The sequence below is a fragment of the Lucilia sericata genome, unplaced genomic scaffold (genome assembly GCF_015586225.1).
Source record: "Lucilia sericata isolate MDLA Ls3-8-SP2 unplaced genomic scaffold, ASM1558622v1 Contig000274F_arrow, whole genome shotgun sequence".
Classification (NCBI taxonomy): Eukaryota; Metazoa; Arthropoda; class Insecta; order Diptera; family Calliphoridae; genus Lucilia; species Lucilia sericata.
This window is the reverse complement of record NW_023994299.1, coordinates 19,872-138,860: the sequence shown is the minus strand read 5'-3', so window position 1 is coordinate 138,860 and position 118,989 is coordinate 19,872. Positions and strand designations below refer to the sequence as shown.

Sequence of the window (118,989 nt, the reverse complement as noted above, 5' to 3'; positions counted from 1 at the left end):
TTCGAGAAGCAAAAACAAAACTTCCGGATGGGATAGCATCTGTTGATTCGAAAACAGCAACTAGATCTAATCGGTACACCGAAATTCAAATCCATCAAATAAGTCTATGACTCATATTCAATGGTATCACTTGTATCACTTTTCAATCATCACCTTTCAACCAAGCAACATCAGACACATTCTCATAGTCACTCCTGTGCGGGTTAACTGTTGTCTCGGACAACTTTATAGATTTTACCGTGTATCAATCATTCTTCCCGCTAGTTAGTGTTTAAACCACAGCCACCACGTGCACCCCGAAGGAACCTCTTCGACAATAGGTCAAATTTGACTCCACAGTTTATAGCCCCGGCAGTCAAGAAGTATTAGTAAGACTGCTATTCCCCCGGATTGCAATAACACTAAGATGGGGAAGATCATCAAGGAACAATATACAACTTTATTTTGAAGCCATTAGATAGGACTTTCAGATGACTTAACAAATATTAAAGTTCGAGACTTTATAATAATATGTCGCGTTATTATAAAGTCTCGGATATGGTGTAAATGTAACGTTTTCCAATCTTTCCAATAATCGGATGAATTTCTTTAACAAGGTTTTTTAGATATTTTTAAATGATTATAATTATAATTATAACTTTATATCTAGTCGAACAATTTTTATGATTTTTTCTCCATATAATAACTACATGATCTACAAATAAATCGGGGATATACTTTTTGAAATACATATTAAAAATATAAATTTTATAATCAAATTCCTTAAATATTCAGAAATCATTTTACGACTTGAAATAATATTGGCAATAAAATGGTATAGATAAAAGCACATAATTGGTAATTGCTACCATTATAGGGTGCACTTTTGAAATTCACTCAAAGTTGCAAAATTATTTTAGGAATTATGTTAACGCTTATCGGATTATAAACAAATACATTTTTAGTAGATGTCTCAAAAAAATCCACTTTTTTAAATTTTTTAACATCTAATGTGGCACACGTATTTCAAACATTTATTAAATTGGTATTTAAAATTGGTATTTAAAATTTTATTTCAACTATTGTCTGTTTGAAAATACTACTGTAATAAAGTCTTAAATTGTACATTTAACATAAATTCCTTTCTAAATTAACACAACCTAATAATAAAAAAAATCCCCCTTAAAAAAGTACCACGATTTATGAAAATGTTGTGAATAATATGCAAATTTTTTGTTTTTAATCGATATAACGGAAATTATAAATTTGTTTAATAATTAAAATAGTAAAAAATTAAATTTAAAAAAAAAGTCCAGCTGTGATTTTTTTTATGACTAGATATGATTAATCTTTTAGATATGTAATTAATTAGGGTTAGAGAAAGTGTTAAGATTCGAAATGCATTTTTCAAAATTACAATCGGATATTTTTTTAATGTTTTGCTTGAAAAATTTTTATGACATACAACGTTACTTACACCGATAGTGAAGTGGAGAAATATATTCAAATTACAATTTGGAAAATGTTTATTTTCGAATCGAATTATTTTTATATTCAATTTTTACAATTGTTCGAATAATCTTCTAATCTCAATAGAAACATCTATAAAACGCCATTCTGCAAAATTATAATTTCAAATTAATTTTTAAAATATTACAAAAACTATAAAACAATTGCATTTCTGACATATTTATGATGAATGCATTTAATTATTATACTAATGTTATAGATAGATTAAAGATATAAATATAGCAAACACAAGCAGCTTAAGTATGTATTTATAATAAGGACGTGTTTCGAATAACAAAACGTGTTAAAAAAACACAAAAAGAAAACAAATTTAAAACAATTTATAAATAACTTAATACTTTTAAGAATAAGTTAAAAGATTGATCATCATTGTTTGATATCTGATTCTTTAACTAGAATATAAAATGTGGAACGAATTTCTTGGTAGTGAAATTTAAGATCATCTATTCCAGAAATTTTAACACATTTTACTTGAAATAGTTAATTTGAAATAAGGGCAATTGAAATTTCAATTATTGTGATTATTTTTCGATACAAATGTTGTGCTAAACACGCCCTCATTAAACTTATTTTGTAAGGAGAGTTGTTGTCTTTTGAAAAAGGTGTGTTTAGCTGTGTTTTATAAACATTTTCAAGAGACATGTCATGCATTTAAATTAATTTTTTATTGTTTTATTTTGATACATTTTTCGTTTTGTGCAAAGTTTATTCAACTTTTAATATATGTAGGAATTTGTTTGTTTTATTTACAAAAATAATATAAAAACTAGACCAAGTTTTTAAGGTCATGGTGCTTAAGCAGATGCACTATTCTATGAAAGACTTTTAAATTATAAGCACAATTGAAAAATATTAGTTGTATTTGTTGTTTTTCTTAGAAAACAATTAGAACTTCGCTCCGGGTTAACCCGTGTCATACTCAGCGGGAGCTGTACTAATGTAAAGAAATTTTCTTGTAAGATGATTTGCAAAATCAGGGGATTACTCCGTATTTCTTTGGGCCATAAAATCTATAAAATTCGCAAATTCGAACTTAATATCAAACATTTTTAAAAGCCATTAAAACCTGTTCTTCGTCTGAAAATTTGCAGTCTTTGTCCACTGGATGACAATGCAATATGTATGCACTTAAATTAAATGCAATATGTATTAGCAATTAAGTTCGAAAATTCGAAGTAATATTCGAAAAATTTTTAAGATGTTAAAATTATCTCAAAATCTTGGGTGGCGATCATTAAAAATAAAATTTTAGTTTTTTTCGAGACCAATTTCTTCATTTTTCAATTCAGAACTAATGTTCAACAAAAATTCGTTCGCCCTTATTCTGAATTTCTATTTGAATCGAATTCTTTCGCTAGTAATAAGCTTGACACAAATTTTAAATAATACCTTATTGAGAACAAACACTAATAACTTAAAGTAAATAAGATGAAATGAAACTTACCTCTCTCCCATAAAAATGCTTATGAACAATGAAATTCTGTAATAAAAAAATACAAAAATAAGTATTAATATTTCAAAAATATTATAATATAATTTTTTAATTCTTTAAGAACAAATAAGCATATTAAAAAAGATGGATTAAAGTAACAAATTGTTTACTTACTTTTTTCGATTATAATAATGCAAATATGTATTGTGTAATTATGTTTACAAAAAAAATGTATATAAAAAATAACCAGACTCTCGAAAAAATATGTATGATGAATATTATTAAAAAAAGTAAATAATTAACACAAAGCACTTTTATGTACTAGGGATTTTAAAGTCCATTTCCCAAACTTCTGGTACCGTAGTTAAAAAAACATTATTATAAAATAATGATATAATACGACAAACCAAATGAGAGACATCACTTAGTTGAGGCATAGGATTTTCATTTAAAATGCCTATAGATTGAACAATTAAAGGCTTAACATCGATGAATTTCTTATTAGCCAATAGCATTGATAATTCTCGCATAGAAGAGGAATGATCCTCGCTGGGTACAACTCTATCACCGTTATGGCTGGAAGTATAAGTAAAATTAAAATTTATAAAATAAATACTATATGATTTGCATTAAAAGACATTTACCTTTTATAGGGGAACAAAGAAAGTATCACAATGGCTAGACAACGTGTAAGAACTTTACGTCTATATTAAAATGTAAAATCATTGTATTTATAATCGTTTGTATAAAAATGTTATAATATACTTACTTATTAGTCACCACATCCTTTTTAAAACCTATAGCTCCTAATATACCATCACCCCAACTTTCAGCTTGTGTTGATATTATTTGTAGGTGTCGAGCCAACATTATTAACGGTTTTCTAGCATTATGAGGTTCTTGTAAGATAATTCTACAGCCCCATGATATCATAGCACCCCAAACTACGGCCAAAACTGGTTCACTAGAAGGTTCAGTCTTTAAACTTTCCACCAATTGACTAAGATCTTGTAGGAATGTTATTCGATCGCCAACTGTTGGCATTTTTTCCATTTTATATAGAATGAAAACATGTAAAGTAAACATGGAAGAATTTCTCATTATGGGCATTAGTTCCAGTTTCTCCAAGGACATTTGCAATAACTGCAACAGATTTACCCAAGAGGGTGTATGCCAATCTAAACTCTCCTGCGAAGAACGAAAATAGAAAGCTATGCTTGTTTCCAGCAAAGTATAAGTGCCGCCTATAAAAGCTTTCATGTGACCAATGGCACTTAAAATACTACACATTAATATATTGCCAGGTTTAGCATTTAACTCCTGCCATTTTACCATACATTCAATGTGTAAACTAAAATAATAGTTCAAAATAGTTTATATATGTATATAAATATTTCTTGCTAGAACTCACTTTGATGTTTCTTCACTTTGTGTTTGCATGGGTAATATAATTTCCAGCATTACATTTAAGGCCTCGCGTCTTTGCTCCTCATGGGATTTGGTAGCAGCCAGCGCATACAAAGACTGATCTAATGTATTTAATAATTCCTCAAAAGCATTTTTGAATACCCGATATCCTTCTTTAGTAGCCAAGAGTTTGGGATTTTTAGTAGCGCAAGCCCTTTGCAAACGTATCATAGATCTTGTATACAAAATGCGTTTGGCCGTAGCATTAGATATATTTTTAGTTTGATCACCACGTTCTGGCATCATAGCACAAGCCAAACGTATTAAACTATATCATAAATTAAATTAATTTCTTGATAATAAACAAAGTTGGTAATACTTACTCTAAAACTGCTCTATCGACATAATTGGTTTCAGTTGGTATCTTAAGTATAATTGCAGGTTCCACTGTGGTCACAAACCATTTCAATAGGTTCTCCAATTCTGTATATTCCACCATATACCAAGGATAATTAATAGCATCTTCGAGTATTTTACTTGTATTCACTTGTATGTGTATATTGGGTTCAAAGGCAATTTTAATGAAAATTGTAAATAAACGAGAGACTACTGTTGTACGTTGTTGTATGGATATTGTAGGCAGTGTTTCGGAAAACCATTCATTCCAATTAATGCGTATAAAAATGTGTCCCAACATGGCATGGGATTCAGGAATGAACTAGAAGAATATTTTAAAAATAACTGCTTTAACCAAATTCTTATTTATATAAATATAATATTCTATAATATACATATATGTATATTTTTTATTGAGCACAATAAGAGATTGGCAATTTTGGCTGAAAATTAAATGTTAAAAATAATGTAGCAGTACATATAGATCATCTTACCTTTTGTAAACTGTCGTATAACATATCGATATATTCCACTTGGGGTTTAAATAGTTCCCAAGGCAATTCAGCAATACCCTCATGTATGGGTCCATAGACAAAATACTCTATATTGGGAACTGTAAAATGATGTATGTACCAACTAAAGGTATGGGCCAGAATTTTATGGGAAACTGAAAAAATGTATATATATAATTAATAGACATGATTAAGAACTAGTAAACAAAATACATACTGGGTAAATTTTCCAAAATAAATATTAAAGTTCTAATGAAATTTTTAATAATTATTCTACTAGACCCAGCATGTTGTTCACTCCAAGGATATAACATTTTGCCTTCAACACTATTAAACAGCTGACGTATCCAATTGGCCGAAGATTGTTGTATAGTTTGTTCGGTATAAGTAATAAGCCAAGGTGAATACATTTCAATTATGGAACCAAATACTAAATCACAAACTAAAATTATAAGTTGTAGATGAAATTTTAAAAAAGTATTTTTAATGACATCTACAAAAATACTTACTTTGATCGGCCAACAATTCTTGATAGGTACAAATGGCGGTCACTAACAGACAGTGACCAAAGCAAGAAAACCACATAGCCAAAGGTTTGCAATAGTCTTTGTGTTTAGGATATAAACCATGTAGACCATGACTTAAACGCTCTTTTTGAAAGTGACGAGCAAATAACATGACAGTATCTGTAGAGGCTTTTAGATTAAAAAGATTTTGTCTTCTAGCGAAATCCATTGAAATTTCTTCTAATTTCTCTTGGCTGGTTTTCAAATTGATTTGTTCACAATTGAATTTAATGAGCAATGCATTAAGTAGATCTAATAGTACTATCGGCATTAGTTTCTGATCCGATATACGATCAAGAACCATTTGCATAACTTCACCATAATGTTCGGGGAAATCATAATCGAATATATGAACCAAATGACGACGAAATTGATCTTGCAAAAGAGACGAAGAGGGCTGAGACCAAGACTCTAGACCTTGCAAAACCAATTGTAATAGATTATTTATATCGAATAATTTGGGATGATAGGATTCCAGCCATAAAATTAAATCAAACTGTGAAATACGAAATTATTTAAATTATATAAAAAAGGTAATAAATAAAAAATACATACCTTGGAAAATAAAACAAATAGAATATTGGTAGCACAGAGCTTCAAATGGGAATCGATAAGATATTTATACATTTTTAGGAAATGTGGAGGACGCGTTTGACTGGGCACAAATACACCAGACAGTGGTTTAATCAAATTCGGTCTTTTTAAAGCCAACTCTAATATTTTTAAACCTTCACTTTCTTGGTTTTGTTGTATAAACACCTAAAGATTTGTAATATTTATAGCAATTTATAGACTTTTATTAGTTAGATATTTCTAAACTTACCCCCAAATCATTCAACAATTCTGTGTAAAATTTGTTCGTAGCATTAAATTTCATTGTTATATCCGACATATTTTCAATGACATGATAGAAATACTCTATGCCTGTATTCGACTTTAATTGATTCATAACATCATTTGGATCATTATTAGTTTTAATCAATAACAAACGTACAATTTGACCAATTTGTCCTACACATTTGGCAAATTCTTCTACATTTTCATTTAACATTTCATCAACGATTTTGTCATGTCGTTCTCTATATGTGGAGATTTTCTCCTGTACTTGTTCATCTTTACGTATCATTTCTAAAGTTGTTATTATTCTAGCTGGATTGGAACACTGACGATTGAACAGTAGGGAGTTGCAACTTTTTATTTTAATTTCTTCATAAGGCACCATTTTATATAGATGTATAATATTGTCCATATAGTTACGATTAATAGCGTTCAGCTCAGATGTTTTAAAGTGAAATTTACTGTAAGTATAAGTTTGGAAATTCAGATTGCAATAGAAAATAAAAAAAAACTTAATTTTCCAAAAAAAATCAAATTGACGGAAATACGAACATATGTATAATGGGAAAATGTTTAATGCTATTCAAATATCTTAAGCGGTTTCATACAAAAGTAGATTTTGTTATCGGGCCTGTTGTGTTCCTTTTATCAGCGTCTCTGGTGGGTATCGAACCCACTACCTTCGGTCTCACAGACTAGAACACTAATCTACTGGAAGGACACCGATCCGATCTTTCCTATAAAATCCGAATTTTCATAAGAAAATGCAATTCATTTTTTTCAAAATATTGGTCTTTTCACTTAAAATTTGATTTTCTATTTGGAACGCATGGAAGTTATCTGTTTATAATTTTATCCTGATCCCAAGATTTGTAATCGATTTATACGTAAAAAAGTGGTATTCGGAATTTCAATTTGATAACTTTCTAAAAGATTTTGTTACGGCAATGAATGTCGGTTTTGGCAGAAGGATATAATGATAAGGTAAAACTTCTGGCTGGTGAATCCAGGGTGATTATTATCAATTCAAGAGCGATGTTCATGTACCTGCGAGTTGTGAGAAACTACAGCGCCTGTTCTCCTAGTTGGTGCATCGATTAATAGAATCTATCAGGTCCTATGCTCGTTGTAGGAACGATGGGTAATTATATAATGTATGCCGATTATTGCTTCACACAATATGGTATTTTTCGACATTCAACATTAAAGAATAAAAGAATCTCTACTTACGTTGCTGTACCGGTTAAAACTCTTAGCTTTTCTTTCAATTCCTTCAGGGAATGTTGGGTTATTTCCTGTTGCACAAACAAACTAGGCTTAACATATTGTGGAGGCGGTAAACGAGAATCGTAAGAACTTAAATGTGACTTAATACGTTGTATAGGAGTAACTTTTGCTTTTGGTTGCAAAGGAGAACGCACATTTGTATTGGATTTTAAACGATAACATTTGCGAGCCCATTGATCGGATTGATGGCGTTGTTCTTTGCGTATGGAGGGTAGATACAAGAACTCTGTCCAGTGATTCTAAAAAAAACAAACATGTCTTAGGTGTCAATATGCTAATATGTTTTATCGAAACTTACTGTATTGCCATTAAGAATTTCCTTAAGTTTTTCATTATTATATTGTGGTGGATAATTAGTTTGTTCTTTAGACATTTTATTCATGCCGGTATCTTCTAGCCATAAGGCATATGTTTTCATTATTCTAGAATAAAAAACGTTAAGATTATATACTATTTACATTAAAAACGAATTTAACTAAAAAAACATACTTAGCACAATTTCTATGACAATAACTGAGACCATCATCCTGAGCATGCTTTTTAGCTTCATTTTCATACAGAACTTCAGCTGCCTTAAGTTGTGTTTTAATTTTTTTCATTACTGTTACATTAAAATCATAGAATTTGTCTGAAACACCAAATACTTGTTGGAAACTGTGTTCATCATAGTGTAAAGGTATACGCGATAAATACAATTCGAAAAACTTTTGATTGATTATGGGAAAGAGAGCATGATTTATATCCATATTCGCTATTAGATTAGCATATTTGTAAATTACCAACATTTGTGCTGGGTATATTGGTTTTTTCGCTAAATTTAAAGTTTTCTAAAAATATTGTCATTTTTTAATGATCAAAACTATTTTTATTTCATAAAAAATACCTTTAGAACAGCATCCACATTTGGTTTTGTGCCCGCCGCATTTAGTTGTCGTAATAATTCCGTCCATATATAAGAATCTTGTGTCTTGTATTCAATTTCCAGCAAAACCAAGGCCAACCAAGGATGGTAGGGGGATATAGCAGGCACCTTTGATTGATTACCGCCAAAGAAACCTTTAAGTGTAGACATTTTATTGACGCCCTTCCAATCGGTGCAATCTCTATAGTAGTTATGGAAAAATTCTATACATTGCATATGAGCATCGGAAAATTGATAGGCAACTCTAAGGATTTTATCCAACAGATAGACAACATAAGTATTTTGCCAATTGGGCAAAGCTGTTAGGCAATGTAGCCAAATGTTGATAAGATTTAAAGGTGATGAAAGGCCATAACTGAAAGTAAAAGAAAGAATGTATTACAAACTTTAAAATTGCTCTTTTTCAAAAGAAATGAGTTAATAACTTACTCAGTATACGATGTAATTTGATGATGTATCATATTATCCAATAGCTCTAAAACTGGTCCAATTGTATTGGGATAAACCATATCTTTAGCCATTTTTAAGTAGGTTTTATCAGCGTTTAATAAAGTGTTTAAGATAGCATGGAAACTAAAAATGAAAAATAAATAGACACAAGCTATAACTCTTACAAATAAAACTCGGCTTACCCCTCAGAATTCCCCAAGGTTTCTGGTGTTTCTAAGAATAGAGGCACAATCAGCTCTAAACATCTGATAACCGCAGCATGTCTATGGTCACTTAACAAACGTTGCATTAATTCAAAACCCTTCTGACATATCAAAGGTATCGAATGACCATGTGATGACACTAATATTGCAACATACAAAGCTAAAGGTCGGTTTTCAGTAACTCCCTGATATATCAAGTCTATACGTTCCAATTCTGAAACAAACATTAGAGCTTCTGCGGGATTACGTAAAGTAAGCTTAACCTGTTCAACACTTTGATCCATTATATGTAAACGTAATATGGACACAATACTCCAACACCAAGTACAAAATTGTTCCTTTGTTGATTGACTAAAATCTATAAGACTTGAAACCTGACGCACACTTTCCGAAATACCCGATAGTCCCAAGACCTCAGGAGCGTGTTTGGTCAAAGCTTCAGAGATGAGACAGGCCATGCGCACGTGTATGTTGTGTGGTAAAAACAAACGACCATCACAATCAAATGACCAATTTAAATGACTTATAATAAGGCGTGCCAACATATTCTGTGAAGTTCTAAAATCAAAATGCAACAGCCAAGTGGAGAGTATTTCAAAACTATCCATATTGGGTTTCCAATTTTCGAGTGGTAGCGATTTGAATAAATATTTAACATTTTCACACTCATCAAAGCGTGTCTTTAATTGAGTCAACAAACAGGACATTAAATCTTCATAAGCTAAAGTTAAATTGACCAACATATCTCGGGCAGTCTTGTAGCATATATCACGGGTATCATTATTAATGAAACCAATCTAAAGTAAGAAAAGTAATGTATTAATAGTGTTACAAAATATGTGGGCTTTAATACTTACATTGAATATATGTAAACATATAGTTTTAATTAAATCCCAATCTTTATTTTTATCTCTATCGTTGGCCATTTCAAAGAAAGCTTGAAGTAGATAATACAAATCCTCGTCAGATGAGTCAGCATTGGCTATATTAAATTTAGCCCAAAAATCGGAGGCATTTAAAAGATCCATGTAGTCTGAAATGTTTTTTTAAAGAAATAAACATTATTGAGCGCTTCCATCAATTTTCTTTTTAGAGAAAATATTCAATAAATTTCCTTTTAATAGAAAAATATCTTTTTTTTGAACAAAATAGAAAGAGTATTTCTTACCTTCTTCTGGTATTGTTAGATTTGTTGGAAATCCCACATTTAAATAATAAAATATTTGCCAAATTGTATCCGCATCCATAGATGAAAAGGGCAAAGAGGAGAAATACTGCCAAGTGGCCAAGTTGCGCGTACGATAAATATAGCTGCAAGCTTTCAAAAGCAAACTATTGTTTTCCAAAGCAATACGTTCACTAACTATCAAATCTTTTGATATATTATTTTGCCTACAAAAATCACAATCTCTAAAATGAAATTTTTTTTAAGAAAATTCAATAACATACCGAAACAGTTCATGATAATCGGAAACATATTGTAGAGAATGTCTCATTAAGCGACCTAAACGTTTAGCTAACTGTTTGTAACGTTCATTGTTATAGGTCAACATGCCTTCACCAAAAAGTGTCAATAGTTGGGAAAAGAAGGCCAACACTTGTAGCATTTTTTCAGCAGTAATAAAATCAGTTTCCACAATATAATCATCTAGGAATTTTTCTATAGTTAAAGCAGATCTGTAAAATAATCAGAATTTACAATAAACTTTTTTAAAACATTTGAAAATATAAAGTTAAAATCACCTAAATAATTCCTCAAAAGGAACTTGATTAAGTAATGCAATTAAATCACTTTCTTTTAAACCCACGCAGTCACCGGCAGGTGTATGACTATCCTCCCCATCTGAATCCACCAAAATCCAACGTTCCTCCGTTACCGGATCCGTTATTTCCTTTTGAGACTTTTTTAAAATTATTTCAAATTTTGAAACATTTTTATCGCTCGCAAACTGTACTTACTTGTGTAAACTGTTTCAAATATTCATTACGTTTCTTTATGGGCATTAATAGCACCTGTAACACGGACATACAATGATTTATTTCTGGTGAATTTAATTGCAGTGGTAGTTCATTGGTATGTTTGCCTGAGTTAATAGGTATTTGTTGATTACAGGGAATTTGTATAAATTCACTGGCCCAAGCACCCACACCACTGGGACAACGTAAGATGTTGAATAATAAAAACCAATGATCTTCTTTGGTGGCCAAACGTAAATGTAATGATATTAGTTTTTTAAACCAGCATTTCAAATCTTTAGCGAAATCCTGAAATATTTTAGTTAGTAGGTTTTTTCCAATTGGAATGACTCCAATTATTTTTAATCAAATACCTTATTGGGTGATAATTTTCTTGCGAAATGGAAGAGTATACTTAATGCTCTGCGTATTTGTGCAATAATTGCCAATAGATTACTATCTAGTTGGGTTTGTAATTTAAGAGGTTCTTCAAAATCTTTTAAAGGGCAATAGATTAATTCATCTATCATTTGATCGATCTTAAAATATAAATAAAATTGTTTAAATCAAAGAATAAAACTTTTGGCCTTTTTAATCAACAGTAAACATATTAAAGCTTACCTTAATTTTAATGATTTTTGTTGTTATTAAGTTACTGGTATAGGTATTTGATATAATATCAAATAAAACAGTTAAAGCAGAAGTGGCAGCTTCCAAATTTTTACCATCAACTTGTATAATACTTTTGTTTAAGGAAAATATAAAAGTAACTAAATTCAACGATCTCATTTAGTAAATAACTACAACTTACTTGTATGTAACAGACTCCTTAACCTCTATTTTATCACCACATTTTTCTGAAAATGTCTTAGTAATGGGTACCTCCACCCATATATGCTCTTGTGCAGCACCGGCTTCTTTGCGAAATTTCTTGACATCATGTAAATTCATTGTTATTTTACTTTGCATGTGATAGTACTCCTGCAGAGCTGCATGCAAGGGCTCATTTTCATAGGTCTCCAATAGGGAATTCATAAGAAATTCCATTTCGAATTGTTGCGCTACGGTGAGGTCAGGACAATAATAATATTGATAAAGTTGCTCCTGTGTAAGGGGCTGAAGTTTTGAGGCCGATAAACGAAAAGCAGAAGTACGTAATTTGGTTGGACTGTAGACAACCGGGGCCGGGTCAGTTTCATCATATTGAAATCGTTGAATTTGAGGATATTGGACCAACGTGGGAGAACTTAAAGTTGATGTTGCTGGTCTATCTACCAAGCAAGGTGGGGCTGTGGGTGTGGTAACTTCTTGTTGAGCTTGTTCATTAGTCTCTTTTGTTTCCTTATCACCCGGTGCAGATTCGTCATCTTTATAGCCGGAGGCTATAAAACATTCTTGAGTCACTATATTATCTCTAGTGGCCGACGTCGATGCCACCAAATCATTTATATTATCTATACTAGAGTTTGTTGGCTTTGTGACCTCACTGCAAGCATCTGCAGAAGTAGTTGGTATTTCTTTGTTAACGTCGCAATTTCCTGTTTCATTATCAGAGTCTTCTTCAATATTCACATTAGACACAGTTGTTTTAATTTTAGATTTTTTAGATTTCTGTAAGTAAAATTTATATAAAATATAGATATATTTTTTAAATTTTCCGGTTAAAATAATTTTATAGGTGGACCTTACATTCTTTTTCGGTTTCTCCAAAGTCGCCATATTGTTGATTTAAATTTTTTTTGCTGTTCTTTTTTTTTTTTACTTAAATTACTCAAATATACGTATGTACGTGCAAATAAAGTTTTATTTTTATTTTCTTTAGTCGTTTGTATATCTACATTATGAAATTTATATTTTTTATGTGCAAAAATCCCCGTCTTTTGTTTTATTTGCAAAATAATAACAAAAAATAACAAAAAACTCCAGATTTGCACAAAAGAAACGAACAGCAGCTGATTGACAGAGTTGTCGGGGTTTGTTTCTCAACATTCCTAAACTGAACGGCAGAAGTAGTTAAAAATATACAGTGATTTGTTTGTATTTAACTAAAAAAACTACACAAATATTTCTTTTCGAAGTATTACAGTCAAACTTTATCAATATGTATATTATATCTTCAGGTAAATATTTGAAATTTGTAAAAAATTAAAGATAATTGAGAAGAGTAGAATTTAAAAAAAAAACGCCACAAGTGACAACACTCTAGACTAATTGAAACTGAATATAACTATCTGGTAACTTTAGACCATTTTAACAGCTGTTCTGCGTTTCTTTTTTTTTGATAAACAAATTTTTTTCAACATTCCCAATCTTATAAACAAATATATCAAAAAATATTTAATAAATCATCATGAAAATATTTAATTTATATATCTTTGATAAATTAGGCACATTGATGTACTATGCTGAATGGAATCGTACCAAAAAGTCAGGTTTAACCCAAGAGGAGGTAGGTGTTATTATGTTTACCACCAATTAAATTTTGTTTCAACATTTGTTATATTAAAGGAAGCTAAACTTACCTATGGTATGCTGTCATCTATTAAATCGTTTGTAAGCAAAATTTCACCTCATGATCCCCGGGAAGGTTTTTTGTTTTATAAAACCAACAAATATGCTTTACATTATTTGGAGACGCCTTCAGGTTTAAAGTAAGAGTTACTTATCCATTTTATAAATCCAACAGTTAATATGTTTTGAAAATTTGTATTACAGATTTGTTTTGAATACCGATGTTAATGCTGTAAATGTTAAGGAACTATTGCAACAAATTTACAGTAAAATATGGGTGGAATATGTAGTTAGAGATCCATTGTGGAATCCTGGTACACCAGTAACATCAGAACTATTTCAAACAAAATTAGATGAGTTGATAAGGCAATCACCTATATTTGGCATAAGAAATATATAAAATTAAATAAATTTCTTCATTTAAATTGTGTTTTTTTTTTTTTTACCAAACGGACTCATACAGAGTTTTTGTCAATTCTGGCAAGTTCGTCCAAAAAATGTTAAGACATTGAAGGTAATATACATATGTCTTTCATTAGTGCAAATCAATTTGCATGTTATTTAAATTTATGCCTTTTAATTCTGCTTTAAAGTATTTCTGTACTTACATTTCCTTTCTGGCACAATAAGATTCCGTAAAATTGTTAAAGTTTTTTTGTCTGAAAATCTCCATCACTGGGCATAAAAACAAAGAAAACTACATATCTAAAAAGATTTTTTATAATTGCAAAAAATCTTTAACGCCCTTTATTTATCAAACTAAATAATTTCCCACCATATCTTTTATTTATTTCTGTTTACCTTTACAAAAAAGTGTTGGTAAACGTAAAAAACGTATAAATCCTTCAACTTGTTCAGTACCACTACATATTATAAACATAAACCAACACTAGCTTAACTGTTCAATTTGACATTTCATTTAGTTTTAGCGACAGTTTTCCTATATCGGTTGTGGTAATTTAGTGTGATAGAATATAAATAAATTATTAATAATATAAGTGTTGTTGTGTTAATATTATTGCAAAAAATCATTAAGTAAATGTTGTATTCTATACAAAAGATAAAAGTTTGTTTGAAAATCTATGTTAAAGTATTAAAAATATACATTGAAAATTGGCAATAAAAAAACAACTGTTGCCGCCATATTAGTGCTCCACTAAATTTGTTTTTGTTTTGTGTTGTTAGTTGAGAGCAAAATGCATAAAAAAACCAAGTGTGTTTGTGTGTGTTTATTTTTAATAAAATAAGAAATCGTTGTGTTCGACAGATTTAATTGAAATTTCAAATACATAAATCGAGAAATAATGAAAAAATACATACATAAGAATGGAGTGGAATGGAATATCTTTCAGTTTACATAAAAGGTAAGTTTAATAAAACCTATTTTACACTAAAAATTATATTTTGATACATTTGTCATTAATATGTAATATAAATAATTCTATTGGTTTTTACGAATTTTTATAAACTAAAAAGTTTTGACTAAACTCATTAAAAAATGCACAATTAATAAAAAATCGATTACAAATTCTAAGTAAATTTGAGCTTAGGAAATGAATCCAATTTCATGCACACAAAATATATTATTAAATTTGGTTTCTTTTCATAGTTTACCCAAATTCGAATAATTATGAGAGACACTGTATGTATGTATGTATGTATATTAATGTTAAATTAATGCATTGATCATTTAATTTTAATGCAAATTTCAAAAATGTTTCATGTTAATGAAAATTAATGCATAAAATTAAAAAATATTTAATGTTACTGCAAAGTAATGCATTAAATGGAACTAATTAAATTATTTTTAATTTAATGTTAATGCAAAATTAACGCAAATCGGCCAGGTCTGATATTTACATATATTTCCCCCAAGACTTTACCTACATATCTATGAGGATCGGTCCTAGAGTTTTATACTACTATATTTATTATTTTACTTTTGTTGAGGAGTTTTACTTTATCCACCATATAGTTTAGATCTTTCCCCGACCTACTACTATTTGTTTTGATCCAATTAGATTGCTCTGCTGGAATAAGTTTTACGTTGGTTGGTTTGATTAGTTCCGAGTCTAAAGTTGAAGGTCCACACTACGCGTTTTCACGACAAAGCATTGCGACCACCATCTTAAAATATATCAGTTGTTTTGGCGCGTATGATATATGTATGTATATCATACGATAGTCAAAGATTTTAAGTGTTCTAAACATTTTCCGCATTTTAATAAATTTTATTAATAATGCTTTATTTTAAAAAATCACTCTCTAAAATTCTGTAGAGTTCGATCTCTAATAGCCTCAAAGTTCTAAAAATGGCTCAAAATCACTCAAGATCTCGTAAATCTTTCAAATCCTACCTTAAAATAAATTAATTAATATTAACTTTCGCATTTATGAATTGGAAAGAAAAAATTATGGCCGAGCTTTTAGGAATCTTATGATCATAACTTACAACATCAATTCACTTACTTCAATTTAGTCTTTACTGCATCCAATAATAACAATTTCTTCGTTATCTTATTGTAATAGGACTTTATTTTCTCTTTAAGTAAGATATTTTTAAAGTTATACTTATATTGTACTCTGTACTTTTGTATATAATTTAAAAAAAAATACATATTATAAAAATATATTTGTATATTTAATGGGTATTCTTAATAATTGTACAGATCACGTTTACAGTGATTAACAAAGATAAAGTAACATTTTGACGCAATTCTTTATAGGTTATAAAACATATTTAAATATTTCTTGTGTGCGTTATATGTATAGTATAATAATCTGTGAATACCCTTATTATTTGTGTTTATTTTTTCATTTGTCTTTTACTTCACATTTATATAGAATTCTTAAAAAAACGAAATACACTAGATTATACTTGTATTATGATCACAGTGTCTTTATCGTCACTCTCTTAAAAACTAATATGAAATTTTAAATAATTTATTGTGTTTTTCTATTTTGTGCTTATAAAACTTATGTACTAATGACACGTAATTGATGACATATCAGCATGTAACGACTTTTAAGCATTTGTCGGAAGATGTGTCAACTTAAACTAAGACAATATCAAAATTGTTTCTTTTTTTCAATAAATAAATCTATATTAGGCAAAATAATAATTAAACAGCTAAAACCCAGGAAAATTTTAATTAGTTCCACAACTCCTTCTAAAACGCACTTAAAGAACTGGTTCATTCTTTAAAAGGATTTTGAAACTAATGATTTAATTGACAATTGTTTGAAATCTTTACTCTCGAAACTAGTTCCACATAAAAGTTGGGGAACACTTTTTTGGTATCAGTTATAAAAGTAGTTAATTTTTCAGAAATTTTGTTTTGAAATTTTTAAAATTTGGACCAACTTTGAGAACCAGTTGGTGAATTATTATCATTTACTAGTTCAGTTGATAAATCAAGTTTATTTAATTTTTTATATTGATTTTTTTATAATCAATTTTAAAAGGAGTTGTTTCTGAAATATCATGTTTCAATTGAAATATATAGTCTAGATCTAACGTATATAGCACTAGTACCAAAATATAAACTAATAAAAAACTATTTATAAGTATTTTATTACTTCAATAGAATGGGTTCCAAAATTGCTTTTCAAGAATCTGAAATATTCGTTTTAAAATTAGTTTATTTAGAGCTAATTCTAAAATTGTTCCTGGGAATATGTTTAGTTTTCTTAACAAATAAACTAAAAAAAAATATATTCGTATTAAGTAAATCTGCTTAAGTCACTATTATTTTAAAAGTATTTCTTTTTCTATTCAAAAGAGATTCATTTAGAAAAAAATATTTCTGTGGTTAATTATTATATGGTGTTTTTGTTATTGCTGTTATTAATCATACACTTTCCTTTTCTGTAATTTGACGATATGACCCAGTGACATCGTTTGTTGTCAACGTATTATCTGAGGATGAGGATGGCGTTGAAAATATATTTTGTATTTTTGGCATTTCTATTTCGGAATTACAATTTACATTTGTTACAGTTGTATTATTAGTTGTATTTGCTGTTGTTGCAATTGGATAGGCAGTTGTTGCAGTCACATGTGTGGGTGATGATGGTGAAGATTTTGTAGCGTTAAAGGTTTTGGTGAACACAACATTCATGGGATTTTTCTCTTTGTCATTTGTGCCAGCACCAATTATAATATTGGTTTCATTTTGAGCCTCAAAAGCATGATTAATTTTGGCACCATTGCCACTACCACCACCATTGGTGCTTATGTTACCATTTGAGCCAACAGCAATCGTTTCGATCTCCTTGACATAGTAGGGTTTTTCACCCGTAAAACGTTGGTTAAATTTAAACACAAGTGGATGCAGTAATTTCGCATCGTAACAGTCCTTAGGGTCTTGTGTCAAATAACTACCTATGATACCAATAAGTACTGTCAGCGCTGTTCCTATGAGACTGTAATACATATAGCTAATGGAGTACATATACTGCAATGGTGTGCTGTGTGTGAGGTAAAAGAAAATAAAAATAGTAACAAAATCAGCATCAGTATAAAATAAGGAAACAAGAACATGAGTAATAAAAGGCAATTTATTAGAATCAACAATGTCAAATGTATGTGTACGTTGGTTGGTAGCCAAACAGATAGACAGACATACTGACAGACACAAACGCAATACTATTAGAGTGATTTTATTACCGTTCTTCAACAGCTGCTGTTGTTGATCCTGCTTCTAAACCAGCCGTATTATTTGTAGCCCACAATGACATCAACGTATCATTTAACTTGGTGTAATTGGTATTCATGCCACTGTATCCACCAATACCATTGCTATTGGCTGTATGTTGCATTAACCACGACGATGAAGTGGGTAAAAATGAGAATTCTTCTTCGCCTGGTTTATGTATTGATTGGGAAAACGTGAAATTCGAGCATCCCTAGAAATATAGAATAAATAAAATACATAACATTAAAATTGCTAGTTCCTGTTTAATAAATTTATTTAGTATTTGAATTAAGATGATGGAATTGACTAGTAACTTCAATAAGTACTAGCTGAGAAAAATTTCTCTCTATCCTTTAGGTTTGATTTCTTATTGACAAACATTTACATAATGCAGTTAGTAGTTATTCAACAATTTAACCACTCATCATAATTCCCCTATAAATACTTATCATTTAACTTATTTCATACATACCTCTGTGGATGTTGGTAGAAATTGATTACTTGCACTATTATCAACGGTAGCGGAGCCGGTAACAATCCATAATACAATGGCACATGCGGAAATCATACCAGCGGAAGTACCCTTTAAATTGACGGATATTATTTTAAAAATGAAAAAAAAAGCAAACACAAATATTTTCACTTGTTTAGCAACAATCAATCAACACGTTAATATAACTCAAAAATCTCACCTTCCAATTTGCAATTGGCACAAGCATAGCCAAAATAAAACAACCCAACAATGGACCGGATGTTGCTGAGAATGCCATCATTGATGATTCAATTACACCCGAAAAGAAACCAACACAAAATGCCACCCCCATTATAATGATGCCACATATTACAGTAACCGTTTTAATAACATTCAATTGTTGTTTATCGGGTAAATTCTTAAATTTAGGCAACAATGTCAAAAAGTCTTCAGATATTACGGTGGCCAAAGAATTTAAATTAGAGACCATCATACTAAGTGAAGAATAGTAAATTGATTAGAAATTCATTTCCTACTATTGTGTATTTATACTTACCATAAAGCGCCATTGAATAAGGTGGCCATGAAAATTCCCAAAAAGCCGGGTATTATTGCTAATTGATCCTCAACATAGAAGGGTAAAATTTCATCAGCCTTTTGAATATAGCCCTCTTTTAGGGGATCACAGTCGGCATAGGAAGAGTATATAACCAAACCGGTTATCCAGGATAGTGAGAAAAATACAAAGATAATTGGTATGTTGGACATCATGGCACTGGAAAAAATATAAAAAAAATGTTATTGGGACTATATCGTTGGTTTCGATCTTGTGTAGGGATATATCAGACGTGTAGAGATCTTCAATAAATTTTGGTTAATTTTATAATTAGTGGAATAAGAAATTTACTAAAATGCACTCTTATTCAAATGTTTATTGACCCGCAAAAGGGACCCTAATTTATAAAAGTTAGAGTCCTATATTCCGATATACCGAATCTTAAACCTATAATGTAGTTTTTAATTACCACGTCCAATATTTCCGGGAAAATTCGCAGAATGATTTGTATATATACAACAGGCATGGGGGGTAATGATTACACAAAGTAATTCATTACATGGTCAATTACAATTACTTGTAATGTGTAATTGAGCAATAACCAATTACAATTACTTGTAATAGTAATGGAAATTTTTCCAATTACAATTACTTGTGATGTGTAATTGACCAATAACCAATTACAATTACTTGTAATTGTAGTTGAAGTTTTGCCAATTACAATTACTTGTAATTGTAATTTTCCAATTAAAATAACTTGTAATTGTAATTAAGGTATTACTAATTACATGTAATTATAAGGAACAAAATTCACAATTACAAGTAATTGTAATTGGCAAAACTTCAATTACCATTACAAGTAATTATAATTGTCAAAACTTCAATTACAATTACAAATAATTGTAATTGGCAAAATTTCAATTACAATTAAAAGTAATTGTAATTAGTAAAGCTTCAATTACAATTACTTCAAATGTAATTTTAATTGAAAATGTAGTCATTACCCCCCAAGCCTGATATACAAAACGTATTCGTGTGGGATATTATTCCGATATCATTATTTGATATATAATGAGTTATTAAGTGACTTCGGAAGTGGACTGTATATAGAAAATATGACTAATTATGGGCCGATCCGCAAAAAATTTTGCTCAATTATTTGTGTATGTACACAATATATTCGTTCTGATATTGTAATTTGTTAATAATTTATTTTCCGAAAGTTTAACTGACTTTCAGAAGTGGACCTAATATGGATGGGTTCAATTATGAACCCATCGAAATTTTAGTTGGATATATAATTTTATTCTGGAGGAAGTAATTAACAATAAATCCATATTCCGGGAGTATGTAAATTTGTATCTGTCTCCGCTATCTACATATAAGGACTCGGAATATATACTTTATAGGGTTGGAAAAGTATATTGTAGTAATTATTAACGGAATGACAAACTTATATACATATGTATACTTATATACATATGTATATATGCATAAAAACTCATTATTAAATTTCTCAAATGAAATCTAAGTGATATTTAAAAAAATTGCATTCAGTGATCGAAACCGAAATTGATCCTAACACTCTTTCAATGATTATTACTACAGGTGATTAAAGGCCATTAAGAAATAGTGGTGTTATGGTGTATTCCTTTAAGTTTTATCTAATAAAATCTTTAATGATATCGATATGTATCTAGACCCTTAATAACTCTACTTACTCCATATGACAACTATGACCTATTACCTATCCCGTACTTCCAAACGTATATACGAATATATAACTGTACCAAACTATAGTAATAGTTATTTTAACTTACCGTTTAACTTCCTTTAATGATTTCAAACTAACATAACGTTGCATAAAGTTCTGTTGACATCCAAATTGTGATAACGATACGAACAATTGACCCAACCATGCAGAAGTTGTATCGACTCTTACCGTCATGTCACCGGTAAAATTAAAGAAACTCAAACGTCCTGTAAAAAATCAATAGAAAAGACAAACATTATTAATAAATACTAATATTTTATAAATCCTTGTAAGTTTTTCATATATTAATTCAAAGAATAAAAGTTATATAACAAGAAAAAATAATAAAAAAAAACAACAATAAAATAATAAGCAGAAAAAAATAAATCATAAACCGGAAGAATATAATAATCTTGGGTAACAATGTAACGGATGTAACCCATATTTAAAAAATGAAAACTCAGACACATAAAGTAAAATATTAAAAATGATGTTCTTGTTATACTACAGCTCTTCAAACAAATATATGTTAAGTAACAACACTCGTTAAAATGTCCATATTTATTTATGTCAGAGAAGGGAGTAAAAGTTTTCTTGAAAAAGTAGCAAATATACTATAAAATTATGATTAAGCCGCCAATCTACATGGAATGTATAATATATTTGAATGAATTGGGTTTTCATAACTCATACATACTTTGTGTTTGCCCTCGAACGAGAACGATGGTTCTCGTAGGTATCACCGAAAAGTGAGATTCGCTCTAAGTTCTGGTGATCTTATGAAGGGGACAATACATTCAAATAAAGCCTTTGTACTTCCCAGCAGTTCGAAAAAGAGTCAATGCATACGAAAAAGACAGTAATTTCCACTAATAGTTAACCACCTGGATGATCGTAATTCGTATGTTTTGGGTCATTCGTCACGAATGTACCCTTTGTAATCGAGAATGAAGACAGTCGTCACTCTAGTGTCCTCTTTGTAAGCGGGAGCGGAGACAGTCGTCTCTTTACACATTATTGTCCCATAGTATTCTAGAGAGTAGACACTTGAAATTTTTAGATTTTAGTTCCATTCATATCGTATGTTTTTGGTCTTTCGTCACAAATGAACTCTTTGTAAACGAAAATGAAGACAGTCGTCACTTTAGTGTCCCCTTTGTAAGCGAGAGCGGAGGCAATCGTCTCTTTACTGTATCTTTGTAGGGTGTAGAGTGACGATTGACTTCCTTGTAGGGCAAGCCCATGTTAAAATGGTTGGTCACCTGGGTAGTCAGGTGGCTAGGGGCCACCACAAGTGCTAGGTTAAGTGGTCAGTTCGGGACTGTCCCGTCGAACTGCTGGGTTAGTAGAGCCCTTAATGTAAACCATTCAGTACCTTTTTTGTACTTTTTCCATAATTGTACCAATTTGTTCATCTCTGTTTTAGTACTACCCAACAAATGACTGACCAAAGACAGAACAAAGAAGAAAACAAAACAATATTTCAAAATTATTTCATATCCATGACACTTGCTATTTTTGTGGTTGCAACTTGGATGATGATTGTTGTTTTATTTTTGCTTTTTGAATATGTCCGTATATATTGTTATTTATTTACATATATTTTTTCTTTATTATTTGATTGTTGTTGCTCTTATAACCACAAATATTCACACAAATGATGTTTAAATCATTGGCTGGCGGTTATTTGTAGAGGTATTCTTCTTTTTTTCTCCATTTAATTCAAATAAACAACCTTAAAAATTTTCATCTAATGATGTGAACACACACATTTAAACAAATACATACAATATGAATGTAGGTATTAGGAACACATCCATACATGTACATATATTTTTATACGTTTCTTATTTATTTTGGGTCTATTATTCTGTTTGCCTCATTCATTTGTCTAAGGGCGTTTAGGACATGTTAAAAAAAATTATTTTTTAACAAATATATATTTTTTTTTTAGATTAAGGGTCCTTTTTTCAAGTTTGTTATAAGCGGTTTTGAATACACATTTACTAGGAAACAGGGAGATGGAAAATGTTTTGTTAAATTTGAGCTTTTCATTTGAATCATTATAAATTTCCTAGACAAGGGATCAATGTATTTGGTAACAGTTAAATAGTCAAATTAGGACAAAAATATGACTTCTTAATAACACAATTTAAGTTTCTTTGTTTTAGAAATATATGGTTTGTTAAAAGAACAAAAAATATACATACATTTACTTTTATGGTATTATTTAGTTTTAGGGTCACCTAGCAAATTAGTGCGAATTTACTTTTCTTTTAAATTTTATTTTTTGATTTTTAAACAATCTACATAAATTTTCTACAACATGTCTAAAACTGAGATTAATATCACTCACTGGAATACTATTGCACTGTAATTGAATTGAAGCTTTATCAATTACAAATACTTGTAATCGCAGTTTTTCCGATTACAATTACTTGTAATTGTAATTGAAGTTTTACCAATTACATTTACTTGTAATTGTAATTGAAAAATTTGCAATTACTTGTAATTGTAAATTTTTACCCTCATAATTACATGTAATATGTAATTAGTAATACCTAAATTACCATTGCAAGTAATTGTTGTTAACATATTACAAGTAATTGTATGTAATTACAAAACTTCAATTACTCTTACAAATAATTGTAATTGGTTTTTGTTCAATTACACATTGCAAGTAATTGTAATTGAACATGTAATGAATTACTACCTCATAATTACATGTAATATGTAATTAGTAATACCTAAATTACAATTGCAAGTAATTGTTGTTAACACATTACAAGTAATTGTATGTAATTACAAAACTTCAATTACTCTTACAAATAATTGTAATTGGTTTTTGTTCAATTACACATTGCAAGTAATTGTAATTGAACATGTAATGAATTATTTTGTGTAACCATTTCCCCCCAAGCCAGTACAATATGAATGAATGTACTTTGACTCTAATCGAAAGCAATTATTTCCTTCAATCTTGAACTACCTGACCGCGAAATATTGAAAAATAAAAAATGTACGACAAGACAGTGCGCCGACGAATGCCTTATATGACCTACTAGTATTCGTGTGGTCTAGCCACCAAATTTAACATGCCAAAAGCTCCACCTTTGACACTAAATTCCTCAATCGTAGCTCTTAGTCACCTCTCTAATGTGGCACCTGTTGTTTTGGCAATAGCACTTAGTGACATATTGTACTAAGACAACAGCGGAACTGTCACGTAAAAGGTGTTGTAACGATTTATCTTCATGTTTTCTTCATAACAGTTACGTAAGTAGCCCTTATATCTGATATGTTTCCAATCAGTGTGTCTTATAGGCCGCTTCACATGATCACACTTTACGTACGTAAAGTTTAATGAAAATGTAAAATGAAATTCCATATGATTTATATTTTTTGTGTTTACACGATTGCTATAAAACATTAACAAAACTAGATGGAAACAGATGTTTCACTTTTTTGTATGTGTTTACATAAAAATACATCCCTGATCTAATGCGATTTGCTTGTTTTTTGAATCATTTCAAGAAATGAAGAGAGCCATACGACTGTCAAATATTCCATACGTATATTCTCTTAATGTGTGATGGTTTCATTACATATTGCGTTTAGACAATGCCATACAAAATTTTGACAAATCATATTACTTGTGTGCTCGTGTGAAGGGGGCTTATAAGAATCCACAATATTTTATGTGCCAAGAGAGTAAAGATCGTTTTCCGTGGACTACATGAGTTCCGATTTTTCTGTCGTCCACTCGTTGATTGTATTCGATACCACATCCAGGTGAGAGTGAATCCTTTTGCAAAACACATTTACCCAAGAACGACCCACATTCGTTTTCCTTGTCCTTGAGCCCAAAACAATTCGACAAAATCGTTATGTTAAGATACTGATTGAATTCTATAGCTAATACATTTCGTCCTTATTAGGTTTGAGATTGGAGCCTTAAGAAAGGCAATACTTTATACGAGATGTTAATAATCTATGCCTCGAGGCATCATGCTATCTGATGAAGACCATGCTCATCGTAGAAAACAGTTTTTAAACTGCCAGTACCCTGCTGTTCGACAAAGAGTCAATGCATCCGAAAAAGACAGTGATTGCCACTAACGTCTAACCACCTGGTTGGCTCCAATTCGTCTTTCGTCACGGATGAACTCTTTGTAATCGAGGGTGAAGATAATCGTCACTTTAGTGTCTCCTTTGTAAACGAGAGAGGGGACACTTAAAAAGCACTTGTCTGCCTCTTCGTAACCTATGGGGTGACGATTGACTACCTCGTAGGACAAGCACATGTTAAAATAGTTAGTCACCTGGACAGTTGGTGGCTAGGTGTGGTAGGTTAAATACGGAGTTCGGGACTGTCCGACCGAACTTCTGAATAATACTGTTTGTAGGCCAGTTTAGTATGGTGTCATGGCCACACAAACTGATTGGTCCTAATTTTGGTTATATCCCTAATGTGAATACATATATTTATAACATTACCAACCAACATCCACCATTATTTAACTAAATTACACATTGATGTCGATGCAAGTGCAAATGCATTAAAACAGATGTCATGACGAGCAGACAAATACAAGAGTGATGCTGAGGTTTATGATCCCTTTATACTACATACTTATATAAGAAGATTTTATAGGTTTAAAATTTTCTCTGACCTGTTAAATGAACATATTTATAAGTACACTTTTATATACTACAATCATTTTGACCGACATAATGGTAATAGTAATTTTTCTATGGAATAAGTTGGTATTAAAGTGGAGAGACAAATAATGCTACTTACACTCGCATAATACTTGCCATAAGCCATTTTAAATGCATTTAATGGAATTCATGCTAAAATAAACTTTCTGTTTTAGTGAAATAATTTGGTATTGTAAATATATATACATACACATCTGGATATGAGTAATAATAACTAAAAACAAATTTTAATTTAGACATCCATTCATTCATCATTTGTCCACTAAAATTAGCATGATGTTAAAATGTAAAGGATTTTACATTGATAGATGACAACATGAGAATAATGTGGCCGATTTTTTTTTGAATATTCATAATAATCTTGTACTGAAGTAACGATTTCTAAAGGACATATAAAATTTTTCTTAATCTCCCTAAAGTGAAAAACAAGAGGAATACTGACACAACGGAGATCGTAATGAGATTTAATGTTATCGATTATATTATAGATTATGTCGTTGCCAATTTAGGCAGAGCTGTTGGTCAAAGACTTCATAGTCGGATGAGTGTAAATACTAATCTTGCTGGTCGCATTACTACGAAACTGTAAATACATCCAATACTTGTAAATACATGGAAATAATAGCCAAAAATGTTAAAATCGTATGGAAATGTCAACACATTTTTCATAACTCAATTGTAATAGGGAAATTAAATGAGTATTTATGCGTTCACATGGAAATCATTTACTAACATTAATTATTCCGCTCTATTCTATAAAATAATAACATGTTCTATAAAAACTAAATTTTACCTAAAATAAAGAATTATCTAAGATAACAATATATCTTATGAATGAAAACTGAAGGAATTTAAAACCAAATATTTATTATTTTCAAACAGAATAAAGCAGATACTTCTCACACACACACACACAAACAAAAGTACATATATTTATCTAAGCAAATCATTAGCAACCATGCCCTAGCATAACATAATGGAAACACTTTCCATTCGGTTACTAAATCATTTCGAATTTTTTTATACCCTACACCACTTTAGTGGGGCCCATAGAACAGAACCCCCGAAAAGGGGTTCTGAGCCCGAAAAGGGGTTCTGAGCTCAGAATTATGATAAATATACAGATATATCGATAAAATACGGCACAACTAAGTTTTATAGAAGTCTTGATGACCCTGCCAAATTTCATAAAGATCGGTCCCCATTTGACCCTAGCTCCCATACAAAGTCCCCTTCAGAAAATTACTTGAATGTCCCAAATTAACTTATAAACACAAATATCGCGATGAAATTCAGCACAATAAAATATTATGTAAATATAAATATATTTATATATTATATAAATAAATTTTATCGGGCTTGGTCCATATTTGCCCCTAGCCCCCATATAAAGCCTCTTTCAGAAAATAAGTTTTTCATTCATAAATTGCTTAAATGTATCGGAACAAGGGAATATTGAAGATAAATGCTTTATTATGAAAAATAAATCACATTTAATATTCATAACAGGTGTAGGATATCATATGATCGGCCACGGCCGACTATACTTTCTTACTTGTTTTTATTTAACATTTCTGTTTGTGAGTTAGAATACTTACCATCATTACGATTTATATCGTAAACTCGTTTCACGCCACCACTAAATATGGTACCTTTAATAATAATAGCTATGGAGACAATAATAACTGTGACAGTTTGTATAACATCAGCATTTATGGCTGCCTTAAGACCACCCTAAAATGAGAACATGAACATGATACAAACAAGATTTATTATTGAACATAAAATTTTGTATCTATTTTAAGAAAATGTTAAGTTTGTTAACCAACCACCACACCTACCTTGATTGAGAAAAATACACATATTGTTGTCATACAACAAATGGACGCCCAATACGGTATTCCAATAACTGTAGATAATGCCACACTGGGTGTATAGACGGTGACACCGAGCGAACACATTTGACGTATTATATAAGTGAATGATGCTAAGCAGCGAACCATGCGTGATTTGAATCTGTAAAATAAATGAAAAAAATTTAAAATAAATAAATTTAGAAAATTTCTAAAAAATGTTGTACAAAATCAAACATCGAATTTATGGTTGTCTGATTCATTGTTATATCAAATAGAAAAATATTAGAATAAAAAAACAAGAAAATTGGTCCAAAAGTCAATCAATTTTATTTAAAGAACTAACAGATTGTTAAATTTAAATTTTATTTTGGTCTATAAAAAAGTTAATAACTTGTTTATGTAAATCAATTTAATTTGAATTATATTTAAGAATCATTTCTAAAATTGTGAAAATTATTCGAAAGAGAGTTTGATAGTTAATCCCTTTTATGTCAGCCTCTAAATACAGCTGAGGGTTCCGACTCTGAATCCTCAGATGATGGTAACAAAGCCATTATAGCAAATCCCAAAAAGGATGAAGTAGAGCAAATGATGAAAGGGGTTAGTGATAGCATAGCTAAACTACCTATTACTAAGAAAAGCCTTTCTGGAGCACAGAGGAGGAAGTTGAAAAATACGCTTCAGGAAATCATAGTTAGTCAATCACACTACACTCCAAAGGAAAAATTGGATTCTCTGAAGCAAAGAGGATCAGGTCTCCCGAGGAGTTGACAACTATCTGCCCTGTCAGCCTTTAAATATAGATGAGGGTTCCGACTCTGAATCCTCAGATGATGGTAACAACACCATTATAGCAAGTCCCAAAAAGTCCCATAGCTAAACTAACTCAACTGCCGATTACTATGAAAAGGCTTTCTGGAGTACAGAGGAGGAAGCTGAAAAATACGCTTCTGGAAATCATAGTTAGTCAATCCCACTACACTCCAAAGGAAAAATCAGGTCTCCCGAGGAGATAACAACTGAGAATAAACCTAAGAATATAAAGCCAAGCCATACCTCACTCAAAGGATTCAGATTCCTGCGAGTAAGGATGACAACGCCAACGCAGATATTCGAAGACGAACACGTCTGCGATATCATCCTCGAAGATAAGGGTATATCAAACCGAAAGACGAGGGAGGAGAAGCTAGACGGTGGAAAAGTTAAAGAGCCGCCATCTTACACTAAAGTTGCCAGAAGAAGACACCGCGACGATCTTTGCTATGCAGAGTACGATGTCGGTAATCCGATAGGCAAAATTCCAATATACCAGCAGAGTAAGGTAGAAGATTTGGCCAACAATAAGATAGTGGACCAAGCAATCGCTTCAAAGGGCAAAGAACCAATAGAAAACGTGAACTGCTAGTTCAGCATGAGCATGATGTTGATGAGATTCGGATCTTATCAATGTGTTAGCACCCTGAGGAACTTGGTGGAAAGTATTCTTTCCTTCCTGGAACTTTTCAAAGAAGAGCGAGGTTCTACTTCTACTTAATACGGTACCCAATGTATCATTAGCCTGGTAATTGGTAACGTTGAGGACTCAAATCCTAAAAGCGAGGAGGAAATCATTCAAAAGACTGCTATTTCTAGGCCTGATAAAGACACCGTGTGCATCAAAACAAACACTGCATCAAAAGCCACTTCAGGCTACCGGAGGAGTCAAATCCAAAGAGAGAGGAGGTGATCACGAATTCGCTGGAAGACGGTTTAATGGATGACCATGGTTGAAGTTATCCAAATAAACCTCCATCAGAGTGAGACATCTACTAAGGCTCTGATGGCTAAAATAAACATAGGTAAGATAGCTTTAATCCAGGAACATTGGACGATTCGCAACATGGTTTCTGGATTAAATCTCCTAAATTTCCAACTTTTCAATGCTTCTTTCTATGGAGTATGTTTGTTGGTAAAGACAAAGTGCTTATATAGAGATCAGTTATGGTATTATCGTCCGATGTTCAGAACTTCATTCTTCTGGATGTAATTCCTAAAAATTTTACCATCAAGGATACTGGACATTAAAGACATTTTCTTATGGTGTTCTTATATGGGGGGTATGGTCATTTATGACCGATTCTATAGTATTTTGTAAAGAGATATTTTAATGTATAAAAAGAAACTACCATTATACCGTTTAGTTTCTTTAATTTTTTTTTAATTTACCAAATGATTTTAGTTAGTATTACATAATAATACTTTGAATTGAATTTATCAATTAATTTAAATTGCTTAAAAACTTAGATAAAAAACTTTATGCAAAAATATGTTTTAAACTAAACTTAAGAAATTACTTATTTTTTTATACAAGTATACAGGGCAACATATATTTTACCCTTAAAGCATATTTAAGATTATTAAAACTTTATCTCTCTAACAGATAAGAGAGTAAGTATTTCAAATTTCTTAAAATTTTTTTCTTCTGACAAAGTTTGGTAGATATTCCATTTAATGGGGAGAGTAGTAAAAAAACAGTATATACTAAAGTTTTCATTCTTTATTCAACAAACTTGTTTATATTTGTAAACAAATTAACAAATATATTTTTTGCGACAATTCTATTTTTTTTTATTTGTCATAAAACATACAATGTTATGAAAACGCAAAGATTTTGAGAAAAATAAAAATTGTAAAGAAATAGTGATCGACCTCTAATCACTAGTTTAGCTTTGATCTTTTATAAACTAAGTACTTTATTTAATTTAAATCTATAGTTAAAGATTTTTGCTAAATTTACTACTTTAATGCAATTTCATTTTACGAGTGTGTAAATCCCTCTTTGGTTTCACCCAAGAGAGAACTTTTTCTAAAGGGCTGTCTTCACCGATTGTTATATTTCTACTTGTATTTTATTTGGTAAATACTTCAACCTTCTAGTCACATAGTAATGTCATAAAACTGTTGTGGAAAATCTCCGCAAGTCTTATTCAACGAAAATGTTTATAAAGAAAACTACGAAAGTAAAACAAAAGGTTAAGACCGACTATATAATATACTACACTGTTATTTTTTCATTTCGTAAGTACTCTCTTAGTGGAGCTTTGACAATTTAAAGAGTTGTAATTTCAAATTTGATCTCGATAACAGCATTTTAAAAACATTTGTATAAGTTAATGTGATTTTCAGAAGCTTTAATGTTGGAGTTATGATTAGTGCCGATCGCAATCGAATGTCTAAATATTTTTTAATATAATTTTAATATTTAAGAGATTTTCATTATTTAACGAGAAGGAGTTCTGGAAAATTGTTTTTCCATTGGAAATTATATCGAAAAATATTGATCTTAATCGACTCAGAAAATTCTTAGCCGATTGTAAGGATTGATATTACTAAGCGTTACAAACATCAGCACTAAACATATTATACCTTCTCTTTTTTAATATGTATTGTAGGGTATTAAAACTTTTTTTCTTTTACATACGTTATGTCTCATAAACTTAAACCAGTGTTGTATTTTATTGTCAACTTTTCCCTACAAAATATTTTGTTGCTCTTCATTTGTATGTGTATTTGTAATAGTTAAGGTGTATTTTGGTGCTTTTTTTATGTGCTAAAATATTTGTAAGGAATACATGTTTTATACGAAAACATATTCTAAGTAAATCTACAGTAAACCATATTAAAAGTGACAAAAACACAAAAAGCAAACACTAAGTTGTAGTTCCAGCGATCCCGTAATCAAGTCTGATGAAGTAACTTACAGAATTACATTTACATGATCATTTTCACAAGTTTCTACTTAATCCCTTATATACATATATTGTATAGTTCCCTCTCTTACAACTTCCACTGTTAATTTTATATCATCCATATACAACAAACTATTTATGTAGTTACTAAAGTAACAGAAAAAAAAACTTTTTTCTAACTTTTTTTTTATTCTTTGTGTAATTCTTTTGTAACAAATTTAATGTTTTTCAAAGTCTTAGGTCTTCTTCGTATTTTCTTTTCTATTCTAGTCAATTCTATTCATTTCCATTCATTCTATAGTAGTATGTATTCTGTTTCTTAAGCATTCGAAGTCGTAAGTGTGTATAAAAGTATTTGAGTTTGCTTACAATTACAAAGTTGGGACTTTTTGTTATATTCTATCTTTTTGCTATGTATATACCATTATACCATTAATTGCGTAGAGAGTGAATACAAGTCAATAGGAAATTAATAGATTTTGATGTTTGAAGTGATGATGTTTTCCAAATTCCAAAATCAAAGTAGATGGTTAACATGTCTCGAAGTTGTGTAACAATATAAAGCATACAGAAGAGTCTTGAAAATTTATCTTTTTTGAAATACGTCGTACTATGCCCGATCCTACAACAGAGGCTAAGTATGAGGTTAAAGCTATATATACACGGTTGTTAGATCCTACAATCTTGGCAGCAAAATGTGCAGAAAATGTCTAACAATAGTGTCAACTTACAAATTTTGTCTTGCAGCATGCTTTTTCTGACAACGTTGCAAAAGAAAAATTATAAGTTCACACGATTGATAGAAATTTTCTGCACATTTTACTGACAACGTTGTAAGATCTGACAACCGTGTATCATAGCTTTAAGTTCTATTATATTCCGTTCTTCGAAGAATAAGGGAAGCTTTTCAACCTGGTGTTTTCTGAAAGATCGTGATTGGTTTTCTTTTGATCGTGGATTCTGTTATATTCTCCTATACCACTGGACAATTTAAATAATAGATATATATCGCACACCCAGTACAAAAGTGACACAACTCAAAATTTTTTTTTAAGAAAAGGAAACAAATTTTTTACAAATTCTGAAAGATAAAGAAAGACATAACGTTTTTTTCTTGAACAGTTAACAACAACAAAATACACTATTATTTTTGTAGAGTTAAACTAGTATCTTGTGTATAGGTTAAGGCTTAAACTTAGGGCTTAAAGAATATAAAAACGCAAAAATAAAATTTTGAGTTGTGTCACTTTTGTACTAGGTGTGCGATATGTACATCGATTAACAGGATAATCTAGTACTGAATGAATATTTTGATTATACAATAGAAGGTTTAGTTGATACAACTCATGGACGTAATTTGTACCCTCAAATAGGGGAAATATGATCAAATCCTATGGTAGAACGACGATTGTATTTCGGACTTATAGATTACATCATTTGGATTTTGCTTTCAACTGCAGTTATATACTTAGAAAATAGCAGGAAATGACGATACAAGAACGATAATTTTATTCTAATATTTATCTTTTAGGATCGAACCCAAAATTTCCTACTGGTAATTTCTTTTTGAAATAAAAATCATTATCATTTTTCATACATTTGGGAAAAGTATTTGCAAGTATGCTAAAATATGTATGTTTGTACGATTACAAGTAAAAAAAATTTGCTGAAACTTAACGCTCCTCCAGGCTACAGCAAAATTAAATGTGCGAGTGTATAACATACATATACCTCTGCCTGTGTATGTTACTGTTCGTGTATGTAAAACATAACAGTTGTAAAAATTAAGTGCATTACTTCACTTTACTCAAACAAATGTACTTTATCAGATTTACACATACATATATAAGTATACATTAATACCCCGCAGTATTCTTTCAGACAGTATGTATCCAAAATATTTGGTTGTTACAAATTTATAATATTTTGATGCGGATAAAAAATCAATCGTTAATGCAGAAACCATAGGACAACAGTTTGAACTGGCACTCCGAACTGCAGAGTAAATTAAAGTGCAGAGTTGTGCTACTTTATGCTAGAATTCTAAACAAAATGACAAATATGTTATATAACGTTCAGAAATATCGTCAGCTTGATCTGTATTGTAAATCAACAATAATGCTTAATTTCTAAACCATTTTTTTTTTTCATTATCATTCCAAAATGTTGCATATATTGTGATGAAACTAACTAAAATTTTAATTTCACATACCTGATATTTAGACATAAAAACATATAAAATTACTTACACACTCATTACAGTGTTTATAGATTAGATTTTATTTTCGCAAGAATTTTCTCTATGTATGACCTAAGGGATAAATTGTAAACGTACACATACACACACTTGAGTATGCATAACATCTTCAATAAGCAAAAACAAAATATCTGTAAATATGATTTACAACAATTTTAAATACACTTAAATAAAGTTTCAAACTGTGACAATTACTTTTAAACTTTTACATTATTATTGTTATTCTTATGTGACATTGTATCAATCATTTGCCAAACATTTTGTAACAAAAAATTGCAACCATGACAAACTGTTAAACGAGTAGAAAACATTTATTAATTTATTGTTAATTAAAATGGCTACATTTCTTATGTTATGTACGCATTTTTATGTTCCCAGAAACATGTAAACTTCATAGTTGTACACACTAACAAATAAACGCTTATAGCATGTAGTCTGCAATTTGCTAGTATGCATGGTATATGCAATTATCTCTTATATCTTCAATTCAAGTGGAAAAATATTATCCTTCAGTGGCATCAGTGACGTTGTTAAATTATTATCGTTGCAGTTGCATTTTGTTTCTTTTCTGTTACGGATATCCATGTAAAATTACTTGTCATTTCGTTGTTACTTTGGCAGGGAGGGTATCATAGCAACTCATACATATTATTAAATTTTTATTGTTACACTTAAAGAATGCAAACGTAATTGACTGTGTTAGTTTGAATGGAGTTGCAAAGGCAACGTAATTATCCAAACTTTTTTCAAGACACTGCCAATAGATATTAGAAGAGTTCATACTAAGAGACATTCTAGGATAAACATAACATTGTACGCATAGAGGAAAAATTGACATTGAGTTGCGAAATATTATTGAAAAAGACAATGAATCTGAATTTAAATCGAACATAAATTGTACTCAACTAGAACTGAACTAAGAATAAGTTCTTAAAACTGAGCTAAGCTGAAATAGAACTGCACAAGAAATGAACTAGAACCGCTAAAACTGAACTAAACTAGAACCGAATCTAAACTGTAACTGAAATTAAAAATGTTTCAAGGTTTTCCATTAAATATTGAATATAATACCAATCATTAAAATTGATCTGTAATAAACCAAACAAAATATTCTTTAAGTGTACATAATAGTTATAAACGAGCAATTTTAACATCTCTCAGCCATACTTGTTTTTCATTTTTTTTTTCGCTTTTTGTCGTATTGGACATCCTGAAAGGTTTCGTAGTATTTCCATAAATTTACAACATCCTCTTTTGGTCAATACTACTTACATACATAGCACAACAAATGCATCACAATATACATAAGTTCATATATATACATATATGTACATACATACAAATATATGTATAAGAAAGACCAAAAACAGAAAAAAATAATAAAAAAAATGTATTTTTGTATCATTAATGTTGTTAAATATTGAAAATGCGTTGAAGTATTTTACTTTCATGCATAAACTCAACTGTATAAAAGTGTGTGTGTGTGTGTGTACAGTATTTAATTTGTGACAGTTCAACCGTTTATTAGTGATGACAGTTAACTGAAATTATATTATTTTTGTTTTTAAACCCTTTTAATTTTACTTCGTATGTTGTGTTTAAAGGAAAACAATTTTTTAAGAAGTTAAAGTGTTGAAAATATTTTCTGTTAAAATATTTGGTTTTAAATATTAAATTATTTATGCATTTTTCATGAAACATTATGTTTAATTTGATTTAAAAAACGCATTTTAAGTGTAACGTATTTGAACGCATGAGTGATTTCCATATAATGCGCAAATTAAATATAAATCATACGTTCCGTGTACTACTGAAGTATTAAGAAATTGTTATTAATTAATGTATTAGCACTTGAAATAGATTTTTTTTGCTGTGCCTAGTAATTTAATTTCTCTCGAAAATTTATTGTTTTAAAACAAATCGATGTTTTAAAAAACCTTTAATATAAGCCTTTAGTATAACATTAAATACTAGAATACTGATTAAAATAAAAGAACCAGAACTGAACGAAACTGATTAACCTGAGAAACTGAACTGAATTAGAACTTGAACTGATAGCTGAATAAAAACTGAACTAGAACTGAACTAAACGAACTAGAAACTAGAATGAACTAGAACTGAACTAGAACTGAACTAGAACTGAACTAGAAACTGAACTAGAACTGAACTAGAACTGAACTAGAACTGAACTAGAACTGAACTAGAACTGAACTAGAACTGAACTAGAACTGAACTAGAACTGAACTAGAACTGAACTAGAACTGAACTAGAACTGAACTAGAACTGAACTAGAACTGAACTAGAACTGAACTAGAACTGAACTAGAACTGAACTAGAACTGAAACTAGAACTGAACTAGAACTGAACTAGAACTGAACTAGAACTGAACTAGAACTGAACTAGAACTGAACTAGAACTGAACTAGAACTGAACTAGAACTGAACTAGAACTGAACTAGAACTGAACTAGAACTGAACTAGAACTGAACTAGAACTGAACTAGAACTGAACTAGAACTGAACTAGAACTGAACTAGAACTGAACTAGAACTGAACTAGAACTGAACTAGAACTTGAACTGAACTAGAAACTGAACTAGAACTGAACTAGAACTGAACTAGAACTGAACTAGAACTGAACTAGAACTGAACTAGAACTGAACTAGAACTGAACTAGAACTGAACTAGAACTGAACTAGAACTGAACTAGAACTGAACTAGAACTGAACTAGAACTGAACTAGAACTGAACTAGAACTGAACTAGAACTGAACTAGAACTGAACTAGAACTGAACTAGAACTGAACTAGAACTGAACTAGAACTGAACTAGAACTGAACTGAACTGAACTAGAACTGAACTAGAACTGAACTAGAACTGAACTAGAACTGAACTAGAACTGAACTAGAACTGAACTAGACTGAACTAGAACTGAACTAGAACTGAACTAGAACTGAACTAGAACTGAACTAGAACTGAACTAGAACTGAACTAGAACTGAACTAGAACTGAACTAGAACTGAACTAGAACTGAACTAGAACTGAACTAGAACTGAACTAGAACTGAACTAGAACTGAACTAGAACTGAACTAGAACTGAACTAGAACTAGAACTGAACTAGAACTGAACTAGAACTGAACTAGAACTGAACTAGAACTGAACTAGAACTGAACTAGAACTGAACTAGAACTGAACTAGAACTGAACTAGAACTGAACTAGAACTGAACTAGAACTGAACTAGAACTGAACTAGAACTGAACTAGAACTGAACTAGAACTGAACTAGAACTGAACTAGAACTGAACTAGAACTGAACTAGAACTGAACTAGAACTGAACTAGAACTGAACTAGAACTGAACTAGAACTGAACTAGAACTGAACTAGAACTGAACTAGAACTGAACTAGAACTGAACTAGAACTGAACTAGAACTGAACTAGAACTGAACTAGAACTGAACTAGAACTGAACTAGAACTGTACTAGAACTGAACTAGAACTGAACTAGAACTGAACTAGAACTGAACTAGAACTGAACTAGAACTGAACTAGAACTGAACTAGAACTGAACTAGAACTGAACTAGTACTGAACTTGAAATTAAACCAAAAATATGTAAATAGTATGTATGTTTCAAAATTTATAACAAATTATAACACAATTTTTCTGTGAGTACCAGTCCCGATTGACATCCCTACTTTGCGGTGTGGTATAAGAAAAATAACCTTAATAAACATTTACCAAATTTTTCCGGTCACATCTTTGCCATAATGTTTTTTGTACATTCTGTTTACTCATTTTTTATATTTTTCTTCTGTTTTCCTTTATTTGTGTTTTTGCAATAACTTTGGTTATAAATATGTCACGTCTCAAAGAGCTATGTTTCCCATTTTGTTGCTGCTGTGTTGTTGATTTTCTCATAATGCTCTTTTAAATTCGTAATAAGAAAATTACAAAAACAAACAGAACTATATGAGATGATACAAAAGCAATTCATCAATGAAAGACACAACAAATGAATGCGAGTACATAAACATGTATACAATTACATATTATGTGGTGTATTCTTTACATGTGTAATCTATTTATGTATATACAGATGTATGTGTGTATTCACAACAATAATAAATAACATTTATTATAAAAGTCAGAGTAAAAGTCAAGTACTGGTTTCCGTTTGTAAATGCACTTTGATGTGAATTCGAACAACACACGAGTCTTAAATGTACGTGTCTAGCTTTACATATACAAATTTATGTAACAACAAATCATTACCTGAACATTACCACACACGCAAAATAGAAATATCTTCCAGTAGTTTTACAAGAAGTCAACGTATCCTTTTTGATAATTTTTTTTTCTTAAATGTCTAACTTCTGGATGATTTGGCACTGATGTGTCCTTAGTAATATAAGGAGGATTTTAACTATAACTTCAGTATCTCTAAGTAATATAAAGAGTGGTTTAAAGATTAAACCCATATCGTATAGCGGGGCTTCATGAATGTTTATTATTATCAACATCATCATTATCATTATATATTCATTCTTTCATTTGTCAATTGGAAAAAGTGTGATGATATATTTGTGTCAACGTCATCACAACTTAAATGTGTTGATAGACTTTTCTCTTTCTCTACCTTTTACTACTCTTGTGTGCGTGTTTATTATTTGACAAAAACGTATATATGTTCGTATACACATGTATAAATAGGCAATGATTATGTTTGCCGTACAACACTGTAATGTCATTAACATTTGCAACTCGATAAAAATAGAGTAAACTCATGTAGCAAGCATAATGTTGTTAATACGCAAACATCGTTAACTTTGTTAAGTACTTTTTTTCTCTCTCTCTCTCCCACTTTGTCAACTCTAATGCCACCTCGATTATAAAACAGTGATTTTGAAAACCGTTTATTCTGTTAGCATTTAGTGTAGCGGGTAATAAATGAAACAAATTAGAAAATCTGTTGTGCCTATGTCTATATAAAATGGATTTTAATGAACAATAATGACATTAGCTAAACATAGAGAAATTTGAATTGGCAGGAGGTGGAAGCCTTAATGTGGAGAACATAGAAATTGCATTTATTGTTTATGGCCTACTGATGTTTGAAATGGAAAGTTGTATGTTAAAATCAGGTTTTAGTACTATTAGTAAAATATATATTCTCAGATATGTTCTTTTCTTTTCAACAGAGATGGGAAATTTTAAAAGTTGTCTTTTGGTTTTGTCATTTTGTTTGTAACAGATTGAAACGTGTTTCAAACGTTTCTTGTAAAATTCTTAGACGATCTAGACATGACCTACCGTCTATCAGTCAGTCTATATGTCTGTTCGTCTGGAGCAAAATAACAATTTATATATAAAAGGTAACCACCCTAATACAGATCTAAGATGATATATCCTTATTTAATACAAGTTATGGAGGTATATAAACTTATGAAAATATAACAGATTCAATCCATTTTGTTATTGCTACTGTTTTTTCCTGTGTGTGTCTGCATCTTTATAACTAGGGTCGGCACAAAGAGAACATACTGCACACAAATGGCTTTCGTCCGCTATTGTCTATGGTTGCGGAACGATGTTCTTCTACACGTGTACAATATGTATGTAACATACAATATCCATACATACCAATTTTTACATATTTTACGTGCGTTGATTATCCTGTTGTGGCTGTGGCGTGTGTTTTTCCAGACTTCAAGAATCATGAGTTTTTTTGTTCATCTTCCTGTTGCTGTTGTAGCAAAAACATGCCATAAAATAATGAGAGAACAAACAGCAAAAGTTGATGAACACAAAACTAGTTATGAATGTACGAGTTTGTTCTAACTAGTATTTACTACCTGACAGACTAAAGATTGAAACGACGAAAAAGTAAAAATATGAACTTTCAACATAAAATAACAAATATTGAAGAATGAACAACAGTGTCTTCATGTCCATACATTATTATTGCAAAAAAATTTAAAAATAACAACGCAATATAAAAAAATATGTAAAACATTATTCTTTTGAACATAACTTGCAACATTTCTTAAACAGTGATGATCATAATTTACACGCATCTTAAACATACATAAGTATAAGAGTAAATTAATGTGCGGAGTTGAATTGTTATACATATATGTATTTATTAGGGTGTATTTTTTATAATTTGTTGTGGTAGAAATTTCACTGAACAATGGAATTCTGGAATTCTGCATTAAATTGAAACACCCTACGAATATTTATAAGTACATCCATTATTTCGATGGGAAATATAAACAGTTATATCTATAACAGCAGCGGAAATAATGGCTACAAATAAATGGCGTCATTGCTGATGTTGATGATGACGATAATGACTTGTAATAGTGCGAATACTTAAGCGAGTATATTTTATACTTGAATAAATGTATGTCAGGTGAATAAGTAGTTGGATTAAATAATTTCTGCAAAGAAATTACTTAAATATGTAGCTTTAATTTAAAATAAAATTATTGTCGTTTTATAAAAACACTACTAGCATACGATCTGGATAAAATTTGACATGCACATATCTCAGATGTATTGGAGTTTAAGTTACGAGAATGGAAGCCACAAACGCACCCGAGGTGGTATTATGAGGGCTTCAAGTAGGGCACCTTAGACATCATCGTGTGCCATTTTCGGATTTCAAAGACTTATCTATATATATAAAAGAGTAGCGTTACTGACTGACTGATTCATCATCGCACAGCCTAAACGGCTGAACCTAGAATCATGAAATTTTGACAGTAGATGTGTTTTTGGTTATGTAGATCCACTAAGGAGGGATTTTTGGAAATTTGTACATTTGCGGGTAAAAAGGAAAAAAACGGATAAAACAGGGTTTCTTAATTATCTTACACAATATTAGTGATACAAGAAAAATTTTAAATGCGCCTGTATCTACTCTTAAAATGAACAGATGGGTGTCTGGTATTTTTTTGAAATTCGTACTTTTAAGGGGTAAAAATGTGTAACAAAGGTGATTTTGGTACCATTTTTGGCCCTTTATAACTTTTGAACTAATAAAAATAATAAAATTTTTATAAATATTTTGGATACATCTCCCAAAATTATGAGACACCTGTTTCGTACTTTTTTAAAATTCAGTCCTTTTGGGTGTAAAAGGTAGAAAACTGTATTTATGGTACTTTTTTAGGACATTAAGAATTATTCCTATTAAATTACGGACTAACTCTGTAATATTTATTGTAATAAAGTTTTTGCTATTTCACTGGGGAAAATAAGTACCAAAAAGGGAAAAACGGGTAATTTAATTTTATTCAAACTCATTGAGCCAATTTTTATAAAATTTGAAAAAGTAGTTAGTTTATTTTCTCACACAAAATATGCTGTTGGTATATTATTTTAGAATTGGAGCACTAAGGCCTATATAGGACAAAATTCGAGTAAATTGTTTGGTACTTTTTGAAAGCACTATTTTTCTGGAACAAATGAATGCAGATTTGAATCGTTTTAGTTTTATCTGTGATATATAGATTTAAATACGGAACATTTTGTAAACTTAATTCTCGAATGAGTATATTTCTAAGCGAAAAGGGGAAAAATTGTACTCTTTTTAGTAGTACTTTCCACTTAGGTAAAATTTATTCCACTTTTGGTACTTTTTCATTCTTCAAATGATACTTTTTGTATGTTTTTTAATATGAATTCAAAACACATGATTGAATAAGATTCTTTAAGAGAGAACTTTTTAGTACTTTTTATCTCATACTTTTTTAATTTTCTAGAATATTCAACCTGGACATGGTCTTGACCGAATAATATTCTGTAAGTAGGAACTATTTGGTACTTTTCTATTCTTCAAATGGTACCTTTTAGAGTCTTTATAATGGTTAACCGGAACACACGGTTCTTATTATATGAGAATTTATTGAGAGAGATTTTTGTACTTTTTCGTTTTTCTGATGGTACTTTTTCATATTTTTACGATATTGAAAATAAAATTTAAAATATAGGGACCTTAGTGAATGAGAATCTACTGAAAGGGAAAAATGTTTAATCAATTTTAATTTTCTATAAAAGTAAACAAAATTTTGTATGTATTTAATTTAAGTTAGGGTAGCGAAGCACCCAGGGTATGCTTGTATTATCTAACAGAGCTCGGATAGATCTTGAAAAGCATGCTTATAATATTTATCTATTATAATTTTCGAGTTATCGGCATTATCGGACAACAAAATTGTTCTGTTAGTCTTTGTTAAACCATTCATTGTTCAAAATGTCTGCCTAGTTGTAATTTATTTGAGGTTGTCAAACAGTAAACAAATATTGAATAGAAACCGATATTAACATTTTAATTTGTCAACATATTTTTTTTACAAATTATAAACAATTTAACAGTCATCTCCTAAAGATTTATATACAAAACAAAAACGCCTTTATATTTATAGATAAAGGATAATAGAAAAAACAAACATAGTATTAGAAGAATAATGACTATAATTTCAATTTCCTCAAAATCACAACAAACAATAAACAACAAGGATATTAAAAAAAGAGCATACAGTAAACTCTGCTGCAACGTAACATCAATAATTTTTTTAGCTAATAATTCACAAAACTTTTTATTTCTTTTAAAATAATGCAAAATTAAAAGGGAACATAAACTTTAACATAAATATTATAAACTTGTAGCATTTAATGAGTATCCACTGTACCTAAAACCGTAACAAATATTCCTTCACAATTTAATACAAAAAAATGAAAATAACATGTCAAAATAAATAATGGACAATCAACTAGACAACCGAATAACCAAAAAAATAAAAATAATATAATAACGTTAACTTAGTGGTTATATTTGTAAAAAAAATTGTTCTCTATACTCTTCATATGAGTTGAATTTAAACAGCATGAAGAGATTGTTTATGTGGTGATGTCTGTTAAATATTTAACGGGACAATAGCTGGTGGTTGGGTTGTGTTGTGTTGAACAACATGTAAACGAATCAACATAAATCAAATAAATCATGTTGAGAATTGTCAAAATAATAATATAAACATGCACAATAGGGAAATAACTTTTTTTTTAAAGAATTTTACTTTTACAGTCATTTAATATCTGCTTTTATAATATAAAAAATATTTTTAATTTTATACAACAACTAGTTTTTGAAAAATCCTTTAAATAGAGATTTTTGCAGTTTGATTATTTATCGTCCTTAATTTCAATATATATGTACATATATATGGGCAATATTATGTCAAGTGACCCAACTTAATAAGTCAATTTGGATGAAATTTGCACTAAGGTTAGTACTATTGGATAGTAGGACAGACACAAATTTTCAGCTCTATCGGTCAAGAACTTCCGGACTTATAGGTCAAAGTTTGACGTTTTGTCAAAAAATTGTCCAAAGGAGTTCAGATCGCTATTTCTTCATCGATTTTAAATGATGGGTCACTTGACACGAAATTGCCCATATATAGAATCATATATTGGTTTTATTTTATGTATTTGATGAGAGTGTGTACACATTTTGAACTAAAAACAAGTAAGAAAGTATAGTCGGGCGTGACCGACCATATGATACACTACACCAGTTATGAATATTAAATGTGAATTTTTTTTCATAATAAAGCATTAATCTTCTTTTACCTTGTTCCGATACATTTAAGCCATTTATGGATGAAAAACCAATTTTATGAAAGAGGTTTTATATGGGGGCTAGGGGCAAATATGGACCAAGCCTGATAAAATTTTGTGAATATATTTATATGTACATAAGGTGAAATAATGGACCGATATTAACCATTTTCAATAGGCTTCGTCCTTGGGCCAAAAAAAGAGTGTATGCCAAATTTCATCCAATTATCTTGAAAATTGCGACCTGTACCTTGCGCACAAGGTTTACATGGACAGCCAGCCAGACGGACGGACAGACGGACATAGCTTAATCGACACAGAAAACGATAGTAAGCCGATTGGTATACTTTAAGGTGGGTATAGGACGAATATTTTTGTATGTTACATCAGCACAAACCCAATATACCCTCCCTACTAAAGTGGTGTAGGGTATAAACATTTAAAACACTCATAGATACATACATATACACGCACTTTGACCAGTAAAGTTCTTAACAAAAATAACAGAGATTCGTCAACAACATGTTAGCAATAATACAAATAGGAATAACAAAAACAGTAGGATACACAGAAAATAATAAATATTCATGGTTATGATACATATTACATATGAAATTTTGTTACATTTATTGAATGTATTATTCTTGCAGTAATAATATATTTAGTTATTGCAAAAGTTTTGGGTCAAATATATTAGTAATTTAAATATTTTATAATGATCATCATGAAATCAAGATCTATACTTGAATCAAGTATTTTGTACATAATTAAAAAAACCGGTTGATGTTTAAACTATATTCCACCTGTATGGGTGCTATGCGAAATTGTGGCCAGATATTGCTCTCTATTTATATTAATATAGAATATTTGTCGAACATTTTCTTCTGCTCAGGTGGAATTATGTTTCCGCTAGTCAGACAGACAGACTCAGGGATGGATGGAAGGACGTGGTTTGAACGGAAATGCATAGTTGTTTTCTTTTAAGGTTTTTGTAACTGAAACTATTCTCTACGTGTAATGGTAAGCGGAAAACAAAACACAACAAATATGAAATGAATAAATGGTTAGATGTTGGTTTGGTTTATTGGTGATGTTTATGAATTGTATATTTAAATGGTACCTTGCAGTTGGAAGTGCCTGTCCCAAACTAACACCCTTAAAGTGATTATCCTTTCGATTAATTACTGACATTAAAGTGAAATTGAGTTACCTTTTGCAGTACTTTGTCAAACAATAATAGTGGTATATATATGTTCTCTCTAGATGTCATAGCAATACTAAATTATCAACTGAGTTTCTCTCCTTGATGATTATTTATAAAGTCGAAATCGACTACCCCTTTGTAAGTAGTACAAAGAGAACATGTGAAATGACTCAACAATACAATCAATTTGTTTGAAGATACTTAGGCACCTAGCAAAACTGTTGGGTAATGTTCGCGCTTCAATTGTTGGCTGGTTTTGGTTGTTGTTTGGTTTCCATTTTTGATGTTGTTGCTGCTGCCACTGTTGCTCTCATAGTATAAATGATGGTTGACTGACTGAACAGATATGTTTGGTTTGTTATACTGCTGATGTTTGTTAGATCAATGTCTCTCACTCTCTGTGAACATTTTGACAAAATGACTGACAGGCAAACGGACAGATAGAATAGTAAGTGACAAAATTGTATGTATGTTAAAAAGGTCGAAAGGACGAACCAATAGAGTGACTAAAAATTGTTCTTTTTTTTTGTTGGGAGGGGGGACTAACCAATATGTAAACATATTGTTTGAAATACTTATGTATGTGTATGAAAGTTTTTGTTTGTATGAATATGTGGTTTCATTATTGTTTTGTTGCTTTTAATTTCCCACAGTTGTGGGTGTCTGTTTGGTTATTCCTGGTTAGATAATTATCTATGGATTAGTTCTTTTAAAGTGATCCTACACTAGGATCATGGTGGGTTTAAAAAGTTACCAAGAAACCTGTATAACGTGCGTTCTTTCTAGATTATTTAGATACATTTGAGAAAAAGGGTATACCTGAACTTTGTGTAAAACTACTGGGTAGTTATTGTTGATTTTTTCTATTAGTTGTGCCTTGGTTGGTTGCGGTTTTGAGAAAAATACAAATAGAAAGTTTTTTCCCTAAATAATTCCTAATTTTTACATGTATGTACGCTATAGGAATGCCTGTTAGTAAAGAATTTGTTTGTAACTTGAAATTCATTAAAAATTCTATGAATTTGAGTTATAAATAAATATAAATTTTTAACATTTTCTATACTGCAAGTGCCAATCATTATGGTAACAGAATCCGATCGTTTGATCAGATATACTAGGTCAGACAAACCTAATACCTTCGCTTCTAAACTACAAGTTTGGTATATGTCGGTCTCAATGTTCGAATTAGCTTTAACCTAAAGTCGGCTACTATTTAAACAAATTTTCTTTATTTCCTTTTTAATTTGTATACCCTCTTAGCAATTCCAAAAAAACACACACAAAGGTTTCATCATTTTCAGCCACAAACGTCAATAACATTGTTAGATACGTAAGTTTCGGCGTTATTGTTAGCAACATACGTCTATTGCGTTTGACTAAGCATGTAAACATTACGTGTGGTCTAAATAACTTATTTACTTAGTTTGTTAGTTACAAAACAACAAGGACAAAAATGTACCCAAAAAATCTTTTTATTTTCTTTATTTTTTTGCTCTCAGTAACTTTTTATGGCATTTGACTTTTGTCTAAATTTGAATGTATTAGGTGTGAGTATCGCTTCCATTTGTTTGTTTCCGTTTGATGATTTCGTATCTTGTTTTTTTTTGTTGCGTCTTTATGTCTATTTCCGACCAAATAAAAAAAATGAAAACAGTAAATATTCATTGTCTGTATGTGTGTAATGTAATTTTATGCTTGTGTATTTAAACGCCCTGGGGATCATAGTTTTGCATTGTATTCTTCCATTTGTGTACATTTTGTTATTTGTGCACGATAAAAGATAAAAAATACTCAAAACACTAGTAACATCAACTATATCGAAAAGGGCTGTGTGTGTGTATGTGTATGTTTGTGTGAATAAATAAAGTTTTATTTCATATGAACACGATAATCGTTTAACAAATAACAGGGCTTTTCTTCTCTCTTCCGCTCGCTTACGTGCATATTGAAGGAAAAGGAAATCGAACTGTAAATATACACGCACACACACACACTTGTTGTCATAATAAAAAATAAACTTTCTTAATGCGCCTTTCGCTCTTTCTCTCTTAGTTAGACAATCTTAACCACTTATTTGTCTACAATTTATGAAGGTTGGTATTTCTCTGCCTCTTTGCTTTTTTTTTTTTGGTTTTATTAAAGCATTTGATTTTTGTACCCGGTGTTGATCAGGAATTTATGTAATTTAATATCTTTTAGTGATTTCCTAACTAAGCTTTAGAGCTAAGAATACTTTAAGTTATCCATGCTTTATTTAATCCTGTAGAACACTTATGAAAAATTCCCATTTTTACTCATTTATTGTAAAATTTCTCAAAATTTATAACAAACGTTTACAAGTACATATGTATGTATATTGGGATTTATATGTATTCTTTTTTGTGGTTTACAAATTTGCTTGTTAGAGTAAACATTTAATAATGTGTATAGTATTATGCTGGAGTAGTTTAGTGCAGGGTTTAGTATTGGAATATCATATTGATGACATTAACATGCCCATAATATGCTTAATGTACAATTTCTATTGTGTCATCATTTGTCAAATGATTTTTTGGAATCGAAGTATCAATGTTTTTTTTTTTTTGCTCTTAGTTTTTTTTTGTTGATTATTTCCTATGTTTGCAATATTAATGCAAATTGTTTACATATTGGGTAATTTATATGATAAGAGAAATTTTATGAAAAAATTAGTTTATTGAAAATTAATAGGAGTGATAATAGTAATATCATTTTTAATATTTATTTTTTAACCAATTTTTTTTCTTTTATTTTAGGTACGTAATTTCCAATGTTCATATAATAATTAGTAAGTAAAATACAAATAAGTCCAATTTGTTCAATAATTTTAAGGTACTTAATATCAAATCTTTATTTATAAAAATTTTATTTATTTACTTTCAAAGTTAATAGACTTTTTTCAAAATATTTAAATAAAAATTTAAATTAATTACACAGTATATTAGTATATTTATATTTTTATATTTATTTTTAATCACGCACCATTTCCAATAAAACGAATAATTTCTTTAAGATTTTGCTTTAAATATCACAGCGTATGAGTCATATTTATTTACTTTTTTAATTATTATCAATCATACGTCATTTTGTATGATAGTATAACTTTTGTATATTATACGATTTATGTAAAAATACTTTTATATTGAAAAAAAAGGTAAATTTTCTATATTTTTGTATTTTCTTAAGCAACTTTAGGAAAACATTTTTGTCAAATTTCAGCGTTATAAGTCCTTTTTTTTTGGTTTTAGCATTTTGCTTTTTTAACTACTAGACTAGTTAATAGACTATTCAATATACTAGCTAGTAGACTATTCAATAGTTATCAGTTACTAAACTAGTCAATAAACTATTAAAATGATTAGTCAATAGACGAGCCAAACGACTAGACAATAGATTAGTCAATATACCAGTAACTAAAGTAGTCAATAGACTTGTAGAAGACTAGTTAGTAGACTAATTTGTCAATTTACTAGTCAATAGACTAGACACTAGACTAGCCAATAGAATGGTCAATAAACTAGTCACTAGAGTTTATTAGTCAGTAGACTAATTTGCCAATGTAGCCTTTGCCAATTTACTAGTAAATAGACTAGTCATTAAACTGGTCAGTAAACTAGTTAATAGACTGTTTAATGGACTAGTCGATATATTAGTCAATTTACTAGTACTAGACTAGTTACTAAACTATACAATAGACTAGACATTTCAATTCGAATCGAAATTTTCTCCGTTTGGCAACTTTGGTATTCTGCATTTCTATTCGCCCTCTTCGCCACATAAACAACAACTTACAAAAACGTAGCTACGATCGTAATGCAGAATACACACAATCAAAAAGGAATTGTTTCTTCTTTTTCTTATGATTCAGTTTTTTGTTGGAATACCCTTTTTCGATCGTAGCGTAACTAAATACGTAAACGTAATCGAAATGCAGAATTGGGGTGAATAGACCAGCCTTCGACTAAGCAATTGACTAGTCAATATACATACAAGCCAATAATTTAGTACAGTAGATTATTCAATAAACTTGTCAAAAGATTAAGCAATAGATTATATAATGTTTTAGTCAAAAGCAGACTAGTCAATACTTTAGTCAACTTATTAATCAATAGACTATTCATTTAGATTACACAACATATTAGTCAAAAAACTGGACTATGGACTAGTAAATAGACTAGTCGATATACTAGTCGCTATACAAGTCAATTTACTAGTAAATAGAAAATTCACTAGACTAGCCAATTGAGAGTTGTCCAAAGACAAATCTATGACTTCAAGTTAAAATCAAAAACTTAAAATCTGTAAGCGACATAGGCTTACTGCTATTATGCGTTTGTGTTGATGTTTGTAACACCCAAAAATATTGGTCCTACACCCACTTTATAGTATATCATTTGGTACAGAATCACTTTCTGAGTCGATTTAGTTGTGTCCGTCCGTCTGTCGGTCTGTCTGTGTGTGCATGTAAAGCTTGTGTGCACGCTAAACTCAATTTTCATGATAATATAATATAATAATTCTCCCATTTTCAACAAAAAAGAAATAGGTGTAGGGTGTCTCTTAAAAGGATTTACCGATAATTTTTTCTTACTTTATTCAAGTTTAAATAAATCTATTAAACTGTAAAAAAGTTTTATAATTGTTACTAATATCGTGTACTGACACGACGTATACTTAATTTAATTTCAAAATATCACTAACACGTCACCGTATTCATACAACATGATGAAATTTTTAGCTTACAAAATGTTAATGTAATTAAATTTAAAAATAATTTCAATTAGTAAGCTTCCCCTTAATCAGCAATGTTTGAACAAAATGAAAATGCTTAATTGAATTTCTAATTAATATTTGTTTGTTTGCAAATGTTGTGTCTTCCTTTTTGGTGGCTTTCTATTGTCATTATAAAAATAAAACATAAATGAAAATTTCGAAAACAAAAAACATTTTACAAATTATCTACTCTCTACTATATTGCCATTGTATTCGTAAGCCTAACACAAGTGTAGTTAGTATGTTTGTTATTTCCGTAGGTGTTGTAAAATAGTGGCTAATAACAAAACTGCCTGCCACCTACTAACACTATGTTGCCACACATTTTGTTACTCCTTACATTTGTTTGTTGAAAGCTGTTGCTTTAACTGTAAAATTCTTCTTCCTTTTCTCCTCTATTTTTTTGTCTGCTGATTACAACAATATTTTAATAACAATTTAATGATTTAGCTCATTAAAAATGCAAAATACTTCATTAAGAAATAATCTAACGAAATGTTTGAAAACAAAAACAGACATTCTAGTATTTGTTTTGCCAACCAATACACCTCCACCATTTATGAAAATATTCTGGTTTCATTTCTTTTTTTCTTGTTACACTATTACAAAACACTAAATGATTTTGAAATAATTTTTGAAATGAAATATCTGTAAAATTTACAACATTCATAAGTGTGGGTGTTTGTAGGTTCGTTAGTGTGCGTGTGTATGTGTGTGTTTGGCATCTGTTTTTAGATTTTTCATTGTTAGTATTTGTATTGAATTAAATTGTATATTTGTCCTAAAGGCAAACAAGTGTCCTTTGTGTTTATGTTTGAAATGTCACATTGATTATAATGACAGCAGGAGCTATAGTTGTTGAGACATTAGCAACAGTAGCAGTAACACCACCAGCACATACAATAACAACTATGTACATAAGTTACAACTTTAATGACAACTACGACAACGCCAACATCACCAAGCTACACACACACACATACAAACATACCAGCAAACATAGTTATATTAGTGTTACTAATGACAACAATATGACAGTTGACAGTGGTTAGATTGTACAATAAATTTGTAAAGAAAATGTGAAAAATTTATTTCTAATAATAAATGGATACAAATTACTTTCTCAATTACAGAAAATGAAATAATACAGATTTCCTGATAAAACTTATGGGTCCAAAATGTGGAATCGGTTCAATTATGGGTCGAAATGTCTAGAATTTACTAAAGCAATTTATTTCAGGAAAATTGACAGATTGATAAACTGACAGACCATGACAGGAGTTATATCTAGTAAACATCTGCATGGGTATACTTGTTCTTAAATTCACAGTACTGCATAGTATCAAAATACACGTACACTATTGTGAAAATATTAAACAAGCATGTGCAGGATGTGTAGGTTCGAACAAATGAGTTATAATCACACACAACTTGCTTAATATAGAAACGGAATATTACTCGTCTCGCTCGTTGAGAGTTGTGTAGTGTTTGATATAGTTAGGCAAAAACATCTTTATAATAGCAAAAACATCTCGAAACCTACGAGTGATCAGTGTGATCAGTTCGAACTTTTACGTACAAACAGCTTTCATGCTTTGTAACCAGTGTTACCATATGTCAAGTTTTCCCTTTTTTTGCAAGTTTTTTGAGATTCAAAAAAGTTTTCAAGTTTTATTCCAATAAAAAAAGTTTTTTTTTAAAATTTATACAGTTTTTCAGTTTTTATTTTATTTAATCAATAAATAAGTTTAAAATAAAAAAACAATGTTTACCATTAACAAAATAATATTTTATACCATTAATATTCGAGATATTCCTAAAAACTGAAAAAAAATTAACCGGTGTTGATGACCTTAATCCCTTAGAATAGACATTAAGGACACAATGCACTTCGACCATATTGTAGAGATTTTGTGCAGCCCATTGGTTCACCATACTAGGCCAAATTCGCGCATGAAGATAAATGGATTAATCGGTGAGTGTTTGAAGATATCATCTGGGTCTGGGTAAGACAAAATCTTCGTGTTTCGAGTTCCCAATGACGGGTAGTTACAAAAGTTCAGAGGTTTCCTCTTGTAGTACACAGAATCTACATAGATTCATCATGACATTTCAAGTGTAAATTTATGGTGTCTAAGACCACAATATCCAGTAATTCCTTGCTACTGATGTTAAGGAAAAGTTCTGTACCAATTATCATTAAGCTATTTAAAATTCCTCAATTTGCTCATTTTTTCACTAATTTTTCTTGGGTATTTTGTAATTTTAGTACAAAAAAAGTTTTTTTTGTTGAAAAAAGTTTTTTTCATAAAAATAAAAAGTTTTCTTCAAAAAATATATGGCAACACTGTTTGTAACCATAGTACTGCGCTAGTATTGTTTCGAATGCGAAGATTTTCGGCAATTTACATGTGCACAACACGATCGTAAACGAACCTCTTAACAAGGGCGTAAAAAATACAACAATTTTATTTAGTTGTTTCAAAGCATTCAACAAAGCATGTTGATGTCGCTTTGTTTCAGAAATTACAATTTATTACAAATTATGGAATGCATATGAGTGAAAAAATTTAAAAAATATTTTACACCCATTGATTATTTGCATTTTGTCGATTAAAAGTAAACTCTAAATTCTACTAATTGTATTTTATTCTTGTAACAAAGCGTTTTGTTTAAATTAACACAAAATCTATAAAATCACTCATAAGTTGTCTCGAAACATTTCGAAACAGATCATACATTATTCCGATTGGTTTTTCACTTTAACTCTATTGTCTCTATTTTTTTTGTATTTATTTGCTTTTACACTTTTATTGTTGTGTGTGGATGATCAACTGCTTTTTTAACTTCGGCCGCACTACAGACAGTATTCGTAAAATAAACGAGTGACTTGTAAGTCATTTTTAACGCACTAGTGCAGATGTCTAATATCTAGTATCTTTTGTGTTCCAAAGTGAACATAAATTTCAAAAAGATTTCAATGAAAAATGTTCTGCCAATCGTTCACACTGTCCATCGCATCTTCTGTTTACTTTGCCAATGGTCTGTGTAAAAATCCTGTGGTATATGTTTGTATTTGGGATGTGGCTACCGTTGTATGTTTACAAATTTAAAATTGTTTCAGTATTTAATTAATTTTCAATTTACTTTTAAACACAACACAACTGACACATGAAAATAAACGCATAAATAAAAACGTAAAAAACGTGTCAACACTTGATAAGAAAATTGTATTATTTATTTTGAAAATTATTCTAATTTCTTGTCTTGGTACACGCAGCACCACCCTTTTATTTCTTTAACTTTTCCAACATATTCCAGAAAACTAAGCAATTTTGTTAAAATAGAAATTAGAATTGTTGGATAGTTTGCGCTATTGTCCCACAACCCCAAGTGATTTTGTGGAACCCGGTAAACAATTTGGCTTACAATTTTCAAACTAAGTATTTCAATGAAATTTGATGATGATTTAAAGATACAGAAGGGCCCTAGTGAAAATATTCTATAGGCCAATCTTCATAAAATAATTTTGATATATTTCTTTGCTGGGTTCTTGAATATTTTACTCCATTTGGCAGACTTTGTCATTATTGCTGCTAATACATATTTACAGCCACTTAGGAATAGGAAGTGTAAAAAAAGCAAATACAACAAACAAATTTCAAAGAAAATATTGTTAATTTTTTGGAAAAACAATCAGACAAACAAATATGTGAACAAGTCACCCATACCATTACAAACTGTATACTAGCGTGTCCGCCAGGCAGCCAGCCCACCGAGGACTGGTGCCTCCTTTACTTAAACAACAAACTTCTTCTGTTACATGTTTCCATTTTGTTATTATTGTTGTATTATACTTTCAAATTAACCATGTTGTAAGAGAAAAAGTAAACTGTTTTGAGTTTTGTTGTCGTTTTGTTTTGAATTTAGCATGTCACTGATTGTGAACACAAATACAAACAAGGACAGACACATTATTATAGCCCAGCAAACTTATTGATTTAAATTTTAGGATATTTTTAAATAAAACTTTTTCTCAAAAACAAGAAAAATAGGTTCTATACTTTGTTGTTGTTTTTAGCTGTTAACTTTTTATGTATAAAAAAATTAAACAAAAACCATACTACATATAACAATGAGCAGCATGTTGTTGTTTTCATTGTGTTTTGTTATGTTCCCAGCAGTTCGACAAAGAGTCAATGCATCCGAAAAAGACAGTGATTTCCCCTTACGTCTAACGAACTTGTTGACTCTAATTCGTCTTTCATCACGGATGTACTCTTTGTAAACGAGGGTGAAGGAAATCATCACTTTAGTGTCCCCTTTGTAAACGAGAGAGTGGACGCTTAAAAAACAAACTTAAGCTTTTTGTGTGCCTCTTTGTAATCTATGTGGTGACGATTGACTTCCTCGTAGGACAAGCACATGTTAAAATAGCTAGCTATGAAAAAACATTGTTCGTTTCACCATATTTTCATGGGTTGTTTCGGAATTTTACATATATCCGTTATTTATGGAACCATTTTGCTGTTTTTAAATACAAAACTTATAGAAAGTATCATTTGGATTCCGAAGATATCTGGGGTCTTTCAAAAATTGACAGATAGATAGATAGACAGACAGACAGACAGACAGACAGACAGACAGACAGACAGATAGACAGACAGACAGACAGACAGACAGACAGACAGACAGACAGACAGTTAGATAGACAGACAGATAGACAGGCGGACTAACCTTAAACGACAAAATATACATACATATACTTTATAGGCTGTGAAAATATTATTGTAGAGGAAAGTGAAGGTTAAGGGTACAATATGCAACTTATTGTTTGTTGGGTTTTGTCATACTCTTTTGTTTGTCCTTTAACTTTTTGCCAAATTTAAATTAATTGAGCAGCCAAGAACAACAATTTCTTTGTAATTTTCAGCTTGTTAAGATATTTTTTTTGTTGCTGTTGTTGTTGTTCTGTTTTTTGTTTTCTTGTTTAACTATTTATATTTGTGTTTTAATCATTTTGTAATATTTCGTTGTTGTTATTGTTGCAGTTGTTTTTCTAAATTGGATTCTTGTTAATTTTATCTTAACTAATGTTCTGACATGTTTTCTCGAAAGAAAAACACATATTTTCCCTGCTCTACTTTAGGACGACTATAGTATTAATTGGGAATACATGTTTTCTGTTATCACATACATACATTTTGAAATGTTGTTAATAAAATGTTAATGTTATCAGAGTAAAAGTTTTGAGGAATATTGAAATTATATTGTTATTTGTAAGATTTTTACAAATTGTCTCGTTTCATTGATTTCTTGGACTTGTTGGCTGGCTGGCTGGTTGTCCTTTTTAAAAAAGAATACAAACTTTATGCTGTTGTAAAAGCAATTAGTTTCTTCCCTATTTACTTACATCATCCTCTATTAATTTATTTTGTTTATTTACTTTTGTTTTTATCTGTTACTACTTTTTTCTCTTTAGTTTTTAATTTGTTAATGTTGTCTCAAACAGACCAAACGAAACGAATAAATAAACAATTGAGTTTTTTAAAAAAGGGGGAATGAAGTAAGCAATAGGGTGGGATCAAAAACCTTGCAAAACCTAAACAAAATATATATGAGGATCTATTTTACAAAGAAGTTAAAGTTTTACTAATTATAATAACATTAGACCCCCATGACCTATAAAAAGTATTATCCTTGGACCTTATGGAATATTCCTCTGAAGTTTCATACAAATATCTGAATAACAATATTAAAAATTTTTAATTAAATTTACTTCCAACAAATGGTGTCATCCTAATCTACCAAAAACTCAATGCCAAAACGGAAATGTACAAGAGCAAGTAAACAGGATAAACAAATTTGCTGTTATTTGAATTACTAAACTAAAATTTTAATTTTTTAAAATTGTCCTTCTGCTTTTTTTAAACTAATTTCATCTTTTTATTTTGTTTAACGGTACTTATGTATGTACTGCTAAATAATATAATGACATTAACACTTGTATAGTATAATTTGTCGTTGAGTTTCAAGTAAATTGATTAAAAAAAATGTTAAATTTAACTTTTTTGTGTTACATTTTTAACTAAACAAAATTTCAATTAAAATTTTATTTAAAACAATTAAAACAAAAACTTAAGAAAAAACACTTACCTTAAATCTATATATTGATACACCGAAGTGATACCCAAATTAAAATAAACTGGTACAAATATAAAGCATACCAAGGGATATGCACTGGCCATGCCATAGATAATTTCCCACATGCCCGAACCGCGATAGAACAATTCACTGGGATAACCTGTAAAAGGAAAAAAAAGTTTTGTCATTTATAAATAATTAGTTATACAAGAAATATACATCAAATGGTCTCTAACAGCTGTCCATTTAGCTTTTTTTTTTTGCTAAGTAACTCTAGTACATATAGTATAAATTACACATAAATAAAATTTTAAACAATGCAGGAACACTTTAGCCCAGCTGTTTCAATATTAAAATAGTTGATTTGTATTTGATTATCAAACTTTCTAATTATTTAGCAAACATCTAATACTTTGGACAATATGTTTTAATTAATTAATATTAGTTTAATAATTTTTTTCTATATAACAAAATATTGACAAAGTTTGAATATAATAGAACTGATAATTGCTTGTTAAATAATTTTTAATTATTTTACGAGGTATAATTTTTGTTTTGAAATGATTGTTTGTTATACATACACAGAGGGGAAAAAATATACACGTCTGTTACCAAATTGACATAAATGGATGTTGTCAAGTATATACAAGAACATCCAACTACGCAACGTTGTCAACATTGCAACAATTCGTTGTCATAATCTAATTTTTATGCACATCCGTTGTCTAAAAGTTAAAAAATGTGGTAAGCTCATTATTGACAACGGATTTTGAGCTTACCACGTTTGTTAACTTTTAGACAGAAAAGAGAAGAGAGAGAAGGGTAAGAGAGAAAATTTTCTCGACGATGAGCTTAACCTCCATTAGATTGCAACTGGACTGTTTTTTATATCTACTACCAAAAAAGTTAGGCGTATATTGTTATTCCGTTTGTAACACATAGACCCACAAAAGTGTACATTCTGGGTCCTAATTAAATTCTAAGTACATAGTCTTAGCCATATCTGTTGTCTATCTGTCTGTCAGTCTGTCTGTTTGTCTGTCTGTCTCTCTGGCTGTCCACCTGTCTGTCTGTCCTTCTGTCTGCCTGTCTGTTGAAAGCGCGATAGTGTCCGATCGGAAAAAGTAAAAGGGTTGAAATTCTCCTCATATATTCCCTATATATTTCTTTCTTATTCAAAATAGGCAATAAGCGACCACGTTTTCGCATATCCCCCATACAAGTGGCCCCTCGGAAAGCAGCTTTAACAGTTATATCTGATTTGAAAATGTGAGTATAGCGATGAAATTCGATAAGAACAAGTTTTATACGAGCCATAATTTCTCTACGAAATTTTATGCGGATCGGTCCGTAATACCCTCCCATATAAGAAGGTCCCCTTCAGAAAATGATTTTAACGCTCAATACTGGCTTAAAAATACGAGTACAGTGAAGAAAAGCGACATAAATAAGTTTTGTATGAACCAAAATCATTCTTAAAAATTTTATGAGGTTTGATTCCAAAACAACACAAATTTACCTCGCGAAAATCGTGGGGATCGGTCGATTATTGTCTCTATCCGCCATATAAGGTCGCTTCAGAAAATGACTTTAACGCTCATTACTGGCTTAAAAATAAGAGAATAGCGTTGAAATTCGACGAATTTTTCAAAAAGATTCCTTAGGACGTGGCATCGAACACTACAGATAAATGGGCAGTGAAAACTATAGGTTCTACTGAGAAAGGCTTTAACACCCTTGGACCTTGATAGAACTTCTTATTGGCAAAATTACTGGACACATTATGCTTATACTCATGTCAAATCTATTTAAGTATGTGGTAGAAGTTTCTTTCAGATTCTAAATTGTCTCAAAGATATGTTTCTAAGGATTCTAATCAAATCTGTTAAAAATACTAATTGGTTCTTTCAGGGACAATAGAAAAAACACGAGGTAAAAGGGAGCAGCCATGCCCACTACTGTGTTAATCGAAATAACACATTAGGCTAGAAATGGGTTAGATTTGTTCGATTGTTGTAGAAAAACATGAGATAACAGGGAGCAGCCACGCCCACTTCTATGTTAATCGAAATAACTCATTAGGTTAGATTTGTTCGATTGTTGTGAAACACTCAATATTTTGAAAACATTGATAAGAATTAAGATACATCTCGATTGAGAATCGACGTATGATAAATTCCTCCATTATTTTCAAAATTCCAAAATTTGAAACAAATCACCCAATATTTATTTTATTACGAAACACAGCACTTTCAATATTAATCCCCTCTGGGTGCTATTCTTTTAAGTGAAAGTCTACAAAGTTTTAAACCATGACATATTAAATTTTTTAACAAGTTTTTGCCAAGTTTTGATTATTTGAATTTTAGAATATAAAAAAGATTTTTTCTGTTTCAAATAAAGTTGTTGCTATTTCTACCACCTGGCAGTTAGTTGCACAGAAAACAACAGCAAAAATTATCATATGTGTAATCCACAGATGTAGAGAATAAAACTTTAATACTCAACATAAGTACAAAACATTCATTAAAGCAGTGGTCGTCACTAAGAGAAAATGGAGAACAAATTTATCAGAAAACGTTAGACATTACATTTTGGAAAGCTGACAGGTAGTTTTTATTAGCTGACTGATATTTGTTTTATATCTGCAACACTTTGGTTTCTGATGTTTATTTAACCGACCACTGATCTACACACATACATTAGTAAAGATTTGTATGTGCACAAAAGAATACCAAATCTATTAAAGTTTTGATATGTTCTTCTTAAGTTCTTCACTTGCTAAAGTTACACAAAGGATAAAGGTGATCCGATCCAATGACACAAAAACCCAGTATGGTTTCATGTGTATTTCTACATGACAACAACAATAACAAAAATAATAATACATGAAGAAAGAAAAAAAAAACTCAAATACACAACAGACAAGACTGGAAAAAAAGAAACTTTTCATGACCTTAGGCCTACAGATGTTTTTCTGTGTATTTTTTTTATTCTTTAATGCTGTAGTATTTAGGGGAAGAAAGGCAGGAGTGTAGGGTGGGGTGACTGGCAGGCAGGTCGAGAACTACTAATGCATACAAATATTTAAGCCAAATGTATATTTGTTTTATTATCACCCTTAACCACTTTAACATTCTGTAATCATTTTGATTTGTTGCAGAATTGTTTTTTTTTATTTTAGTTTGTTAAATTGTTGTCTGTGACCTCTTGCCGCTGTTGCTCATATTTAATTTGAGTAAAAGATTTTTTTGTTAGTATTTTTTTGTTTTGAAATCGTATTAAATTTTAAATGAAATATTTCCAAAAAATTGTCTGAAGGAATTTTGGTGTTTTTAGATTGCAAATTGGACAAAGTATTACACTTTTTAAAATACTACCACATCAATATGATTTGAATAATCGTAGAAAATTATATAAATTTTTCATTATTAAACAATCTATTTATATAAAAGAGTAGCGTTACTGACTAAATGATTCATCGCACAGCCCAAACGGCTGAACCTACAATCATGAAATTTTGACAGTAGATGTGTTTTTGGTTATGTAGGTCCACTAAGGAGGGATTTTTGGAAATTTGTACATTTACTGGTAAAAAGGGGATAAAACGGGTAAAACCGGTTTTCTTAATTATCTTACACAATATTAGTGATACAAGAAAAATAAAATGCTTTTTTAAGAAAAAAAGTAAACTTATATTAAAATGTATTCAGAAAATAAATATGTATGTAAAATAAACATTTGCTAAAATAATTGTATACTTGTCAATTATGGTGGTAAGACATGAATAGGGTGACCGACAGAGTGGAAGTAGCCCAGTACTAATTCTTTCCAAAAATATATAGTTTATGTACATTTCCAGCTCTGGATAATTTTGAAAATTTTTTGAAAAAGCATCAAATTTTGCAAAAAATGCAGACATTTTCAAGTGGATTCAAAGGGCATTTGGAGAAGACATTAATCGGATAACCGCCAGAGTGGAATTAGCCCAGGACTAGTTCTCTCCAAATATATATGGGTTATATGCAATTCCAGCTCTGGATAATTTTGAAGATTTTTTTTAAAATATACAATTTATCAAAAAAATGGAGCATTTTTAAGTGGATCCAACGGGCATTTGTAGAAGACATGAATGACATCATCACCAGAGTGGAAGTAACTTAGAACTAGTACTTTCTAAAAATATATAGTTTATATGCAATTCCAGCTCTGGAAAATTTTGAAAATTTTTTGAAAATCATTAAATTTTGTAAAAAATTGATGAATTTTCAAGTTGATTCAACGGGCATTTGAAGAAGACACGAATCAGGTGACCGCCAGAGTGGAAATAGCACAGGACTAGCTATTTCCAAATATGTATAGTTGATATGAAATCCCAGCTCTGGATAATTTTGACGATTTTTTGAAAAAACATCAAATTTGGAAAAAAAAATAAGGAATTTTCAGATCGATCCAGCGGGCATTTTGAGAAGACATGAATCGGGTGACCGCCAGAGTGGAAGTAGCCCAGGACTAGCTCTTTCCAAAAATATATAGTTTATATAAAATCCCAGCTCTGGATAATTTTGAAGATTTTTTGAAAAAACATCAAATTTTGCAAAAAAAAAATTGAGGAATTTTCAGATCGATCCAGCGGGCATTTTGAGAAGACATGAATCGGGTGACCGCAAGAGTGGAAGTAGCCCAGTACTAGCTCTTTCCAAAAATATATAGTAAAAGTTTATATGTAAGAAAATGTTTAGTACTGAAAATTTTCTATGAGAATTCTGAACATTTTCTTATTAAAAATTTTTAAAATTTACATTTCCTTACAGAAAATTTCAATACTAAACATTTTATTACAGAAAATTTTCAATGTTGAACAATTTTTATACAAGAATGTCCAATACTAAACATTTCTCATATAAAATTTTTTATACTAAACTTTTTCTTACAGAAAATTTTCAATACCAAAAATTTTTTTAGAGAAAATTTTCTTACGGAACATTTTTAATACTGAACAGTTTTTTAAAAATATATCCAATATTGAACATTTTCTTACAAAAATTTTTCAATACCAAACTTTTCTAAAAGAAGATTTTCAATATTAAAGATTTCTTTATAAATGATTTCCCAATACAGAACATTTCTCATATAAAATTTTAAATAAAAAAAAAAAAAAAATATAGAAAAATTCTCGCAATTGATCAGCTTTTATTAAAAATTTCCAATACTGAACTTTTTTGGAGAAAATTTTCAATACCGAACTTTTTCCAATAGAAAATTTTCAATATTAAAAATTTTTTATAAAAGAATTCCTGATACTTAGCATTTCTCATATAAAATTTTCAATACTAAACATTTTCTTATAGAAAATGTTCAATACCGAACATTTTCTTATAGATTTTCTATTTTAATATTGACCACTATTTATAAAAAATATCCAATACTGAAAATATATTATAAAAATTATCTATACTGAACATTTTCTCAAAGAAAATTTACAACGCTGAACATTTTCTTAAAGAAAAGTTTTCAATATTAAACATTTTCTTTTAGAAAATTTATAATATTGAATATTTTTTATAAAAATAATTCCAAAATTTGCCTATTGAAGTTTTTTTATATTAAAATTTTAGTATCTTTAATTTTTTTTTCTAAAAAATTTTTGAATATTTTAAGTATTATTTCAACCAATGCTGAACGTAGCATGAATTTAACAAATTATTTTTAATCATTGCTAAATATTTCTAAAGACTTTTCTTTCAAATAGTGACAAAAAATCAATAGAGTTTAGACAAGAATTTAACTTAAATCTCTGGTAGATTATTAAAAGTGTTTAAAATTCCTACTAAAGGATAATCTTATTTGTTTAGTCCCTCCGCCCTTTAAGTATTAGGAGAAAAACCAGTCATCATGATTATTAAACAAAAATGTTAAAAAAGAGAGAAAATAAAAAAACACAAAACTCACCTAAAACAGTTCTTACGCCCAGTGTTCCTCTGGAAATTGAAATCATTACGGCAATAATAGAAACGCCTCCTGTTGCAAAAACATAATCGGCTTTACTGTGTTGTTTCTTTTTACCAAATAGACGTTTCCATAGTGGTGTGAAGACAGTAAATGCGATAAACAAAACAAACATCAGATAATCCCAACCCAATGTACGTAACTCCTTGGCCATTTTAAAGCTGTAAATAAATAGTGAGCAAAACAAAAAAAGAACATAAAACATGAGTAAAAATGATTGAATTTAAAAACTGTTTTAGTGTTAAATTAGGAATTTTTAAAAGTTGTGAAAAATAGTCAAAAAAAAGGATGATGTTGGTACTTTCATATAAAATGATGTGAGCAATGTATTATTCTGGGAGTAATTTAATTCGGTTTACAAGCAAACAAATTTCAAAGGACTGTTAATATTAAACTGTCAATTATAGAGATTTTTCGAAATAGTTATCATGGCTAGTCACATGCACAAAACATTAATACCAACTCTTGTAAGCGTTTATAGATTTATAACATATTTCACTATGGTTAAAATTTATATATTTTTTCGTTTTGGAAAATATCTCATATGTATAACATATGTATGTGTGTTATTTTCTCTGTTGTTTTTGTGTTTTATGCATAATTTACTTAAATTCACAAAACCAGAAAATTACATTTTTTACCCATAACATCACACGTACAATAAATTTTATCCACACTTCTTCTTAGTTCTCTTACTATATCCCTCCCTTGGGCTTCCCCTCAGCTAACCGCTCTGTATGGAACGATATGTTGGTTCGCTACGGTTTATAGTTTAGTTTTGGAGAAAGAGTGGAACCAAAATACGCCAACCAGAAAAAATTGGTATGTATAGTTGGTAATGTGAAATACCCTACACCATAAAATGTTATTTGGTTTTTTTTTTAATTTGAGTCAAATATGGGCTGAACTCTATAAAAATAAATATTTTCTCACAGAAATATTTTATATAATAATTTTCTTTATGTTTGTCATTGTCAAAATGTTCGTATAGAAAATGTTCGTTAATGAAGATTTCATTCTTTTCCTAAAGAAAATTATCCGAAAGTAAATTTTCATTATAAAAAAATTATCATAAAAAGTTTCGTTATTCATATGTTTTTATAGAAAATTTTCGTTATTCGAAATTAAGTAACAGAAAGTTTCGATATTCGCAATTTTCTTAAAATTTTCGTTAGGGTAGGTTAGTGTTCTATTCTGTCAGAGCGTAGGTTAGTGTTCTATTCTGTCAGAACTAACTAACCAACCAACCAACCAACCAACCAACTAACTAACTAACTAACTAACTAACTAACTAACTAACTAACTAACTAACTAACTAACTAACTAACTAACTAACTAACTAACTAACTAACTAACTAACTAACTAACTAACTAACTACTAACTAACTAACTAACTAACTAACTAACTAACTAACTAACTAACTAACTAACTAACTAACTAACTAACTAACTAACTAACTAACTAACTAACTAACTAACTAACTAACTAACTAACTACTAACTAACTAACTAACTAACTAACTAACTAACTAACTAACTAACTAACTAACTAACTAACTAACTAACTAACTAACTAACTAACTAACTAACTAACTAACTAACTAACTAACTAACTAACTAACTAACTAACTAACTAACTAACTAACTAACTAACTAACTAACTAACTACTAACTAACTAACTAACTAACTAACTAACTAACTAACTAACTAACTAACTAACTAACTAACTAACTAACTACTAACTAACTAACTAACTAACTAACTAACTAACTAACTAACTAACTACTAACTAACTAACTAACTAACTAACTAACTAACTAACTAACTAACTAACTAACTAACTAACTACTAACTAACTAACTAACTAACTAACTAACTAACTAACTAACTAACTAACTAACTAACTAACTAACTAACTAACTAACTAACTAACTAACTAACTAACTACTAACTAACTAACTAACTAACTAACTAACTACTAACTAACTAACTAACTAACTAACTAACTAACTAACTAACTAACTAACTAACTAACTAACTAACTAACTAACTAACTAACTAACTAACTAACTAACTAACTAACTAACTAACTACTAACTAACTAACTAACTAACTAACTAACTAACTAACTAACTAACTAACTAACTAACTAACTAACTAACTAACTAACTAACTAACTAACTAACTAACTAACTAACTAACTAACTAACTAACTACTAACTAACTAACTAACTAACTAACTAACTAACTAACTAACTAACTAACTAACTAACTAACTACTACTAACTAACTAACTAACTAACTAACTACTACTAACTAACTAACTAACTAACTAACTAACTAACTAACTAACTAACTAACTAACTAACTAACTAACTACTAACTAACTACTAACTAACTAACTAACTAACTAACTAACTAACTAACTAACTAACTAACTAACTAACTAACTAACTAACTAACTAACTAACTAACTAACTAACTAACTACTAACTAACTAACTAACTAACTAACTAACTAACTAACTAACTAACTAACTAACTAACTAACTAACTAACTAACTAACTAACTACTAACTAACTACTAACTACTAACTAACTAACTACTAACTAACTAACTAACTAACTAACTAACTAACTAACTAACTAACTAACTACTAACTAACTAACTAACTAACTAACTAACTAACTACTAACTAACTACCTAACTACTAACTAACTAACTAACTACTAACTAACTAACTAACTACTAACTAACTAACTACTAACTAACTAAACTAACTACTACTAACTAACTACTAACTACTAACTAACTACTAACTAACTAACTAACTAACTAACTAACTAACTAACTAACTAACTAACTAACTAACTAACTACTAACTACTACACTACTAACTAACTAACTAACTAACTAACTACTAACTAACTCCTAACTAACTAACTAACTAACTAACTAACCTAACTAACTACTAACTAACTAACTACTAACTAACTAACAACTAACTACTAACTAACTAACTAACTAACTAACTAACTAACTAAATTTCTTTATAGAAAATTCCCACCTAGGCCATAGAGGCCTAGGTGTATTTCTTCGAATTTGATGCTCATACATACATCCTCCTTACAAACGAAATAACTATTCTTTCTTCATTTTAAATTTTCTTATAGCAAATTTTCGTTATACAAAGTTTTTAGAGAAATTTCTCTGCTAAATATTTTCTTATAGAAAATTTTCGTTATTCATATTAATTTTAGAGAATATTTTCGTTATTCATATTTTTCTTACAGAATATTTTAGTGATTTAGAAAATTTCTTACAGACAATTTTCGTTACTTATATTTTCTTATAGAAAATTTTTGTTATTCAATATTTTCTTACAGATGATTTTCATTATTCATAAAATTTCTTATAGAAAATAATTTTTTTTTTAGAAAATTAAAAAAAAAAAAAAAAATTTTATATAAAATTTCGTTACTTAGAGAAAATTTCTTTATTCAAATTTTTCGTTATTCAAAATTTAAAGAAAATTTAAAATTTTCGTTATTGAAATTTTCTTTGAGAAAATTTGCGTTATTCAAAATTTTGTTATTTATTCCAAATTTTTAGGAAATTTTCGTTATTGAAATTTATTGTTATTAAAATTTTCTTATAGAAAATTATTGTCTTTAATAGAAAAGTATGTATAGTTATTAAAATTTTCTTAAGTTTTGTTTAAGAAAAATGTCATCATTAAATGTTCCTTCCCCACAACAATGGTGTAGGGTATAAACAAAAAAATGAGAATTAACATTTGTTTTAGATCTCTATTTAACTATTTATATAGTCACGGTTTGTTCTCGTAAATTTAAGCATGTACAACCACAGGCACTGACACCAACTCTAACACATGTACTAATACACCTATTCATACAATTCTTGGAAATTCTACTCATAGTATCTGTTTTTCACTATGTAGTAACTATAAATGCCAATGAATTTTTGTCACATGTTGCACTTAAAGATAAAAATGTTTTTTTTTTTTTTTTTAATTCATATTTAAAACAAAAGTGAAAAATTTTTTGTTTCAAGACTAAAATGTATTATGGGAAATCCTTTATAAATTTCGTTGCGCTTGTGTGCCCACCCATGTTATTTAAGTTAGATTTAAGTTTTTTTTTTCAGTGTATATTTGAGTAGATTTTCAAAAGTGTTTGTGTTTTTTGCTTGTGTGCAAATTTCATTTACAAAACTATGCTTTTCAGGTAATTCTGCGTACACAAGAGTCTAGTTTTACTATCTTTTTTTAAAATAAATTTTAACTACTCTTCTATGGCAACTACTCGTAATAATCGTTTTAACTAAATTGTATTTTATATTTGTTTTTGTTTTTTTAACCTTTAAACCCTAGTATATGTTTGTACTAGGTACTTATTTGAATAGTATTGGGTGGTTAGGAAAATAGTTTCGTTTTGAAAGATTGTAAAAGATATAAAAAATTAAATTTTAAAAAATTTTAAATAATTGTATTAAAAAAAAAAAAAAAAAATAAATTACTAGAGTTCTTGATTTATTACCCCTAGTTGCCTGCAGGACACTGCCCAGAACTAGATTAATATATTCGAAACTTTGTTACATTACTTTTTCCCCAATCCCTATAAAATCCAAACAAAAGTACCTTACCCTTCCTACAACATCTAAGCTTATATTAGTTTGCGTTTTTAAGTGGCAACTGATTTTGATTTTTTGTATTTCCTCTTTTTATTATAACAGCAAAAAAGACAAAAACAAGGGTTTTTATGTTACATCAAACCTTTTTATATTCTTACGAATTTGCAACACACCCACGGCATCCCTTTCTCTATAGATATTTGCTATTGGGAACTAAGAGTCACATGTGTTGAAGGGATTAGCTTTTTATACTTCATATGTTGCTGATGTCAGAGTTGTTTTACAAGTTTGTATGTTTTTTTTTTGTTTTGAATTTTTATTTTATTATTTGTTTTAAATGTCTCAGGCACTAACAATGGGAATCCTTTTTTGTATATACATATGTATGTGTGTTATTTCGTTGCTGCTGTAAATGTGCTGTATATCCTTTTGTGTTGTCATAGAGACGATTTTAATATTTTTTCCATAAATGGGAAAGGGCTAAAAGAGTATGTGTGTGCCATTGTTATTTTAAATGATACTCTCTATTTAAGAGACATTAATTAAAAGGATTTTAAAATGTTATGTCATTTATATTGCAACAACCCGATAAAATTGTTGACTGTCTTTTTGTTTTCTTTATCGTTTGCCTACTGCTTTTGTAGTTGTTGTTTCTGAAGGATGAAGAACACGAGGCCAACGGATGAGTAATTTTAATTTTGTAAATCAATCATACGCCAGGCTTGATTTATTATTTGACATTTATGTACATAAATTTGTTTGTCTTTTTTTCTTTTTGTTTTTCGTTTTTATTTGGTGCTTTTTTCTTTGTGATTTAGGCAGGGATAATAAGGATTTGAAGAGTTACTTCTAAGTCGGTTGTTTGTGCGTTTTTGTTTCTTTGGGGGAGTAAGGACAATGTTTGGTGTTTTGCCTTTAATTGATAGGTTGAGTTATTTAATCAATTAAGTTATTTGTTTTAGACTTTAAGGCCAGTAGGATTTCTTTTCTAATGATGGCTGTATTGAAGTCATAATTTAAGATAATAAATATTGATGGATTTTTGAAAAAAAAGAAGAAAATTAATAAAATATAATACACATTTATAGAAGTTTGTAAAAGGAGATTTCTAAGTAAAGGGTAATGAAGATTACTTGTTAAATATAATTTAATGAAAGTTTAATAAAAAAGTAAACAACCATTTCAAATTTTTGTAAGCCTGGTTATAAATAAAATCTTAAATATGAAGCATGTTAAAACATAATCTCCTCTAACTAGAATACAAAAACATATCAAGTTAATGCCTTAGAAGTAAACATTTATTAAATGTTTAAAACTATAGTTAATTTTCTTTAAAAACTTACAAACCCTTAACAATAGTTTAAAATTTTCATATATGTCTTACCTTTTTTATTCCCCCAGGTACTTTTTGTTATTATTTAAATGCTCAGCTTATTACTTATTCTTTAACAATTTCCTTTTATTATCTTTCTCTTATAACTATGTATTTTTTTTTTCATACTCCTTTCTAAATACACACAGAAAAAAGAAGAGTTGGAAATTGGTTACTAATACAGTAAATTAGTAATATGTTCCGAATTTCCATTGCGATTATTAAAAAATTATAAATATAAACGAATTTCTATATTTACAATTAAAAATTCATATCTATAAAAGAATTAGAGTTCCAGTAATAATCAAGAAAGTGTTCTCAATCAATATGTACTGTTGTTATACTACTTGGATAAATCAGTAGAGACAATCAACTTGATTTTAAAAAGATATGTTTTAATAACTAACATTTCGATTACTACAATCAAAATATCTGTTATGAGTATATTTCAGTTACTGTAACCGTCAATGTTTTGTAGACAATTGTAATATTCGGATACAGCAACACTAAATACTTTTGTATCAATCGAATCAAATTTTTAATAATAATTTGACATTTTCAAAATAAAAATAACAAAAATAAAATTTATAAAATTTAAACAATTTATATAAAATATTTGTACAATAAGGGTAAGTTTCTATTTAAATATTCAAAATGCATTTGAATGTAACATATTTGCTGATTTCTCCTTTAGCTACATTTCATCAGCCACATAAAAGGCTAGTTTGCAATTGGAAACCATTGGAAATACATTCATATATTCCATCCATTAAACATGAAGTATGGATACATTTTAATTTCAAGAAAAGTTTGAAGCTGGAAAAGATTGGAGTACGTTCACAAGCACATAATATTTTCCTGGGTAAAATTCTTGTCAAATGTTATCTAAAAATGTTATTTAAAAATACGAAAATAAAAAATTTTAAAATATGATTCCATTACTATAATCGAACTTTTCAATACCATTTGGAGTTATGTTAACCAATATTTTCGGTTAGTCTATATAAATTATACGGTACTTTGTATTGAAATATTCGGCTATTACAATCGATTGATGTGATAGTTGTCGTAACCGACCAAATTCGATTGGCAACAAATTCGGTTGCCACAACGAAACTGTTTTCTCTGTGTATGTATGTGAATATCTTCTTGGTCTCTATGGAAAAAAATCCATCAGAAGATGTTGTGTGGAAAAATATGTAGTGCAGCAAAGAAAATGTGGAAAAAGAAAATCAACAAGAAGCTTGTATTTGCCTTGTTTATTCATGGCTCTATTAGCACATCTAAAAGGCCATCATTAGCATATGACTAAAAGGTATTTGTGTTAAATGGTTTTGTGCATTGTGTGTTCACAAAATGATGTGTTCCATCATTTTACCTTAAATGCTTAAGAAACAACAAGAAAACACATATGCACACATACATACATACACACATATATACATATATACATTACAACTGGAGCACTTTACTCTGGTATCTTTTACTTTTTCTAATGGACTCTTCTGACAAATGCAGTAGATAGAAATATATGCACTAGACTGCTGCCAAAAGAAAAATTAGTACTTTTTTAATATCAATAGTACTAAATTACTTTTCGACTTTTTTGTGTCTAGTCCACAGGCTATATTATTGACAAGTCTTTGAACTGATCTAAGACAAGTGTATGACTATGACTTAACTAGTCCTTAAAGCAAAATATTGTCTAGTTTAGAGATAGTCCATACACCAGTCAGAGTACTTGACGGATCTATTGATTAGTCTATTCACTGGTCCTTTGACTCGGCTCTTGATTAGACTATTGACGAGACTATTGACTAGACTATTGACTAGACTATTGACTAAACTATTGACTAGACTATTGACTAGATTATTGACTAGATAACTGATTTGACTATTGATTAGACTATTGATTAGACTATTGACTAGACTATATCCTAGACTATTGACTATAGAGCACTGACAGGTCTTTTATTAGGGTATTTGACTGGAGTTATCAGTCATAGACTAATCAACTTAATAGACTATTGAATAGTCTATTATTTAGTCTTCAGATACTTCAGATTTCACTTAAAAAGCCCATTGACTGGGCAATCGCATATTACATAAACTTTGAACTGATCTATGACTTAACTAGTCCTTGAAGTAACCTATTGTCTAGTCTTAGAGATAGTCCATAGACCAGTCAGAGTACTTGACGGATCTATTGATTAGTCTATTCAATGGTCCTTTGAATTGGCTCTTGATTAGACTATTGTCTAGACTATTGAGGAGACAATTGAATAAACTATTGACTAGAGTATTGACTAGACTATTGACTAGACTGTTGACTAGACTATTGACTAGACTATTGACTAGACTATTGACTAGACTATTGACTAGACTATTGACTAGACTATTGACTAGATAACTGATTGAATATAGAGCACTGACAGGTTTTTTACTAGGGCATTCGACTAATACTAATGGAGTTATCAGTCATAGACTAATCAACTTAATAGACTATTGAATATTCTCTTATTTTGTATATTTTATAGTCCAGATACTTCAGATTTCACTTGACAAGCCCATTGACTGGTCAATCGAATATTACATAAACTGAGGACTAATCCATTCATTTGAATAGTTTGTTAACTCGTATATTTGTGCCACAAACGAAAAAGTTCATATCTTAAGTTGTGCAAAAATCACGATTTCACATATTTATATTCTCTAAATTAAGAAAATTTTTTATAATTTTTTTTATTTTAAATTTCGGTGTTTAATAGTGTATAGACTGGTATATAAACTATCTAGACCATATACTATAGATTTCACTGCCTAGGTTAAAGGTCAAATATTAAAATCCTTCATCCTAGGTGGTATATTTAAAAAAATGTACTTTTTAGTTCCTAGTCAAGTGGTGCCATTCTAATGCAAATTATTCATACATATATTAATATGCATATGCATATGTATGTATTTCTCTTTTTATAACATATATTTTACATACACATGCATTAATAGTAACACATACATACATATATGTATGTATGTATGTAAAAAAAAATTAAATCTTTTGAGTATCCAACAAGTACAACACTTTATTCTATCAACCAACATTATTTACATTTTACCATATAAAGGCGCAAATAAAAAACTCTCATACATAAAAAAACACAAGCCAACGTTTAAGATTAAAAACATCATTAAATCAAGGGGAGAAAAGAGTAGACAGAAATATAGGAAATGTTTAGAAAAGGCTAAAAATACAATTTTCTTTGTTGTTTTTAACCTCTTATCGGGCTTTAAGTTTGGAACAGATATTTAAAATTAAACTGGCTTATATCGTACATACATATGTAATTATAAGTAAGAAAATTATTATTTTTAGAAAATATTTCTCTTTTCTCTACTAGTAAATCCTTCTCAAATTGTGTAATACTCGTTTTCAATACCAAACAAATTTCTGTTGGAAAATATTTTGGGAAAATCTCCCCTACTAGGTCCTCTCCTTTGGCACTATAGCAGGTGAATGAATAGTCAGAAAGATAGTTGGGATATAGCTGGGATTTAAAGAAAACATTTAAATAAGCTCTTTGAACATACTCTTTGAATCTTAATAAGTGATTAATATACATATCATTGAAGGGACATTTAGTTGCAACTTTAAAAGTCGATGTCTTCCGATTTTGATGAATTTAAAAATTATTAAAAAAAAAAAAAAATAATTAAAATTTTTTTTGGAAACTATGAAGAAATAGCTATCTGAACTCCTTCAGATAATTTTCGATAGGACCAATAGGTGAAAAGTTACAATCATTTGAATAAAACCCTGTATGACCAAAATGTCCAACTTTGACCCGCTTTAACATAACATACAAAAACATACAAAAATATTCGTTCTATACCCACTTTAAAGTATACCAATCGTTTTCTGAGTCGATTAAGCTATGTATAAAAAAGCGGCACAACTAAGTTTTATACAAGCCTTGACAAATTTCATAAAGATCTGGCTTCATTTGACCCTAGCTCCCATACAAAGTCCCCTTCAGAAAATGACTTGAATGTCCAAAATTAACTTATCAACACAAATATCGCGATGAAATTCAGCACAAATAAATATTATATAAATATTTTCACAAAATTTTATCGAGCTTTGTTCATATTTGCCCCTAGTACCCATATAAAGCCTCTTTCAGAAAATTAGTTTTTCATCCATAAATTGCTTGAATGTATCGGAACAAGCTAATTTTGAAGATAAATACTTTATTATGAAAAATAAATCACATTTACTATTCATAACTGGTGTAGGGTATCATATGGTCGGTCACGACAGACTATACTTTCTTACTTGTTATAAAACATATTTGAACCATTTATGGCGCGATTTTGAATAGGAAATTTCTCGAAAGCATATTTGTAATTTGGACGCCGAAGATATCTGGGGTATCTAGAAAATTGTTTTCAACAAACATACAGACAGGCAGGTGGGCACATCTTCATCGACTACTCTATCTATAAGGATCCAGAATATACATATGTATATACTTTATTGGGTCGGAAAATTTTATTATAGAAATTACAAACGGAATGACAAACTTCTCACGAGGGTAAAGGTTATATTTTAATAAATCTATTTCATTACTTTTATCTGCTCACCACAGTTAAATTAATCGGATTTTAAAATATAAATAAATTGAAAAAGTTTTCATAATGTGCTAAAAAAAGTACCAAAACTACAGTTTTCTCCTTTTTACAACCAAAAAGGACTGAATTTTAAAAAAGTACTAACTTTGGGAGATATATGCAAGATATTTACAAAAGTGTTATTTTGTTTTTTAGTTAAGAAGTTATAAAGGGTCAAAAAAGGTACCAAAATCACCATTGTTGCACATTTTCACCACTTAAAAGTACGAATTTCAAGAAAGTACCAGACACCCATAGGCTTATTTTAAGAGTAGATACCGGTGCATTTAAAATCTTTCTTGTGTCGCTAATATTTGGTAAGATAATTAAAAAAACCAGTTTTACCCGTTTTTCCCTTTTTTACCCCTAAATGTACAAATTACCAAAAATCCCTCCTTAGTGGATCTACATAACCAAAAACACATCTACTGTCAAAATTTCATGATTCTAGGTTCAGCCGTTTGGGCGTGCTATGATGAATCAGTCAGTCAGTAACGCTACTCTTTTATATATATAGAAGATTGGGTACACATCGTTTATTGTAGAAAATCATATAATCTTACTTTTTAAATTATTGTTAAGTAATTGAAAAATAATTAATTCTAACTCTTTCTTTTCAAATAAAATGAACTATTCAAATAAAACTTCTCTTACGAAGGGCATGGGTACGTATGATTAATATTTAATAACAATATCAAACATACGCCGCCTCCTGTTACGTAAATATAAAGAGCATCATTATTAACTATTTAATTATATTAAAAAATGTAATTTTAAAACTATTTCTCATTAAATTCCACTTAAAATTAATTGCTCACAATCAATAATACCCTGTTGTAAGATTTCTGATTCATTACAAAAATAAAATATTTATATATTTTCTTCAAGTTATTCCACTACAATTTAATTGCACTTGTAATTAATACTCATATTTATTGCATCTAGTCCCTTTTCAAAGTAAAAGATGATTATTAATAGTTAATTAAAGTTATACAGAAATAATTAGAAACCTTTGTAAGGGAATGAATGAATGAATAAATTTGAAAAACATTTTACACACACCTTTATTTTTAAAGAACCAACCTTATTAAATTAAAAATATGTATTTCTTGGCTATTTAACAAAAAAAGTTTATTATCATTAAAAAATAATTTTATTATATAAAAGTTTTTTTTTCCACATAATATAATCACTTTGAAACACATGAAATAAGCCAAAACCAACTATTGTTGTTATAAAAAGGCTCTTTGACATTAACAAATATGACTAGAACTTGGATATTATCCAACTAATAAAGTTGATGACTATAATTACACTCATACAAATTTGTTAATATTTTTTGCTTAGAATATTTAAACAGTTGTTAGTTTTGTCTATTATTTTTCTGCTGTAAGCAAGACTTTTTCTATGCTTGGTCAACTAATAAAATCAAGGCACTATGAGTAATATTTGAAGTATTCTTTTTGTTTTTGTGTTGTCTTGGCACTGACACTCCTTGCTGGGGTTTCCTTTAAAGTTTAGTTGTTTTTTTGTTTTCTCTTTATAATTTTAAATAAATTTTTTTTAGCATTTTTTTATTCAATTTGTCAGTATGTTAAGTTATAGTCGTGTTGTAAAGGAAATCCCTAGCATGCTGTTTGTTCACTATCTAACACCTTTTTTACTGCTACATTTACTAACTTACACCCACTTTGGGAGGAGTTTTGTTGCCCCTTCTCTGGTCTAAAGTTTTTATATGAATTTGTTGGTCTTAAGCTCTTGATATTGCTGCCTTCATATGAACATTTGTAGGTTGTTAGAAATGTAGGAATGTTGGTTTCAAAGTAGATAAAATAGTATTTAGTGTTTGTTTACAGTATTGTACGAAACATCAGAAATTTTACTTTTAACTAAGTAACTAAAGTCTTATACGAGTTTTCTGTCAAGTAAGAAATTATAATCGGGCGAGGCCGACCATATAATACCCTACACCTGTTACAAAAATAAAATGTGATTTACCTTTCATAATAAAGCAATTAAGTTGAATTGTACCTTGCCCTAGATATACTTAAGCCAATTATTGTTGAATAAAATTGCGAACATTTAAGTCAAATTTTGAAGGGGGCTTTGTATAGGGGCTATAGTAAAATGAGACCCTATAATTATAAAATTTATGAGGGTCATCAAGGCTAGTATAGAACTTGGTTTTGCAGCTTTTTGTCGATATACGAGTATATTATGAACTTAAGAGACCTATTCGGCGGGTTCAGTTGTATGGGAGCTAGGTGAAATAATGGACCGATATTCAATAGGCTTCGGCTCCGGTACCATAGAAGATCATGTGCCAAATTTTATTGAATTATCTTTATCTTTATCTATTGCGACCTGTAGTTTGATAACAAGGTTTACATTTAAGGACGGACAGAAGGACGGACAGACGGATGGACAGACGGGCGGTCTTAGCTAAATCGACTCAGAAAATGATTCTAAAAATGATTGCGTGTTACAAACATCAGCACAAACGCAATATACCCTCCCCTACTAAAGTGGTGTAGGATATAATAACTATAGAACCAATTATAGAAGATTGTGCTGGTTGATGGTGCTTTCACAAAACTGTAATTTTTTTTAATAAGAAACAGTTACTTTTGTTTCGAATAATACTGCAAGTTAGTGTTAGTATGTGTATATTAGTACGTTTACTAAGGTTTTTATAAATACTGACGACGGAAACAGGAAAAGGCTTGCCAACATAACTTGCCATGTGGTCATTTATTTAAGCTCAATTGAATTTAGTTTTGAATTTTGAGTACTTTATACAAAATAAACCCATACAAATATACTAACAAATATATTTAAATTTATGCACATACATACATATGCATGTATATAATACACAAACATTTATAGTAAAGTATAAAGTGTTGTAAGCTAGAAACAGAACTTTTTAAGGTCCAAGTCTTTTATTAAGAATGTAAAGTTTCTCACATTTATTTTCCATATAAAATCGATTCTAATATAAACAAGTAAGAGTTCTATATTTGATTGTGGCGAAACTTATATACCCTTCACTATACACAGAGGGAAAAAGGAATATACACGCCTGGTACCAATTCGACACCAAACTCTTTATAATTTTTCAATAACATCCGTTGTCAAAGTATATACATACGTATGAGAACACTATGTAATGTTGAAAACGTTGCAACAATTCGTTGTCGAAATCTAAATTTTATACACATTCGTTGTCTAAAAGTTAACAAACGTGGTAAGATCACTATTGACAAACAATCCGTTGCCAATAAAAAGCTTACCACTTTTGTTAACATTTAGACAACGGATGTGTATAAAATTTAGATTTCGACAACGAATTGTTGCAATGTTGACAACGTTGAGTAGTGTTGTCGTACGTATGTATATACTTTGACAACGGATGTTATTGAAAAATTATAAACACTCTTACTAGTTTTATTTTTAATTAATACTTAGATATGATATAAAAATTTTAATTCGGCTATAGGCCTCCAATTGAAAATTTAAGAAAAATCTTAAAAATCACTTAAATTTTACATCGAAAATTTAAAAAAAACTGAAAATCACTATGTGACCTAAAAAAGTACCAAAAATAGTACCATTATATGTATAAACATATTTATATCTTTAAAATAAATATTTGAATATGTTTTAGTCTGAATCGGCCACATACACAAACTTTAAATAAAATTTATAACTGTGTGTATTTGAGTGTACATTTGTATGTATGTAAGTTTTGTAATTGTATTGTATTCTGTTTTTTTTTTCTTTCTTGTAACTGTGGTTTTGATATTTTTATTACATGCCCTTCCTTTCTCTTTTTCACTCTCTGTGTGTGCAAAATTGTTCTCATTTTCAAGCAAGCAAAAGGAGTGGTTATGTATACTAAGTATAACATTCTCACTGGCATATTTTCTTTTAGTAAATTATGAGTTTTTAAAATATTTGACTTTTTACCAAAAGGAATTCTCTTCTATTGCCCTTTTCTTGACCAGTGATTATAATAAAATTTGTAAATGAAATAATTGAATATAAAATAAAATTAAATAACAATTTTTACCAAAAGAATCTTACGAAATCTTTGTGTTTTTAGTTTATATACCATAAAATGATTATTTTACAGAAAGTTCAAAGATGAAGAGAACAAAAAATAGAAAACTTTAAAATGATAATGGTTTTCTACATAAATGTTATTTGAGATAATAATGGTTTTCAACATTAATTACATTTAAGTTTTGCGGTTTAATTTAAAACAATAACTTGCTAAATGTTTAAAGGATATGAAAAAAGGTTTCCTAAGGCAAATAGGAAAATTTTAAGTTTGGAGTTATGTATTGGTTAAAGAGACATTTGAGTTGTGCGAGATAAGTAGTTGTTAGTTTTGAATATTATTGATGTACATAAATATGTATAATTTTATGAGAATATATGTATTTAACACATGCTTTCCAGTTTGAAAATGATGACCTTTTTAAAAAAAAATTCTCAATAGTAACACATTAACTCATTGATCATATTAACACTAACGTGTGGCGCCGAATGTTTCAATTATTTAATGACAATATTCAGCATCCCCTATCTGTTCATATGCCTAAACTTAGATGAGTTCATGAACACTCACACACACACACATAAGTACACAGTACGTAGACGACCAACAACAAAAAAATAGAAATAAAACGGAAAACCACTTGAGACTTAAAATTCTAATGACACAAAAGAACAAACAAAATGCCGAAAATGTATATTAAAAGGGGTACGTCTATGGCTATAAGAAAAAAGTATATATTTCCAGTTATATGAAAATCATAATTTTTTATTTAGAACTTAGATTATTATCGTTCTTCATTAGATTTAAGGATTCTCATGTATCGATATAAGAACAGACAGAGAGAGACAGACAGACAGACAGACGGACAGACAGACAGACAGACAGACAGACAGACAGACAGACAGATAGATAGACAGACAGATAAACAGACAGACAGTTAGACAGACAGACAGTTAGACAGACAGAGAGAGACAGACAGATAAACAGTCAGACATACAGACAGACAGACAGACAGACAGACACATACAAACAGAAAGACAATTGTTTAAGGCTAGGTAAAGTAGTGGACCGAAGTTTCAATAGCAAATAAACCTTTTAAACAGACAATATTTGTGGAAATTTTCAGTGCTCTAGCTCTTCCTTTATGGTCCCTGTTGTGCTTTCAACAGAGTGTAGGAAAGACAGACGGACATGACAAGATCGTCTAAGAATCGAATGACCCATATTTATATATATCTAATATACCCCACATAGTTACCATTTAAACAAGACGAATCCTTTAATAGTTTTCAATTTAATTGACAATAAATACTCATAATTACTTCAACCAACTCAAATGTTTTGCATAAATAAATACAAAAATAAAAACTTTCGTTCACAATACGCTTAAATGCTGTTTTGTAGCTCATAATTTTTTAATAAAAATAGTTTGTTTGTAAAGTAAAAGTTTTTAATAAACTTATTTATGTTTATTGTATCATCTTTCAATAACCAACTAAACAACAACCCACTGCCAACTAACCAAGCAGATAAAAAAAATTTAAAAGGCCGGAGATCACAGCAAACCAGGCTACAAACCAACCTAACAACCAACCCATCAACCAAATAACCAATATACAAATACAGCAACCATAACTAGCCAGCCACCTTTTTGCATAACATAGTGTTAAGTGTTTTTCATTTTCCAGCTGGTAAATTTTTCAAAAAAAAAAATGTTTTCCTTTTTTTTAATTTTATGGCTCTTTGCTAAACTGTTGCAGATGCAGTTTCCCAAAAAATAAATATAAAATGAATAGGGAAAAATAACAACAACAACGACAACAACAAACAATCACTTGAGCTGTAAAATATTTCCAAAAGGGCAATTGCTTAAAAGGGTAAGAAGGGTGATTGTGAGAAGGGGAATAATGTTGCAAATTGCCAAAAGTATTTTATAGTTGTTACAATTTTCTTTTTATTGCAAAAAGGAAATCATTTGAAATTTCTTCTAATGAACACTTACCACTGCAGGAAATTGTTAAATGAAAAGAATATTTAAAATTATAATGAATAATTAGTTAAATAAAGAAATTGTACATTCTAGAGGAAGGAGGGGGAATGAAAATTGTCTATACATGTAAGAATGCAGGGGTGAATGACATTTAAAACAGCTGGAAGTTTTAAATTCCTTTAAGCATAAGTAATTGCAGATAACATATTTACAATAGTTCTTATATATTCTAGCATTGATATTTTAGATTTTTGAAAAAGAAGTTTGAGTAGGAATTGAACCCATACACCTCAAAATTATATTATTAAATGGTAAATCACCCTATATATCACATTTTCTTAAAAAAACATTAAAAATAAACTGCTTTATAACAAAAGAAAGCCACAATAATATCCAGAAACGGAAGCTCAAAATGTTGATTGTATAATGTATAAAGAAAAGCGAAAAGAGAGAGAGAGAGAGAGAGAGAGAGAGTGAAAACAAGTAAGATTGTTATATTAGGCTATGCCGAATCAGATTATCCCATCATCAAAACAAGTTTAGGAAATTTGTAGTGAATGTCGAAAGATGGATTTACGTCATGAAGGGTCGATTCCCTAGTAATAACTTATAGATATTAAAAAAGTAATGAGTTAAAACTTTAGCTTTACTATGCTCACTTACAAATAAGTACTTAAATAAGAAATTACAAATAGGGAGGTAAAAAGTTCTTTTTAAATAAATAAATCCTCTTTTATTTTTTGTTTGTGTAAAAAAGAAGTTGCTAAAACTAGTCCATGCACTAGTCCAATAATTCGTAGATTACTTTATAGACTAGTATGTATACTATTTTTTACACTAGTCTACACTCTAGACCATAGACCAATCAATAGACTAGCACATAAACTTGTTAACAGACTAGTTCATAGAAAAGTAAATCGATTAGTCCATAGAGTAGTTAATGAACTTGTCAATATACATACTAATATATAGACCAGTCAATGGCTAATCCATAGACTAGTAAATATAATATTCCATAGGCTAGTGCTTAAAGTAGTCAATAAACCAGCCAATAAACTATTCTAAAGACTAGTCAATAGGCTCGTCCACAGACTTTTCTACTCCATATATTAGCCGATAGACTGGTCCATAGGTGAGTCAATAGACTAGTCTATCCATCGACTAGTAAATATTATATTCCATAGGCTAGAACATGAAGTAGTCAATAAACTATTCTAAAGACTAGTCAATAGGCTTGTCCGCAGACTTTTATACTCTATATATTAGCCGATGGACTGGTCCATAAGCGAGTCAATAGAACAGTCCACAGACTTTTCTATTTTATATATTATTAAGTAAACTATTCAATATATAACAAGTAAGAATTTATAGTCGGGCATGGCCGAGCATATGATACCCCACACTAGTAATTATGTTACATATTTTGATTATTTTTTAATAACAAAGTATTTAATTTAATTATTACCTTAATTCAGAAATATTTTAACAATTTGTTACTAAAAAAAAGGAATTTTATAAAGGAGGGGTTATATGGGGGAAGGGGGTTAATACAATCCTATCCTTATAAATTTTGGTAGATGGATTTACGCCTACATCAGTTATTTATGCAAAATATCATTGTGATATTAGTGTTTATAAGTGAATTTTTACCATCAAGTCATTTTCTGAATAGGACTTAGTATGGGGGATAGGTTCAAATGAGGCCCTTATATAGACTTATATAAAACTAAATTTTGCCGATTTTTGGGTTTACATGGACACACAGGCAGACAGACAGACAGGCAAACAGACAGACAGACAGACAGACAGACAGACAGACAGGCAGACAGACAGACAAACAGACAGACAGATGGACTTACGGACATAGCTAAGTCGACTCAGAAAGTGATTCTGAGCCAATTGGTACACTTTAATGTGGGTGTTACAAACATCAGCACAAACGCATAATATTCTCCCCACTGTAGTGGGGATATATGAAGTATACTTTTTATTACTATTTCAAAATTAAAATGTTCTATGCATGCATTCTATCTAGAAGACAGATTGACGGACATGGCTAGATCATCTTAGAATCTTATAAAGATCCAAAATATTTCAATGTGTTACAAACAAAATGACAACATCAAAATACCACCAACATTTTTTTATAGTGTATATGTATTTACAAAAAGGAAACACATCAAGTTAAGATGTTTGTGGTAAAAAGAAAGAATTAAGCGGAAACACAAAAATGCTTTTTCCATTTTCTTTTTTTTTTTGCAAACAGCATCAGCAGGTGTAAGTAAATAAATTATTCTTGAGGTCAGCCATTTTCTTGCTTGTACTAAAAAGTAAGAAATTGTAAAACGTTGTACAAAAAAAAGGAGAAATAAACCAAAAGAATTAAAAAAATGCACCAAGAATGTTAAGACAGTAATTTCTGACCCTATGCGAATAATAGGGTTAAATTAAACAAGTAAGTAAGTGTAGTCGGGCGTGGCCGACCATATGATACCCTACACCAGTTATGAATATTAAATGTGATTTATTTTTCATAATAAAGCATTTATTTTCAATATTCCCTTGTACCGATACATTTAAGCAATTTATGGATGAAAAACTAATTTTCTGAAAGAGGCTTCATATGGGGGCTAGGGGCAAATATGGACCAAGCCCGATAAAATTTTGTGAATATATTTATATTTACATAATATTTTATTGTGCTGAATTTCATCGCGATATTTGTGTTTATAAGTTAATTTGGGACATTCAAGTAATTTTCTGAAGGGGACTTTGTATGGGAGCTAGGGTCAAATGGGGCCCGATCTTTATGAAATTTGGCAGGGTCATCAAGACTTCTATAAAACTTAGTTGTGCCGTATTTTATCGATATATCTGTATATTTAACATAATTATGAGCTCAGAAGCCCTTTTCGGGGGGTTCTGTTCTATGGGGGCTACGTGAAATAATGGACCGATTTTAACCATTTTCAATAGGCTTCGTCCTTGGGTCAAATAAAACGTGCATGCCAAATTTCATCCAATTATCTTGAAAATTGCGACCTGTACCTTGCGCACAAGGTTTACATGGACAGCCAGCCAGCCAGACGGACGGACGGACATAGCTTAATCGACTCAGAAAACGATTCTAAGCCGATTGGTATACTTTAAGGTGGGTCTAGGACGAATATTTTTGTATGTTACAAACATCAGCACAAATCCAATATACCCTCCCCACTAAAGTGGTGTAGGGTATAAAAACTTAGTTGTGCCGATTTTTGTGAAGATACTGGTGTTTTTAACAATATTATTTACATAGGTGGACGGATAGACGAGCTGGCATCGCTAAATCGACTCAGTTGATGATGATGGTGGATGTAGAACTAAATGTATAATTATACGTATAACACCATCCTAATTATAGCGGTGTAGGTTATATAAATTCAAAGAATTTATATGATATTTAAGTTTTTTTTTTGATCCACAACAATTTGTAAACCAATACAAAATAAATTAAAGTGCTTTAACTTCGTTATCGATGTATGCAAATTAACTATTTATGTTTCCTTTTTGAATTTATTCTCTCCCAAGTGATTGCATACATATGTATGTATATCCTTGGACATTATTTTATTTTTACTTAAATATAAAAATATATTTGTTTGATTCTTGGTTACTGTAGATGTATATTAGGGTTGCATATTCTGTATGACATTTATTGCTGAATAGTATAGGTCGCACTAGTGTCACAGAATAATTATTATATTTATATATAGTTAATTGTAAAGAAATTGATTCTCCTAATTTATATATCACGAAATTCTTTTGCAAATACATTTAAAACAACCACCCTAATTTATTATTCTGTATTATTCTACAATGTTGATGTTACTTAAACTTTTAATGTTTTTTTGTAAAGATTAATTTCTTTTTCTGTTTTCTCTTTTTTCATGTTTTTTCTAAATTGGGGTCAATAGCTGGACAAATAAACACATGTTTGTACTTGTCTCCAAAAAACATGAACCGTACAATTGTTTTTTTTTTTTGTATTTTTCTCCCATTGCATTTGTAAGCGGGTGCTGGGTTCTAGGAATCTTTTTATTTTACTTCTTTGCAATTTTATGATATGAAAATGTCAACAAGTGTTCCCTTGACTTTTCAATGGCAACTTAATGTTTTTATAATGCCACAAACAGGAAGTGACTAAGAACCAAAAAAAATCAAATAAATTCTTTATAAATAATTAATGAGTTCTGGCATAATGTTTGGCATCTGTTTTATATACAAAGGAGCAAGCACCTTTGTGTGTTTAACAAAAAAAAAAAAAAAAAAATATATAAATCTTCTGAAACTTAATGCGTTTTTTATAAGTTAGTAAATGATTGAAGTTGCTTCAAACTAACTTTAAAAAATTATTTAAATAACAGTCAACGATATCTACTAGGAGAAGAATAATAAAATTGTTGAAATTTGTTTAAGGGAGTATAATATTATGTTCATATGTATGTATTACTGATACAGCTACCATATATTTCATCAAGTAAAAATTAACTTAAAATGATTTTAATTATTTAATTTTTTTCTTACATATACACGAGCCGTATTTAACCAGAATTACTAATTTTCATTAGAAAATATGTGTACATTACTGGTCAAATTATACCCAAAAGTAAAATTTCCATAATATATTTTTTAAATATTGTGTTTGCTGATATTTTTTATGACTTAAAATAATGTTTCTTTTATGCCTTAAAAAAGCTGTAAGTTAATTTATTTTGTTTGTCAGGAGACTAATTAAATGTCGAATTTTTCTGAAAAGAGATTGTAATTTTTACAGTCTATATAAATCATTATTCTGGTTCACTTTACTTGTTCCTAGAATTTTCGGTTTAAGTTTTAATGCATTTTAATATGACATGAAATAACATTGATTTAAGGACGCCCAAAATCTTCTTTATTTCTAGTTCAGTTCTAATTTAGTTCTAGTTTAGTTCTGGTTTAGTTCTAGTTTAGTTCTAGTTTAGTTCTAGTTTAGTTCTAGTTTAGTTCTAGTTTAGTTCTAGTTTAGTTCTAGTTCAGTTCTAGTTCAGTTCTAGTTCAGTTCTAGTTCAGTTCTAGTTCAGTTCTAGTTCAGTTCTAGTTCAGTTCTAGTTCAGTTCTAGTTCAGTTCTAGTTCAGTTCTAGTTCAGTTCTAGTTCAGTTCTAGTTCAGTTCTAGTTCAGTTCTAGTTCAGTTCTAGTTCAGTTCTAGTTCAGTTCTAGTTCAGTTCTAGTTCAGTTCTAGTTCAGTTCTAGTTCAGTTCTAGTTCAGTTCAGTTCTAGTTCAGTTCTAGTTCAGTTCTAGTTCAGTTCTAGTTCAGTTCTAGTTCAGTTCTAGTTCAGTTCTAGTTCAGTTCTAGTTCAGTTCTAGTTCAGTTCTAGTTCAGTTCTAGTTCAGTTCTAGTTCAGTTCTAGTTCAGTTCTAGTTCAGTTCTAGTTCAGTTCTAGTTCAGTTCTAGTTCAGTTCTAGTTCAGTTCTAGTTCAGTTCTAGTTCAGTTCTAGTTCAGTTCTAGTTCAGTTCTAGTTCAGTTCTAGTTCAGTTCTAGTTCAGTTCTAGTTCAGTTCTAGTTCAGTTCTAGTTCAGTTCTAGTTCAGTTCTAGTTCAGTTCTAGTTCAGTTCTAGTTCAGTTCTAGTTCAGTTCTAGTTCAGTTCTAGTTCAGTTCTAGTACAGTTCTAGTTCAGTTCTAGTTTAGTTCTAGTTCAGTTCTAGTTCAGTTCTAGTACAGTTCTAGTTCAGTTCTAGTTCAGTTCTAGTTCAGTTCTAGTTCAGTTCTAGTTCAGTTCTAGTTCAGTTCTAGTTCAGTTTTAGTTCAGTTCTAGTTCAGTTCTAGTTCAGTTCTAGTTCAGTTCTAGTTCAGTTCTAGTTCAGTTCTAGTTCAGTTCTAGTTCAGTTCTAGTTCAGTTCTAGTTCAGTTCTAGTTCAGTTCTAGTTCAGTTCTAGTTCAGTTCTAGTTCAGTTCTAGTTCAGTTCTAGTTCAGTTCTAGTTCAGTTCTAGTTCAGTTCTAGTTCAGTTCTAGTTCAGTTCTAGTTCAGTTCTAGTTCAGTTCTAGTTCAGTTCTAGTTCAGTTCTAGTTCAGTTCTAGTTCAGTTCTAGTTCAGTTCTAGTTCAGTTCTAGTTCAGTTCTAGTTCAGTTCTAGTTCAGTTCTAGTTCAGTTCTAGTTCAGTTCTAGTTCAGTTCTAGTTCAGTTCTAGTTCAGTTCTAGTTCAGTTCTAGTTCAGTTCTAGTTCAGTTCTAGTTCAGTTCTAGTTCAGTTCTAGTTCAGTTCTAGTTCAGTTCTAGTTCAGTTCTAGTTCAGTTCTAGTTCAGTTCTAGTTCAGTTCTAGTTCAGTTCTAGTTCAGTTCTAGTTCAGTTCTAGTTCAGTTCTAGTTCAGTTCTAGTTCAGTTCTAGTTCAGTTCTAGTTCAGTTCTAGTTCAGTTCTAGTTCAGTTCTAGTTCAGTTCTAGTTCAGTTCTAGTTCAGTTCTAGTTCAGTTCTAGTTCAGTTCTAGTTCAGTTCTAGTTCAGTTCTAGTTCAGTTCTAGTTCAGTTCTAGTTCAGTTCTAGTTCAGTTCTAGTTCAGTTCTAGTTCAGTTCTAGTTCAGTTCTAGTTCAGTTCTAGTTCAGTTCTAGTTCAGTTCTAGTTCAGTTCTAGTTCAGTTCTAGTTCAGTTCTAGTTCAGTTCTAGTTCAGTTCTAGTTCAGTTCTAGTTCAGTTCTAGTTCAGTTCTAGTTCAGTTCTAGTTCAGTTCTAGTTCAGTTCTAGTTCAGTTCTAGTTCAGTTCTAGTTCAGTTCTAGTTCAGTTCTAGTTCAGTTCTAGTTCATTGTTCAGTTCTAGTTCAGTTCTAGTTCAGTTCTAGTTCAGTTCTAGTTCAGTTCTAGTTCAGTTCTAGTTCAGTTCTAGTTCAGTTCTAGTTCAGTTCTAGTACAGTTCTAGTTCAGTTCTAGTTTAGTTCTAGTTCAGTTCTAGTTCAGTTCTAGTACAGTTCTAGTTCAGTTCTAGTTCAGTTCTAGTTCAGTTCTAGTTCAGTTCTAGTTCAGTTCTAGTTCAGTTCTAGTTCAGTTTTAGTTCAGTTCTAGTTCAGTTCTAGTTCAGTTCTAGTTCAGTTCTAGTTCAGTTCTAGTTCAGTTCTAGTTCAGTTCTAGTTCAGTTCTAGTTCAGTTCTAGTTCAGTTCTAGTTCAGTTCTAGTTCAGTTCTAGTTCAGTTCTAGTTCAGTTCTAGTTCAGTTCTAGTTCAGTTCTAGTTCAGTTCTAGTTCAGTTCTAGTTCAGTTCTAGTTCAGTTCTAGTTCAGTTCTAGTTCAGTTCCAATTCAGTTCTAGTTCTATTATAGTTTAATAAAAATTCTCAGGTGGTATAAGAACAGGTCATTTTAAAATAAATTATAGTCATATAAATATTTTATTAAATTAAATAATTATTAAAAAAATCTTAAATTTATTTAAATTACTTTAAAACCCTTTGTCAACGGATTTAAATTTGTTCCTAACATTCTCCTTTAACATTTTACCTTATATCCAACTGCTCATATAATCATGAAAAAAATCATTAATTTTCTAGGGAGTGTTAAAGTTCCTGTCAGCATATGTTTTGCAACAATAGTTGCACAAACACATATTACTTGACAATAACCGTCGTGTAAAGTCCACGTGAAGTGTTAAACTTTTGTTGTGTTTTTTGTTTTTGTTGCTATTGTATTCTTTTTTTTTAGCTATTTTTATATTTCCTTTTAACGAAATACAAGTGCAAAAACACATACACATGTACGTATGTATATTTCAATAAGCTCTTTTTGTTGTTGTCGCTATCGTTGTTGTGGCACATAAGTACAATGTCCTTTATTATAATAGAGTTACCTGGCGTGTATTGTTGCAAGTTTATGAACATGCATACATACGGTGTGGAAAGGTTGATACATATGAGGACACAAGTGTAACCTTAAATGAGTTAATGATGAAAAGTGGCTATTCATATAAATGTAAGAGTGTAAGAGTACTATATACGTGTGTATATTATTATCCGGCAGTTTTTAAAGTGCCTATTGGTCACTTTTTATTGCTCTGTTTTATGTATGTTATTTATCACTACATTATTTGTTTTATATCAATCGACTTAGTATCAGTTTATGATCGAATTAAAACATGCCGTCTTCTTTGTCGTTCTTTCCTTTAAGTAAACTTGTCATCAAATAAATTTATTGCAATTTAGTACAATATTTTTTGACCAAATATCCCTGTACAAAATTTCATAAAGATTAGCCCACAACTGATTGATATAAGATCTTCATAAGAAAATCATTTAGTAATAGTGTAAATCTATATATAATTTAAAAAATGTTACATGAACTATAGGGTACGTCAAGTTATGTATATTGTTACGTTTTTGTATTTATATTAGGGTGGCACATTTTTGTTGTAATGCATAATCTGATTTAATCAGAGATCATCAAAAGTAAAACCAATTTCTGAACTGAGTAGGAAAATCTATTATAAACTGGTGACTTAAAATGAGATTTCCTTAGAGCATAATTTTACATTTTAACATTATAATTCTCATTTAGTTTAGAACTTTGTTCCTATGTATATGAGGTTGATATTTTTCCAATTTAAATCAGGTATCGGCAAATAGTAACAAATGAGTTTTCTCACTAGTTTTAAGCAATAAGTGAGTATAGCAACGATACGCAATAAGCTCTCTTAGACTCTTTCTTACAGGCGTAAGCAAACAAACCAGTTTTTCGCTGGAGTATAGGTTAGTTCTCTCACTGGTTTTCAGCAATTAGGGATCATAGCCGTGAAAGGAAGAGAGCTTATAAGAGCATTATTTGCCTTTCTCTGCCTTCCCTAGGTGTTGCTGTAATCCGGGGGAAAAGGTGCTACCAATGGTTGAACCCAATCTATATTCGTACTTTATTTTCGTACTGCCGACATCTTCTCTAGATGCTGTTGTCAAATCATTCATTCCATCTGCGAGGTCATTCTATCTTCAAAATCATCTCGGTAGTTATATAATGGTACAGCAATTGTCACAGATATCTCAAGTACTTGAGAAAAGTTATTGTACATGCTACGGTGTTTGTCAAAAAAAATGTACAAAAATTGCCACCTGCGTATTCATTAGGGATCCCAAGACGTCCCCAGCTCACCTTGTTCTTCACTTCACTTAACTTCACTTTCATACTACCGACTTCTTCTCTAGATGCTGTTGTCAAATCAAAAGAAGTCATTCCATCTATTTTGAAACATCTCGGAAGTTATAAGTGGTGCAGTGATGTTCATAGATATCTCAAGTACTCGACCAAAGTTCTTGTATATGCTACGGTATCTGTCATCACTGGTATCACAAGAGGACAGTGGTCAGTCTAGGTCACCTTGTGGGTGAAGCAATCCAGATTTAGCAAATTGATGTCATTCGTTTTTAATAAACAAAATTTTTACATTCAAAATGAACTTCCTCATAGGTTGATAGGCCACTATCGGGCCTATTGTGCTTCTTCCTTATAAAGATATAAATTTTTACTACAACTTTATACAAAACATGACCTTAAAATCTTAAGCACCCTAATAATAAATATTTGTTAGAAGTATAACTATAACAAGTACATTTTAAGTTCATACATGTTACATTCGCCGTTCAACAATAATTATACTATTTCTAAATGGTTTAAGACGACCTACGAGACTACGATGATGACGGTAATGTTGGATGATGATGGCGATGTTGATGATGATGATGCTGATGACTTTGACAGCATTTTGTTTTGTAAGGTTATTTTTGCACCCATTGTTTGTTGCAACAATTAGGGTACAATTGAAAAGGGGTAAAAATAACATAATTGAATATCCTATTTTAAAATGTTCGAAGGAGGAGAGGGCTTAAAGGTTTTTTTTTTCGAAATTTTTGTGTTTAACCCAAGAGCTTGTAGAAATCTGTTTATGTTTAGAAATTTTTTGTTAAACAAACTTGTTATTTTTGTAAAAAAAACTAAACATTTTCTCAGGAAATATTGCTGTTAAAAGCTTAAGCTGTTTTAATTTTTTTTACATTTTTCTTTTATCCTGCTTTACAATAAATACTTAATTAACCAAACAAAAATGTTAAATAAATATAAATCTTTTGCCTTATTTTACTTTACTTTAGAAAGTAAAAAAGTAATAGAAAAAACACTTATTTCAACACTTGTCTTGTAAATTGTTTTCTATTTAGTTTAAACTTTTTTTAACCCATTTTCTTTGCCAACCAGCCTCAATCTGACTGCCATTTATTTATGTGTTTGTCTATTGCTGTTCATCTTCATTTGAAATCTTAATACTTTGTATTTATCTTTTTATACTATTTCCTTTTTGCTGTCGGTTCAGTGTATCTACTAGGTTTCTACTTTTTTATATATTTTGAATATAATTTTTATTTTATTTGTTGCTACTGCTGTTGATTACACAAACTATTTGATAAACTTCCAAACAAATTTTCCTAATGAGCTGTTTTAATGACACTCAAAAAGTGTCACTTGTTCATGTAACTGTAACACTTGCTGCAGTAGCAACAACAAACGGCAACAAAACAACAAAAACATTCGAACATTTTGAAAAAGGGGGAAAAAGAAATCGTTTGACTATAGACGAATTATGGTCTTACTACTTAAAAAACTAAATACAAGTGAAAATACAACAAGTAAAAAAAACAAGGTTCAATAGAACTTGAATTTACAGTTTTGTATCTTTGAAAGTAAATGAACATTAGAGATAAAAAGCTCTTATATAGAACAAATTTTATATGAAAATTCATTTTATAAACCTTTGATAAATGTTTATGATCACAACTATTAATTTTTAATTGAAAATGTTACCAATGAATCCTTTAAAACCAAACTGCTTTTCAAACAATTTTTATATGGAAACTTGTTTTATAAACCTTTGATAAATGTTTATGATCAAAACTATTAATTTTTAATTGAAAATGTTACCAATGAATCCTTTAAAACCAAACTGCTTTTCAATTGTATTTTCTTTCTTTTTACCAACACCAACAAAACAACAATTTTAAGTAATAAACCTCAGCAGTAATAATAATTACAACAGCAACAACTTTTCAATAACAACCAACAGCAGCAGTGACATTTTAGACGCAACAGACTTTTTATTTTAAAGAAAAAATTAAAAAAAAAATATATGTATGTTGATGACAAACAAAAAAGTCTAAAGAACAACTTTTTTCGAACAGTTTTGTAGACTAAAGACTAATTTCCATTTTAACAACTACAACAAGAAAAAATAAATAAGGATAACAACAGCAAAAACAAGCTTAAAGTTGTGCCAACAGACTTTTTAAATGTCGGTGTGACAACACTGAAGTACAACTTGTCATAATCATAATAAAATGTTACAATGACAGCAGTACCAACAACAATTTCTGTAGATATTTATTTTTTCATATAGAAATATATATATAAATACATATACTGACATTTTCTTTTCACAAATATTTGTTTCAATTTTCAATAGAGTAAAGTTTTTCCTAGGTTTTCTTTACATTTCCCAGCAAACGAATTTTTAAGCTTATGGTTGTTGCATTACAACTACTACTAAAAATATTTATTTATATGTTTTAGTTATCTTATTGTTTATTGGGTTCTTAACGAGTTCTTTTAAAGTTTGTCAAGTTTTTCTCTTTACTCTTATAGTTTTGTTAAAGTTTGCCTTTAATGTGCTATTGACTGTTGTTGTTCAGGAATGGAAAATTCAGTATTATTGCATTTTTATTATTGTGTATATAGTCCATAGACTACTCAATACACTAGTTTCTAGCAAAGTCGATTTACTTATATATGGATTTGACTAGCAATTTATTCCAGATGATTCAAGTATTTGTAAAACTATTGAGAGCTACTCAGGCAGTAATTTCAAAACGTTTGCAAGCAACAGAATTCATTATATTGCCTGTCTGTCTGTCTGACTGTCCGTCTGTCCATCTGTTTGTTGAAATCAATTTTCTGAAGATCCTAGATATCTTTGCCACCCAAATCTTCAAAATACGAAAAGTTTCCATATTTTCCTATCGACAAAATCGGTTCATAAATAACGGAGATATGAGCAAAATCCGAGACAAGCTCTGAAGAAGCTTCCTAGACAAAAATAAAAACAACAACAACCCACAGCAGTTTATAAAAACAAAGCACTGAAAGAACAATACGTTACGAAAGAAACTGGGTGCTGTTATTGTCTAAAAACATGAAATTAAATATTTAGATCCCGGAGCAAATGAGAACCTATAGAACCTGTTCTTCAAAAGGTACTTTTTGTTTTTCTTTTTTTTAATAATAATGAACCTAGAAACATTTGTTCAATTCACAATCGATGTTGTAGCGTTGTATGCGTTGTATGTCAGCAGCTGCTACAATAGTCATAACAATGTTGTTGGTATTTTCTATGCAAAAGCTCTATACAACTCCTACTACAATTTTTCATATGTTTTTCGAATGTTGTAAGAAAGTTTAGTGTTGCCAATTGTTTATTTCAACATATAAACAAAAAATTCAAACGATTTTAGCATAAAAAACGATAAAGTGGTAACACTGAAATCAAAAACAAACAGCTGTTTACCAAAACAAAAAAACTTAAATTTTATTAAAAACTGTTTATTTATTAGTTTGAAATGTGGAATAAAGAAAATAAAAGAATTGAAAATTCAAAGAAATTAATTTGGTTTACTTCGCATGTTTAATTAATTTAATATTTTTGATTTTTTAATCTTTTGACATTGTTATGTATATTTGTTTTGATTGTTTTTTTTTTTTTCATTGAGAACATAAACTTATGTCTTGCTGCAAATATCTGTTCACAATCCCTGTTACTACACTTTAGTAGGTACAATATACAACTTGATTGTGAATTGAACAATTAATTAACATCTGCAGGAAAGAACTTTTGGTACTTTTTTGTTCTATGACTGACCACTTTTTAAATCTTTTTAATATTAAACCTAGAAACATAGAATTAAACACGCAGCACCCTAAATGAATGAAAATCTATAAAAGGCGAAAATATAACAAATATTTTTTTATTTTACAAATATGTATGTACATTAGGGTGTCCTGTGGACCACTTTTTTGGAGGTATACCTCTAAAAGGGTGGCGTGTCATAAAGTCCATAGATCTTATGACACACCATAAAGCGACATAACCTTATGACATTTTAAAAATATGACATAGTGTCCATGGACATTGTGAAACTTTCAAAGCAGAAATGTATAGAAAAATTTGTTTAGAATTTAGGAAAGGGACACTTAGCCCGAAAAGAATTGCATCTAAATTTGGTATATGTTGCATTTTTGGGTTCCTTTCTTTCCTTTCCTTTAAAAAGTGTCCTGGATAGACGGCCTTCGGCCGGACGCAGGGGTTTTAAACTCTAGGGTATTTCGAATACTGGCTTCGCTAATTTAAGCCTTTTTTGATAAATGGACCCTTTGAAATCCATGGACTTTCTGTCACATTGCTTTTGGATATTATGACACTTTTGAAATTTTCAGAACGTCCATGGACATTATGACTCAATTTAGTGTGCCATAAGGTCTATGGACATTATGTCACTGGACATTATGACACGCCACCCTCTAAAACAATGCGCTTTAATGTAGTAAATACGAGAAAAATAAAAAAAATTTTAAAAGGTCCTCAATTGAAAATCTTGATCTCACTACAATATGATCAAAAACAATTTTCCGCAATCTTTTCGAATTGGGTGTCAAAAATTCCGCATTTTTCAGCTTATCGCAAGGAAAAATAATTAAAATTTTTGTTATTGTATTTCTGGTCCACAAAAAATTAAAAAAATTCTAAAATGGACCAAATGCCAAATTATTTTTTAAAAAAATTTCTGTATGAGCTAAAAATTACGACAATTTTGACACACATTTCAATCAAAAGCGAAAACAATACGCCTCTCCAACCCACTAAAAATCATTTTGTGGAACAAAAATATTCTACAAAAATTTTATAATTATTTTTCCCGTAATCAGCTCAAAATTACGGAATTTTTGAGACCAATTTCGAAAAAATCGATAATATTTTATTTTCCAAAAATTATACTGAGGTCAGGATTTTCAATCGCTGGTGGTGTCCAAAAAAAAATATATATTTTCTATTTTTCTCGTGTTCAGTACATTAATACGCATCGATGAAATTCTTAAAAAGGCTGTTCCTCGGGACACTCGAATGTACATACAAAACGCTGGCATAATCCAAAAATACAGTTTTCGAGAGAAACGGCTGAATTTGTACGTCATGATCTATTTGAGGCATCAAATGCAAAAAATATAGAAAATATAGAATATTATGTAGAGATTTTGCGAATTTAGAAATTTTAAATATAACTTCTATTTATAGATATTTTTAAAGAGATTCCAGAATTCTCAAAAAAGTTTCGAAAAATTCCAAATTTGTTCTCTTTTTAGATTTTCTGACTACAATATCCATACCAGGGGCTTGGTTATCGAAACATTTTACAATGTAATTAATGGGTCGATTATGTGCAATCGAACTTCAGTTGTGAATGATTTTAGTTTAGAATTGATTCAAGTCAATCAAAAACTCATTGGACGAATATTATTAATGAATAAAATATTCATTATATATAAAGTTTCCAAGCTATTGCTTACTTGGTACTTGGTCCCTTCCATATTGAATGATTTTAAATCTTTCTTTTACTAAAAATATTTATTGTAAAGTTTGATTTATAGCTTCTAGAAATTTCTTAGATGTTAAAGGTCTTATTCATAAACAATTTTTTATTTTATAAACGGTTTATAAACCAAATTTTGTATGGAAATTTCGTTTTATAAACCATTTATAAAATAAAATGTTGTTTATAAATAAGGGGGATTGTATGGTCGGAGGAATTACCTAGTTAGGGTCTTATATTTTCCAGATATATAAATCTTAATGTTTACATTATGATGGGTGATGCTATGCCCATTTCTGCTTTAAATATTTATATGTATAGAATACAGAGTTATATTGATAGCAAAATCAAGTATAGTATTAATAATTCAAATGTCTTATTCAAATCATGTTTGAAATCTCAAATAACTCAATATAATGCTTCCTGAAAATATGTTTGGTTAAACACTATTCAACGAATCGTATATTAGGCAAAGATATATTTTGATTTTCGCATATGATTCTGTTTTAAGAATAAATATTTCGTCTATTTTGTGAATCCTTTTCGAAAGTGAATACGATTGCTAAATCGTGTTTAGGTTTAGGAAAGTCTTATGAAAAATTTAAAACTATTTAGATTGACTTATAATTCCTTTCTAGTTTTTTGGGATCAATCTAATACACATGCATAGAAATATATTGCTGTATAAAAGTTGTCAACACATGTTTTCATATATGTACATATGTATGTACGTATTTCCATTGTCGATATCGTTGCTGTTGTTTGTTGTTCTAAAATATTTTCATAATTTTTGTTTAAAATAAAAGTTTTTAAGTTTTTTTTTTTAATTTTATCTTGCAAAATTGTTGTTTTTGTTAGTGCAGTTTAAATAAAAATGATTGACAGATATATTCTTATTGCACTAAATGTCAAAACATACTTAGGAAAATATTTAAAAATTGTTATTGATGAATTTTCTTGAATATAAAGCAAATATTTTAGATGAATTTATGAAAAAGATAAATGTTCGTTTTAAAAGCATAACATACATACTAACCCCCTTATTCACAAACAACATTTTTATTTTATAAAAGGTTTATAAAACAAAATTTCCATACAAAATCTAATTTATAAACTGTTTATAAAATAAAAATTTTGTTTGTGAATAAGGGGGTTAGTATGTAAAAAAGCAGAATTTTTGCTGATGAAGAATTGTAGGTATTGAATATAAAAAATAAAATACATTTTAAAATAAATCTCTCGAAAAAAATTGGATCCAAAAACGTTCTCACTGATTTTTAAAGTTATAGAAAAAAACAATTAAAAAAATCGTGAGAACCTGGGAAGCGTTTTATATAATATGCATAAAATATCGTTGTTGTTATGTAGTTGCACTGTTGTAGTGGGAGCTTTGAAACTCATTACTATCAAATACTATACTCCTACTTGTTTACTTTACTACAAAGATAACTTTTATATCAGATTTTATATCATTTGCTTTTTCTACAAAATATTGTGTCATTATAATGATAATAATTTTATGCATAGGCAGACAGACTGGCTGATAGAATGTTGTCTTGATTGCTACAATTTGTTAGGGTGCTGGAATAGTTTTGTAATTGATGATTATGCAACTGATTGTCTGGTAATTGTAATATTATATGTTTATATCAAGGCTGTAAACTGATATGTTTACAAAATTTGCATATTTTTTAATGTAAAAAATGTTAATTAAGATATGTTTGATGCAGGCTAGAAAATGGGTTGAAATCAGTGAATGGCATTTGGAACCTACAGGCGACAAAAGCTATTGCTGCCAATTTTAACGATATTTGTAAAATAAAGCTAATGTTATACAAAAGCAAAAACTTATGTTGAAATGAAATTAGTTAAAAAAGCAGCTTTTCACTTCATTAGCATTTTGACTCATTGAGAGATTGGATGCAAGTACTTACCACGCTCGCTTACAAATAACTACTTATATAAGTATTTACAAATAGGAAGTTAAAAATTGTTCACACAGAATATGAACCTGGGCCTCTTGTTCGTTAGTTCGCTATCGTACTCACAACACTACTACATAGAAATATTATTATGCTAGTGGCGTTAAAAATATGAAAATAAAATGGCAAAACTTTAATAAAAATACTTACGGGTCTAATTATATGTAAGTCTAATGACTTAGTACTTAAGAGTACTTAAAAGTAATGCAGATGTAATTATTCAGTGTTTAAAACGACAATTAGTTGAAATTAAAATAAAACAAGCAAGAAATTATAGTCGGGCGAGGCCGACCATAATAAAGCATTTAAGTTGAATTGTACCCTGCCTCACATATACTAAAGCCATTTATTGTTGAATAAAATTGTGGACATTTAAGTCGAATTTTGAAGGGGGCTTTGAATAGGGGCTATGGTCAAATGAGACCCTATAATTAAAAAATTTATGACTAGTATAGAATTTGGTTTTGCAGCTTTTTGTCGAGATACGAGTATATTAAACATAATTATGAACTTAAAATCCCTATTAGTCCGGTTCAGTTGTGTGGGGGCTAGGTGAAATAATGGACCGATGTTAACCATTTTCAACAGGTTTCGTCTTCGGTACCATGGAAGATCGTGTGCCAAATTTCATTGAATTATCTTCAAAATTGCGACCTGTAGTTTGATTACAATGTTTACAAGCCCTATTCGGGGGTTCAGTTGTATGGGGGCTAGGTGAGATAATGGACCGATGTTAACCATTTTCAATAGGCTTTGTCTCTGGTACCACAGAAGATCGTGTGACAAATTTCATTGAATTATCCTTTACTACAAAATTCAAAAGGTACTCTTTGAAGAAGGAAAAAGTACCAAAAAGTCCCCTTTTATATGATCTCACTTATGTTTAATTATATGTTTCTAGGTTCAATATTATAGAAAAAGGTACGTTTTGCAAAACGAAAATGTACTAAAAAGTCCCATTTTATAGAATCTAATTTACTCCGGGCTCTACATGCTTGATTTTATGTTTCTAGGTTCAATATTATAGACAATTTAAAATGTACTTTTTGAAGAACGAAAAAGTACCAAAAAGTCCCCTTTTTATGTTCTCACTTAATCCTGGCGATACATGCTTAATTTCATGTTTCTAGATTCAATATTATAGAAAATTCAAAAAATTCTTTTTAAATAACGAAAAAGTACCAAAAAGTTCCCTTTTATAGGTTCTCACTTAATCCGGGATCTACATACTTAAGCTCATGTTTCTAACCAATAATAACGTAACGAGTTGTTCCTTCTTTGCAAGTACAAGTAACAACATTTACCGTGTGATGTCTCAGCATGCATCAAAAATCTAATTTTTTGATTAAATTTTCAGAGGTTGTCTCGGATTTTTGCTCTTATCTCCGTTATTTATGGACCGATTTTGCTGATAGCATTCTTCCCGAACGTATATCTAATAGAATTATTGAAGATTACGACATCTCCTGATATCTGCGGTTTTCTGAAAACTGATTTCAACATAAACACAGACAGACAGACGGACATGACTAAATATACTTCACTATCTCCATATATATACTTTATAGGGTGAAGGGTGTAAAAACAAATAAATTATTATAACTTTTCAAGTTTTTATGGACCTCCCTAATATTTGTTTATGCTAATTTTAAATTTGAAAATAATAACCTCACATATTGACAATATTAATGACATAAAATCACAACTCTTTATACATAAATTAAAGATAGAACGAAAAAATATTATGAATGAATTACGTTTTTTTTTGTACAACAAAAAATTCACACTTACAAATAAGTATGTATGTACTGGCAAATTAAAAGTGCAAATGTGTACATTAAATTGTAAATATTTATTTTAATTAATAAAGTAAAAAAACTGTTACTACAGAAAAAATTATTTTAAAATTTAGGGGTAATTTTGTTATTGAGACATTAATACAAATAGTTTTTGAGGCAGGAATAGAACTACTTTTCTTAGTCCATAACTCATAGTTGTCCCACCCTGTATAAGAAAAACTATAGCATTTACTACCCATATCTACTTTTTTTCTATTCCTTCAAAACCGATGTAGGGTATTATTTGACCGTTTTGACTTCATTACTTGTTTTTAATAAGCTTTAAAAAAAAATTCCAATAAAATCAATTCATGCTGTTTAAATTACAACAGATTTTTATTGGAAAAATTATGTCAAATTAAACAGCAAATTTTTGTAATTCGATGTGTAAGTGTGTTTTTGTTTGTTTTTTTTTTTACAATATTTGCAGCTTTGCAATATTTTTATTTATCATAAATAATTGACATATTTTTTAAAATTTTGTTTGTTTTCGTTTTCTTTGTTTGTAACTTGAAACTTTCAAAATAAGAATAGTCAATTTAACGCTTTAATTTTCTGCTTGCTAAACTTAATTCATATAGAATTTTGTGAATTTTTTTCTTCCAAAAATCTTAAGTATTATAAAAATCTCTTAAACAGAAGGAAAATAAAAACATTTAATATGTCGTCTAGACATTATTAAAGATGACAATGAGAAGAAAATGCTTAAAATGTTGGTATTGTTAAAAAACGTGAATTTGCATAAATTATAAATATTTATTAAAAAAGAAATGATTTTGGTTTTTGTTAATGGATGTTGTTTTAACAGAAATCATATTTTGTTAAAAGCAGATATGTTCATATGTATTTTCTATAAGTCATTCATATAACATTTAATTTAATTTAATTTAATTACTAAACTTACAACAAAGTTGCTTAGTTAATTTGTTTTTAAGTTTTGTCTATATTTTCATTCTTGAATCATTACTTAACACACAAAAGGGATTTCCCTAAGAAAAACTTAATTTTAACTTAATTTTGCTGTTTCGATTAAAAATAATTGCTCCATTATTAAAATATAATTCGTGCCAACATGTCGTATGATTAATTATAAACAAAAAAAATATTATTAATTAAACTTGCAATTAATTATTGTATTTAATTTCTATATATTGTTTGTATATTTTTTGTGCTGGTTATTTACAACTAATTACCGTTTTTCAAAATCTACTTCAGTATAATTAATAAAGAAATTTATTTTAAATGTTTCCATTATATTCACAAAAACAAAATTTGTTAACTGTATTTTTCTTTTACTGTTATTTGTATATAATTTTTTATAATTATTATTAAATATAGAATTTGTTTATTAAATAATTTTTTTTACAAACTAAACTGCAATTAGCACATTTGAAATAGCACTGAATTAAATTGATGTATATCTTGAAATTATTAGTCTCCTTGATAGAAAATCTAATCTTTAGTTTAGGTATCTTTAAGATGAAAAAATTATATAAATAAAATTAAAACTTTCTCACAGTTTAAAATAGTATATATTTTAATTGTTATTGTTGCTGTTTATATTTTATCTAAATTACTACAAAAACAAAAAGTACTTAAGTAAAATTTTCCATTTTGCCATAATTCTTACAGACTTTGTTTTGTTGCATTTCGTTACTAAAAAGTGTTTTGTAAAAAAACTAACTAACTAACTAACTAACTAACTAACTAACTAACTAACTAACTAACTAACTAACTAACTACTAACTAACTAACTAACTAACTACTAACTAACTACTAACTAACTAACTAACTAACTAACTAACTAACTAACTAACTAACTAACTAACTAACTAACTAACTAACTAACTAACTAACTAACTACTAACTAACTACTAACTAACTAACTAACTAACTAACTAACTAACTAACTAACTAACTAACTAACTAACTAACTAACTAACTAACTAACTAACTAACTAACTAACTAACTAACTAACTAACTAACTACTAACTAACTAACTAACTAACTAACTAACTAACTAACTAACTAACTACTAACTAACTAACTAACTAACTAACTAACTAACTAACTAACTAACTAACTAACTAACTACTAACTAACTAACTAACTAACTAACTAACTAACTAACTAACTAACTAACTAACTAACTACTAACTAACTAACTAACTAACTAACTAACTAACTAACTAACTAACTAACTAACTAACTAACTAACTAACTAACTAACTAACTACTAACTAACTAACTAACTAACTAACTAACTAACTAACTAACTAACTAACTAACTAACTAACTACTAACTAACTAACTAACTAACTAACTAACTAACTAACTAACTAACTAACTAACTAACTAACTAACTAACTACTAACTAACTAACTAACTAACTAACTAACTAACTAACTAACTAACACTGATTTGTTAGTTTATTATTTCTTATCATAAGCCTATAATAATTACTTATATGTATGTATATCAGACTATATGTCAGCAATTTCTACACTACTTAAAAGTAATGGAGAATGTATGGAATTAAAATTTATTAGCTACAACATAAAATAGCGATCTTGCATATTGGCAATAGTAAGAAAGTACATTACTATTGCATTGTAATTTATTTATTCAATGAATCACATTTGTAATTGCAAGTCAGTATGTATGTATGTATGTATGTATGTATTAGACTTGACACTTGGAAACAGAAAGTGTAGGAAAAAACTAAATATCTATATATACTATATCTAAATATAGTTAAATGCAACAACAACTACTACAACTATAAAGAAACTAAACATCATCATCATCAACGTTTCTATGTGCAATTAAATGGGGAAACAATTAAAGAAATTAAATGATGTGAGTTTTTAGTCTAAATACGTCAATTATTTACATGACAAAATAAATAGATAAAATAATATACTGGGGAAGTTATGACAGTAGGCAAAAGTGGATTTTTAGCAAAAAATTTTAAATCAGTACACCTTTGTTTTTATATTGTTACTATAAATGACCACTGTATAGAATTTGCTGTACATAGATATAGTGAGGTAAAGATTCAAAAATAAATCGAAATATTAGTCGTAGGCCTACAAAACTATATATATTGTGTCTTTATTGGAGTCTAGAAGAATCTAATTATGTCCGTCTGTCTGTTGAAATCATTATAGGATGATATTAAAGGCTGAAATTTTGTCCAAATCGGTCCTCATTGGCCCACATAAGCCTCCATATAATATAATTATTACTTGTAATTAAATGCATATTTAATATATAATTGCAAAATCTAAGTATATTTATATTAACCGACTTCTGTTTTTCTTTTCAGATTTGCTTTATTCCAGAAATATGGGGTAAGTGTCGCTTTAGTTGAAAATTATATGTCTGTAGGAATGCATTCCAGAAAGTATAACATTCGAATGTTATACTTTCTGGAAATTTTCACGGTTGTGTTCAGATATACGTATGTATGTATATCTGACAATGACATTGTTTCTAATATAAAACAACATGGAAAACAATCTATAATTTATTGCTAAAATCATCAGATTAGAATCATGCAGAAGCATGTTAATGCATGCTGCCTAATTGAAATTCTAATAACTAAATCTATACCTTCCTTCCCCAAAAATTATAAAAAATATAATTTATTACTACTACAAATACAAACAAAATAATTGCCACCTTTAGTTTGCAGTTATAAATTTATAATTACATAAATTTCTTGTTAAAGGCGACAGAAAAACATCCGTCAACAGACATGTAATCACACCCATTGTTTTCTTTTGTTTGTTTGTGTTTTTTTTTTTTTTTGTAAATTTGTTTACAGAGATAAAAATATGATTATTAAATTATTATTAAAAATAAGTACTCCCGCAAAATTTTCTTTTGTTTATTTATTTTAAACTTTAGCTACTTAAACATGGAATATTTGACGTTAGGGGGTGTTATAAAATATTTGAAAAAAAAAAAATAACAACAAATATTGAAATATGTATTTACTTCATGTTTAGATAAGCGAGTAATTTGTTAGAAAAAAATTTTTTAGCTTAAAAATATCTCGACCATATTTAGCCCTCATTTAGTTTGCATCATTAATCATCATACACTTGTCGACTTGGGTTCATTTCTTTATCTGTCTCCGGATTTTTTTTGTGCTTGGCTATTTTTATCATTTATTTTGTTTCCTACTTTTTTTTAACTTTTTTTTAATCTTGCAAATAACACGTCTTCTCTACGTCATATTTTTTATTAACTGCCGCTAATTGCTGAGAAATTCTTGAATTCGTTGAAATATATATTTTTTTAAAATGCGAAAAGTGTGACAAGTTTTTTATTGGATTTTAATGAGTTTGTTTAGGTGCTATATTTAAGAAAAGTATATACGCACTATGTATATTATAAAAGTATATAATATGTATTTTTAGAGATATTTTTACAAAATGTCTTGAAAAACCTTTTCCAATACCTTTTCTTTGATATACCTATTGTACATGTTCAACATTAGCTATACCATAAGGCTTCGAAAAATATGTTAAACATAAAATAAATTACTATGTCATAGCACATCAGTCTTATACGAATTGGTTCTTAGATTTGTACTTGAGTCATTTAACGAATTCTCAAGATTTAAACATGTATAATAAACAGGACAAGGATTTCTATGCAAAAGCATGTTTGTAGTCAGTAACTCAAAATCACTTTTGATTATTTATCTTTGCAAATCGAAGAATTTGCAACAAAATTGCATCGATTTGATATTTTGTTATAAATGCATATTTTGCATATTTTCTTTTAAGTGCATATATTTAGCATATTTTTCCATTTTAATTGCATATTTAATTTTTTTATATATTTTTATACCAATGTTTACTCAATACAACTAGTTCAAATAATTATAAACAGACATATATTTGGCAACCACCATCAGTGGTAATAGAGGGTATATATAAGTTTGTCATTTCGCGTGTAACACCATGAAATATTCATCTGAGCCCCAACAAAGTATAATATTCCGGGTCCTTATCAAATTCTGTGTCGATTTAGCTATGCCCGTCTGTGTAAAACACGCTAACGTTAAAACTAAGCAAAAGAAATCAACCAAGTTCTTCGGAAATATTCATTATTGGACTGAGCAGTTTGGTATTAAAAATCAGTGAATTGTGAATCGGTTCACAACATAAAAAGTTATGAGTAAAAATTTCAGATTACCTCTAAAAAAAAAGACTTTTTTTTCCTAATTCTAGAGCAGTTTTCTCAGAAACTGGGGTTATCATTAATAACTTCGTCAAAAATGTATATAATATAAACAGAAATCGTATTACCGACGTAAATCTGTATCGGTCCATAAATAGTTATAGCTTCCATATAAGGTCCACTTCCGAAAATCACTTAAATGCACAAAACTAATTAAGAAATAAAGATATTGGAATAATATTCGACATAAATATGTTTTGTGTATAAACATATCACTCTGAAAAATATTTTTCGGATCGATCCATAATTGGGCATAGCTCCCATATAAGGCCTATTGCCGATAACCACGTAAACGCACATATATCATTACTGAGTGAAGATATCGGTATAAAATTCATCATGAAATTTTTTTCGGATCGGTTCATATTTGGTCACAGCTGCAATATAAGATCCACTTCCAAAAACCGGACTAAAATTTCTCATAAATAAGTTTTTATTATATATCAAATCACTTCTAAATTTTTCTGGATGGGCCCATAATTTGTCTGGTCTCCGATATGTGGTCCACTTCCAAAAATTACTTAGTCGCACATATTTCATTGACAAAAATATATCGCTATAAAAATTTACATGAGTATTTTTTGTATCTACATATATATCATTCTGAAAAATATTTGGGTCAGTCCATAATTGGTCATAGCTCTTATATAAGATCCATTTCCTTAAGTCACTTTACACCATATATTTCATTAACATACAAGTATATATGGACAAATTCCGATATAGTATATTTGTGAATCAATAAATCATTCTGCGAAATTTTGTTCGGAATGGCCATATCTTCCATAATAGGTTCATAAACTAGTTATAGACTTGATTAAAGTTAGCTCCATAGGTGCATAAAGCAACTACTAATAAAATTTATTAAAATTCTGAAACTATTTAGAAATGCCTTGCCTTGATAATAAAGCTTGTATTTATGATGGAAGAAAAACAATTTCCTTTTTGGAATGTGTTCTGAAAAACAGTTTTATTACATACTTAAAATATAACCATAACCATAAAAAGTCTAATTTTTTAAAAGGCCGTTTCAAATTTTCAATAATAGTTTTTTATACCTTACACCACTATAGTGTGGAGTTTGATGTTTGTAAGATAAATATTGGTCCTACACCCTCACTAAATCGGCTCAGAATTACTTTCTCGATTTAGCTATGTCCGTCCATCTGTGTGTCCACCCAGCAAAAAATCTGAAATTTTTGGTAATAGCCAGTAGTTATTTCATATATTACTTGGTAATGAGTGTTCATTATCATCCACATTATTTCATTTAGCTGAATAGGTTATTACTGGTAAAGAACAAAACAATTTGGATTTGTTATGGCTTAATTGTCTAGGTCGTTCATTTAACAAACAGGGGGTTCGTGGTTCGAGCCCTGCTGGATACTGTTTATTTTTTTCAAAATGACATTCATTTATATATTTTTGTAAAAAGCCGTTCTCAAAATTACAAAAAGCAACATGTTAATGGAGCATCGAGTAAGCGGCTGGAGTGAGAAACATAGAAAACAACTGAATGCCTGGGTTCAAATCCCGGCAGAGGAATTTTTTTATTTTTTGTTTTCTACATACAAAGTCGGCCCAAAATAACTAGCTATAACATAACATATTTGTAGGTTTATTTGTAACTAGTTATTTCGCAAAGTTTTTGTAATCAAATTAGTAACCATTTATTAATTTGTTTAAGGTAGGTACATATTATTTGAACCTCGTCGAACAAAAATAATTAGTTATTCACCCCAAAAGTAATTAGTTTCCACGTGATTGCAATATTACTTTCTAGATTACTAGGTAATGAAAATTTTTGCTGGGCATGTAAACCTTCTGCGCACTCTACAGGCCGCTATTTTCAAGATAATTTTCGTATAGCCTCCATACAACCATACCCCGTACCCCGAATAGGGGTTTTGAGTTCATAAATTTGTTAAATCACTTCAAAAATCGGCAAAACTTAGTTTTATATGAGTCTTAATGATTTTCGTAATGATCGGGCCTCATTTGAATCTATCCCCCACATAAATTCCCCGTCTGAAAATGACTTGAAGGCCATTTAAATAAGGCTCTATATAATTCGAGGAATAACGAAAATAAAACAAACCACAATTCTCTGAAAATTTATAATACTTTTAGAGAAGTTATCAAAAATAAAATATACAATTAACATTCCTTTTTTTCTACTTTCGCTTTATAACGACCAACAAACAAAACCTTTACCATTTCATTTTGTTCTTTACCTCATTATTGGTATAAAATTAAATTATTGCCGTCTGCTTGTGCACAATTTATACATAATTAATAAGTTCAATGTGATTAATCAGAGAAAAAAAAAAATGCATGAATGATTAAAATAATGAGAAGGAATGTCTAGTATATAACAAAAGAAGTACAGGATTACGGTTACAAAAAAAAAAACACAAATTTCATGAAAAAGAAATTCCAGTAAAAAAGAAAACTTTAGATTTTTAATATTAAGCAAAAATATTACAAAAGAAAAGTTTGGCTTTGTTAAGCAGTTAAAGGAATAATAATCCTTTATGTAAAAGTATTTTTTGTTGTCGTTTTATGATTTCTATTATTTTAGAGTAACCATAACCCAAATTGCATTTGTAGACTTGTAAAGGATAATATGAGTTTGTTAAATCATTGGTAATTTGGAGAAAATTTAAAGTATATATTCAGAAAACAAATATTTACACAGAAAAAATTATCGGTAGTTTATTAACATGTTTTCCTCTTTCTTTAACTTTTATTTAAACAATTTTTTAATTGTCATAATTATCTCATTGTTTTGATCCTAAGTATACAAATTTGATTAAACTTTTAATTGAATCAATTAATTTTTTTATTGGCTGAAAAAGTTTTTCCAGCCTACTTTTTTATTTTGGTTTTTTGTTTTGATATTTTATTTAAATAATTTCATTAATTATAACTGAAAATAATTCCCAAATAGTCAATAATATTTTAGGCATAAGAAGTTGAAGTTTCATAAATATTTTAAAATTTTTAAATCACTTTATTTGTTCAAATGTGACAATAAAGAGATATTTTTGAGAGTGCTTAACGCATTGTTAAAGGTAAAGGAATCCTTTAATGTTGTAAGCATTCAATTAATGCTTTGATTGTTTCAGTCATCGACTTTATTGATTTTTAATACATTTTTAACCAAACTGTTCAATTTATTTGATTAATAAACTAATTAAAATGTAAGTTTTATTTTATTAAATATTTGATTTATCCAATTAATGAATTAACTAATTTTAAATTTTGAATTTAATTACTGATGTTAATTGTTTTGATTATTTCTTTAATTGGAAAAAAATGTTTTTTTTACAAATTTCATAATTGATATCATCATTTTGTTGATAGGTGCAAAACTTGCTTGATACAATCAATTTGATAATTAAAACTCATTTTCAGTTTTTTCTGTGTAAGATTTTTATAAACCTTAATCTTTTTGAGCATCGGTCCATAATTGGCCCTATCTATCCAAAAACTCTTCCTTGAGTAAACCAGTTTATCCAAATTCAATTAGAAGTGAGTATGTATGCTACATCAGATTTGAAGAAATATAAATATAGGACCTGTTGTACGCTCCTTTACCAGAGTCTCTGTAGGGAATCGAACAGAAAATTCAACCTTTTTTTGTATAATTATACAAAAAAAACACTGTTTTTGTTTTTATATAAAATACTTAAAAAAAAAAACAACATAACATGGCAAAATAATAATATTTGTATATATTTTAGCATTAAAATGTTAATTTTTTTACAAAAGGCAAAGTGGTAAACGTAGATATGTTTCATACACTGAACACATAAATTTTCATTAAGTCAAAAAGTGTAAAACAATTTTTCTCTAGTTCAAGCTCCGGTTGTGGGGGTAAAAAACGCACATGTAACAAAAACCAGCAAAAAATGCTTGAAAAATATGAGTTTTATCTTTTTTTTGGGAGAATTTAATTTTATGATTTTTATTTTGTATTTCACTTTAAATGAAATTATGAATAAAAAAAGAACTTTAAAATAGAGGGTGAGGTATGTAGGAAGGGAAAAGTGATGTACAACCAAACAAAATTAGGAAGATGTTGGTTGGTAGGGTTGAATGTTCAATTTGCTCATCGTTTTATACCCTACACCACTATAGTGGGGAGGGAGTATTTGTACAATATTTTAAAAGTCTATTTTAAAAGTCTCTTGCAGTATATACACATTTTTTACTTCGTATGAAAAGTCCATTATTCGATAGAAAAGTCCATATGGATGTACAAGTTTCCCATGTAAAATTATCCAAATGTTTACATACATTAATGCTCTAGCTTTCATAGATTCCCAGATATACAAATTTTTGATTTAAATTCGTATTAAAGATACCACGCCCACAATTGGTCCGGGCATGTTTTCCTTAAATTCTTCACATGCCTTTTAATGTTTTCTAAACTAAATTTTTGAATTCTAGCTAGAATGGTTTCACGGATGTACATTTTAATTAAATTTAATTTATATGGATGGTGCCACGCCCACTATATCTAATCCAATAATTTATTACCCAAATGATAACATGAATATATCAGTTGTACATGCAAAATTTGAGGATTTTAGCTCCTATACGAAGGGTAGTCATCTTGTCGCGATGTGAAGGCTTAAGTGCAATAAATCTCATGAGCCATGCTGACGGAGACAGCTCTGCTTGAGCTGGCTGGCCTCCTAGGGGTCACCCCTGCCAGTCGGGTCACGAAACGACCAATGTCATGAGATTTTATGCTCTTTCCATTACCAATGTTCTTAGAACAACACCCTTAAATGCGTTGTTTACTATGCTCAACTGGCTTCCAGTTGATCTTCTAGCCAAACAACTGGCTATATCCAATCCGTCCAGATTGGGTCTAATAGGCAAGTGGACAACAACTGTTCCATAGGTCACACGAAGATGGTGGATCTTCTACCGAGTTATCAGTAAGCTAAAGTCTCTAATGAAAAATTCAGTACGCTAAAGTCTCTAAAGAAACCCTCCTTCCGCCAAACAATTGCTTCCGTGTATATACAAACCAAGACGACGAAGGGAGTTAGCGGTGATATCTCATTGAGAAGTTTGGTATTAAAATTTCTTTCCGACTCAATGATGATTGTAGTATCATTCAATCTGAATTATCAGCGATAAACTGGAAACAGAACAGTTCTGTGGCGTTCCACTTCTTGCCATAAAAAGGCAGATTAAGGAGTACTGCTACTCTACTGCTCATGACCGATGGTCGTGTGAGAACACTTGGTCGATAGCTAGAGTGTTGTAGCCCCATATGGATCTATGCAGGTCTAACTATCTTATTGGTGTTCATAGACTACAACTAGGTAAATTGGTATCGGTTGTTACTGGTCATTGTAGATTTGGAAACTGCGCTAAACGCATTGGTCTTCACTTCGATTACTTCTGTAGGAGTTGTCAGTATGAGGAGGAAGAGGAGACATTATCTCATATTTTTATGGTAGAGATCCGTATTTTGACGCTTGAGTCGGCCTACATTGGCGATCTATCCGATTTGTCGAATTTTCCATTGAAACGTGACCTTGAATGTGAATCTTGAATTCCCACTAAATAGTACGTAATCCTTCAGTCAAGTCTTTTAACTTGCAGTGCAATCCTGCCTGTTTCTTCTCCTTGACGATTTTGCTTTCCTTTATATTCTTTTCTACTTTTTCCTATTTTTCTTTTTCTTCTTGCATGTATTTTTACAAAGGGATTAACTTGGACCCAAGTAAAGCCAGACTTGGCTATCTGTGATAACCTAACCTAGCACTCCTCCTATTGTTAGTATAGGCATTTTTTTACCAAATTGCTCTTGTGGATTTCAATGTTGACCGTGCAAAATTTGAGTGTTCTAGCACTAATAGTTTCCAAGTTATACAAGTTTTTGTATTTCATTCCTATTTGAGGTGCCACGCCCCTATTGCTAGTCCTCCCATTTTTGTCTTAAAATATTCATATGCCGACAAAATTTTAGCACTCTAACTGTTTTATTTTCTCAGCTATACCAATTTAAAATTTTCTTTATATGGAAGGTGCCACACCCACAATATCAAGCCCGCCCATTTTTGCCAAAAATGTTCATTGTACCCAGAATTTATACAGTAAAGGTCTCGTTTAAGGACCCGTTGGATAAATTACTTTAACATTCAATAATTAATTAATCGAATAATACTTTTTGTTACATGTTCCTATAACCTTTTAGTGTCATTGAAATATTTTAAAAGAATAACACATGATCACTCAGAAATCTATGTGGCAAAAAAAGTAAAAAGTATAATTAGCATATAAAAAAATTTAGTACAAGCGTACATAAATCATACGAAAATTTTGATTGACAACACACTTATTAAAAATTTAAAAAATCTTTAACAAACCAACTTTTTCAAAAAAATTCTTATACACCAGGGAACCAAAAATGTTAGTATTCAAAAAAAGTTACCCTTAACATAACTTTATACTTTTTTTTACATATTTCCGTAAATGGATTACAAAAACCTTTTTTAACCTCATTCCCCTATTACTTTGCAGTGCGGTTAATGAAACTTCTCCTGTTACCTTTATTAAGAAGTTCTAAACAAATTGCCATTATTTATATTTAGCGTTATTAAAACCTTTTAATTTTTGTTACTGTATATAAAAAACCTTTTTCCGTTTCCTTTTTTGTTTTGTTTTCTCTAACCTACATCAACATTACAGGGCGCCTTAGAAAGACCGTGAGAGGCCATAGGATATGTATAAAAATGTTTAATTTATATAAATATTTTTTTTTTTTTGGAATTTATTTAAATTTTTTTTTCTACTGCAAAACCATCACTGTAACTTATCCATGCATCCATATACATGTACAGACAGACCATACGAAAACCTACTGACATTTATGTTAAAAAGATTCTTTATATTCTAGGCTTTATTTTTTTTATTCTTCTATGTTCTTTGAGCTTGTTGTACATTTTGTGAATATTTAAAAATATAATTTCATTTTTTACTGTAATTTTTTTTTTCGTCTAAACTTAAGTAGTCTTATATTTAGTATAAAGTAAACTAGAGTAAAGAGTATAATAAATTAGTGTCTTCTTGTTGTTGCTTTTTTTTATTTGATGCGCTAAAGTTGTATGTAAATGAAAGAGGAAAAAATGTAAATTGTATATGAAATGCTTTTAATAAACTGCTAAAATCATAAAATTTCAAATGTACAAACAAACATACAGTTTATTTCAAATGTTGTAGTAACCCTACTACAGTGGGGAGAATAATAAACGTGTGCGCTGAGGTTTGTAACATCTCAATGTTATGGTCACGCAATACACACAAAACACATTAAACCTAGTCCATTATAAGTAGGGTTCTATAAATCGACTTTCGAATAATCGAACAATCGACTTTTTGTCGAAAAAAGTCGAAGTCGACTATTTTGTTTCAAAAAAGTCGATAACTCGACTATAGTCTATGAAAAAAGTCGAAAAGTCGACTTTGTAAATAAAAGTCGAAAAGAGTCAAAAAGTCAAAAAAAGTCGATAAGTCGAAAAATGTCAAAAAGTCTAAGAAAGTCGAAAAGCCGTAAAAAGTCGAAAAGTCGGAAAAAGTCGAAAACTCGAAAATAGTAGAAAAAAGTGAAAAATAGTCGAAAATTTTAAAAAAGTGGAAAAAAGTGGAAAAAAGTGAAAAACTCTAAAATAGTCGGAAAAACTCGAAAAAAGTCAAAAAATAATTGAAAAAAATCGAAAGAAGTCGAAAATAGTCTGAAAGTCGAAAAAAATCGAAAAGTCGAAAAAAATCGGAAAAAGTCGAAAAAAGTCGGAAAAAGTCGAAGTTATAAAATACTCGATTTATAAAATACTAAAAGTCGACTTTTAATTAAATAAAAAAAGTCGAAAAATCTACTTTTCATAAAATGCAAAAAGTCGAAAAGTCGACTTTTAACTGAATGCAAAAAGTCAACTTTTCATTTCAACTATAGAACCCTAATTATAAGATCCCAATAAAAAAATAACGTTCATAATTGAGCTAAAAATACGAGTAGAGCGAAGAATTCTAAAACCCAAAAATCCATAGTTAAATTAATCCATTTATGAAATTTTATGAAAATCGGGACATATTTGATATAAATCGCACTTTATCTGAAAAATACTACAATGCTCATAGATCTCATAATATTATTGGTTTTGCGAAATTCTGATAGGATAAGTCCACTAGAAAACCTAACTTCTATAAAAGGCTTTCAATCGAGTTCAGTATCGGTACATAACAACCTAATTTTTTTGAAAACCATGTTAGGTGACATATGGTCGAATATGTCCGGTTATATTCATGTTTTTATATAAAAAATTATGCATTCATTTATTCACAAAAAGTTAGAATAAATGTGAAGGTAAAAAAGGTAAAACTTTGACAGCAAAAGCTTAATGTTAACAAATAAATATAATTTAGTCTTATTTAAAAATAGTTGCAATCATACTGAAATATGTATCTCTTAAGATAGGAGATTTTTGTAAATTTCAAAAATTTCATAATTGAAAGAAGAATTCTTTAAATGCAACTTTAAGTGAGTAAAAACATGTGCTTTAAAGAGGAAATTAAAAATTTTGTGAAAATATATTTTTTGGAAGCAATGAAGAAATAGCTATCTGAACTCCTTTGGACAATTTTTGCTAGAACCAATAGGTGAAAAGTTACACTCATTTGAATAAAACTCTGACCAAAATGTTCAACTTTGACCCCCTCTAAGTCCGGCAGTTCATGACCAATAGAGCTGAAAATCGAAGACATCGATTTTAAAAGCACGAAATTGCACATATATGTATATCACCGGTTGACCTCCATCGTCTGTCTGTTGAAAGCAAGTTAGAGTAACTGTGTGGTTGACATTTTCTATCTCTTTTCACGGTCCATAAGAAGTTATGGGACCCGGGGATTTAAAAATTTCGCATATTTTCTTAAACGGTCTCAAATTTCTAATATTACGACGAATATTATGAGTTTTTGAAAAAATCAAGTTATATTTGGAAGTGCCGATTCTTATATATTCAGCATCCGACTATTTAATGTAGCTCTAAAGCTTCACTTGATTTATTTGCTAAAAAGTTCTAAAACAGCACACCGATTGCTTGTATTAGATGTGTTCCATCGGTTTTAATGTGCTACAGATCGGTTGTGAGGTTCAGTAGTGGCATTACTCCTTGGAGGTTATTGGCAAATTCATCAAGGGATCGACAAATCATTGAGAGCTACTCAATTAGCAATTTCAAAATGTTTGCGAGCTGAAGGTTTCATTTAAGAGAAGGAAAATTGGGTACCATATATCGCAAATGCTATTTGAACGCTATAAAAGAAAAGACATCGCAGTAAGCCAAAGGAAGCTGTACTGAATATAACTGATTCTTTCGAAGATGCAATATCCGATAAACGCCCAGAATATACAGCTAGACATAAAAGCGTACTATTCCACCATAAAAAATCTCGGTCTAATGTTGCAGTAACTTTTAAGAAATATTTAGAAGATGTAGTTATGAAGTTTTGCCTCGACCGCCTTATAGTTTCGATCCTGTGACGTCCGACTGCAATTTGTTTGATACAGAAAGCTCTCTCTGGAATACACTTTACTCCAAAAAGTGTGTCTAAAACTGTCTTGATACGTTCTTTGCCACAAATGGTGAGCAGTTTTTTTGGTCCGGAATCCATGTGTTTTGATTTAAAGAATACTACATTTTTTAGTTATACTCCCAATATTTGGAATTATGATTTTCTATAAGATGGTACAAAGATGTTCAGTGTAATTCCTGGATAATTATGATTGCAGCACGATCAACGATGGATATGAATGTTTAAAGTGTTTTCCGTGGACACCACGTAAAGGGGCTAAGCAAATCTTTGACCAATATTGACCATTTTTAATATCAAACACAGGTGTTTTTAACAGGCAGTTGTTCAGAGGGATAAGGCAAGATTGCCTCAGAATATGATAACAATGTGTTAATCAGAACTTAGCAACGGTAAAAATAACTAAATTATTGCAATTTTTTCGAAATGTATTAAAACCAAATTGCAGGGACTGTCTTAATTCAAGTTCATAATGCATTTCTTAATTTTCGAAATCATTTTAATACAATTTATTTAAAGGATTTAAAATTTTTTAGTTTTTAAATTTAAAAACATTAAACAAATTTTAAATATTACGGAGAAGAAAACTTATAATTTTGTAACAAATTCCTGCAGATTTGGGTGATCGTCCCCAAACATGTTTTATCCAATCTTTACTGTTACCCTATGTATAGTAAATAATCATAAACGAAACTCTTTTCAAATATTTAAGAAAAATGCTGCCTAAAAGACATAGTACATTGACGCATTGTAAAACTGCCTGGCAAATCCTGGCACGTAAACATTTACTCACACATTCCCACTTACATACAAACACACACACACACATCAGGTGTTTATTTAACTAACGGGATGTGTGTAATAAAATCGTGTTTTTATGCTGCATGCGTGAATGTTATTTATGTAGTTGGTTTGCATTAGTGTTAGAGAGTGAATAAGAATTAAAAATTAAAATATTTAAATATACCAAAAATTCACTTACCAGTAATTTTATTATACCCAAAGTGTTTGCGAAAATAGGCGTTCTTTTTGTAGTATTTAGTAGCGTGGGTAAATGTTTGTTGTTGTTAATTTAATAATTTAATTTATGTAAATTTTTAATTTTGAGCTCGTGCTGTTTGGCTCCTACGACTGCTTGGCAGGTTGGTGGTATTCGTACTAACGCTACTACAATTGCTATCTGTGCAGGTTTTAATGTTGATTCTGATATTGATGTGATGTTGATGCTGTTTACTTTTCTTGTAATTCGGTTACTATAGTAACAGCTTCTGCTTTGTTATATTCTTTCTTAATTCCTTTTAGTTAAATGTTTGTTATTATTAACTTAACGTATTTTTTTTGTTACTTTCTTTAGTCAGGAAGTGGCACAGTTGTTAGAATTACGGTTAATTATTAAAGGGTAACAGAATATGTAAATTAATAACACTGTAATACAACAAAAGCCAAAGGCAAAAAAATCTCTTAATAGTATTTACACAAGTTTAAAACGTTAACAAAAAAAAAAAAACTATTTAACAAATGAATCATTTATTTATTCACTCACACGCTCAGACAAGGTTTATTGGCAAGACACTACGCGTTGTAATGGAAATGTAAATTAAACGCGAAAAAACGTACTTAATGTACTTAAATAAATGTGTTTTACATGCGAACTGTTTTCCTTTTATTAACTGCCTTTGTTGTTTATTATTATTTTGAAATACACAAAACAAAAATCAATTATTAATATAAAACATCATTTAGTTGTTGTTTTTTATTTTTTTTTGGAGTTGTAAACAAACACTTGCAAATCTGTAAATAAACAAAGGAAAATATGAAAATATTTTAACAATTAAATTGTATTGTTTTGTTATTTTTTCTGTAAATTTAATTAGGAAAACAGTTAATTTAATAAACTCTATAACAAACAATTGTTGTCAGTAATTAAGGCATGTTATTCTAAATTATTGATGCAAGTGGTAAAAGTAAAGATAATTTGTAAATTGCTTTATAGAGAAAAAAAGGAAATAGGATATTTAAGGATATTAAACTTCTTTATTCAAAAACAGTTCTAGTTCAGTTCTAGTTCAGTTCTAGTTCAGTTCTAGTTCAGTTCAAGTTCAGTTCTAGTTCAGTTCTAGTTCAGTTCTAGATCAGTTCTAGTTCAGTTCTAGTTCAGTTCTAGTTCAGTTCTAGTTCAGTTCTAGTTCAGTTCTAGTTCAGTTCTAGTTCAGTTCTAGTTCAGTTCTAGTTCAGTTCTAGTTCAGTTCTAGTTCAGTTCTAGTTCAGTTCTAGTTCAGTTCTAGTTCAGTTCTAGTTCAGTTCTAGTTCAGTTCTAGTTCAGTTCTAGTTCAGTTCTAGTTCAGTTCTAGTTCAGTTCTAGTTCAGTTCTAGTTCAGTTCTAGTTCAGTTCTAGTTCAGTTCTAGTTCAGTTCTAGTTCAGTTCTAGTTCAGTTCTAGTTCAGTTCTAGTTCAGTTCTAGTTCAGTTCTAGTTCAGTTCTAGTTCAGTTCTAGTTCAGTTCGTTCAGTTCCTAGTCAGTTCTAGTTCGTTCTAGTTCAGTTCTAGTTTCAGTTCTGTTCAGTTCTAGTTCAGTTCTAGTTCAGTTCTAGTTCAGTTCTAGTTCAGTTCTAGTTCAGTTCAGTTCAGTTCTAGTTCAGTTCTAGTTCAGTTTAGTTCAGTTCTAGTTCAGTTCTAGTTCGTTTAGTTCTAGTTCAGTTCAGTTCTAGTTCAGTCTAGTTCAGTTCTAGTTTCAGTTCTAGTTCAGTTCTAGTTCAGTTCTAGTTAGTTCTAGTTTAGTTCTTAGTTCAGTTCTAGTTCAGTTCTAGTTCAGTTCTAGTTCAGTTCTAGTTCAGTTCTAGTTCAGTTCTAGTTCAGTTCTAGTTCAGTTTAGTTCCGTTCTAGTTCAGTTTCTAGTCAGTTCTAGTTCAGTTCGAGTTCAGTCTGTTCATTTAGTTCAGTTCTAGTTCAGTTCTAGTTCAGTTCTAGTTCAGTTCTAGTTCAGTTCTAGTTCAGTTCTAGTTCAGTTCTAGTTCAGTTCTAGTTCAGTTCTAGTTCAGTTCTAGTTCAGTTCTAGTTTCAGTTCTAGTTCAGTTCTAGTTCAGTTCTAGTTCAGTTCTAGTTCAGTTCTAGTTCAGTTCTAGTTCAGTTCAGTTCTATTTTTCAAAATAATTTTTTTTTCCACTGTATACACACTTCTTATCCACTAAATACACATATCACCCGTCGTCCCTTTAAACCAAATAAAAACATTCATACATGTTTAAACAACAGTAGCTCTTGTAATTACATTTTTTTTTTTTTTTCAAAATGTCATTTTATTCAGTTTGTCTGTTTAGTTGACATTACTTTCACATTTAATTCAATTTAATTTTTGTAAAATAGACAACACAAAGAAATCCCGTATACATTTTCACTTAACCCGCATTGAAATTAATAGTTGTTAAACTTTAGAACAGTGTTTCATTCCTATTCTTACTGATTTACTTGCGCTAACTTATTTGCAATTATTTTTGAGTTTAACACATTTTCTTATTTGTTTTATGACTTTTTTACAAAGTGTTGTGTGTTTGTTTTAGTTTTACATAAACTATTACAAGTTATTATAGTTGTCATAATGACATTTTTAAAAGATGCACATGGCTTCCTTTTTGACTAATTGCTTTTCGTTGCATTTTTAAGTTTATGTACGCTATAGATGAGAATATGTGGTATGAGAGATAACGAATTTTGAACCATAAAATTTAAGTTTATTCAATTTGATAGAAATCTAATAAAAACTTTGTACTTATATACCATGATAAATAGTTTGGAATTATTCATATCCCTAAAGTCCACTTAAAAATTATTTTAAAAGTGTTTGTAGTTTGTGATGCCTGCCTATGAATATTTCCTTTAGTTTCCAATCCATTCAAAAATTAGTATGCAGCCCTTTGCTGTATAGCGCATACAAATGATAATAAAATAAACGTTTAAAATTCGTTTCATATTCATTACTTTAACAAATTAATAAAATGAACATTTTCACTTTTTTCAACATCCAATGTCTGTAATCAGTTAGACATTTATTTAAAATAATGCAAAAAAAATCTTAAACAAATATTAAAAACTCATGAATCAAATGAAATATGTATATATTTTTTGAAAATTTTTTAAACTGTGTCAGAGAAAACTTTAAATAGATCTATGAATAAATGAATAAAACGACAAAAATATTGTTTAAAAACAAGATAAAATTTTCCGTGCCAACGCTTTAAACTCTATATTATAGATGTTGACATAGTTTGAAGTAATTAATAATTTCATATTTTTCTACTATGAATTCGAAAACAACTAAACAGATCCTTAATTGATTGATTTACATGTATCAAAGTCTTATACAGTAATTTAATAAATACCTGTAAATATCCTTTTTTTTTTTTTAGAAAATGTAAAATTTTAAATACTTCTGGATAATACTATTTGGCACTCTTAATTAAGATAATTTTCACTTTATTTTCTATTCCACTACTATACGCTATGATTCAAATTTAATGATTAAACTTAAATCCCACAAAGTTAGGCTATATAATTAAATTATTTTCATATTCGACTGAGATATTTATCAAATTTGATAAATACTAATTGTTCTAATTCTAAATAAAAGCAAACATTCCGAATAAAAAAAAAAAAGCTATAAAATCTTGTATTTGCTTAAAATTTACAAAATTCAAGGTAATTTATTTTTAATCTCTGTCTAAGTGGAATAAAAATAAAATTTTATTTGTCTTTGCGTATAAATGAATGAATGGATGGATGGTTGGTTGGATGAATGTGTGTAGTTTTGTCTGCTAACAGATATGGCTACAAACAAGAGCAGAGACAGACAGATAGAATAGACAAACAGATAGACAGTCATAGGAACAGGCTGCTGACAGATAATACTACTATTGTCTGTCTATATATTTTTCACTCAGAATAAAACAGATGTTTTGTCATAGTGATAATAATGATGATGATAATGACGATTACTACGATGTTGAAGTTGTTTTTAATTATTGTCTAGAAATTTGAACAATTATGTCAATAGAACAGATGGACGGACATACTCACCCACTGACTCAATACTCACACTTAATAAAATTCAACAATACTAAACAGTTAAATAAACAAATAAATACTGGGCCATTGAATTTTTAAATGAAAACAACAAAAAATTAAAAAAATATATATATATATACGAAATCGACACCGAAATATGTATCAATAAAACATGTTTAGCAGGTGGCACTTTGAAATTAAGTATAAAAATTCCAAATTTAATTTTTGTTTACTTTTTTCTCTTTATTTTTGGTTTTTTGAAAACAAATTTAATTAAGTGTTTAATTATAAAATGAACAAAAAAAAAAATCAGACTTTTATAAAGAAATCTAGATTTGTGTTACAAATATTAGGGTGTTTTTAGTTTGGTGAAAATTTAAAGGTTTGTGATCGCAAATGTATTTCTTTTGAGGAAGGGGATCATGGATAATACTTCAATATGATTATTTGTCTATATAGAAAAAACATCTATTAATTTTTAGCAGCGTATAAAGGTAAATATCAAAAAACGGTTAAAATTTAATATTATTCACTATAGAATCCCTGTGATAGGTCAGGTCTGGTAATTGTCATAACAGATGTCCTTAATATTAAGTAGAATCGGCTTTTACATTTTAAAACCAGTCTATACTAAATGTTTGATATTGAATCATCTGCTTCTAAAACACAAAATCGGAATAAATTATTTAATCATCCCCTCCCCCCGATACAAGTTTAGCAGTATTTATGATTTTGTGCCCTACAGTACTACGGTGCGTATAATGAATATGAGCTCTATACATTATCGCATCCCAGCAAAAATAAAATGAAGTACTTACAAAAGAATGACATTTATCACCACTTCAAAAGTAGCACTAATTGATTTTTTTCCCTCTGAGGAAGTGATGTTTAAAGACTTCCTAAGAAGCGAAAATAATTCTAATTTTTCAATGTTGATAATATTACCCTAATTGATGTTAATATTATTTAAATCAAATTAGTTGTATTCTATAATACTGCAATTTCACTACCGAAAAACTTCCAAAAAAAGAGCATTACAATTACTTCTTGAGAATGACTTCAGAAGTAGTGAATTTGGAATCAAATAAAAATAACATCCCTCATATGACATGCCTGTGTTAAAATCATCACTTTTTCAGGTCTTTTGTAGTACTTCCATGGAGTAAATTCTACTTCTTTTTCGCTTCTTTGAAAATTATTTTTTTGCTGGGATTGATTATATAATATATACACGTCTGTTACCAAATTGACACCAAATTTTTCAATAACATCAATTGTCAAGTATATATATACATACATACAACAACAACATGTAATGTTGACTACGTAACGTTGTCAACATTGCAACAATTCGTTGTCGCAATCTAAATTTTATGTACATCCGTTGTCTAAAAGTTAACAAACGTGGTAAGCTCAAAATGCGTTGTAAATAGTGATCTTACCACGTTTGTTAACTTTTAGATTTACAAAGGATGTATTGAAAAATTTGGTGTCAATTTGGTACGAGGCGTGTATATTTTTTCCCTCTGTGTAGGATTAGTCAATAGACTAGAAAATGGATTAGTCCACAGGCTAGTCATTTGACTAGTTTAAAGGCAAGTCAATAGATTAGACATTAGACTAGTCAATAGACTACTTATTAGTCTATTCCATAGACCAGATTATAGACTATTCCAGAGAACAGTCCGTAGACTTGTACATGGACTAGTCTATATACTAGTCCATAGATCAATCCATAGACATTTCCGTGGGCTATATAAAAGATTAGTTTATAGACTAGTCAAACGACGATAGACTGCAGACTAGTCCATAAACTAGACAATAGATAGTCAACAGACAAATCCACAGAATAGTCAAAAGAATATTTAATAGAATAGTCTATAGACGAGTCAATAGATTAGACAATTAACTAGTCAATTCCAGTCTAGTCAATACATGGACTGACCTATAGTCTGATCAACTAGTGCATAGACTAACTCATAGACTACTAAATATACTAACTAATATACTATTCCATA

At 29.5% G+C, this 118,989-nt stretch overlaps 3 protein-coding genes across 5 annotated transcripts; 1 reads left to right on the top strand and 2 right to left on the bottom strand.

The window, feature by feature from the left end:
- Positions 1–3,017: 3,017 nt before the first annotated feature.
- On the bottom strand, positions 3,018–13,443 carry LOC119603136 (ectopic P granules protein 5 homolog). Of its 2 annotated transcripts, none has more exons than XM_037955042.1 (25): positions 13,167–13,443; positions 12,289–13,088; positions 12,099–12,219; positions 11,852–12,016; positions 11,481–11,786; positions 11,265–11,422; positions 10,971–11,198; positions 10,690–10,913; positions 10,379–10,554; positions 9,501–10,318; positions 9,298–9,441; positions 8,830–9,223; positions 8,436–8,773; positions 8,245–8,368; positions 7,890–8,185; positions 6,646–7,120; positions 6,378–6,581; positions 5,766–6,318; positions 5,474–5,698; positions 5,239–5,411; positions 4,732–5,066; positions 4,353–4,676; positions 3,711–4,292; positions 3,586–3,645; positions 3,018–3,517 (listed from the first exon to the last, which is right to left on the bottom strand). In XM_037955042.1, the coding sequence occupies exons 1-25, from the start codon at positions 13,194–13,196 to the stop codon at positions 3,256–3,258; spliced, it is 7,515 nt and encodes a 2,504-aa protein (XP_037810970.1). In that variant the 5' UTR covers positions 13,197–13,443; the 3' UTR covers positions 3,018–3,255. The 2 variants fall into 2 exon arrangements, with proteins under 2 accessions (XP_037810970.1, XP_037810971.1); XM_037955043.1 differs by having other exon boundaries at positions 11,265–11,413.
- Positions 13,444–13,563: 120 nt separating this feature from the next.
- On the top strand, positions 13,564–14,413 carry LOC119603137 (trafficking protein particle complex subunit 1). Of its 2 annotated transcripts, XM_037955046.1 has the most exons (4): positions 13,564–13,597; positions 13,865–13,926; positions 13,986–14,128; positions 14,193–14,413. In XM_037955046.1, the coding sequence occupies exons 1-4, from the start codon at positions 13,579–13,581 to the stop codon at positions 14,386–14,388; spliced, it is 420 nt and encodes a 139-aa protein (XP_037810974.1). In that variant the 5' UTR covers positions 13,564–13,578; the 3' UTR covers positions 14,389–14,413. The 2 variants fall into 2 exon arrangements, with proteins under 2 accessions (XP_037810974.1, XP_037810972.1); XM_037955044.1 differs by lacking the exon at positions 13,564–13,597 and having other exon boundaries at positions 13,713–13,926.
- Positions 14,414–16,500: 2,087 nt separating this feature from the next.
- LOC119603109 (sodium-coupled monocarboxylate transporter 1) lies at positions 16,501–116,426 on the bottom strand. Its single transcript, XM_037955003.1, has 12 exons — positions 116,290–116,426; positions 112,897–113,705; positions 61,742–61,959; positions 55,802–55,949; positions 28,030–28,204; positions 27,787–27,922; positions 21,534–21,693; positions 19,714–19,932; positions 19,378–19,651; positions 19,158–19,268; positions 18,658–18,896; positions 16,501–18,458 (listed from the first exon to the last, which is right to left on the bottom strand). The coding sequence occupies exons 3-12, from the start codon at positions 61,950–61,952 to the stop codon at positions 17,840–17,842; spliced, it is 2,292 nt and encodes a 763-aa protein (XP_037810931.1). The 5' UTR covers positions 61,953–61,959; positions 112,897–113,705; positions 116,290–116,426; the 3' UTR covers positions 16,501–17,839.
- Positions 116,427–118,989: the final 2,563 nt, after the last annotated feature.

What these genes read in the sequence shown, in the direction of transcription:
- LOC119603109 (XM_037955003.1), bottom strand. Translation starts at nt 61,952, where the DNA reads ATGGCCAAGGAGTTACGTACATTGGGTTGGGATTATCTGATGTTTGTT. An exon ending in GGGCGTAAGAACTGTTTTAG is followed by an intron (nt 55,950 to 61,741) that starts GTGAGTTTTGTG and finishes TTCCTTTTACAG; the next exon opens with GTTATCCCAGTGAATTGTTC. An exon ending in TCATTAAAGGAAGTTAAACG is followed by an intron (nt 19,933 to 21,533) that starts GTAAGTTAAAAT and finishes TATTTTTTCCAG; the next exon opens with TGCCATGATGTCCAACATAC.
- LOC119603136 (XM_037955042.1), bottom strand. Translation starts at nt 13,196, where the DNA reads ATGGCGACTTTGGAGAAACCGAAAAAGAAT. An exon ending in AATTGTTGAATGATTTGGGG is followed by an intron (nt 6,582 to 6,645) that starts GTAAGTTTAGAA and finishes ACAAATCTTTAG; the next exon opens with GTGTTTATACAACAAAACCA. An exon ending in CAAAGTGAAGAAACATCAAA is followed by an intron (nt 4,293 to 4,352) that starts GTGAGTTCTAGC and finishes CTATTATTTTAG; the next exon opens with TTTACACATTGAATGTATGG.
- LOC119603137 (XM_037955044.1), top strand. Translation starts at nt 13,828, where the DNA reads ATGAAAATATTTAATTTATATATCTTTGATAAATTAGGCACATTGATG. An exon ending in CAGGTTTAACCCAAGAGGAG is followed by an intron (nt 13,927 to 13,985) that starts GTAGGTGTTATT and finishes GTTATATTAAAG; the next exon opens with GAAGCTAAACTTACCTATGG. An exon ending in GAGACGCCTTCAGGTTTAAA is followed by an intron (nt 14,129 to 14,192) that starts GTAAGAGTTACT and finishes TTTGTATTACAG; the next exon opens with ATTTGTTTTGAATACCGATG.